The following is a 126,270-nucleotide window of genomic DNA, read 5'->3' on the forward strand; positions in this document are numbered from 1 at the left end:
TCATTAAGTTTGTCTGTCTTCCTCTTCTTTTATTCTTATTGATGAGACCTCATCCACTTTCATGACTTTTCTCTTTTCCCCCCTCTCCCTTTCTTTTCCTATTGGGAAGGAAGTTGCCTTTACTCAAAACAACTAATAGTTTAAAGATCTTGAGATCAAATTAAAGATGTCTAAGAATATTTTCTTTAGTTTTTAGATGTGTGAAAGATGGAGAGCAAGTTTAATGGGGGTGATCAAACCCATATAATAGTTGAGTTAGAGAAAATAAGTTTTCTTGTGTTCATGAAACTCGTGTCTGTTTCGAACTTGCGCAATATTCTCAACCAGCAATCAAGTTTTTTTTTTCACTTTTTAGCATATACGAAGAGAAGGTAGCAACTCAAATACAATAGTTTTTCGGGTCAATAATTAGGTCTAAATCAAAGAATATTATTCGTGAACGCGAATCTGTTACAAGGAAAGCAACATATTCAATATTAGACACAATTCTAAACATGATTTTGAAAATACAAAAAGTATAAATGTATAATGGAGGAGGTATGAAGTGATTGGTGAAGAAGTGGTTGCTCCCTAAAGAGTAAACTCTTACCAACACCATTACAACAACACTGTTGCAAGGCAAGAGCCCAAGACTACACTTTTTATTGTTGTCTCTTGACCAGTCTCTCTCACTAGTATAATGGTGGTGTGCCTTGTTCACTTTTTTTCCATTTGTTGATTTATTTCATGTTAGTGGAGAGACTATTCCTTTCCACTAGGCTTGCCATTATAACAAGATTTTTTTAAAGAATAACCAACTGTAATCTAGTCCTTTTTTTTTGTAAAATAAAATCAAATTGTCTTTTTCAGAGTCAAAGCAGAAGTTAACAAATAAACGTATTACAGAGTTGGCCCTCTCAGAATACTGAAATTGAAACAATACAAGGACTAATTTGTTAATGAAATTTAAGCTGCCAGATTATAAGCCACATGATTACAATTTCGACGGCAAACGCGTATGAGATGTGTATACGCGAGGCTCGAACACGTAATGCTTCTAAATCTGGAAGGAGACACCAAGGGACCACCCGATCATCGTTCGATAGGTAAGAATCACCTTCTAACATATACGTACAAAATATGTTTAACAAATGTAAAATAATTTAATGCTAGTTATTCTAAGGTTACCAACCTGTCCCAGTCCACCCAAACTATGTGGGAGGTCTAAATATTTATTTGATTTTTTATGTTCTCTTATCATGGTACTTTTTCTAAAATCAAATTAATCAAGTGAGTAATCCCCATGCGGGACTCATCTGTTTCTTTCAACCTGACTTACTTTTCGTCATGTATTCTAAAATTATTCTTGATTTTCTGTTTGGCCTCCTAGTTTGTGATCAAATTTTCGTTTGACTTCCTAGTTTATACTAAATACCTAGACGATCTTTTTATATTTCCAATACACTGACTAGAAAGTCATCATTTCACTTTTCTAAAGAGCCTAAGTCCAATTTTTTTTATTACAGTATTTTTTTCTCGCCTCTTCGTCTTGTAAAACCATGCTACTGGGACTAGCAACTTTTTGTTTGTCTAACGAATGAGAGGGGAACCCCTTCATCAGAATTTTTGTCAAGTAAAACCAGATGAAAAAGGTCTAACATAATCAAATAAAGAAAGTCCGGTAAAATCTTTTTCTTCGGAGAGAAAGAGAGAGAGTTGTCGACCAACTATGGTTGTAGATCGGGATGAAAAGGGGGAGAAAAAAATGTAAAGTTAGAGATGCTTCAAGAAAGTTAAAGGTTGACTTTCTAGTCAATGTATTGAATTGCAAAACAAAGAGCATGTGGGTTTTTAGCATAAATTACAGAATTATGTGTGAAACTGGTTACAAACTAGGGACTAAACGGAAACTTACCCAAAAGAACAAAAGCAAAAGCAAAAGAGATTAAAGATCACATCCACCTCATGTAAAATCATGTGTCTCTTTTTCCTGCTGCGCGTGTGCGTGCGCTTCTTTGGGTAGGAATTTGGTAGGACATCTCTATGATCCGATTTTGCAAGCAGTTCCTACCTGTATAGCTTATTGTTGTATTTGAAGAGCATTTTGTTCTAGAGTTGTAGTATTTTTTATTTGTATAGAGTTCTTTAAAATTACTCCAAAACTATATGCTACAAACAACTGCTACAAAATCCTGAAACCTAATCTCTCTAGCTCCTCCCCTCCCTTTGGATAGCTACCTAGACAGGTGAATTTGAGGTGGAAGGGGTATTTTAGTTGTATCTAAAGCAACCCCTGTGGAAAAGCAACCCATGTGGAAATCACATAAAAGATGGTACAGTAAACTATCAATCACCATGTTTGATAAACACAGTTTTCAATTAGTGAATCACCGAGTTTGATAAACCCAATTACCAATTAGTGCCGGGTAAATTAAATAATTTCAATTTTTACACTTGTATCTGAATGCGTCTTCTAATAATAATTTAGTAATCAATACTTAGCAATTAGCAAGTACATAATGTAAAGGCCGCGACTTTGGGGAATAAAGAAAATTCTCCGGGGAATAAAGACTTTTCTTAAAACTAGTCAAATAAGATTGACTTTTTATGTTTCTTTTTAGTGCTAAGGGGCTTCTAATTTTAGAAGATGCTATAAAAAAAGGCTCCTCCATCTCATCACCTCTCTCTACCGCTTCATCTTCTCGACACCTCATCATCTTCTCCGGCGACCTTCAAACATAAAAAAAAAAAAAAAAAAATTTATTTTTTCTCTCCTCTCTCTCTCTAATTTTTTTGCTTTTCTCTCTCTCTCTCTAGAACAGATCTAGAGAGAGAGAGGAACAGACCTTCAAGGTAGTAGTAGTACAAAGGAATGTCCCCTCCTATTAGTTCATGGCTTGGCCGAGTCCCAACGATAGCGTGGAGTGGTTACTTCATTTCTACTTGAAGTTTAATCAATCCTATTAATCCTGGTTACACACGAGTTTACATAACCACAGAAGAAGCACATTAAGCCTCCATACCTTCATCTTCTTGTACCAATTTTTTTCATTTCTAGCGACGAGCACGGTATTGCTAAAACTTCTAAATAAACTACTTCTTGATTTTCTAATAAGAAACGTCGAAAAGTAGCTTCTCTATTGCCACTTAAAACTGACTCGAAATTGTCCCTGTCTTTAGAATATCCATCTGTATTTAACTTCACTAAACAACTCCTTCAAAGTATCTACCAAACAAGCTATAAACATAACTCTATACTTAATGATTTCAGAGTAAACTAACAACATAAGTAAATTTGATAACTTACATGCCATCACCAAAATCTTCATTGATAATTTCCTTAATACTCTCTCCAAAATGCATAATTGCTTCATTCAATTTACAAAACACCACACCCATGATTACAATTTCATCTCAAAAATTCAATTACAGAAACAAGACCCAAAACCCAAAATTCAATCCAAACCCCAAATTCAAATACCAATTAGAGAAGATAACAAAACCTGTAAACAGTAGGTTCTTGAATGAGATTAGGGTCGTAAAATCTCATGGGTGGTTTCATCATTTCTTAAATAATTTCATCAGGCAAACCAGGAAGAGAAGCTTTTAGTTTAGGAACAGTATCAGGCTTCAATTGAGCTTGTCTTTTGAAGAGTTGGGCAACGTAAACGTTTGTGAGACCAGTCTCTTGTGCGATGAGAGAAAAAAGATTTGCCTGATTTCTCTTTTACCTTTGAAGAACAGACCTTCTCTCTCTCTCTAGATCTGTTCTAGAGAGAGAGAGAAAAGAAAAAAAAAATTAGAGAGAGAGGATAGAGAACATAAAAAAGAATTTTTTTTTTTTTTTTAATGTTTGAAGGTCGCCGGCCGGAAAATTGGCCTGCCGGCGACTTTCGCCGGAGGAGATGATGAGGTGTCGAGAAGATGAAGTGGCAGATAGAACAGATGAGATGGAGGAGAACTTTCAAAAAAGTGTATCCTGTATTCCCCATAAAAATTTATTCCCCGGAGAATTTTAAAAAAAATCTGGATTCCCTCGAGAATTTATTCCCGGAGAATTTTCTTTATTCCCCAAAGCCGCGGCCAATGTAAAATATTGTTTCAACCAAACAAAAAAAATGTAAGATATAGAGATCTACAAATACCTAGAACAAATCTGTAAATACCAACTTTCATTTCAAAACGTATCCAAAGTATTTCTCAACTATATATCTCTTAAAAGAGATCACACATACACCAACCAGACTCTTCTCTCTCTCTCTCTCCCTAGCTTTTTCTTCTTCCCTGAATCAGACGTAATTTGCAGAAGAAATTAAAGGAAACACACCTGCTCTCTCTCTCTCTCTTTGCCCATGTCTTTGTATTGTGTTTAAGCCACAATCTCTCATTCTCTCTCTCTGTCTCTCTCTCTCTCTAGAAATGAAACAAGGAGGAGATAAAGAAATCAACCAGCAACAACTAAATAGAAGCTATAGTAGCTGTAGTATTAGAGACACTACCTTTACCAAAAACAACAACAACAACAAAATTCTCCTTCCTTATAAATATGGTCGTTCCTCTTCCCTCAGCACCACCACCACTACTACTACTACTCCTTCACCCCAACAAAACCCTAATCATCAAATTAAATGCCTTCCTCAACCCATTCCTCTAATTCCACACCTACCCATTAATAATAAACCATCAAGTTCTTCAAGTACTACTACTACTAACAACAACAACAACAATAATAATATCATCCTTAGATCTCTCTTTCACTTACTTTCTCTCTCCTCAGTTGGTCGTAATTGGCTAACCAACAACAACAACAACAACAACAACAACAACAACAACAACAAAAACCCTAGTTCTGGTTTAGGCAGAAAACTCACTGGTACTCTCTTTGGTTACAAAAAATCTCATGTTTGTTTTGCTATTCAACATAACCCAAGATCCGACCCGGTTCTCTTACTCCAATTACCCACTACTACTTCCACTCTTGTTAAAGAGATGTCTTCGGGTTTGCTCCGTATTGCTCTTGAATCCAAGATCCGACCCGAATCCACTCACATCAAACTCTTTCGTGAACCTGTTTGGACTATGTATTGTAACGGTAATAAATGCGGGTACGCTGTTTCCCGGACTTCCGAAGAATCTGACTGGCCCGTTTTGAGTTCCGTTCTTCATTCTGTTTCGGTCGGGGCTGGTGTGATACCAGCTGATAAGACCCGGAATATAAACGGGTCGGATTTAGGTGAGCTTATATACATGAGGGCTAAGTTTGAACGGGTCGTGGGTAATCGTGATTCAGAAGCTTTTTACATGTTGAACCCGGATGGAAGTGGAGGCCCCGATCTTAGCATCTTTCTACTAAGAATTTGATTAACAAACCCACAAGTAATTAATCAGAAATTCTGTATGTGGGATATTATATTTCATGTAACTTTACTAAGCATAACCTGTATTTCCTGCAAAACGAAATTTATTGATCGTGTTATGTAGTTAACAAGTATGTCAAATTTATTGAACATGTTATGTAGTTAGCAAGTGTGACTGTCTAGGGTACACTCTAATGTGATTTGAAGTCATGTATTATTTGCAAGAATTCAAGTTCAAAACTAAAATGATTTCATTAGTTCTAAGCTATGTGTGAATCAAGAGAATAGATAGTGCTTTGTATTTATTAAGTCAAATCTCAAATTCGACTCTAAGGCACAAATTGATTTGGGTCAGATTTCAAAATGTTTGGTTTGTATGACTTGTGAGTTTCGACTAATTTTTGGTCCACTTTAATGTGACGATGTAGATCTGAGTCAGATTCAGTCAGTGCAAAAAAAAAAACACCACCTTCGATATTTACAAACCAAACACATAGGAATAAACCAAACCACTAGACGGAGTAAGATCCAGCCAAGTCAGTTGAGTATAGATTCTCTTTAGTTAAAATCAACCAGTCCTATTCCAGACTTGAATAGGAATGAAGCTTACATGAAGATAAAGAGAGAGTTGACCCACAAACGAGAACTCTTGATTTCCTTTTAAGTCTAGGATAGGTTTTGACTTTTAACTTCTTCTACCATTAATCATTAATAAATAAAGTTACTCTCCCTTTTGTGCCGAATAAATTGTTTCCGGTGCCTCCCAATACCATTGACCAAAAATTGAGTTAGTTCCATGAAGTTTTTCTCTAGTACAACTACTCCAATTCCTATCAACAAAAAAAAAAAATTAGTCCAATTCCATCAAGAACATTATTTATTATAACATTACTAACAAATATTAATATTCCAATTAGGCGATAATTAGATAAAATAAAATAAAATAAAATAAATAGATAATGGAAGTATAAAGTCTAATTAATAGAAGAGGATTAAGGATGTAGAGAGTGAGATAGAGTTAAGAAGGAAGCTTAGGGAGAGGTCTGCCAGCAAAGAAGTGATGGATGAGGTGAAGAACCCTAGTGGGTTGATAACTTGGGACCTGATGAGCCGCTCCTCTAACTGTTGCAAATGTTAGATCCCCCTCGTACACCATTGTGTATCCATTATCAAAAACCTAAGAGTGGGTGATATTTAATTAGTACTTATAGGAAAATATACCTCTTGTTTGTGGAACCACTGATACCATTTCGTTTTGAGTGGAAGCTTCATCTTATTGAGCGAATATCTAGTTGAGGTAAGTGGGACTATTGCATCTGTATCGCCATTGTATTACAAAATTTAAAAAATATATGTCTACAGTCATATCTAAGATGTTGATTACTAGAATTATCATAAGAAATAATTAAAAAGCAAGATATATACCTAAATATCCAAATTCGTAGGCCTGTGGGTTTGAACCTTTTTTAGTGAATAGCTACATGGTTTACAAGGACTACAGTGAACTGTAAGTCTTGAATTGAGTCCTAGTTATTGTATACCAATATAGCTATCACACAGCTAGTTTCTTACTTACGTAAATTCTCAGTTTTGTTCTTTTCAGCCATGAACGATCCTAGATTCTTATGTGTTACTGGAGAATTCAGCTTAAAATGACATTCTCATATAACCGACCACAATTCTCACACGTATAGGTTTTTTTAACTTAGGTATCCTGCTATACCTTTACTCTAAAATTTATTCTAAGTCTTTTCGAAATTATTAAAACCTTCAAGCTTAACCTCTTTAATGCAGGCGACACTAATAAGCTTAGTTCTCTTTCAGTGTCACTTTTGAGTCAGGGTATAACTTCAGTTTTCTTTTGAACCTAGATTATGGGATCTCCAGTTTTCTAGGTAGGTTTTCATCGTACCTTTACTCATTTTCTTTGGGCAGCAATCCCATTCTTTTTTATGAAGCAATTACTAGACTTCTAAATAACCCCTTAGTAAAAGGGTCGGCTAGGTTATCTTTGGATTTCACATAGTCAAATTATGATGACTCCCTCAGTGAGTAATTGCTTTACGGTGTTATATCGTCGACGAATGTGTCGTGACTTACCGTTATACATCTTACTATGTGCTTGTGCAATCGCACCTTGATTAACACAATGTACATTGATTGCAGGCACTAGCTTAGGCCATATCGGTATATCTACTAAAAAATGTCTTAGCCATTCAACTACTTCTGCAACTTTATCCAATGCAATGAACTCTGAAATCATTGTTGATCTAGCAATAAAAGTTTTCTTAGAAGATTTTCTACAGATGACAGCCCCTCTAAGTGTGAATACATAACCACTGTTTGACTTTGTATCATCGGTATCTGATATCCAATTTGTATCACAATATCCTTCAAGTAATTCTAGATAATTAGTGTAAAGGAGTTCATATTCCTTTGTATGTCGTAGATACCGTAATAGCCTGGTTATAGCAATCCAATGTGTCTCATCCGGATTACTTGTGAATCTGCTCAGTTTGCTAACTGAGAGAGCTAAGTCTGGTTGAGTACAACTCAAGAGATACATAAGACTGTCTATTATCCTTGAGTACTCTAATTGTCTTACTCCGGTTCTAGTATTCTTTTTAAGATGAATACTTGGATATAACAGAGACATACCTATCTGTCGTCATTTTTGCTAAACTTTTTCAAAATCTTCTCAACATAGTGAGATGGGGACAAACTAATCCCTTCAGCTGTCTTGGTAAGTTTTATGCCAAGAATGACTTCAGCTTTTCCCAAATCTTTCATATCGAAGTTTTTGGAAAGCATTTTCTTAGTTGTATTAATGACATCTATCTCTAATAATTAACATATCTTCTACATACAAACATAATATGACACATCCTTTTGCAGTGTTCTTAGTGTAGATACATTTGTCACACTCATTAATTTTGAACCCATTTGATAGCAAAATATTATCAAATTTGAGATGCCACTGCTTAGGAGCTTGCTTGAGACTGTATAATGATTTTACTAATCTACAAACCTTCTTTTCTTATCCAGGAACGACAAACCCTTCTGGTTGTTTCATACAGATTATTGGATGTGGTCATGACATATAAAAGCTATCTCTCACCAACGAAGAACAGGGTATAAATATCAACTATACGACTAATTTTTATTTTTATCACATCTTTCGTCTTAAGTTTCCACTTGTTGTTCTCACAATCATTGAGTGCCACATCAAACCTTTGAAATATCAAAAAAGAAACGCTTAAGTTCGAAGAATCTAAGAAGTGGTGAATTTTGTGACGGGTCTTCGTTCGTACGACGAGAGAGACAAAGAAACAAAAATACTGAAGTGCATAAATTGGAAAAAGACTCTAAACAAATGTATGTACATAAACGTTCAGAAACAAAAATACGGACTGCAAAAGAAATTTTATATTTGAGAATTTCATTGTTCGCACATGCAACTTATAAAACATCTAAAGTGCAATAAAGCATAAAATAACTATCCAAACAAGCACTCCAAGTTTCTCAAATTAACTATCTAATCAAGCTTGGTTGTTGCCACCAACCTCAATTAGAGTGTTCATATTAGGAATACACCCCTCAGAAACCTCAGAACATAATAGTTTGGAAACACTAGTTTGAATTTCGTATTCTATCCAATAAGATTTCTCCGTCCCATCATTCAAAAAGGTTAAGACATCTAAAACCAATTTCTCACCATCGAAGAACACGGGTCGAATATAAACTATTCGACGAAATGAAGTTTTTATCACATCATTTCTCTTAATTTTCCACTTATTCTTTTCATAGTCATGTAGTACCCAAATGATTATATCACCTTCTGGGATAACCACTACAAGATTAACTTCATCTTTTACAACACCTAGCCAAAGACATTTCCACCGAGGAATAAATCTAGGTTTAGTGACCATTTTAGATGCACTCTTGGGTATTTTAAAAATTCTGCTCTCTTCTTTTTCCAAATTAAATGCAATAATATGTTTTTTGCCAATAAACCAATGTATAATCCCTCGAAAACAAACAGGATTATGTACTTTTCCTCTATATATGTTGGAGTCGAAATCGTATATTATCCAAGCAGTCTTTTTGGAATCTCTCCAACACCCTTTCTTCAAATTGAAAATCTCGAATCTAATCATTTTCTTTGCTCTAACCATGCAAACTACATTGTAGTGGTTATAGTAATACGGAGAGGATGAAGTCGGTCCAAAGACTAACCCAAAAAAACATAGCAGACGTTTGTGAGGAGACGGAATAAACTGTTTTGCCTTGGTTAAAGGGTTAAAAATGCAAATATAGTTTTGATCAAACTGAACCAAAAGAAGGCCATGAAAACTAGCTATGCCTCTGACACATTTACGATTAAACTCATCGAACTCTTTAGGTAAGTCAAGAGAAACAACAGTTTCACGAAGGAGATTGGGTGAAGAGCGAACAAAAGATAGCCTGCTGATATTTGTAGGAAAAGACCCCGCGAAATAACTACAAGCATTTAGATTGGTTTGAAGACTAGTATGTTTGTTTACAAAGAATGGGTCACAGACTAAAGAATACCATCTTTTGTTGATAACTTTGAATCCAGCTACGGTTTTAGCAGGCAGTCGTATTAGAATTTCACTGAGGAGATTATCGTCAAGGTTGTCCAAGACGGTGGCGGTTGGCAGAGAGAAGGAATCTGCACACAAATAAGAGAGAGATAGAGAAAGTTAGAAACTTCATCAGCAAGACTCTCATTATTCCCTAAAACATATAGAGAGACAGAGAGAGAATGATGTGTACTACTACCTGTTTTACTTTTCACGGTCCTGCTACTTTGGGAACTAGTAATAGTCTTCCGCCGTTTTAATGTCATTATGCCGTCCATCGATTACTTGTTGGTGTTCCTGAAGAAGAAGATGATCGGTAACTAAAGGGAAGGGCAGCGGGAAAGGTTAAGGCCTAAGTCATTCTGCCTTATTTATACAAGTTTATGAAATTTTTTTTTTTTGAAACCATGAGTTTATGAAAATTAAAACTCTGTTTATAGTAGGTTTTCATGGGTGATTAGGGGAAACAAAAATATTTTTCGAGGAATGTCTTTATCTTCCTACAAATAATTCAACCCCAATTTCTAGTATTTTTTTGTTAAAAAGACAACCCATCTTTTTAACTAGCTAGGCCCCAAGTAAGTTATAAAAATAGGCTTGAAGGACATTTTTAAAGGCACCAACTTTTTAAGAGTCAAAAATATGAACAGGAAATTGGGTCGGAGGCCCAATTTCTAGTATTTTTTTGTTAAAAAGACAACCCATCTTTTTAACTAGCTAGGCCCCAAGTAAGTTATAAAAATAGGCTTGAAGGACATTTTTAAAGGCACCAACTTTTTAAGAGTCAAAAATATGAACAGGAAATTGGGTCGGAGGCCCAATTTCTAGTATTTTTTTGTTAAAAAGACAACCCATCTTTTTAACTAGCTAGGCCCCAAGTAAGTTATAAAAATAGGCTTGAAGGACATTTTTAAAGGCACCAACTTTTTAAGAGTCAAAAATACCCTTCATTCAATTAGAAATACCTAGTAATAATCTAACTAATAAATCAGGAACTTGAGTTTTTCTCATGAACGAACCGAGTTGGATTGTTGACGCCGATTAAAATTTCTGGGGTTTGAATCGATTTTGGCTATAAGATGGGTTGATGTTTTTAGGTTTTGGTGATTTAATCTATTTGCTTGTTGTTTGAAGAGGCTTTTAAGGAGTTTGATTTAGTTTTGGTTCTAAATTCTAGAGAGAGAAAGTTTTATATACTTTCAATGGAAGGAGAATTTGATAGTGTTTCAAGGTATAATCCAACTTCTTCATTGCTTTATTTTCATTAAGTTATGAATGATGGATGACAATTTGTTAGTTTTGATGTTTATGTTCAAACTTATTTGTTGGATTTATATGGAAGTTGTGAAAGTATAGTTGATGCAAGCAATGTGTTTGATAAAAAATGCTTGAAAGAGATGTTGTTGCTTGGAATGCAACGTTAGTTGGTTATACAAGACGTAGGTTGGTTGAAATAGCTATAAAAGTTGTTAGATGAAATGCCTGTGAGAAATATTTTTTTTCTTGGACAATCATGATTGGTATTTATGTTCAAATTGAGAATTTCATGAAAGCTTTGGAAGTTTTTCGAAGAAAAGTAAAATGATGGTGCTAGAGCTTATAAAATGACTATTATGAATTTGTAGGGGTTTTAGCTAGTTTTTCGATACAACATTCTATTAGACAAAATATAATAATTTGTAACAAATTTCATGTTAAATCAATTCAAAAACTAATTTGCAAACCATTGCATGGCATTGCAAGGTGTTTGCAAGGCTCTGCAAGGTGTTTGCAAGGCTCTGCAAAGTGTTTGCAAGGCTCTGCAAGGTATTTGCAAAGCTTTGCAAGGCTCTGCAAAGTGTTCGCAAGGTTGTGCAAGGTATTTGCAAAAGTCATGCAAGGTGTTCGCAAGGCTCTGCAAAGTTTTTGCAAGGCTCTGCAAGGTGTTCGCAAGGCTCTGCAATTTGTTTGCAAGGCTATCCAAGGTGTTTGCAAAAACCATGCAAGGTGTTTGCAAGGCTCTGCAAGGTATTTGCAAGGCTTTGCAAGGCAGTGCAAAGTGTTTGCAAGGCAGTGCAAGTTGTTTGCAAGGTATTTTCTTAGACTAGGGTTAGGTTAGTCTTTTTACTGAAATTGAAAATTACATAATTGCCATCAGGGAGGTGAAGCCTAAAAAACTTTGATGAATTCTTTTTAACCAAAATCATAATTTCTTAGGGAGTTTTGGCCAAATTCCCCCAGTGTGAATATCACCTCTCTTCGCGTATTGATCCATTTTAGTCATACAAGAATTGAACAATGGTTTGATCTTGCTTTCTTGTTGAACTACCTTATGCAAAATCGAATCAGCTTTTTCAACTTCACCTGCCTGGACATAAAGTTTAATTAGAGCATCCCAAGTGAACACATCTATTCGATATCCATCACTAGCCATTCCCTTCGCCAATTCTTTACCTTTTGCCAATAGCTTATGTTTTGCATAAACATTCAAGAGAGGAGGATAAGAGCATCTCCAATGGGACACTCAATTTCTAACACTTAGAGTGTCACATATGACTTTTTGGAGTTTTTGATAAAAAACCATCCCCAGTGGAACACTTTGTTAGACACCCTAATATGAGGTGGACACATTGGAGATGCTCTAACATCTAGAGGAGAGTTTTTTCCATGTCTTCTTCATATATTCAAACACTTCCTCCGCATTATCTACCTTTCCCACTTGACCCCAAGTTTCAATGGCAGCAAAACACTAGTCAACCCGGGGACTTGATTTACAAAGAATTTGATTAACAAACCCATAAGTAATTAATCACAAATGTTGAATGTAGGATATTATATTTCTTGTAACTTTACTAAGCATAACTTGTATTTCCGGCAAAACAAAATTTATTGAACGTGTTATGTAGTTAGCAAGTATGACAAATTTATTGAACCTGTTGTGTAGTTAGCATGTGTGACGGTCTAGCATACGCTCTAATATGATTTGAAGTCTATGTGTTACTTTTAAGTCTAAATTTGAAATGATTTCACATAATTCGAAGCTATATGTGGATCAACAGAATAGGTAGTGTTTTGTATTTCCCAAGTCAAATCTCAAATTCGACTTTAAAGTGCGAATTAATTTGAGTAAGATTTCAAAATGTTTGGTTTGTATGACTTTTGAGTGGTTGATTTGGACTAACTTTTGGTCCACTTGAGTATGACAATTTAGAACCAGCTTAGTATAACTAGTCCAATTCCATCAAAGAACATTATTTATTGTAACATTATCAACAAATATTAACATTGCAACTTATAGGCGATAAAACGATTTATAAACTAAAATAAATATATAATGGAAGTATTAAGTCTAATTAATAGAAGAGGATTAAGGATGTAGAGAGTGAGAGAGGGTTAATTAAGAAGGAAGCTTAGGGAGAGGTCTGCCAGCAAGAAAGTGATGAATGAGGTCAAGAACTCTGGTGGGTTGATAACTTGGGACCTGATGACCCGCTCCTCTAACTGTTGCAAATGTTAGATCCCCTTCATACACCATTGTGTATCCTCCAACCTGTTTCATTGATCACCATTTTACATCCATTATCAACAACAAATCCTCTTACAAACAATATACGATAATCACAACATTTGTTTAATATCGACATAAGAGTACGTGAATCGTGATATTTAATTAGTACTTATAACAAAGTATACCTCTTGTTTGTGGAACCACGGATACCATTTCGTTTTTAATGAAAGCTTCATCTTATTTAGTGAATATCTAGTTGAGGTAACTGGAACTCTTGCATCTGTATCCCCACTGCATTACAAAATTCAAAAAATATGCACGTTTATAGTCATGCCTAAGATGTTGATTACTAGAATTATCATAAAAAATAATAAAAAGCGAGATATATACCTAAATACCCAAACTCGAAGGCCTTCAGCCATAAACTCTTTTAGAAGTGGTAAGACGGACGATGGACTATCTCCCCAAGAACTTATAACGTCACTGCAGGGACCAACAAAGTATTAACTTTTCTATCATTTTTATTTAAGTTATTAGAAGAATACCAATGACACGATATACAATAGTTTAGTATTCTCACTCGTATATAAATAAATAAAATTTACCTGCAAGGTTCCCACGTATAATTAAGTTGTGTGACATTTGCGTGTAATGCCTTTTGTACTTCTGGAGTATTTAAGTAAGCATGTACATAATATTCACTGCACGGATCAAATTCCATTACCTGCATTTTAAACCATTGAAACGATTAAGATTTGATTTTAGCAAACAAATCTTTTTCTCCAATATGAGAAAACTCTGAATTTTATGTCATAGTCGAGCTCAAATTCTATATGGCTAGCAATCCATTTTTTCATCTTTATGTGCACATCTCAAATGAGGTAATACTCGGCAAATTATTAACAAACATATTGTACGTACCGAGGCCTTCTTTGGGTAGTCAGTGAGATTGTTAGTGATACATAAAGGGGCATAAATGTTGTAGAAATCGATGAAACCTATATCGGTATTAGCTTCATCAAGAGCTTCTTGACACTGGTTGGGCGGGTCAGAAGTTGCTTCTGGACTGAAATCACAGTAGTTGCTTATATTGTAGTTAGCTTCATCGGATAAGAGAGCATGGTTCCAAAAATAATCATACATTCCTCTTTGATCGGTTTCGTCATTGATAACAGCATTCCCTATCTGAATTTTTATCACATTCATTAGAAAATGATATACATATATCTAAAATATTAAGCAAGCCAAGCATTGGCCAAGATCTGGACCGACCCCCAAACTGGGCTAGTATTTCCGGTCCAATATTAGCCTACTTTGGCATCAACCCAGCAGGCTGAACTACATGACCCGTGCGTCGGACCAGACCACTTCAGTCTGCCTTGGGCCCACTAACCTGACCCGACATAGTCGACTTCCTAGTTTTATTTTCGAAATTTAAATGATTCAAGGTGAAGAGAGATATATAATGAGAGACTAAAGAGAGTTAGGTGGTGTTGGTATTTTTCTGAATAAGATTTGACATCTATATGATATCTGAAATGATTCTGGTCAACTTTAAGCAAATTTTTTTGTCTGATTTGTGATATTTGACTCGTCTAGATCACTACTTAATTTAGATGAGTCAAATTCAAACAGTTTAACCATCTTCGACCGAGGAGAGTTACAAAGAGAGAAGGGTACATACAATGATTCCTTTGAGGTTGATAGTGTGTTTCTGATTAGAAATTTTGTTATGTCGGAGAATAGTGTGTGCAAGCTCAGGAACATAATGACCGGCATAACTCTCGCCTGAAATAAAAAAATCCCTCTTCTTGTACTCTGGAAATCTCTCTAACCAGTTCACCAAAAACACATAGTTATCCTCCGCCGTCATTCTATCTCCGCTCAAGTTGTAATCTGACGTTCGGTTTGAGTACGAGAACCCAACTCCCGCGGGAGACTCCAAAAATAATACATTTGCAACTTCATAAATAATTAATCAAACATTAATAAGTTAGTACAAATTCAAGTGAAATTTAATTAAATCTTTTTGTGTAGTTCCTATTGAGCTCTCAACATGTCATCAATTCGCTCGCTTGACCATACACTTGACGACTTGACACTTGACGACTTGACCGACTTCAATTCGGTTTGAAATCTATCGACTTTAACCCAAAATTGAGAGATGGTCAAATGTAAGAAGCCAAACTAACGAGTTTGGTCATGTATTGCGCTAAATGAGAATTGGCCTTTTTAACAAATTATTCTAGCGCCTGGTGATAAAATGTGATTACTAGGAGTCACATTCCACAATGATGCCTGATATGCAAAATGTATCAGGAATCACACTTTCAGAAAACTGTCTTTTCATTAGTGAGGGTAAATTATGACCTTAATGTAAGGGCAAGAAATTAAGGGTAGTACCTTTATTCCAAGAATATGGATTATGGTAAAGGGTTTTGCCATCACTATGAACCCTGAATGGTCCAAGTTCTTGCATTGCTCCATATGCAAGTGATGAGCATCCTGGCCCTATTCCAAACAAACAAACCAAAACATCTTATATGTATAATATTAAGAAAATCTCCTACTAAAATGCAAGTTTTTAGAAAAACATAGCCCTAATAATAATTTGCGACATGCAGTTGTCTTTATACTTATTTGGGATTTGACGCAGGCCGTTGTCTTTGTACTTATTCGCGACTGCGAAGTCTGTCGCGAATGCCTATTTCCGACAGAGAAAACGGTCTAATTCTCTTCGTAAGGTATTAAAGACTAAAAAGACAAGGGGTTTAAGGTGAGTGGAATTTTGTTTGATTAAGGTTATGACCCCTTGGAAGAAAAGATTACTTCTTTGGCATTATTGCAGTATTAGGGCAAGATGTTTTAAGATCTTGACAATTAAGCAACCTACTCCCTTTCCCTTATATTGTAGTGAATAAGAGAAATTCAATGAAAATAAATGTGCTCTTTTCACCACAAAGAACAAATCCTTTTCTATTGTAGCTAGTCTCAACCATATACTATCATTTTTTTTTCCTAAAACTATACACTATATCATATAATTCAAAAAAATTGAACTTTGTGGGCCGGGTTAAAACTATGTGAAAACTGGATTATTGTTCTCTTCTAAATTTGATCTACCCTTTGGGCAGAGAGAATTGATATAAAAGAACATTTTTTTAACTTAAAGTTTAATAAAGCACTTGTTATAATATGGTTAATCAGATAAGATCCTGAAGACAGATATGACAATGTTACAAACTTAGTTTAGGAAGCAAAAACGACAGAATACCTAAGTGAAGGTAGAATCCAAGTAACCTTGTTGTGATGAGGATCTATACTCTTGTACATATGTCTAATCAAAATTTCTAAACTTGCTTATATCATGCCTAATTTAATTTTTTAATGATTGTGGATTAGTCAATGAAAATTAGAGTGGTAACGCAGAGGTCATGTCTACTTAAATTATGCCTTGAAAATCCCGATAGGAACTCCTAAACCTAAAGTTTCTACAATAACCTCAATTTACATAGAAAATCGCAGATCATTAATGCACCTCATTCGTAAAAAGAATTCACCCAGGAAAACTAAACATACTCATGAAAGAATTTGCTAAAAATTTGCTAGTCCACAATCTGAAATGTTATCGACACATAGCTAATTATTTGTATTATAACCAACTAAAAATGGCATTTTTATATAGAAATTTAGTATTAAAAAACACAAACACAAGCAAAAAAAACTTGAACTAAGACAAGGATTGATTAAAATAGACAATAAATGAAACATCAAAGTAATTAATTAACAACTTAATCAAGATCAAGTGAAATAAAAATGTGAGAAGAAATTAATACCTCCATTAAGCCAAAGAAGAAGAGGTTTAGAACTCTTTAACTTTTCATCAGCCTCAACAAAATAGTAATAAAGAGCCCTACCAGCTTTATGATCCACTGTTACATATCCTCCATACTGACTAAATCCAACCTTAGGTTGTCCTGGCAAATTTTCAATTCTATCTTTTTCCTTCAACCATTTTTGTGAATGAAGAACTACTCGATCTCGTTTTTCGACAATTTTGCTCTCCTCGTAGAGACGGGTATCTATGATATTTCCTCTCCGTAGTTTTTCGTCGGAAAATCGTTTAAGAGTTTCTCCTTGTTTATTGGCATTTGCAAGAAGGTATGAAGAAAAAAGAAATAACAAGAATAACTCTACTCTAGTAGTACTCTTCATCCCTCCCCCTCTCTCTCTCTCTGTAAGATGTCTCTTTCTCTCTCTTCTTTGATCTTCTTAGCTAGTGCATGAAAAAGATCAAGTGAAGAGTACTAGGTAACTAGCTAGCAAGGTAGTACTAGTTCCTTTGTTAATGATTTCAAGTTTCAACAACTGCTTCAACTACTAATTATATTAATAATTAAACTAGATTGGATCTGATGGTAATTGTGATTATTTAGTAATTTATCAATTAGATTATTTTGATTAATTAGAAATTAGCTAGTAAAAAGGAATCGATTCACGACACGCAAATTATATGATCAACCATGTTCATGATTGACAATTTGTTTGAGACCCATCATTTTGTGTGGTGAGTGGGTCACTACCATCCATAGGGACAGTGAGATAGAACACAAGAACAAGTTGTAAAGTTTATCAATTATGAAAGAAAGCAAAAAAGAAAGAAGGGAAATGAAAGGGATCTTACGTTGGAGGAATTACAATTCGAAAAATGTCTGAAGAAACTACAAAAGTACACCTACTCCAAACCTAAAGAAGAATCAACCGTCTGTCGAGAGAGAAAAAAAAATCAAATTTTCTAAAATAAATTGTTATTACAACAAAAATTTGGGGTTATTAAGAGAATGAAAAATAATGATCACACGACGAGTTTTTCAACAAAAAAAAGCTATTATTTATGTTATAATGAACATTTTTTAAACATTACTTTTATCCTAATCTTATTTTCAAATTGAGCTGTTCAGGTTTTGGCTAGATCCTAGTGAACAATTATATTTTAACTTCATTAGGATTATGTGCAAATATAAATATATCTAATGCAGAAAGGTATGTCTGTTGAGTAGGCAGCATCTAAAAACTAGTTGGTGTGAATCACATGCTAACTTTTTTTCTTTTTGCTGAAGGATTTTGAGAGTCACTATACATATATATATTATATTGCAATGATACATCAAGAAGATTTTATGTGAATAAACATATTAATAGTAATAACCACTACACTTGGACCTTAAAACTTATAGTACATATTAGGACCCTAAAAACCCCATCCAGAAACCCTCAAACCGTGGCCAATACTATTACCGACTGTTTATAATATGGAGAACAATTTAAAGAGAGATATAGAGAGTGAAAATACTTGTTATTTAAGCTTCTTGATCAAACGAAGAGGGATGAGACATATGACCATGACGGACAGGGTCGAGACTGACAATTTAGGATGTGGTGTCAAACTTTTAATTGGGGACTTTCTGTACAGACGTAAGGTTAAAAAAGTACAAGATAATCAATAAATACAAATTTAAAATAGTTCACAAAAGTTATATTAAATCATTGATGAATCCAAACTCAATAAATGACAATTTTAGACTATTGGTCTAACGTGTTTCCAAATACTTTATTGATTTATATAGGCTTTTATTCCAAATTAAGAATTCGACTTTGCTTTCATACACAATCCAAAATTAAGTCTAGAAAGATAGATTTAATAGAGAAAGAAGATAGAGTAAGAGAAATACAAAAATTAGATTGACATTTGCAAGAGAGAAAGAGAGACGGAGAATATAAAAGAGAAGATATTGATGAAGTATATGTATTGTGGTTCATAATATAGAGATTGGAGCGGGATTAAGGAAGTAGGAGAAAGATGTATTTTCTACCAAAATTCCAAGTGGAGAAAAACGTAAGTGGACCGAAGTCAAAGTTGTTGTACAATTTAATAAAAAATATGACCGAACATTTATTAAGGAATATTTTGTGGGGGCCTATTGTGGTGAGGCCCTTGTGCGGCTGCACCAGCTACGCCCTCGACCACATGCTCATGCTCAAATGTTAAGGTTTCGATTAATCTCGAAGAGGAATTACTGCGGTGCATTAATGATTTAAAGACAAAAAGAGGAAAAAGGAGAACAAACTTAGATGGGGCAGGCAGAAACAAGAGAGTTCTTGACGGCATAATATAATAGCCGTTGGAAAAAATTAGTCAAATTTTTTTTTGTAGTTGTATTTCGCACTCTCGAAGTAAAACCATTGAAAAATTATTGGTAAAATCATATTATTGCCGCTTATGTAATTGTTGGAACCGTGGAAATATAACATTTTTTCGTCCACTTTCCAAAAATCTTTTAAGAGTGACCATTAAGGGCGGTTTTACAAAAGCCATTGGAGAATAGAGAAATACCTAGGGCTTCATAAAACTAGTACGTTATCTCGCCCCTATCACGCTTTCAGTGTTTCTTTAGCTTTCACGCCAGAAAACATAGGAAAATGACTTAGGTGGATGTATGCGATGAAAAATCATCCATGGTTTAGTCCCATATTACACAAATAGGGTTTGAATTAACGTGCAGGAAACATTTTAGTGCCTTTCATTCTTACCAGTCTGATTGTGGCACCTTGATGACATTACATCTTTTTGTTTTTATATCTTTGAGTGGAAAAAGTTAAACATTAGCAGAATATTTTTCTGAAAAGATGGATACGCTCTTCTTGTTGGAGGAGTTTCGTGCTATATTTTGTTTCCCTAAGAAGGATATGCGAAATGATTGAAAAAAAAATTGAGAAAAGATTAAGATTAAAATTTTATTAAGGAATGTCTACCGGAGAAGAAGGGAAAAGAAAGAGCGAGAAGGAATAAACAAAATAACTAGAAAGTTAGTTCAGTGTTGTAGGTTGAAAGTCAACGAAAAATCAAAGGTCAAGGATCAGATACCATTGCAAGACAATATAGCGTGTGGTTGGTGAACCAACGACTTAATGAAGGTCACGTGGCAAGACCGCTAATGAAATCTTTCTGATCATGGTCGTACGACCGAATCTTTCTTGACATGACAAGCGAATAATATGCAATATCAGAGCTTCCGTGTAATCGACGCTCATGCAGAGCAGAGCTTAATGTGTTAAACTTACTTCTGCAGACCTCCCATTTCAGGGCTCAGGTTGTAGAACTAACTCAAATCAACCCTTTTGTTGGCTTTTAAGTCATAACCGAGTTCAAAGTGCCTAGGAGACCCATCTTGACATGCCTTTTAACGGGGCAGCTGACAGAGATATTTCAGCTCCATCCTAATATTGGTCCTACCAAAGTCTCGTTCGTGCGTGGTCAAGGTTCCAGCATGTCTCGTCCAACTTGAATGGTAAAGGTTGACCAATATTTGACTCAACAAAAATGTATTGATCATATTCAGGTTGTCTCATTTCATGATTAGGTAGTTTATATTTTGTTGTCCTGCCCATATAGGACCTTTATGAGTTGTTTTTGCTTCACTTTTTACGATTGTCCTACGTTGCGTCAATTCAGATTTGGCTAGCACAAAAAACGATTGTGTCATTAGTTTATATTCTGTTGTCCTGCCCATATAGGACCTTTATGAGTTGTTTTTGCTTTACTTTTTAAGCTTGTTCTATGTTGCGTACTTGCGTCAATTTAGATTTGGCTAGCACAAAAGTCGATTGAGTCATTAATTATCATGCCTACACTGATCTTTTCCTATACTAATTTAAAAGAAAAATCAATGTAATTAAAAACCCAGTGTTCGAAGAGGAGTTTAGCAGGCGGGCGTCGTGTTCGAAGAGATACCTATGGTTAGATGATGAAATTCCCTCAAGTGATTGATGAAACAACGCTGACAAAAGACAAAGAAAACACTCTTACGCTCATGTCATTGAAGTGTTTTTTCAATTTAAGGAGTGCACTTGAAGTTCGAGTTTTGAAGATGACCTTTGATTCCCTTTTTTAGCAGACCTGGTATACTTATATTGGTTTGGATGAATTATGCCTTTGCACGACTGAGATGATGCGGTGGTGAGTCATCAGTCTTGATGAGAGACACGTGTCAATGGTCGTTTGAGAATAATATCTGATGAGTGTATGTCTTGTAACGTTGACAGACCCTCTGATATATAACCGTTAGTATATGAGCAGTGGATCTTTGGTGCTTTCTAGCAAGCACAACAAAGCTCAGTGGGACATAGCCCACTCTAGCTGATCTCCCTACCTTGAGTCTCAGCCATGCAAAGTCACAACTCATCAAAACCTATATAAGCATGTCAAGTTTGCCTTGAGAGGGGATCAAATGTCATCTTCTAAATTCAGCCTTTGAATTCGTTTCTTAAACAACAAGGACACTTTGCTGAGCGTCGAAGTATTTTCTTTGTTTTCGCATGCCTTGTTTCATTTATCACTTGAGCGAATTTCATCATTTGACTGTAGATTTTGATCATCAAGAAGATAACCGGGAAAATCACTTTCTGACATCATCCTGTGGGGATGTTCCATTTTAATCCATAATGTTATTTTCAAGATTTATGACAAGATGAATTTCAACATCTAAAATTCATGTTAAGTAGATTTCTCCACTACTATCAAAAGAAAGCAATTGGAATTTTGTAAGATTATTCGACGTGATTTAAACAATCCCAATAAACAAATTAGATAAAGAAACATATGTTATAAGAAAAATATTTGTTTGTTGTAAATATTTGATTTATGGTGGATGATCGCCGCACTTTGTAACTCCCTCCGCCATAAATTCCCCATCACTATGTATTCAAACAGAAGTAAGTTTGAAACTCTTATGTAACTCCTTAAAAAATCCATATAAAAAGATTTCTAGTTTATGAGCAAGATGTCATTGCTGCAGCAGGGCAGCAGATTTGTCGCAAAGAAGACGAAGGGGCTTTCCCCTTCGTCTTAATGAAAGCAACGAAAGGGTTTCCCCTTCATCATCTTCTTCAACTCAGATCTGAGTTGAAGGAATATGCTTTAGAGAGAAGGAAAGGAAAAAGAGGAGGAAGATAAAAGAAGAAGGGAGGGAGAGGGAGAATAAGAGAGAGAAAGAGAAAGAAGGTGATAGATGAAGGTGGTGGTCGGAATTTGTGGTGGGATGAGGTTTGAGGAAGATGAAGATCAAGGGGCAAGAGACAGGTTAGTTAATTTTTGGGTCAAAAATAGATATACCCCCTAAGTCAATCATGGTTGACTGAGTTTTTATTCTCTAGAGATTTTTTTATTCCCCAAAATCCCCACCTTGATAGTTGATGAAATTTTACATATATTAAAGTTAGTTCTAGAATCGAAGTTAAATTTTATACTGATATCATATTCTAAGACAACGAAGCAAAATTAAGCCTAACATAACATTTCTGAAGATTGTTAGGATTCTGGACGAGCTTTCAGATGCACTATTCACAAATCTATTGAGATCTAAACTAAATAGTTGATGTAAGATTTATAGAAATATTGTCAAATTAAAGTTTTCGATTTTAGGACTAAATGTTTTAAGCAACTAGTGAATCACAATATGATCTTTAAGGTGCATTTATTAACATTAAAGATTTAAACCTTTCGAAGTTTTGAATAAAGTTGTTAATGAAAATTTACTCACATAATGTCAAATCATAAGTTTCTAGATTTGGGGTTAAACTAAAATCTAGAAATATATTTTGATTTCTATTTTCCTCATAATCAGGGCAATAATGCAAAATTAATTCCATACACAGGAAAACATTTCTAGCGATTGATAGGATCTTATATGATCTTATGAGCTAGAGTCATTGTAATATGTTAAATTGAAAGTGAAGTCGTTTTGAGTAAATCAAAATTCAGTTCTGGTCAATATTTGTGTAGATTTTATTTCACAACACTCAGTACAAAAAAATTCTTCAAAGTTAGTGTGAAGAATTATGGGATTCTATAAGATCTTAGTGGTAGGTGCATCCATTCACATTAAAGAATTAAATGGTTTGAAAACTTCAAATGCATAAATAGATGAAAAATTTGTGGAGAAAATGAATACCAAAAGGATTCTCCCACAAAAAAAATGTTGGATAAATGAATAGCAACCGTTGGATCATTCTGATTATTACAATAACCAAGGTCCAGATTCTAGTAATAGCAAGAGGTAGATCGAATCTGACGGCAATGAAACATTTACATAGAGGACACGGGAGTCGAGAAAGATGCGGTCGTGGGATTCGTGGCTTTCCCTAATTTGAATTTCAAATAACTGCAAGAATAACGTTACGATTCCTCCGATTTAAGTTCGGATCCGAACCTAATACCGAACCTAAATTATATAGATAGATGCTGCATTTCTCAGTTCCAGTTTCTTGCTGAAATTAGGAAAAAACAGACAAGAACACTCCTCACTCTCTCTAAATCTTTAAAATTTAGGGTTTCTCCGGTAATGTTCAGGGTTTTGTAGTTGTAATTTGTTTTCCTGTTATCAGATCATTTAATAGTTTAACTGTTGAAGAAGAAGAGTTAATAATGGAGAAAACTTCAAGAAATGTTGTTTCTCATGACTTCAATTTGGCTTCAAGAAAAGCAGAAGAGTTGGGTAAGTTTCTCTGCGATTTCTTGTTGAATTTCTTCTCTTGAAGTATGAATTTTGATTCTCAAATTTGGGTAAAAATGCAATAGCTTTGAGGAGATTTCAAGCAGCAGGATGGATTGAAAGCTTTGTTGGATCGGTAGGGTTAACATGGAGTAATCAGCCATCAGAAGTTGAATTTGTTAGTTGTTTGAAGAATGGGCTAGTTCTTTGCAATGTCATTAACAAGATTAAACCAGGATCAGTTCCAAAGGTTTCTACTTTTCTCTTTCTTTTCATTTTTAGGGTTTTCAATCTCTTCTTCTTATACAATCAATCATATTTAATAGGTGATAGAGAGTCAGTCACTTGCATCTGAAGGACAGACATTACTTGCTTATCAGTACTTTGAGAATGTTCGTAATTTTCTTGTTGCTGTTGAGGACTTAAATCTTCCTTCTTTCCAAGCATCTGATCTTGAAATGGTATACCACAAGAAAAATCATCTCAATCCATTCCCTTTATTTCTCTCTAAACTCTATCTAAACCCTTAATCTGGTTTCTTGTTGTTTTCTGGGATATTTTCTTTATCTTTGTTAGGATACTTTGGAGCCCGGATCGAGTGCTAAGATTGTTGATTGTGTTCTAGCCCTTAAATCCTACCATGAATGGAAGCAGTGGAGTATAAATGCCGTTGCAGCTGCCGGATCTTATAGACGTGCTCGGTCACCAATGGTTCCAATCTTAGCTGGTACTGTTAGGATGAACTCACAGCCAACAACACCCTTAGGTTCTCGTAGGCAATTGGATATGGCCTCAGTCACCTTCGAAAAATCACAAATTGAACAAGGTATCATTGTTTTAAACTTCAAAAAAGATTTTCTACTTAATTCGTTTTATGTTTCTTCCTCAAATTGCTGTTGGAAACAATGGTGGGCTGTGTTAATCGCTCCTTATATGCCTAATTTCGTTGCACATTGTTTGGGTTTCTGTAGATTCACTCGTCCGAGCACTTGTTGAGTCCCTTCTCGATACAAAGGAGAATATCGATCATAATCTTCTAGAGTCATTTCGTTGTGGAAATTTGGTAATTACTATAAACTAGTGGGGTTCTTTTAGCCATGGTAATTAATTTTGTGCTATGTGTTGAGTTATAGCAGTAGAACTGAAGTTTCATTGAGTATCTTTTTGGTTGCAGAACTCTGTCGATGTTTTCGCAAAGATAATGTCAAGTTGTTCGCCAGATCATCAACTAAACCAATTTACTGAAGTGAGTTAGTTAATTGACTTTCCACTCATTCGAGGTCTTGTCATGATTCCTTTTTTTTTTCAATTTTACATAATGTAGTGCTTCGTAGTGAAATTAAATAGGAGAGAAAAACGTATTTATATACATATAACGAGCATGCGCACCTATACTATTTTAGGAGTTCCCTGTCGAATTATTTATCTGTTCATTTTTCCGAGGTATACTTAGTTGCTAAGAACTATATGTTAACAGTTGAAATCATTTCTTCAAGACCCCGCTCTAGCGGGCAACAACTCTATTGTGAATTCAACATCGGAAAGGAATGAAGACTCAAATGAGACTGGAAATAAGAACAAGGTAAGGATTTTACCCCCTGCTATGCGGTTAACTTGTGTAGTTGGCTGCACCAATTGGTCAGTTGGTTTCTTGTCTACTCTATTTGAGTGAATCGTTTTCCTCCCAATGTAGGAATCGATTCCTCTAAGAGATTTTTACTAGGAAGGCAGCAGTTTGTTAAAGGACAAGTGTTTACTACTAAAATAGCTAGGATAACACTCACTACTTAACATGCATCTTATTTTTGAAGTAATTGGTTAGGCATCATTAGGACTTAATTTTTGTTATTGTTAGTATATGCATACCTGTGGCACTGGTACCAACAGGCTAATCATAAGTTTTGTACAGAGGGAATATTGTCATGGAAGAATGGTTAATTTAATACACTAATGCTTTATCTATTATTTTCTCCAATGTGTGTTATATTTTGTTTGTAGTGTTGCAAGTCATGCGTGAAGAAAAGCAATTGCAACCATAGGCAATTATTGAAAGTACAAGAGAAAGACCTAATGGTGAGTTTGTCTTGTTAGTCCCTTCCATTCACAAATTCAAGTAGAATCTAGATTTTGGAGAAAGAACGGGTTGTGTTTCTATGGAAGTTGCATATTATGTTAATAAAGGATATAGCGAGCAATAACATCAAGAGCAAGACAAGAGGAATTAATGTTTTTTGAAATATATGAGGAAATTAAAAATGTTATCTATTTAGAGAAGCTTTTATGGTTGAAGGGATTGTCTATTATTCATGTGTTATACTTACTTTTTCCACAAATTGCACAAAAGAGTTGCTGAAATGGTTTAATTTGCAGGATCTTAAGACTTTGTTATCAAGTACAAAGAAGGAAATTCAAGTCTTACAGTCACAATTTCAGAGTGACCTAACACTAATAGGTATTCCCGACTGTTTTCATGACCAATTTTCTTTCATGGTGCCCGTATTGTATCTTTGAATGTTGAAGAGCAAAGCACTGGATTTTGAGATGAATGCTTCTTTTTGTAAAAGGCTTGAACAGTTGAGCTCTACTCCCGTTAGCCTTAATGTGAAGATGGAAATGGTTAAAAGTCTAATTCATACTTTTGGTTAATCCTGTACATTCTTATAGTTACAGTTTCCGTGCAGCAACCCAGGTTCAAGAGATGTCATCTGCTGCTATTGGTTATGGGAGAGTGGTCAAAGAAAACAGAGATCTTTATAACATGGTTCAGGATCTAAAAGGTTGGTTGTATTACAAGCACCTTTGTGTTGGTTGAAAATACATTTGTAGTGGTTGAATACTGACGATATTTTCCCACCCAGGAAATATTCGAGTTTACTGCAGAATCAGACCTGCCTTTGGAAGTGAAACGAAAAGTGTGATTAATTTCATTGGAAATGATGGTTCTCTTGTGGTGGTGGACCCATTGAAGTCGCATAAAGATGGACAAAAAGTTTTCCATTTTAACCGTGTCTTCTGCCCCACTGCTTCCCAAGGTAACTCTTTGTTCTTTTTCTTCTTCTTTTTTAATATTTCTTCGACTCTTTCTATACGGTCTATCTGAATTTCTCGTCTACGTTTATTTGAATGTTATTAGAGGAAGTATTCAAGGATACTCAACCCCTAATCAGATCTGTCATGGATGGCTACAATGTCTGCATTTTCGCCTATGGCCAAACTGGGTCTGGCAAGACTCATACCATGGTAAGCAGACTCCAAAATATCAGATTTGTCAGTAGTTCAACGTGTATTTCGGTCAAGAATTCTTATTTATTATGTTTACTTCTCTGGTTGCTTTCATTCGTTGTGTTAGTGTGGTCCAGCGGGGGCATCTCCTAAGGAAATGGGTATCAATTATTTAGCCTTGGATGACCTTTTCCGAATATCTCGTCTGAGGAAAGATATCATGAGCTATGAAATCAGAGTTCAAATGGTGGAAATTTATAACGAGCAAGTGCGTGACCTTCTTGCAGAAGACTCGGCAACCACAAGATATCCTTCTGACCTTGATTTTTTCTTGTTTCCTTTTCTTAATAAATAATAAAAACAAACATTACCAAATTAAGTTCCTTTCTTAACAATAAACACGCTAGAGATACGGAACTGTACCAGCAATGGTGGGTTTAGTCTTCCTGATGCTAGATCGCATTTAGTTGATTCTACTGGGGATGTTCTCAATCTAATGAAAATTGGTGAGACTAATCGTGCTGTTAGCTCCACTGCTCTCAACAATCGAAGTAGCCGATCCCACAGGTTTGTACTTCGGATTCCCCTCTAATAATGGTTCAAGTTACATTAACTCAGCTATTGCTTGATGAAAATGTTAATGGGTTTCCATTTTTTAGTGTCTTGACAGTGCATATACAATGTAAAGAGACTTCAGGAAACATCCTCCATAGCTGCTTGCATTTGGTGGATCTTGCAGGAAGTGAGAGAGTGGATAAATCAGAAGTTACAGGAGATAGACTCAAGGAGGCACTCTATATTAACAAGTCTCTTTCGTGCTTGGGGGATGTTATCATGGCTTTAGCTCAGAAAAATTCTCACATCCCATACAGAAACAGCAAACTCACACAGCTATTACAAGATTCACTAGGTTTTAATCAGTCAATTGCCCTTTTTCTTCTTTCTCATTTTCCAATATATGAGGATGGTTGTTCATTTTGCAGTTTTAACTCGGTTTCATGTTGGGTGATGTGTACTTTTGTAGGTGGACATGCAAAAACTTTAATGTTTGCTCACGTAAGCCCTGAATCTGACTCTTTCGGGGAAACTGTTAGTACACTTAAGTTTGCTCAGCGGGTGTCGACTGTTGAACTTGGGGCCGCTCGTTTGAACAAAGAAAATAGTGAACTTAGGGAACTCAGGGAACAGGTAGTTCGATAACAGGATTAATTATACTTATCATCTTACCATAACTGACCCATTCATTTGCCCTTACTACTTAGATCAGGTATAGATTTGATGATAGAAAAACTTTTGCAGGTTGAGCTCCTTAAGAAGGCACTAGCAAGCAAGCAAGACCAGACAAAACAACCAAGTCAAGTAAAGGAATTGAGATCACCAAGACAGATATCTAAAGTAATGAATACTGACCGAACTCCACCACGTCCTCGACGTTTGAGCATTGAAAATTATACGGTTGGTAAGACTGAGAAGGTCGGGTCCAAAACCCCAGGTGCATTACCAAACCCTGGAGCTGAGTCTGCTCCAATACGCTCCCGAAGATCAAGCTTAGAAGGGCCGATGCATGTGAAGAAGGATAAGCTCGAGATTAGAGTTCCACATAGCGAAGTATGGATAATTTTCATGGAGTAATCTTTTATTTTATTTTTGCTGTATTAATTTTTTTAGATAGATTTGGGGCTGATCTTGTGAGTTTTCTTCTGTCTTACTGCAGGTTTACCCGAAAGTTCATGCAGAAGGACATAGTAATTGTTCTGGGTACCCAAGATCAGAAGCAAACGGTAATAGCATTAAATACAGAGATGATGATTCCCTAATAGAGTTAAGTCCTCGTCACATTGCCCCCCCAAGGAGTCCGACCAGTGCAGCAAGTTTATCGAATGAGAATAGAAAGAGAAATCATCCTGTCCAGTTACTGAAGACACCTGAGCCCACATCCCGTGGAATCAACCAGTGTCAAGTCTTCACTCCAATCGAGCTTTCTCTCTCTACCAACAAGACTAAAACTCCCAGTGTTGCTACTAGTTCAACTAGAAAAGGGTCTCAGATAAGGAAATCACTTCAGACTATTGGGAAGCTTATTAATGGCTCGGAGAGAAAGTAAGTTAACAACATTCACAAAAATTAGCTGCTGAATTGTAGTTTGATTAAGTGTTTAAATCGAAATCTCAAATCGTGGAATTCAAATTTCAGGAACCAGAATGCAAAAGAATCAAAATATACAAACGGTGGAAATGGCAACGGCAATGTGAATGATGTCAAGTCACCCTTAATAACATCCAGTGCCAGGCCATTGAGGAGGCAATCGTTAACAGGTGGGCAGGTTTCAGGAGTGTCTCGAAGAACTTCTCTTGGGGGCAAATCAACTGATTCTTGTGAGTACATTTACAAGTAGACATTTAGACACTTAAAATCTGCAGTCCTCTATATATCCTGAGGAATTTCTGATGTTTTTTCTTCTTCTGCAGATTCAAATAATGGTCGAAATGCAAAGACGCCTCCTCCAGTTCATCCATCAGATCAAATGACGAAACGGTGGTTATAGAGAGATAAATTTTTCGAAGTTTGGCCGTTGAGGAGTTTCTCATCCTTAATTTAAGTGTGAATGTGCTTCTTCTTGAAGCCTTTCCAGTTGCAGACAACATGTTACAGCGACAGACGAGGATGATTGAAGTTGATAGGTGTTCCAACAAGTCGTTGTAAAGGTAATGTTGTACATCAAGAGAATGATTCAATTCATAACTGAATGAATAATCTGTAGCAACAAGCACAAAGTTGATTCTTTTTCAAATGCAGTCTTGTGTATTAGAGATATTCTATTGTATTTACTAAATTGCATGCTGGCCCAAGAAAGTACTGGGCTCGGACAGGCTACTACCCTTGTATAAATGCATTGCCCGGTTCATATATAAGTGCACTGCTCGGACGGGCTATCGCCCATGTAGACATGTATAAGTGCATTGCTCGATCCAACACGATGCATACATGGTTAGCTGATTCCTTTGTCTGACCTAAGGCGCTCTAAGTAGCCATGGGTTGCTCGACCCGGTCACCTCCCACTGTCGTCGACTTTTAATTTTTTTTCTTCAGATTCCTCTCTGACCACCAACGCCTCCGGTCACCTAAGAATCTCAAACCACCTGTCTCCGATCTTTCTCGATCTTATAATTTTTGTTTCTCTCTCACTCTATCTCGATCTTTGATCTCTTGCTTTATCGAATCTCTTTGATCTCTATTTTCAGTCGGCTGAGTGAAAGATAGTTATAGATCTTAAAGATTCGAGAGAAAGAGAGAGACAGGTCCGAGAGAGAGACAGGTGGTGGTAAAAGAATGTGACCGAAGGTGGTCGAAATTGTTAAGACGAGGTGAAGACGAAGAAGTTTAGTCTCCCCTACAAATTTCACAATTTCCCTTTAAAATTTGTACACAAAAAGTTTGATTGTTTCCTGCGCCCAAGTTAACATGTGCACCAAAAAAGAAACAGTTAACATGTGCACCTCTCAAATGGGATGGTCCAACCACAAGCCACCATCTCCATCTTCTCTTGTTTCGTTTAAAATTCAATATATCCAAGATAGGTAAGATATTCAAACCCTAATTTGGACAAGGGTAAATTATGACCAGAAGTTTGCAACTTTCCAAGACATTCCGTTCTATCAAATCCAACCACCAAAACAACATTACTCCTCCTCCAAAACCCATTTCTAATCTTTCAATACCATCATCATCTTCATGGAAGGTGTATTTGATCCTCTCTACCAACCCACCGATCAAAACGTATGTTGGTGTTACCACCAATTTCTCTCGCCGGTAATTGCAATATACATCCTCTCTCTCTCTCTCTCTCTCTCTCTCAAGTATTTTCTTTGTGGGTGTTTTCTAATTTATTTATCTTGGTTCAATTTGCCACAATTTAACCAAACTGACCCGCCATGATCATTACTTTATACTTTTGTTTTTTCTCTTGACATTCCCAATTTGATTTTTTGTTCAATTTAATTGAAATTGAGACTCACTTTACTCATGTTAACCTACTAACCCAATTGTCTCTCATTGCATATTGATCACTTAATAAAAATTGGCTCTTTCCTTTTTCAAAATTTTCGTATTCTATACATGTGTGTGTTTGTGTGTGTGTGCGCGTGCGCGCGCAGGCACGTGTGTGTGTGATGTGTAGTATTTTGATTATGCAAAACCGGCGAAAACACATTAGCCCAAACATCTTTTTAAAAGGATCCATCGATGTTGTAGGCTCTAATTCCCTATGTTAGGTTTGCATAGAGTAAATTTGCATGGTTTTTTTATGTAGCCCAAGCCTAAAAGAAAATGTTGATGTATCTTCTTGATAAAGAGAACAGGAAGCTGGATCTTTGGCGATGAATCGTGTAATTTCCTGTATCTAAAATGCATTATTATGAGTATCCCAAAACACTAGTTAAAAATGTAGGTGTAGACGCCTTCTAGCTTTTCTCGCCACTAATAGTATGTAAATTCTTTCATTAATTTTCTTTTTTTCCCTTCTTGGCGAATTATGTTTTCATATCTTGGGTTATCTTCACTACAAACATGGGTTTTGAAGGATCGATTTAATTGATGATGGTGGAATGATCTTCTTTGGCCCTATTACAACTCTGTCTATTTTTATTGATATTGTGGAAACGTCGTATAGTCTGAAACAGCATAATGGGGAAATCAAAGGTGGAGCAAAAGCATCCCGTTCAGGAAGGCCTTGGGTTTGTGCTTGCATTATTCGAGGATTTAGGGACCGAAGTGAAGGTATCTCTCTACCTACTACTAGTCTACTACTGCATTGATGTATTATAAAAATGAAAGAATCTGAAGCAGGCAAGCAACAATGCTTTTTCTTTTAATTTCCAATTTGTGGGATGATAACTTGGATAGAGTAATTACCGAAAAACAGTGACTTTGAGGTTGAGTTTCTTAAGACATTTTGATTGTAAATCAAGTTAGACTGGTATCTGATATAATTCAGCTTACTTTTATATATGACCACTTTAAAGATTCAACTCTTAAGCCCTTCAGGGTTTCCTCAATATAAGAAAGAAAAAAATGCACAAAGTTGGGAGTAATCGAAAACAACCAAAACATTCACTCCAAAGATGAATCCCTTCTTTGGCTAATGCTAAGGATGAATGTTGGTGGTGGGATGCCAAAACTGGTTAAAGGTCTTGAAATCGAGATGTCAATAGTTCAGTGAGAGCTTAGTAGTTGGGGTCGGCAGATCCGCCCGAGTAACTCAGTGCTTGGCTCGGGTTCGAGGGTAGCCTGAACCCTCCGAGTCAAGATTTTGCGAGTTGTTTGGATGACCTACCCTGATTCTGGTGCAACTGAGTGACTGACTCATCAAGTTAGAGGAGACAAAGAAGAAAAGAAAAAGAAACTAAAGAAGAGCAGTAGCATATCTAGGTACGCCTTCTTTGTTTTCTTCTTCAGTCACTTCCTCGCTACCCTGATCCAATCCTGTCTCCAGCTGCATGGACTCAGAGTGGTTGATTTCTGAATGAGATTCAGGTTTTGACATCTTAGTGTTGGTAATGGTTGACATTCATTTTCTGTACTATAATCACAATACTAGTTGGAAGATATTTGTGGGTATTAAAGAGGCTAGGCTAAGATGATGTTGGTTGAAGACATGAGGTTCATGAAGTAGAGTATCATGCACAGTTTTAAATGAGAAAAAGAAGTTAGATTGGGTGTGATGTTGGTTAGTTCATGCCATAAATGTAGAATTCGCATATCTTTGGTCTTGGCTAGTTAGCTACTTGATCAGATCAATCCTCAAACATAACCTAGGATCAAATCTTCACTATCGACTGAACTCAGAACAAACCGCCAGGAAGTGATTCGGTACTTAAACATTCATGTACCCATTTTTCTTCTTTCATTCAAGGTCCTTGGTAGGTAAATAGAGAGAAAATGCAAAATTTCATTGTTCAAATTTAGTTCTTTTGGACTCTTGGATGATAATTTGGTTTCATATTCAATGATCTCTGCTGCACTTACGGATGATAGATAGCTAAGTAGTTGGATCAACTAATCCGCCCGGGTAACTTGTGCATATAGAGGGATTTGGAGGTAGCCCGAGCCAATCCCATGTCGAACCCCCGAAGTTAGTTGACAGAGTTGTTATGTAAAGAACTTTGAATTTTCGACCCCATCACACACACACTCACACCCACTCAAACCCACTCACACACACATGAGTTGGTGAAAACTCAACAAAACTCAACAAAACTCATGTTACTCGGATTAGCTTCATGGTTAACAAGGATCGGCTCCTGTCACAAATGTCGAAACGGTCCTTCCCCTGATGGTTTAATACAGGTTCAAGTCAAGAACCAGGTCAAGGACCAGGATGAAAAACATCTTTACCTTGTCCTGAATCAGGCTTTACCAGAACATTTTTTACTTTTTTCTATGTTCTTATATAATATTTAATTATAATCAACTGTTATATGTATTTCTGAGTATGATTTTTGATCATTTTTTCTTTCTTTCAGCCTGCGAATTGGAATCGAAATGGAAGAGCATCTCAAAAAAGTCGACACGCAAAAGGAGAGACCCCGACGATAAGACAGAAAAGTCATCTCTACTTCTGGAACACAGACAAGTATCTTTAAATAAAGTGAAAAATTCATTGGATTTCAAACACTTAGAAATTGATTGGAAAATAAATACAACTTGATTGTTCAATCCATGCTTCTATTTGAGGAATTTTGGCTTTATTTTATTATTATTGTAAATTAATGTAATAATAATAAAGTCTTGGGTTTAGTTTTCTTGGCTAAATTTGTCTGACTAATCTAATTTACTAAATAAATTATTTAAAATATACTTGATTATACAATTGAATATTATCCGGACGAAAAATATCTATATTGAAATAATCTTTTTAATATGCTTAATTAAATTCAGCTGGTGTCACTGATGCGACTCTTCTTTTGTATAATTGAAGAATCTACAAGCTTGTGAAAAGGACATTAAAAAAACCTAAGCCTGAAAATATCAAGATTCCTTTCTTGTTTTCTAATGAAGGTCATTTTCACAAAAAAATTGGTTGAAGGTCGCCGGCCGGAAATTGGCCGGCCGGCGACCTAGAGAGAGAAGGAAAAAAAAAAAAAAAAAAAATTTATGGTTGAAGGTCGCCGGCCGGAAATTGGCCGGCCGGCGACCTTCACCGGTGAAGACGATGAGGTGGCGAATACATGAGGTGTTAGAAAATATTCCCCATAAAATATATTTCCCCGAAAAATTTTCAAAATTCTACATATTCCCTTTAAAATTTCACACCCTGGAAACTATTTAGCTTTCCCCAAAGCGCTGGCCATTTTAAAACCTACCAATAATTTTTTCTTATTTTCTTTTAGGATCTTTTGATATTTACTTAGAAATTTTGGGTTAGCTGACCTCAATTAAAGACTATCTGATTATTAAAGAAAAAGGAAGATAAAAAAACAAAGAAATAGATTCAACTTGAGAGAAAAGTGGGGTAACAAATAGTAGGAAGAATCTATCTCATGAGTCATGAAGTATCTCTCAATCAACACCAAATAAAAGAGAAGAATGGTCTCAACCACAGACATGTTTTTCAAAAGTTTCTTTCAATTTCTTATTCCATCGTCTACCTTCTACCGGTGTAGTAGTTGGACATCTTCTCTGGAACTCAGAAATCTCATATTCGATTCTCAATAAAAGTAAAAATACATGATTTATTGGATTTGGGTTATTAAGAATATAATAAAATAAATGTATGAAGAAATGAGTTTTAAGTCCGTATGGCCCTAGGGGCTTGACATGGCCTTTAGCTTAAGATGTCTTTCACAATGACCGTTACAGAATTTATTCAGCTCGTGATGTACCTACGTATTATATATTGATGTATCCAGGTCCGTCTGTTTTCCAACAACTCTCACATGAGAGGTACGTTCGAAGGATCGGCTTGAGCCAGTCTACCATGACCCACCACCCACACCTGCTCTATATAAGACTCCCATCCCCAAAGGATGGCAGGGGGTGTTAATGGCAGGACCACTTCACACCAAAGTAGATAGTGGAAAGCTACTACCAAGTTTGCTTAAGAATAGATTATAGCTTACTTAGTTATGAGGAAAGAAAGTACTAGTATATAATAAAATAATATGCATATAATTTATGCTTTTGTTGTATTCCTCTTTTTCCCTTTTCTAACTCTTCTCTATCATCTCATCATCTTTAAGAACAGATCAACTTCTACTTCAGTCCATCTGAATGAATTGTAGGCAGTCTCTGTACCTATGTATGTAGAGAGAGAGAGAAAGACAGATACTTGAATAGTTGCTTTATTCATCTGGTTTTCTGAAAATGATAATCTAGAAAACACCATGGTTGTGTTACATTTGAAAATTATCATGTGGGTCTTCTTCTTTCAAGTTAGTTTTTTGACTGTTTCTCCTTCTTCCTGGAACCCACATCACTTTATTAACAAAGAGACGAAACCGATACTCAAACAAAGAACAAACAAGTTCTGGAAATTTGAAGAACAATCCAATAGTTGGATTGAACTAAATTTACCATTTGATCTTTTCTCCTGTATCAATGGAAACTGTACTAAAGTGACTACAATCATTGATCATAACAAGAAGAAGAAACAAGAATTTGCAGGAACAGACGGATCATTATCGTCATCCCATGATCTTGAACAAGGAAAGAGATTGAAAATCAAGTCCAACAAGAAACAACTAGTTTCGGAGGAGCTACGTTTGAGAAAGAGAATATCTCTTACGAAGATGACAGAGAAATCTATTTGGGTAACTGGCGAAAGCGGGTCTATTTACGAAAGGTATTGGAACGGAGTGCAGTGGGTTATAGCACCTCATGATTTACCAGCTGGAGCTGGTCCTGCAGTTTCAGTTTTTACTGTCAATCAAACAATTCTTGCTCTGTCTGAAACAGGGCATCTGTACAAGGTAAATTTCAATTCTCTAATCTATTATGGAATTTCATAGATGGATTAACACCTTCATCAATATAAATATGTATAAATAAATGAAGATTAGATTACGTTAGATTCACTTCAGTTTATCATCGTCGTAATAACTTGAATTTCCAGCAATTTGAATATCAGCCTACAGTCTTGTGAATGATCTAAAAGGATGAAAAAAGTAAACAGATAAAATTTAGCTTTGATGAACATAATTCATGGTGAAGTTAAGTCAAAATCAATCAATAGGAAAATTGGCAGAACACCCTAGGCAGAATTTTTGTTTGTCAAAAGGATCCATCAATGTATTTATGATTTAGCTCCCTATGTAAAGTTTGCACGAGTAAGGTCTGCACGAGTAAAGTCTGCACAAATTCACCTATATCTTTTTCATAGTTTGCACAAATTCACACATATTTTGAACATTGTTGCACGGGTTTGCATAGGGAGGCCAAGCCTAAAAAATATTGGTATGCCCTTTTAACCAAGAACACAAAATTGTGTCTTCGGCATGATTTCCTATTAAAACAATTGATGTGTTATCAAGGCGAAAAACAACCTAGTAACCTACCCAGAATTTTCAGTTGCAGGTAAATGAAAACACAGTTCCAGTTTGGTCTGAAAATAAACCAAAATTTGAGTCGAGTATGAAAGGTAAGGAAATGGAAGCAAGCTCTGGACTCCAAATCAAATCTGGTATCATTTCATATGATGGAAAGTGAGTACATCGTATCTAGTTAGCTATTAGTACTGGATGTTCTATAAACCCAGATGAACTTCAACAGATAAAAGAAAATAAAATTATGTTGTTTCCTATTTCCAGCAGCAGAATATATTTCTCGACGATGAGCGGATCGTTGTTGGAACTCAGTGAAGTCGAGTCTCAAAGGTAAGTAAGACTAGATTGTCATTACAGAGTAGGAAACTAATTTGATTAATCGTGAAGCTCGCTAATTTTATTGAACAGATGGATATATCATGGTCGACCGCCTGGTGGAGATGTTGCATCCATAACTGATGCCGCCAGCATTAGACCGGATTTAGTATTTATTATAAGGTGAACAACTACAAATTATCGAACTAGCAACAAAATCTACTTTGGGGTTTCATGATATAACTAAAAAGATTTCATTAAGTTCGTGCTACACTTTATTTTTAGAATCGTAAGATGGAAATAGACTGTAAGAAGTTCACCTAACATTTCAGAATTAGATTGGAGACTGCTTCCATGGGACGATATAGTATGAACTATTAGAAAATTTAGAAACCAATTCATTGAAAATTACCTAAAGTAAGATCATTCGGTGCAGCTCAACAGGGGATCTTTACGAATTTGACAGAAACTCAAAACCATCATGGAGGAAACACATATGGACTGAAGGGAAAACCCGAGAAGAAGCTTCACTTGCACCATTGACAGGCTTTATTGTACATAGCTTGGTCGGACTTCATTCTGTATCCCTCTTCCTTTTAACTAAGGTAGCATACCTATGCCACTATTATTGTGTTTATCTATCATCTTTCACATGATCTTCCTTTTGTTCTTATTTTCTCCTTCTATGTTCGCTTATCCGTACAACAGTATAATTAAGTCAAGTAAGGCGACTTAGTATGTTTATTTTGTGTATACAAATGTACGCATATTAGTTCGATTATATGGTTGATTTTGTCATTTATTTATGTCTTTTTGGAGTTATTTATAGGGTTCTGTATAGTTATAATGCGATGTACTCTTCTTAGTTAAAAGGCTGAATTTTCGAGTTTTTGGATAGTAAAACGGTATTAAGAGAGTTCAACAAAAGTTATCCTACTATTTAACATAAATCTGGATTCCATTTTCCCTGCATATTAGTGATATTGAAGTTTGTCAATCAACAGTATTACCTAAATATTTCAAACATTCATTTTTCTAAGAAAAAATCATAGACATGCAGGCTGGTAATTTGGTTGAACGGAGACTGCACCGAAGGAAGTGGAAATGGATAGTACGAGGAAGTCCAAAAGATTACCACTTGACTTCTATCACACCAGTCGTACAAGATGAAAAAATCTCCTCAGTGTTCTTTACTACATCAACTGGATCCATATTTGAATATCAAATTCTCAAGCAGTCAGGTAATCACGATATGCAAGTTCAAGTTATTCTAAGTTTATATGCTAAACTGATTCACTTTTTGACTTCTCTAGCTATTTTACTAAAGTAAACAAGGAGTCATAAACCATAGAAAAACTTACTTTTGTTCGCTTAGAAGATTTGTCGAGCTATCTTGACTGTAAGTCTGCAACTTCTGTTTTTTTCTCTTTTTTCCTTCTTTTCCTTGTTTGACATGAAAAGACAGGTATGGATGAGGACAATCAAATTCAGCAACAAACATGGGTAGATCATAGGCATCCGATTGATGCAAAAGCAGCTAGAGGGATTCCTGGACTGCATCTTCAGACTGGAAGGACACTGTTCCCATTAGATGATGGAAGACTAGGAGAGCTCCATTTATCGGGTATCATGGGTGAAGGTTCAGGCCCACTAACTCGTTCAATTAATCTGCGCAAAAAGACATCAATTAAGTATGAATGGTCGGTTTTAGATGCCCCGGAAACTGAAGGATGGAATACCGAGTATTGCAATGAAGAACGTGGCCCTTCGAATTGCATTACAGGAATAATAAGAGATGAACCAGATGATGACTTGGACAATGAAAGACCCGCAACTATAAGGCGGAGGGGAAGGCAAGAAAACTTAAGTTACCTAGTTCCAAGTAAATCAGAGAGTACAACTAGTAACGTTCACGATAGCTCTTTTAATGACCAAGATAACTTCTTCCTAGATGAGATCAATAAGAATTTCCGTATGCGAGTCATTGAAGCGGGTAGGTCATTTTTCTTTGTAACAGACAATGGTTTGACTTTTGAATACCTATATTCTGAAGATCTATGGTTGTGGTTGAGACATGAGCACTCGGCAGTTATGAAAGGTGTATTAGGGAACTATAATGGAAGTCTGTTTCTGGTTGACATTTATGGGAACTTACTTATTCGGGAAAGATACAACAATGAATTGTCATGGATAAACTGCACGGCTATGAAGAAAGGAAGGCAAGTGATAGGTGGTCCTCCATGGGACGGTATACCTGGTCAAGCTCGTAAAGTCACGATCGAAGATGCACTGTTCTTTGTCAGCAAAAATGGGAGATTACTAAAATTTACAGTAAGTTCAGAAATGCACTTAATAGAAGGTTCTTATTTCACTTAGATTAACCCTTACAACATAGTGAACCAATACCTAGAACAATAAAATAATTAAAAAAATAAACATGCATATGAATCGACAGCCACTCGTCTAATTCAGAATGGCATTTGTCTAGTTCAGAATGGCATTCGTCTAGTTCAGAATGACATTCGTCTAGTTCAGAATGACATTCGTCTAATTCAGAATGACATTCGCCTAATTCAGAATGACATTCGTCTTATAGGTTTTCTCTCGAAGGTTCAAGTGGAAAGATTGTGGTCATCCACCAAATACTAGAATTGCATCTATAGTCGATCAAGAAAATCTAAGAGCAAATATAGTTTTTGTTATTGGAAGAAGTGGACGACTTTACCAGTATAACAAATTGACACAATTATGGCACGAGCATCTCCAATCTCCTCATTTAATCCTATCAAGACTGCCCGCAACTGCAGTGAGGTTTTCATCTTTATCATTAATTGGTTCTCTGTTCATGGTTACGGAAAATGGTGGTCTTGTTGAATATCACTGGGACACATTAGAAGGCTGGAACTGGATCGAACATGGAACCCCGTACAACAACGTAATCTTCATCAGTCCTCCAGGACCATGTTTCCAACATAGTCAACTATTTTTAATCGGTTCAGACGGATATGTTTATCTACGATATTTGGATAAGAGAATGTGGAAATGGAAATGTTTCGGAACACCTTCCATTACCACGAATCAAGAGGATTCGTCCAACAATGTATGTGTTTCACGAGATTCAGAGAAAGTGAAAAGCATAGATGATCATGATAGACACTGCGACCCAAAGGTTAGTGGAAATTGGTATTCTTAGTACATTTTGAGTAGATAATTTTATGTTGAAGTTTTGGTCCTTGTTTGATGCAGGTGGCGTCGATACGACCAATTCCATTTTCTGAGAATTCAATACTTTTCGAACTAAGAGATGGCAGAGTAAGTAACAACATTCTCAACAATGTCTCTGGTTTCCTAAAGCAGCAAACTGAAATCATCAACATGAACTCCAGTTTGAACATTATAGAAACATTAATAGAAAGTCAATAATTAGACGATATTGAATTGTTACGTCTTATTTGAAACCTAAGGTGAAAATTCATAGCATAGTTTCAATCAAATATCTCTACTATATAATTAACCAAAGAGGCACCATAAATAGGAGGAGCAAGCTAAATAGAACACAACCAAGGAAAATAGATACACTTACAGTGGTTTCATTAAATACGAGATCTGCAAATCCCTTCGGCAAGCTCCATCCAAGACTATGGTTGAAGAAAAAAAATTTAGAGGTGAATAAAAAGTTTATGGTAACATTAGAGAACATAATAGACCTTGGCAAGAAAAGAGAAATGGAACAAATAATAGCTACATATCATGCAAATTGGAACCTATTAAACAAACATATTGAAGATAGAGAGTTTCTAATAGGTATTACTATTTATATTGCAGTTAGCAGAAATGCGAAGAATTGACGACACATGGGTGTGGTCACATACAGTTACTACTCCGATAAGCAGATGCCTTGAAAGTTATTGGACTGATTCAACGTCATAATACATGGAAGTCGAAACTCAAAAACCAATTACAGAGATAGTATGGCACATTTGGCAGTGTACAGACTACAATGAAGATTCATTGTGGTTAGTGTTATTTTAACAGATCTTTTATCTCTTTTCATAATATCGAACATGGGTTCTGATATATAGTTGTTGATATTTAAGAAGAATACAGTGCACCTATAACCACCTTGTATAGTAATTAATGAACTAGACTCTGTAAATAAGAAAAATGCATATACAATGAATTTGCTTTATATCAAAATCGTATGTAGCTTACGGGAATTACCTTATTATGTTTTCACGTCCGTTCCACTTATAGTAGAGGTTCTACGAGATTTGTTTCCCAAATTCTGCCACCCCTTTTATCCATTTCCTTCTAGTCTAGCATATTTGAGATCGTTCCTTATGCTGTTCATGAGATATTAATTGCATGCCCTTACGTTTGGATAAAGTTTTATTGTTTTCTCCCTTTCAAGTGGACTAAATGAGTTGCTCTTGTGTAAAACCTACATCAAATTGGTACTCAAGCCAGATTTGATCTCAAGAAGCAAAAGAAAGTGTTCAATAAACATGGCACCACAAAAAGTGAAGACAACCCCTAAGAAAGAAGAAAGAATCTTGAACTCCGTCAATAAGATGCTTAAACAAATGATATGATAAGTTCAACCCATTTAAGATATCGCAAGTATCTGACAGGTTTCCAACCTTAACAACATCCAATATGGCTGAAAACACTAGAAAGTAATATCCTTGTTACTTAAAGATATTAACTGTTTAAAACATAAGAAAAGTACTAACTGATCACGAATTATAGATACATCATACATGTAAGATTTTGGATACGGAATGAAAGTAAGAAAGAGGAGAACAGGGAATGCTTTATAATAGTAGTAAGGAAACCCACTTAACTCACTTCCTTCTATTATATAGTAAAGTTTTGTATGATTTTTTGCATATTTGCTATATCGCCAATAGTTTGAAGCAGTAACCTATTAAAAATTACTCGGATGTAACTTGCCCTTTCGGATATATTCTGAATAGCCAACTCTAAATTTATTAATCAACTCTTTACAAGAAGAAACTTGAGCAAGTATCCTCTGATGTATGAATTTTTTTCATTATGATGGTTGAAGTATTTACATTATAATGACAAAGTCTACACTAAAAGAAACATATTATACATATTTATATTCAAATTGACATTGGAGGTAGACAAACTTATCGAACACTAATCCGCAAAGCCATAAATTGAGACTTGATAGATGATCTTATCCAGCTCCAGATAGAGAATTTGGATCCGAAGAAATGTACCCTTACTACTTTTTGTGATCCTTCTCTGACAAATGCCAAGTCTTTGGAAACACCAAAATCAGCAGACTCGGGATCATCCACGATTGGTAATGAAACAGAACCTTGCGACTCTAAGGTAGTGATCCACCCCCGAAGTAAATAATTTACGATCTGTTGAAAACGAAGTGTTAGATCACATAAACTTCCCAAATATCAGAAGACTATGTCGATTAGGGCAAAGCAAGTATACCTCGGGAACTTCGTCATGAGGGCAATGACCGGCCGGGCTGATTTCATAAAAAGGAGTATCAGGCACTTTTTGTTTCACCTGAAGGCCCCAAATGGGCTTCACCCAGGGGTCTTCTTTCCCATACATTAAACAAATTGGTATATTATTCGTCTGGCAACTGCAGATATAAGCGTTCACGAGTTACTTATCCACTAGCATGAAGTACTGAAATTCGAGAATACAACATGGGAGTTGTAGAATAGGTTTAGATATGCTCACCTGGACAAAGACTCCTCAAATGATAATTCTGCCTTAGGAGCAAACAAGATCGAAGCAAGTGATGCAGCAGCAGCTGGATGTTCCGTCGTTTGGACTATACGAGAAAATACGCTGTCCACGTCTGTTGAATGATCAGCATAAACTTGCTTAAGCACCTCCGCTATACTTCTAGGATCACTTATCTTCTGCCAACTAAAATCAATAAAAGATTTGATTTAGACATTTAGTCCCCTATAAGCCACCAACAACAGTGATTCTAGAAAGATATAATGCATAACCTCTTCCACTTAGAAGTTCGGAAACAATTCTGTTCCCTGGACTAATACCACCAGAACGCCTCTTAAACATAGTTTTTAGAGAAGATCTGTGCTAATTTACTTGCACATTTCACCAAGATAAGATTACTTGGCTCAGATATGAACAAGGGGAAAACTTACAGGAATGCTATGAGCCTCCTCACACCGACTGGCAGAGGAAACGTGCCGGCCCATGGGAAGATCCTGGCTATTCTTGGGGATCTTATGGGATTAGGTAGCAATCCCCAAAAAGGTGTTGCATTTAGCAACGTGACACCCTTAACTAGTTTAGGGTTGCCCGCTGCGAAGTATAGCGCAACGAATCCTCCAAGTGAGTTACCCACAATGTAAACTGGCTCCCCGATAACCTGTGGTGACAACGCAAGAGTCAGTGCAAATGCCTCAACCAATAACTTTAGTGGATGCATGAACTCAGACATTTTTCATACAAAAAAAAACCAACAGAATTTTCTTTTCATCATGAGAAACCATGTTTCCTTGTGAATCATCAAAATGGGAAAGCTCATCAAAATTCGTGTTTTCAGATGCTCTGGAGCAAGAACCAAATTTTGTATATACCACCACAAATTATATGGTCTACGGGCGAGCTTTTTAATAGTTCTAACCATTTGAAATTTAGAACCCATGACTCCCAAATGCTACAAAAAGATAGGGTACATAAAGACATCTTGGTTCGAAGGGAGAAAAAGAGGACAAAGAATAATCTGATGGAATATCAATTACTAACTATGCAGAACAGTAGCAAATAATTAACGGAAAAAGCCCGAAGAATAAGAACCGATACCTCCTCGATGAAATGGAGAACCTGATCCCTCCATAAATCAATTGAGTAGACTAAATCATCAGCCCATGGCTCAGTTTTTTCTCCAAAACCCCACATCAACTCCTTGCTGTCTGAAACACCATCTACCTCGACAGATGGAGCAGGGTCTTCAGTGGGCAATGACAGGCCTTGGCCTAGAAAATCCAAGGCCCAAACTCTATAATCGCGACCGAGATCCTTCAATTGTTTCTCATAGTGAAAAGATCCAACACCGAAACCAGGAAGAAATAGCAATGGTGGGGAATTGACATTTTCACCCCCAGATTTTTCATAGTGCACTTTAAGCTTGGGTTTCCACTCCCAGAAACAACTACTGATAGGAGAACCACTATTAGGCTCATGTGGTAGACCCGGAATTAAAACCTTTGCTATTGAACTATCTTTCTCTGGAAAACTTAGGACGTTGCCTTTCGTATCAACTACATAATCATTAGAGGTTTCACTCAAGCTATTTGAGTCGAACATACATTGAAGTGAACCAACTGACCCAGATGATCCATTTCGGTTTTCTATCTTAGTAGAGTTGAATTTTACAGAATCATTAAGGCTCAGAGAACCCCATCTAGAATTTGCCAAACAGCATACAATTTGAGTGTTCCTAGCAAGCAAGTACCTTGACCGACTTAAACTCAAGCTTTTCCTCAGTAATTTCAAGTTCGAATGGCTGCCAGGTAGATTTGGCTCAGTATAACAAAATGAAAGGAGTTCCATCACTGGTTAATAGTTTTCTGCTGACAAAAGATTGTATATCAAAATTCACTAAATAATACTTGAATACAGAAATAAGAAGAAACTACTAACAACTAACACAAGTTGAAGCAAAACCCATATTTATTTTAGAGAAATTAACAGCTTTAGACACTAAACAAAGACTGTTAACAAAACCCTAGTCATAATTTACCATGAAATGAAGAAAGACCTAGTTCTGAATTAGTATTAAATAACTTGATAAAATGTTATTAATAGGGTTTGGGGTTTTATGATTTTGCACAACATGTCAACAAGAACAAATATAAAAATTGAAACATAAATAAAAATTGACATTGTTGAGAACCCAGATAAAAATTAACTATTATTTCTGCTCCAAAATGAGAAATTAAAATATTAAAGAAGAAATCAATCTAGGGTTATGATGAAAGTGTAAAAACAAATAAAGATTAAAAAAGATTTGAAAGCTCCTACCTTTTTGGAAGAGGAATTAAAATATGGAACCAGCTGAGGAAGAACAGTTGCTCCAATAGACTTTCTATATTGGAGAGTGAGAGAGATCATTTGCAACAAGGTTGCTTGAAAGACTGTCCATCCCATGTTTCACACGCTACCTAACTAGTCATGGCTCATGACAAATAATCTGGGTCCCAATCCACAGACTTCCTTCTCCCTATGTTACTTTTACAAACAAGTCGACTAGGTGGGGCAATATATACCTTTGGATTTGTGATTATTTAAGATCTCCACATCAAGCCTAGAACTCCATGTTATGTGGTCTTTGTTGTCTTCTAATTCAGGTCTAACTTCTCTGAATAGTTTGAATGGCTGACTCATTGAGGGTTGTTTTGAGGGGGGGAACGGGTGCGGTCGCACCATGCCTCCCTCAAACTGCAAGGTTTCCTCAAAGAGCTAGGAGCTCCTAAATACGAAATTAAATTTAATATCTTGACGGTCTAAATTGTTTAAAAAAAAAAAAAAGATGTAGCTTAGTTGGTAATCATCTAGTATAATAACGTGGAGTTCCTCCAAACTAATCAATAAACGGATAAGAAAATTTTTACTATTATCTCTCTCTCTCTCTATATATATATATATATATATATATATATATATATATATATATCTCTCTCTCTCTCTCTATCTCTCTCTCTCTCTCTCTCTTTCTCTCTCTCTCTCTCTCTCCAACCGAGTACAGATCTGAGTTTTTTTTTCTCCGGCAAAGGGTCATCCCTTTGCCGGAACCCATTTATCTTTCCTTTGTAGTTTGATTTCCCTCCATTAATAGTATCTAAGGATTTCATTTTTGAGAACTGCTTCCTCAAAAATGGATTCTCGGGTTGTTTTACACCAGAGTTTGTTTTCTCCTTAGTTCCTTCTTTCAATAGAGATTTGTTTTAATTCGTGTTGAAAGAAAAACTGACCAAGTCAGTTTTAGTGGGTAATGGTGGTGATGGTGGCCCAATTGACTGGGGGTGGATTATTCGTCAAGACAGTGGGCGTTCGCAGTGGCGGCGATTTTTCTGTGATGGCGGCAGTTTTCCGATGATGGCGGCGGTTTTCCGGCGATGGAAGCGATTTTCCGGTGATGAAAACGGTGGTTCTTTTAATATCATTACAACTTCTACAACTATCCAAGCATGCAGCGATAATATCTTTCAATATTGTCTAATCATCAATTTAGACATCATAGAAGTTGGATCGAATTCTAAGATCGATCCAGTTAGTGATGCGGAGCAAGGGAGAAGAGAGAATTATTAGTTTTCTTTTTACTTAGTAAAATAAAGGTTGTGTTTCTTTGTTGGTCTTTAAGGCCTGTTTTGTTGGTCTTTAGGACCTTTTTGTTATTTTCATTTTTACTCAGAACCGAGTGTTTAGATCATGGACCACCATTGTGAATCGAATTCTAAGATCGATCCAGTTAGTGATGCGGAGCAAGGGAGAAGAGAGAATTATTAGTTTTCTTTTTACTTAGTAAAATAAAGGTTATGTTTCTTTGTTGGTCTTTAAGGCATGTTTTGTTGGTCTTTAGGACCTTTTTGTTATTTTCGTTTTTATTCAGAACCGAGTGTTTAGATCATGGACCACCATTGTGAGTTTATTCATCAACTTACAACTCTCTCTACCGATGTACCGGAATCAGAGGCGCAAACCGGAGTTCTGCACACCGACGGTTGACAGCGAGAAGAGAAGAAGGTGAAAGAAGCATCAGTTATAAAACTACCCTCAGATGGTCAGTGGCGACTGCACCAGTAGCAGCCCACCAGTTAGATCAGACAACTCTAGAGGCACCCCAAGTGGGCATAACTTGTCTTGTTTGTCCGGTTATAGTTGTGTCTTTGTTGTTTAAACTTCATGTTGTAATTCATTAGCCTATTGGCCTTTATATGAAGTTTAATTTCCAAAAAAAATAAAAATAAACGTGGAGTTACAAGTTCTATTCTCTTTCTCGTATATTTTTTTTTGCGTTTTATTTTGTAAACTTTCGCTTGCAAATAAATATTCTGCAGTAGCCATTTGCAATAATAAAACTTATGCAGACTCTTTTTTTTTTTTTTTTGCAAAAGATGGAACTTCTGTAAGATAATCATTTGCAAAAGAAAAATTCCACTTAGAGTCGCTTGCAAAAATAGAATTCTTCAAAAGTAACATTTTGCAAAATAGAACTTCTTCAAATATCCATCTACAAGAATAAAAAAGGGTAAAAGAAGATGAAATGAAAGTAGATCTTGTATGACTGATAATAAAAAAAAATTAAGTCTAAATGTACAAGTTTCGAGAGAAAAAGAAGTCTTAAATGTACAAATTTTGCTGAAATCTGACTTGTATTAAAAGAGTTAAATGTATTCAAAGTTAAAAATAAAAAAACAAGAAAATGACTCAAAATGAATCAAGTATAATGAAATGGTACGTCTGAACTTGTCAGAAAGATGTCTTAGTCATATTACAAAAGAATCTGACTGTATAAAAAAAATCCAACTTTATTACAAATTGATAAAGGTAGAGATGTAATACTGATAGGTGGAACTTATCCGTTATACAAGAATATATTTTGTAATGAAAGATGAAATATCAATGGGTCAATATTTTTGTTTTTTTATGTTGAAAGATCAATATTTTTCGTCTGAAATTATTTTTCGCTTTGCACTTTTACCCTTGCGATTTTGCTTTACATTTTCTCTTATTTCTTTCTCTTTTCTCTCATTTGGCTCGTATAGGGAGAATTTGACATACACCCCCACTATTATATGAATATTAGGACTACACCCCCACTTTTTGAAAACTTTTGATATACACCCCCACCTGGACGGAAACCGTCAACTCAGAGTTAAGTTGGGTGTGTGTGAAACACACGCGCCAACCATGACGATTTTACCCTTTTGTAGATGTTGAAATATTTTGAGCGATTTTGACATACACCCCCACTATTATATGAATTTTTGGACTACACCCCATTTTTTTGAAAAAAATAAAATTTTTCAATTTGCTCTCCAACGATCGTCTTTTACCTTTTTTCTTATAAACTTATTTATCTTAGACAAGCTAAAAGGTCAAAGCGAAAGAACTTATTTATCTTATATGTCAAATAACATAAATAAGTTCCTCCCATATAAGATAAATAAGTTCTTTCGCTTGATATCCCAAATAGTTCCTCCAATCTTTTCTATAGTTTGATATCTCAAATAGTTCTTTCGCTTTGACCTTTTAGCTTGTCTAAGATAAATAAATTTATAAGACAAAAGGTAAAAGATGATCGTTGGAGGGCAAATTGAAAATTTTTGATTTTTTCAAAAAATGGGGGTGTAGTTCAAAAATTCATATAATAGTGGGGGTGTATGTCAAAATCGCTCAAAATATTTCAACAACTACAAAAGGGTAAAATCGTCATGGTTGGCGCGTGTGTTTCGCACACACCCAACTTAACTCTGAGTTGACGGTTTCCGTCCAAGTGGGGGTGTATATCAAAAGTTTTGAAAAAGTGGGGGTGTAGTCCTAATATTCATATAATAGTGGGGGTGTATGTCAAATTCTCCCGCTCGTATATCTGACTAATAAGACTTCCCTTCCCAGGAACTTTTTATTAGTGGGACAGAGGAATTGGCCCTTCATCAATGAAGGGGACATTGATTTGGTATTCTCCTACCCCTTCACTACAAAATAGATTTCTCCCTTCGTCAGTGCAGGACAATGGCCGATTAGTGAGAAAGAGAAAAGAAAGTTGTGACCATTCTTCGCCATCAACTAGTTGAAGATGAAAGAAGGAAAAAGGAGAAAGAAATATAATAAATAAAAAAGAAAACATAAAGAATCAAGCTGAAAAGTGAAAATAGTTAATAGGTGAAAATAGAAATCAGACAAATATGCGAGCTAAAGTAAACTACCAGCCACCTGTAATCATATGAGGGTAAAATGACACCTCGTCGACGGCCCATCACAAAAAAAACGCCATCACAATCTCTATAGTACCGCCAAAGGGTTCCTTCGCTGGTACTAGAGAGCAGAGAGAGAATGAAGAAGATAGAGAGAGAGAGAAATGAAAAATAGAGAGGAAATAAGAGAGATAATGATGGTGGTTGTGGCGGATTTTCAGTGATGGTGGTTGCGGAAGATGGCGAAAGAAGAAATTTAATTGTTGTTTTTTCTTTATTTTTGGTGATGGGTCATGGGCGATTTGTCAGCAGACCGTCGCAGAAGATCGTTCTCTGACGATGGAGCGAAAAAGATAAAGAAGACATATGTTTCAGAAGGAAAGGTAAAAGAGAAAGAATTAATCAACTGTTAACGTTGACTGCCACTGACTAACATAAAAGGCTCAAAAGGGGGTTATATTGAGAGCAGAACACCGAAAGCCATTTTAGTGAGTTAGTCATCTTTATGGGTCAAAATAAAATTAACTCCAAACGTGGAGTCAATATTGGGAGTTGGTGTAGATTTATTGGTTAGTTAATGGTATTAAAAATGAAGGGACAATTACTGAAACTCTCACCTTTTCATAATACACATTATTGAAATCCCCACTTTTAATTAATAATTAGTACTAAAAATCCCACCTTTTATTAAAACCCTCATCTTTTCATAAGAAAATGTGAGGATTTTAGTAACGTGTATTATAAAAAGGTGGGTTATAATGAAAAGGTGCGATTTCAATAATTATTAATTAAAGGTGAGAGTTTCACTAATTCTCCCAATGCACAGAAGCTGGGGGTGAAAAGCAAATCTCCCTGATTGAGAGTTGACATTTTCCCATGACCAGGTCTTGTGAGAAAGATGATAGAGTTGAAAAAACACAGTGGGGAAGAAAAAGAGGGTGAGAGAGGGTTTTAAGTTTTCAAACTTGAAAGATGCTTTCAAGGATTAATATTTCAGGGAGCTCAACTCATTGGGTCTACCAAAATCAGGTAAAATAAATCAAATGCAATTAACATGTTAAAAATCTACTCCTCTATAGCTATCAATTCAATCTAAAACCCCATGCTTGTTCTTTCTTTTCATATTAGATTCTGTGTCAATGGACCTCCTTTCATTAACCACACTCCACCTGGATTTACTCTAATTAGGGTTTCTGGTTCTTATGCTTTTCTTGTCTTTACGATTCACTGATCGATGTATGTGTATATATTGGTTGAATTTCAATCTGGGTATTGTTTATTTTCTGTTTTAAAAAAACCCCATAATTGTAAATTTTGAATTAGGGCAAAGTTATTTTTGGCATATAGAATTACAGATGATCTAACTAGAAAAGATTGCCAAATTCAGAGATTTGACTTATCTCTGCTGTTTCTTTTTCTTCATATATTAGATGACTGTTGATTAAAGTGAAAGATGACGAAAGACATGGAAGATGGAGAAGTAGAATTATCAGATCAAACTCCAATATCAGATGCATCTAGTTTCACAAACTTATTACAAGGATCAGCATCTGCCGATACATTTTTCGATGAATTCTTGAAGAACATTCAAACATGTAGTCACACTCATACTTGTAATCCTCCTGCCGTAGATGCATCAACTCATACCCATACTTGTCACCACACTCATACCCAACTCATCACGAGTGGAGAAGACGATACTACTAGTCCTAAAGAAAACTCTTGTTCGATTCAATCTAGAAGGAAAAACTCAGGAAATAGAGAAGCCGTTCGAAAATATAGAGAGAAGAAAAAAGCTCGCTCGGCTTATTTAGAAGAGGAAGTAAACAAATTACGCTTCTTGAACCAGCAACTAGTTAAGAAATTACAAGGTCAAGTATCATTAGAAGCTGAGGTTGCGAGGTTGAGGTCTCTTCTGTTTGATTTGAGAGGAAAAATCGATTCTGAATTGGGTTTGATTCCCATCCAAAAACAGATTTGTAGTTCATCGACTTTCAGGGATTTAGGGGATGGGGATTGTAGGATTCAACATATAGCTTTAGGAACTAATCCTCAATGCGAAATTAGTGTCCCGTGCCTTCATCCATCACCTTTAGAAGTTGGCTTTAGTGGGAACTCAAATTTGGCTGCTAATTGGGGAGGAATGGGTTCTCAGGCCCACAAAGATGATGCAGACATGAACACGAGCGCGAACCCAGATTTTTTTCCATCTTTACCTCCAATTGAATATCAAGAAAGTTCGGGACGTTCTCATTTGTAAGTTCACTTAACTACATTCTGGTCTGCTTTTTTCTTTGTGATATAAATGTTATTAGATTCCTTTTTACAATAATATTGAATGGTTTCTCGTAATAGCGTCAAAGCTATGGGTGTGATTGAAACCTAAAGGACTGATGTCATTCTTGTTCACATGAGTCCGTGTTGTAACCCGATAACAAAACTATGAAGTACCGAACAAGTTTAGTTCTTGTTGCGGAATTATGTAAAGATCATTATTTCATCTACTTGTTTTATACAATGAGAAACAATTACTCTGATATATATATATATATCACTATCATAATGTATGTAATAATGTGTTTGGTTATATATTTGTTTTGTATGTGTTTGTCCGGATATCTGCTGCACAGTAAGTTTTGGTCATTTCGAACCCAACCTAAATCTTTTATTCTTCCGAAAGATATCAAGTATTTGAACCGAACAACAGAAGAGCGTTGACATATTTCTAGCAGGGTTGTTTGTGTAACGAAATACAGCGCGATCATTGACGTTTTGTTTCTTTTTAGCGATTTGGTTCATTTGGCAATGTAGTTAAATTATCTTGAACTAAGGTAGTGTATGTTTTTTTCCGAATGTCTAACCCTGGACATATTCATGGTTGACTTGTGCCGAGTATAAAATAGTAATTTAGACCGAGACAATTTTCAATGACAGATTTTTATATAAAAAAAAAAAAAAATAGATTACAAAAATAGGATATGAAATTTGACTCCGGTGAAAGAGACTTCTAGCCGGGATTTAGTCTTTGGATCCGAAACTTAGGTGGTCTTTGTTTCTCCTTTTTAGTTTTGTTAATCTGATTCCTCTGAGTTTGAACCGGCTTATTCAATGGGACAAGTCATTTTAAATTATTTGAGACAGAAGTTCTTAATTGAGTTTTATTATGTGTAATTTACATAGATCTAAAATTATCTAAGTTCGCCATTCACGAGTTCAGCAACAATCAAATCGAAGAACAGAGATGATGAATATTTTGGAGTGAAAGAGATGGAACACAATGGAAAATATTCGGTAACTTTCTACATAAATCGAAGCATAGGTGCACTTCATATGATTTTACCATCCAAAAGTTGTCTTCAAAAGTATGCAGGTAGAACTGTTTTGTTAAAAGAATGAACTAGCCACAATCCCCAACAAAAGTCCTTGATGAGATAGAAAAACATCAAAGGCTTCTGGTGGCAACATGATGTGGGACAGAAAAAAAAATGCACCACATGAGTTGGCAAAAGTTACACCAGAAGCAAGGAAGATTGGGCATTTGGGACATGGTTATAGTAAATAAAGCGTTGGTGGGAAAGTTGGTGTGGAGGTTTCGGACCAAAAAAGTCTTTATGGGTTCGATTATTGATTGCCAAATATCTTTAACACGCGGATTTTGGGACTCATACATACAAACACAATGCCACAAACACTTGGAAAAGTACGATTGAGATGACAAAAGAGCTAGAACTAGGAAGATGTAAGAGCATAGAAGACAGAGGAGAAGATGAAGGACTCAAGATGAGTGCTTACTTTTTTTTTTTGATAAGATGATGAGGGCTTACTTAGTTTGGGCAATTTGGAAAGTAAAGAATAAAAAGATATTTGAAAAAGGAAAAGCCGATATCGTGAGAACTATCAAAGAAGCAGTACACTTGTGCATGTTTTATGAAAAACATACGGAGAAAGAAGAAGACTTAAATGATGCAAACATCCAAACCCAATGACAAAGAGCAAGAAGGGTCACTTTGATGGTTGGTGGAGTGAGGATTATTGTTTATGGATCTCTCAAAAATGGATATAGAGCTTTCAATTGTGGTGCTGAGAAGTTATAACAACACATTCATGGTAGCAAAAACTGAATTTCATAATGCAGGCAATGCACTTGAGACTGAAGCAAAATTTGTTTTAATGAGATTGAAATTGGCTAGGAAACTTTCACATAGAAGACTGGTGATAGAAGGAGACCGGAACACGGTTAACAAATCTGTCAAACGAAGAATGGTAATGCTCTTTGGAAAATTCGAAACATACTCATGGATATTCAAAATGAAACACAAAACTCGAAAAGGTAAAATTTCGTCATATGTCTAGAGAGCTCAATGAGATTGTTCATACTTTAACAAAAGAAACCTGAACTCTTAAACTATGTAAGCGATGGAAGGAACAGAACCTCCTTACTGTATTATGACATTGCTAAAATCTGTGAGTAACACAACTTTATTGAAATTTCAAATGAATAAATAAGGATAAAACATACTTCATAAAAAAACTTTAAAAAGATCTGAAATCGATCAAACTACATTATTTCAGACTATCCATACAAGTCAAATCGGACTCTAAAGATAAACAAACATTAATTTAACAAGAAAAGAGCTACCTAAACCCTTCTATGATGACAGATTTCCCACAATGGTTTATATTATTTACCATGATGGCAAAAGATTGACATGAAAGAAATATGGATCAAATCTGATATCATGAACACGTAATGATAAATATTTGAAATATTCGAGTTAAGGAATGATAAAAAGGGTTGTTCATATAGAGACCTAATAAGTGATAAGCCTTTCTACAAAAAAAAAAAGATAAGCCAGCTCCACGTTCAAATTAATCCATGAGTCTCTTCACCGGTCATCATCACAACATCATACAATTACGCATATCCCTATTTCGACAATGAAAAAAAGTCTGTCATGTATCTCCGCATGGCGGGCTTGGGTAGTGCCATGGAAATAATACAAAAAATATCAAATATTTAGGTTAAAATATTTAAAAAGACTAAATCATTTCTTTTATGTAATCAATATCTTAATTTTCTAACATAAAATATGAATTTTTGCTAAATATCAAATTTCGTTAAAACTTCAGTATTTAAAAAAGATTTTTCATTATCTTCTTAGAAATATCAACTTTCAATACATTGTTTACAAGAAAATTAAGAGCCGTTTGACACGTATAAAAATATTTAATGTGAAAACAATTCTTTTCTTACGGGAGTAAAAACAGTATTCATCAAAAATAAAACAGGCGTTATATGGGTGTAAATAAAAAGCCGGTGTATGGGAGTAAAAACAGTATGTATGGTGTCCGAAAGTGTGGCCACTAAAAACACTTTCTGTATCAAATTTCCCAAAAGAAAAATATCTTTTTTTTTTTATGAAAGCCAAAAAAAATATATCTGAGTTTATTAAATGACGAATCACCAAACAACCCATAGATTTAAGAAAACTGTTGCCAGTTTATCTGTTCAAAATCTTAACAAATCTTTGAAAAGCAGAATAGTGATGGAGAAATGGGGTAATGGGATTTCATGGTTTGGGGGAGAAACGAGAAGGGATTGTTCCCTTGATGCAATCCAGGGAAAAAGTAGAACAATATGAAATGGTATTTATTTGCAAGTAACAAAGGAGACATAATAAAAATGTTTTCTTTACAAATCTAAGCTTGGCTTTAGGAGATCTTGGGTTCAAGTTGTCCCTAAAAAGAAGAATTAAAATATTAAGATGCAAAAGTACTTGGCTAACACGATTTCGCCCTGTTTGTTCGATGGTGGGATACGTTAATATCTCTCATCCCTCCGCACCTGGAGTCATTCGGTACTTTTTCGTCCACACTGAACTATGTTACGAAAGCACGACTAAATTTTTCGTTCTAACACCATTTGACGGGGTAAAAAGAGCATTAGAAACTACGCACTGAAAACCCCTAGTCGCATTGACAAGAAAGAAAGATAGAGAACAAATATCAGATGCAACTGGATCGTTTTGTACTGTTTTTTCTTCTTATAGCTTAAACTCGCCTCTATGTAAATCCGCCCTAAGCTATGCTAAGAAAAGATTACCCAAATCTAATCTAATCTTGCCTGAAAAATGTGTGATACTGTTAATGGCAGAATAATTGTGATGAGATGATACTTGGAGAGATTTCACCAGCAAAGGAATGACACGTCGATTTGTCGAAATTAATTCTATTGTTGGTGTTACTTAAGTGTTTTGGGTCCCATTAAACCTAATGAAGTAAACAGATTAGACATGATAATGCTATCACAGTTTTATGTACTATGGGTTGGTCTCTTTTTATAAGAACATAATGTGAACATATCTTTGGAATCTAACATAATGACTGACCCAACCTTTTCTTATTATATTTTAATACATATATATATAGAGAAATTTGAGTACAAAATCTTAGGCCAAATCATGAAAATCTTTGCTCATATAACAAATATACATATAAATATATAACCGCAATTACCGGAAAATCATATATCTAGAGTAGAAGCTACAAGGATCAAATATCATACATTTAAAGTAGAACCTATAAGAATCAAATGTAATCAGTAGCCAAGAAAATAAGAAAGAAAACGTACCGAATGATCATGGTTTCTTTAATAGTGAGTAAGACTAAGTCCGAAGATCATCTTCCGGACTTATGACCACCCTTTCCCCTATGCCCTGCAATAATGATACCTCTGACATTACGACTTTTATTCTAACAGGCATTCAATCCCCATTTGGAGAACGACGAAGAAAGGTTCTACCTTCTCCCCTTTTGTTATGAGGGTCGTCCGCTAGATTCATCTATATCAGCTGATTAGGTGAGAACGCCATCATCCGCCCTAGTCACCTCCACGAGTGATGATCATCGAGTAACCATTAGATGACTTATCCTAAAACATAGTCACCCTGGTTACTGGTTAGGCTACCACACACACACACACAAAAGACCCTTGCCCACCACCCACAAACCAACCAACATAATCTTTCAAGAGTTGGGCCTCTAGAAGCACAGGTGGACCCCCTTCCTAGTTCCTACCACCACACTCACCTTTTTCTTTCTTCAGCCTCCTCCCATGCAAAGCCTGGTAGGGGCCTCTTTTCTCTCTCTGTCTCTTCATGTTGACAACAGTATCCTTCAACAAATGTCTTTTGTAGGGGCCAAAAAAAAAAAGTCAATACCCTCAGGAACAGAACTTCCATAAGAAGGCTTGTGAGGAGTTAACTCATTTTGGACATGTTTTAGTCAGTTATCATGAAGAAAAAAGAAGAGAAAAAGTTGTTTAACAGTTGGTGGTTGTAACTGTGAAAAGTAGCTACCACTGTGATCCTGTCATTTTTTTTCTTCATCTTTCAACATGGTTTTGTTATGCAAAAAGCCTAGACGAACCGTCCAAAAAACCCGTCCCACAAAAAGACAAGCATAAATTCCACGTGGCAGTCTGATTTGTTAAAGGCTTAGAGCATCTCCAATGGGACACTCTAACAAACACTCTAAAAGTCCTAGTTGTCAAGGGCCAATAGAGATTCTCTTTCCTAAATGTCAATATAGAGACACTCTAATTTTTGTTGGTCTCCAATGGAGATCTCTAAAGTATCTACACTTAATACACATGTCCTTTTTCAATTCAATAGATAAAAAGTAGTTGAAAAGCAAGATTTTCTATTGGTTGAAATTTAAAAGTAACACTTAGAGAGTCTCAAGTAGACACTCTCATTTTAGAGTTTCTCTCTCTAGACACTCTATAATAAATGTGTCCACCTCATATTAGAGTGTCTAATAAAGTGTTCCATTGGAGATGATTTTTTATCAAAAACTCCAAAAAATCTATGTGGCACTCTAAGTGTTAGAGATTGAGTGTCCCATTGGAGATGCTCTAAACTAAAGCCGTGACATTTAACAGTGTTGCTTTGCTTTAAATGAATCTCAACCTTTAATTTATTAAAGGTTGAGATTCAATGTCCCAAATATTCTTTTTTATTTTGACAAATGCCCCAATATATTGATTGTTTTCTCTTGTAACTTTACTAGTCCATCTAAAACAAGAGATCCCTAGCTTTTATGCGTGATTCCACATCCCAAGGTGATTCAATCATTGAGACTCTATAATCTTCACCCTCAAGCTTCTTCTACTAATCAAGAACTACAACACCAATCTATCTCTGAAGACACGGTTGGATTAAATTATGACGGAGCCTTCACCAAATATCATGCACCAGTTGGGATAGTTATAAGGGGGGTTTTGGTACAGGAAGAACATTTTTTTAGCAAAAGTTGTGCATTAGATAGGGAGAGCACTCTTTTTTTAATAGGGAGGGATAAACATTTTTTTTAAATAACCTAAATTTATACTTTGGTCCCTCCCATCAAACTATTTTGGACCAAAAGAGAGAGAAGAGAGTATCCTCCTGTTTGGCTAAAAACCTTCGAGAGCGAAGAGAGATAAACATCCTGAAAATGAGAAAAAACTCTAAATCTGTTTGAACTACTAGAAAGTTTGTAATTCTTGCTATTGTTTGATTTCTCCATAGATTTTTAGGGTTTTAACACTAATTAAAGTAATTTTTGAAGATTTCAAGTATCAATATTGTAATAAAGAATACAAACAAGGATGTAACTCAAAAAATATATAAGCGACATTTACATAAAAAGAAATTTCGCTTAGCAAAAAAAAAAATTCATGAATACCAACTGAAAATTTTAAAAAAATGCGGCCAGAGCGGTTGAAAAAACAGACTAATTTCAGCCATCTCAGCCGAAATTTGATACTATTTTCAGCGGGACCGGCCGAAATTTGCTATCTTTTTCAATCGACCCAACCGAAATTCGTCATCTTTTTCAACCGTTACGACCGACATTTGCTGTCATTTTCACCCGACCCTACCGAAATTTGTTGTCTTTTTCAGTCGATCCAACCGAAAATTCTTTACGAAAAAAAAAACGACCTAAAACGTTTGTTCATTATAAATGTCTTTGTTATGTCGATAACTTTGTTTAAGTTGATGTCCTTGTTTAAGTCCATGGTTTCGTTTACTTCGATGTCTACGATTAAGTCAAAGGAATCTTCTTTCTTGATGTAGGTTGCTTCCTTCATTACCGGTGGTTTCTCATCCATGAGATCTTGATGCATCATTAAAAGCTCGAAACTAAGACTATAGTGATGGTAAACTTTACAAGTTTTTTAATACTAGTGGTGATGTTGATAGTAGTGACGATATTAGAGTTTTGGTTGTTTATGTAGAAGAAACTAGAAGTGAATAAAATATTAGATTTATTATTAACTTTTATCTAAGTCCTTCTATTTTGACACTATTTATTAAATGATCCTTATAACGCCCTCCTTAAACTAATTTGGTAAAGGAAGAGCAAATACATAAATTAACCTTTCTAACGCACTGCCTTTACTAAATAGTGCTCTTCCTATACCAAAAGCCTCATAAGGGATAACAATGGAGAAATCATATTTAGGAAAGGAATTTCTACTAACCCTAAGTCGCCGCTGGAGTCGGAGGCTAAGTCGCCGCTGGAGTCGGAGGCTAAGTCGCCGCTGGAGTCGGAGGCACAAGCTCTGCTTTATGGTTGTAAGGTTACGGCAGATTGAGGGTTTACAAAGATATTTATAGAAGGTGATTCTTCGATATTATCATCAGCCTTATCGGATGGTGGGGATTATGTTCCTTGGCGAATCGAACCAACGGTCGAGATGATCCAAGATCAACTTCAAAGATTTAACGAGTATACAATCGGATTGGTGCCACGTTCCCTTAATATCCTCGTCCACGACCAGGCAGCCAGAGTCAATTGGACAGAAGTTAATTGTATTCAGGGTTAGCCCCCCGGAGTTTGTCATTGTTTGGCTTTTGATCCTTTTTAACTTCATTGTATGATACATTTGCCGTTTTGGCTGTTATATGAAGTTATGTAACAGTTCAAACTAAGAAATTAGAGCCAAAACTAAATTAAAGGTTGAGATTCATTTAAAGCAAAGTAACACTGTTAAATGTCACGGCTTTAGTTAGAGAGAGAAAATTTGGTTTCTCTCTCTAAGCCTTTAACAAATCAGAATACCACGTGGAATTTATGCTTGTCTTTTTGTGGGACGGTTCAAAGGACGGGTTTTTTGGACGGTTCGTCTAGGCTTTTTGTTATGCAAAGTATGTTTCTTCAAAGTAAGAAAGCAACCCAACAGAAGAGATAGAAAGAGAGAGAGAGAGAATATACCTTTTTCTCCTTGCTGTCTATGTCTCTTCCACCCAAGTGGAAAGTCTTCATACGTAGTCTCAGCACTGATAATCTGTTGACTATAATTTCAATGTTTTATTGTAATCATCACAACCACCACCAAAACCACCACCACCACCACCACCATCTCAAAGAGGGACCCAAAACTAACCCTTCACTTTATATTCTCTTATTTCCCACCCTTCATTTTCTTGTCTCTTCTATATAAACTCCTTTTCTATGGCTTTAGTTTGCTTCTTTACCTAAGAATCAAGAACTAAAAAATAAGAGAAACAAGTTATATTTTCCTCTCACACTATTGACCCACCTCCTCCTCCTCTTTTAGAACAATAGAAAGATGAGATCATTATTCATTACCTACCTTATTAGACAAAAAAATACTGGGTTCCTCAGATGCTTCATGATTTTATCATTAGCTTGTGTTATTGCTAGAACCAATCTTTGTTCTAATCTTCCATTCACTGCTTCTTCCTCTTTTTCTGAAAGAGAAGTACCAGAATCAGATCCTTCTGTCGCTCTTTCGTCGCTGAAAAAGCTAAGTTTTGATGGTTATCTCAGCTTTAGCGACGTTGGCGATGTAGCCAAGGACTTCGGGAACAGATACCAGCTCTTCCCGTTGGCAGTTCTACGACCAAACTCCGTTTTGGATGTGGCCCGTGTCTTAAAGCACATCTTCCAAATGGGTCCTGGTTCGGGAATACGGGTTGCTGCCCGAGGGGGTGGTCATTCACTCCAAGGTCAGTCACAGGTGAATAGAGGCTTGGTCATTAGCATGGAAACCTTAAAGAAACCAGAAATGCAGATTCACCATGAGAAAGATCCTTATATAGATGTTTCAGGTGGGGAACTGTGGATCACTATCCTAAAAGATAGCCTGAAACATGGGCTTGCACCAAAATCTTGGACCGATTACCTCCACCTCTCTGTTGGCGGAACTTTATCGAATGCTGGAATCAGTGGGCAGGCATTTCATCACGGCCCCCAAATTAGCAATGTCTACCAGCTAGAAGTTGTTACAGGTATGTCTGATAAAAAGAGTACGTTACTATTTCGTATTTGAATCAGTATCAAATGGTAGAAGCATGGTTAACCTTATAATTGAAGTGCAGGAAGAGGAGAAATAGTAAACTGTTCAGAGAAGCAGAATTCTGACCTCTTTCATGGTGTTCTTGGAGGACTTGGTCAGTTCGGCATCATCACACGAGCTAGAATCGCCCTTGCACCAGCTCCAAAAATGGTGAATTACGAACCTTTATCCCATTAATACCAGTTCTCTATAGTTTTACATGTGTATAAACCTAGCCTCTGTCTCTCTTTCTTTCTTAAACAGGTGAAATGGATTAGAGTACTGTATTCGGATTTCTCAGTATTCACCAAAGACCAGGAGCGTTTGATTTCTTCTGAAAAGACATTTGATTACATTGAAGGATTCGTTATAATAAACAGGACAGGCTTACTAAATAACTGGAGATCTTCCTTCAATCCCCAAGACCCAGTTCAAGCCAGCCGATTCAACTCGGACGGAAAGACTCTCTTCTGTCTAGAAGTCGCCAAACACTTCAACCCAGACGAGACTGAGATCATGAACCAGGTCAGACATACAGAATTATGACTTTTCACACTGGTTTACCCCTCAAAGACTGCCAAGTAAAAAATGTTCGATAAAAATCTTATGCTCAATTGACGCATTTCTCCCCTTTTGTTTTTATTGTCACAGGAAGTAAAAAACATTTTATCTCAATTGAGCTATATCCCATCCACGCTATTCTTAGCAGAAGTTTCATACCTCGAATTCCTAGACCGAGTTCATCTCTCTGAGATAAAGCTTCGATCCAAAGGCCTTTGGGAAATTCCACATCCATGGCTTAATCTTCTTATCCCCAGAAGCAAAATACATTACTTTGCTCAAGAAGTCTTCGGCAAAATTCTCAAAGACACAAGCAATGGTCCTATCCTGATTTACCCAGTGAACAAATCAAAGTACTTACCGAAATCAATCTACACATTCCAAATGAATTCAATAACTTATATCAATTGTGCTATCAATCTTATTTAACTGTGTTTTCCTTTCTGCAGATGGGACAATAGAACTTCAGCCGTCATATTAGAGGAAGAAGTTTTTTACCTGGTCGCATTTCTTTCTTCCGCAATGCCTTATTCAACAGGAACCGATGGCTTAGAACATATCTTGTCACAAAACAAGAGAATTCTAGATTTCTGTAAAACAAAACGCATTGGGGCGAAACAATACTTGGCCCATTACACAACAAGTGAAGAGTGGGAAGTCCATTTCGGCACTCGGTGGGAGACCTTTTTACGAAGAAAATCTACTTACGATCCTTTGCGAATCCTTGCTCCGGGGCACAGAATTTTCCAAGAGAGAATATCTTCCTCATGACATTAGATTCCCCCATTGTAAACTCCACGCTGTAGATACAAATATTCCCCACTGAACAATACAGGAATTTACACTGTAACAAAATTCAATACTTCCATTAGCAATCATAAGCGTAAAGAAGAAAGCTACGATGCTGCTTGAAATTTGTCACATTGTCGAATAATTGGATCAAGTCCATGAGCCATAGAATTATTCCAAAAATGTAAATAGCAACTTATAAATAAATCCATTATTTACTGTGGCACCTATGAAACATAAAAAGTATAGGGAAGCCTATATCGACCGGCTAACGATAATTCAAATCCGTATAACACAAGTAATAACTATTTCTAAAGAAGGGTGGTTGCGACAAATTAAATAACGTTTATGGACTTGAAATGGGTGAAATATTTTTTTGTAAATAGATGGTACAAGTGGATTGAACTATAATGTTTTTGAAGTTGGCATTTTCAAACGGGTCCCAACTTTTGAGGCAATTGTTTTCATCTAAAAGATTAGGAGGAGATAAATTTGCAGATATAGAAAATCCCAATGATCTGATTTGAAGTTTTCTCTTCTATCTCTCATCTAAGAGCATCTACGTAAACTACATCATTTTGGCATTTTATCAAGCATTTCGTGAGCAAAAACCAGACATTTAACGAATTTTAAAGTGAAATAAAATATGCTACTACTATTATCGATCAGGTTCATACATGAAAACGAGAATTGATCATGAACCAAAGTTATGAACGAGGAAACATACATCTTAAACCCATGAAGTCGTGTGATCGAGTCTTGGTGGAAGCAGGTTATCTAAGATTTATCTTTTGTAATTTATGCACTAAATAAAATAGACGTTATCGGGTTTTAGGCTCTTTGTTGTCGGGCTTTAGGACTGGTTTAATTTAGGCGGTTATCGTGATTATCACATTTAATGATTTAGGAGGTTTAGTTTACAATTTTAACATGTGGGCTTCGAAGATGTGTCTATAGGCACTCCACCAAATTGCTCTTGGTTCGTTTTCACTCTTAGTGCCCCCTAAAAACTAGGCAATCTGATGGCACTCGAACTAAGTCTAGTTTGTGTTGCGCTTGAACAACACAGACTCAAGGCAGTCCGAGTGGACTCGGACTGCCTTGTTCATGGGTTTCAGACTGCTCAGTTTGAGAACCACGATCCACAAAGCGCATCAAGAGAGGAACGAGCCAAGAGCAAAAAAATAGGTGATGGGACCCATTGAAACTTTTATTTGCTTCTGCCACATCAGTTTTGGATCCCCACGTTGCGTTGCCTCTTTGTCTTTTCCTTTCTCTCTCACAAACTCAAGAAGAAATCATCGCCGAAGATTTTAAGGGAAATTTTTTATAAGGTTTCAAAGTTTGAGTCAATATAAAAAACTACACATTTTAAATACTTGCTAGAAAATGATATTGATATTCTCGTAGACAATTTCCACCAACGTCAGTAGCACAATTTACACAAAGCTCTCACTAATGAAGAATGTTGTCCTTTAAATATGTTTGATTTTGAATAATATCCCACTCAAAAGAAACTAACACCTCATGAAAGTTGAGGTACCGAAAATAAACAAAAACAAAATTCATGGCAAAACGAAAACAAATTTCAAAGTTCACATGAGCAAAAACAACTAGTGAAATAACATTTATTAATGTAAAATTCATAATACCAAATTGCAGCTTATAATATCTACTAATAATATACTTTGATTAATCCACCACCCAAACCCTAACCCACACAAACATAAGCTTATACTTGCTGACTACAAGTCTACAACTAGGTAGTGCCTAGTATAAATATAGGTAGGTTATTTAAGAAGAACAGAAACATAGATGACGCGGCCAGATAAGATATTATGACCGAGTATAGTGAACCTTTTCTTGCATCTTTGACATCCAATCAACTTATATCTCTTCCTGATTATCTTCTTGAATATTATATCATCACACTTCCTATGACACTTGGGACACGGCTCAGAAGTCTCGGTCCGCAAAGATGATATAAGACCATCCATCGACCAGATTGTTGACGACGACCATGACGATGATGATGTTGTTGTTGTTGTTGTATTCTCCTTGTGGATGGACATCCTTTGAAATTTGTTATTGATAATATCAAAACTGGTAGTATTGTTTTCGTCGGTGATGTCCGTGACTTTTCTCTTTCTGTAGGAATTTATAGATTCTTCGTGAGACGACGACGACGATGATGATGAAGCACTAGGAATTGCAGCAGCAGGTTCTTGTAGTTTCAACATTTTTAGTAGAGAGAGATTGAGAGGAGTAATAATGGATGGCACTTTCTTTTTATATAGAGGAATTTAGAAAGTATGACGGTTCTAAACTTTCTATTTTTCTGTTTAGGGTGTCCACTTAAGATAAGGACTACGAAACTTATTTTAACAAAACTTAATAGTAAATGACTAAATTCCTAATACTTTTGACATAATTTTGAGGATAAAAAAATAATGTAGATTAAAAAAAATAAGTAACAACTTAACATTATTTTTATTAAAAGAAAAAAGAGAATAAAAATAATAAGTTACAATCTCATAGTACAATTTTGTTGGAAAATTCAAGTGGAGAGAACCTGATGATGTTCTTGAAGAGCAAGAGGCACAGTTGGTCTCCAAATAGTCCCATCGGGCCCATCCATGACTGCAATTCCAACAGCAGCTAACTCTTTCCTGATACCATCAGATTTCTCATATTCTTTCTTCTCTCTTGCCCAACTTCTTTCCTTTATTTTCTCCCATACTTGATCTTCTGTCAACCTAGCTCTCTTTAATGCCTTTTCTCTCAACTGCTGCAGAACCTGCAAAACAAAAAGAATTACGGTCTGACATAAATTCTAGTTAAAAGAACTGGATTACGACCAATCTTAGGTGTCAGAAACGGGCCTAGCTAGGCCCATGGGTACGTAGGTCTTCGAACAGGACGAGCCGTGCAAGAAATTCATGTGTCTAATAGGGCTGTAAGGCTAGAAAGAGCCAGGCATTTCTTATAAATTGTTGTAACCACAACCCCTCTGTGCACAAGAAAATTTTGGGTCGGCCTGATCAGGGTTGGGTGGGTCTTATATGATATTGTACATAAATATGTCATTTATAGTTCCTGGGATATTCTCAAGATCCGTCAAGATCTTTAGATCAACATTAACTAGAGTAACGAATCAAAACATCATATTGTATTGTAATTTTGTTTCAGGCTTACCTCGGAATAGCTTGTTGGCATCAAGCCAAGAACAGTCAGAACACTTCTGATTTCTTTCTCTAGAGCTGAAAGTGATTGAATACGTTTCTCCTGCTTCTTTCCCTGAACCACTCAATAAGACAAAGATAAAGAACAAAAGATTTCAAGCACAACTAAAAAAGGAAAAAGGGCGTCAGAGTTCATACTTTACGAGTATGGAGGAGATCGTTCATGGTTTTCAGTGGGTCTGAGAGTGCAGCTAAGACAACAGGAGTATGGAGATCATCCGACATAGAAGTCTTAAAATCATTACGAAATTTACAGATACAATTTGCAATATCATCTGGGATTGATGAGTCCGTATGATTTGCTATAGGATCTTGGCCAAGAAGTTCTTCTGAGTCAAGCAGTGTCTGTTACCATTCAAGAACCGAAGCATTAGAATACATTCTCATTATATTCCCATTACGCTAACTTATCTGGGTTGAGTTAGAAAGCTAATAAAAGATGAACTTTGTTCAGTTTTTTCTCCAAGTATGAACACAACAGAAGCGTAACCATGGTTGTACCTGATATATATAGAAAGCACGGTCAGAAGCACTTTCAAGAAGCAAATCTGAGTAGTTTATTGGTGATCGATAGTGAGTACCCATCAGAAAAATCCTCAAAGAAATGGGATGGTAGAGATCTATTACCTGACAAGATAAGTTAATGGTAGAGGTCATATACAAAAATGTCAAATTGCACAAAGAAACTGCACCAAAATAGTTGGAACTCGACATTACCTCTCGGATGGTAAAGAAGTTCCCTAATGACTTGGACATTTTCTCGGAATCAATAGTAACAAAGCCGTTGTGTACCCAATAACTTATATTGCTCTTGTTACAAGCTGCACAACTCTGAGCAATTTCATTTTCGTGGTGGGGGAAAACTAGGTCCATTCCTCCACCATGAATATCGAAAGTGTAACCCAGATATGCAGCACTCATGGCACTGCATTCTATATGCCATCCTGGTCTTCCAGGCCCCCAAGGACTCTCCCAAAATGGCTCGCCTTCTTTTGCCGACTGAAAATAGAGGAAAAATTAGAATCTTATAGAGATGAAGAGAACACTGATATTCTAAACCTTCAGAAAGAATAATCGCACTAACCAGACAATGTTCAGTACCCAGCTAAAGAAGAACAAACCCATTCATTTATAGCGGTTATGTTTTTCTGAGTTTGAAATGAAAATTCTAGAGGTGAAGCTTGTACAATATTAAAGCGGAAAGTTGGGATTGGGAAGTTTCACTTTTCGCTTATTGAATAGCTCACCAATATATACACTAACTCCTCTTACCATCGACTGCTGCATCAAACTAAAGGAGGTACTGTTTTTCACAAAAAATTTCTACTAATACCATATAACAGATCTTAGTTTTTTAACATTGTTGGATACGTTTCTATTAGACTTCTTTCTAGAGCTTACATACAGAAGATGGATCTGGGTAGTTGGGCAAGGGAGTAAGCACAGGCTCGGGGATGGCCGATCTGCTCCTGGCTGACACCTGGAACCAACCAAAACCAGAGCAGCTCGCCAACTCATCAATTTGATTAAGTTCCAAGTCAAGCGTCTCAACGAGTTTTGTCAGTGATTTACTGATTTATGTTTTAATCATTGAAAAGAGAAAAGAGAGAACACCAGGTGTTGGTAAGTCTCAGGAGGTCAGAATGAGGAAAGTAGTTCACATTGGCCGTATCAGCTAAACCTGTTGTAATCTTTTTCAAAACATGAAGAGGGGTTCCTGTCTGTCTCACAGAAGAACAAGAATATACAAGAGACAATCAGGTTGTTAATTGAATGGAGGTGGGCATGTCTCTTTTAACGTAACTGGGCCCTATAATGATGAAGTGGCTTTGACTGACTTCACTAACTTTTTGTGTTCCCATTCAAATTGTAAAAATATGATGCGCGATGGAAAAGGTATATGTTTATGGCCGTTGGGCCTAGAGATCCATATATGTGACCACTTATCCTATTTAGGCAGGTTTATATGTAACTCACTTTCCACAAAGCAAAATCAGCAGGGTTTTGCTTTCTTGAGTCCACAGCAACTCGTTCACCTGCTCTATTATCCTCCAGCTTCCTTCCAGATAGTTGTCCATAGTTAGGAAACTTGTCCACCGAAAAATATACATCCCCGTCAACTCTATAGGCACATCCATTATCAATAATCTGTCACAAATTAAGGAAACCCAAATCAAAATTTATTTACATTTCATTACACCAATAACCGTAAATTGAAAAAAAAAAAAAGGAAAATAGGGTGGTAATATGTAAAGTTGTAACTTTGTTGGTTTGTTCCTGAAACAAATATAAGAAAAATGAACGACATACCTGCTTAATCATTTCAATGATCTGGACCATGTGTTCAGAGACACGTGGCTCCACAGACGGAGGAAGGCAGAGAAGGTACTCCATGTCTTGATGGAATTCATCACAAAAACGTCTGCTTAAGCTTAATGGGTCTTCTCCTAGTTCCCTTGCCCTAGCAATTATCTACAGAATTGCGAAATTAGAATTTACACTTGTATCTTGCACACAAAATAAAGCAGTCGTTACTCGTGGGTCTTCGATAAGTATTAGGCGAAATATCCAAAAAGAAATGGGCCCACAAAGAAGTATCGAACACCAAACGAACAACAAAAGAAAATGCACTCCCATATGCTATGCATGAGTGTAAGAACCCCCGCGCCTGTTTCTCAAGATTGGACCTTCTAAAAGGCCATACAGGGCCCAAATTATACATGTATAAAACAAAGAGTAGTATCCTTCACGTATCAGAGAGTCAATAATATATGACCCAACTAGAGGAATCAATTCTAAATTTACAATAAGCATGCTTCCCAAATGGAACTTTGATAAGCTTTAAATTCCTTAACCAGTAGAAGTAATTTCCCGACTCAAATAAGTGAACTCATTTTTTTATCCTCAACAGGGCCTTCTTTCACTTGTTAGTGGGTACAAGTACTTCATCATTCTTAGTTGCTAAGAGCCTAAGAGCATCTCCAATGGGACATTCAAACTCTACAACTTAAGTGTCACTTAGGATTTTTAGAGATTTTGTTTGAAAAACTTTCTCCAATGGGGCACTCTATTTGACACTCTATGATGATTTGGGAGCATTTTTTATAAAGACTCTCAAGAGAGACACTCTAAAACTTGAGTGTCTATATATTGCCACTTCGGAAAGAGAATCTCAATTGACACTTGACAACTAGGACTTTTAGAGTTTTTCTTAGAGTGTCCTATTGGAGATGCTCTAACGAAAATCTTTAATGGATAGACTTGACTGAAACACTATAAATTCCAAAACAGATGACATTGCAACTGTGATACATATCTTATATTCTCATCTCTAAAAAACCGTAGAAGTTCATTGAGTGCAAGCATGACAGTTTTTACACAATTGAAGACAGATGACATTGCACAATATTATGACATCAATGCAATCATTGTGTCATTAACGTCAGGACAGTTGCAGAAAGGGTTCATTGAACTCAAGTACAATATTCAGTACCCAATTTTATACACATAACACTGAACAATATTATGATTAGTAATGCACTCACCTTGTCATCAACGTCGGTAAAGTTGCGCACGTAATGGACTTCGTATTCCAAGTACCTTAGGTATCTGCCTAGTTACCAACCAATGTAAGAAGCAAAACCCACTTAGTTACAGCAATATTATCCCCTCGACCATTCTTGCCCAGAGAGTTAAAGCATCTTTTACATACAACCCATTCAACTAAAACTCTAAAAGCTTATGAAAAGAAATATCAGATATTCAAAATTTATCAAGTAATTTACCAACTAGAATGTGAAAAGGCAAATTCAAGAGTTTTTACAGGAACAAACCTGAATAGAACATCGAAAGTTACATAAACGCGAGCATGACCAATGTGGCTAAGGTCGTAAGCAGTAACGCCACAAACATACATTCCAACTTTACCAGGGACTTTGGGTTTGAAAAGCTCTTTCTGTCTGGTCATGGTGTTATGTAACCAAAGCTCTGAAGTGGGGCAATCTTGTTTCATGCTGTTGATGCTATTAATTGAAGTCTGAGAACCTAAACATTGGGAGTTAAAGAAACGGAAGATATGGTTGTTGCCATGCTTTCTGTTTCTGAATAAGAAATTTCCCCTTAAACAATTCTTCTTCAGAGAATAATGGTTGTACCCTTGGAGTCGAATCATCTTCTTTGTGCCCAAAAATGAAGATAAATGGGAAGAAACTACCGGTCTGTAAAACTTTATCAGTGTTGCCATTTTTCACAACTTCACTCCATCAACTCTGTTTGGTGTTGACGCATTTCATCGAACAGTTATGCTACAAAATTGAAAACCCCATGTTTGGATTACCAGTAGAAAAACGAACTACTAAGTAGTAATCAATTCAATTGAGAAGCTAAAAATGAAATTTGGGATTTAAAGAGATAAGTAGAACCTCAAACTGGTGTTTTCTTACTTTGTAAGAATCAGAGAGAGAAATCGGACTTGGCCTAGTCGAGCAAGCGGAGGGACGACTCGGTTCGTTCGTTCGTTCTCAACAATCTCAATTTTGGTTGAGTTAATTGTCCGGAAGCCCCTAACTTTTGCTCAATTCAAAACCTAGACCACTTATTCTGGATAATAGATTAGATACTCCCCAAGTCTTATGGTGTACTCGAGCGGAACTGTATAGTAAGATGTTCAAACTCGGTTCGTGTATTTTTGACTGTTTGCTCGAGTTCGAGCTCGTTCGAGTAATTGTCTACTTGTTCCAGCTCGACTGAAAATCCGCGAGTAGAGGATCAAAACTCAATGAATATGGGAATCTGCCATTTATTGGTGATGTGTTATTAAGGTATAAATAATGACATTTAGGGTAGTTTGTTACTGTGTGTGTGAGTATCTTTTAGAACTCTCAAATATTAGTTAATTGCTCTTTTATTAGTGATCTATTGGAATGAATGACACATGACAAAATACAACAAATATAGAAATTCTAAAATATTATGATTTCCGAAGTATTAGTTAATTGCTCTTTTATTAGTGGTCTTATCGGAATGAATGACACATGACAAGATACAACAAATATAGAAATTCTAAAATATTATGATTTCATATTACTTCTCTTTGTCAATTTGACTACCACAACAGAATAAGATGGTCAGGGCTTTGAGTATTTAGCGTTGGTTCTAGGACATTTACACTTTGGTCAATCAAAGTTGATCATTTAGGTTTGTTGTTCTTTTTTAGTTATTATTATTTTGCGAAAGGGTCGTACATAAGTACCAGGTTTTGCGAAAGGAGCATGACCTTTTATTATTTTGCAAAGGGGTCGTGGACTAGTATTGACCAGTTAAGTTTTAACGCCGTTAAATTTGAACACCATTAAATTTGAACACCGTTAATTCTACATTACTTAAAAATTTATGATTATATTTAAGTAAACTTTATACAATTTATGACATTTTCTATTATTTTTTCTAGATTTTTAGCTACTTCTGTTAAGAACTCAGGTAATTTCGGTTTTCTTCTAAATTATTAGATCAACCAAAATGATCTTATTAAAATAGTTGATAAATTGGTCATTTTAGTGCACAAACAAAAAACTAATGTTGTGCACTACAATGCATTGTAGTCACTTCCATTGTAGTCACGAATTGTACAACATTCATTTTTTTTATGCCTTGATAACTCCATGCAAATAAATAGCATAATGTATACATTCCACATAAATTAAGATTTTAGCCATTCATGTGGAGGAATAGCGCCCATCGAATTTACTTAAGGTAACACCGTTACATCTACATAAGGACGTTAACTTTTCATCTAACGTGAAGTTAAATCTAACATTTATTTAACAGTCAATCCTAGTCCACGACCCCTTCGCAAAATAATAAACGGTCATGCCCCTTTCTTAAAACACGGTACTTATATACGACCTTCTCGCAAAATAGCCCTATATATTATTTTAAGTCATTTTCCTTTTTTTGTAAAATCAATACGTTGATCACAATTAGAACCATTTGATAAATTCAAACAATAAAAAGAGTACTAAAACGTAAGACTTAAAAATATTTGAGTCCATTAAACCTGCATATGGAGAAAAGAAAAGATTATTGTCCAATACCTTCTTATGAGAAGAAGCCCCAATCTAGCACGCATTTCCACATGCATAGACTAATTGAGTACATCATAGAGACAATCTAATGTAATAAGAAAGATAACAAAATAGGTATCATTGACAAGAAAATTTTCAAAGCTAAAATTAAAAAAATACCCAAATTAGTCCAAACAAAAAAATAATTAGAAATAAAATAAAATAATTAAGAGTAAAATTCTAAATAAAACTATTATTAAATTGAATTATTTTATTATAATAAAAAATAATTAATACAAGTAGTAGTTAAACTAAATATTTTGAATAAAATATTTTAATATATTTCTTTTATTTACAAAATGATATATTACGTACGGAATTAAGTTATATATATATATATTATTTATTTTTAATATTATAAAAAAATAAAAATAATATATATATAGCAATATTATATGTATAAGAATATTAATAAACTTAATTATTCTTTTATAATATTATTTTTATTTTTTAAAACTAATACTATTTGAACAAGTATTAATCAAATTAAAACTACAAGCATTAATTGTCAAAAAGATTAAGTTTTTTCTAATAAAAAGTATTTAATAAATTAATCTAATAATATTTAGTATTTTAAAATATTAAAATAATATTTCTCTTATTTTAAATATTTTGTGTATTATAAATTACATAACATAAAAAAGTTAATTGTTATAAATGAAAAAAACAAAATATTTGATTATATTTAACCCGCACACGAAGAAAAAGAAAAAATAATTGTTCATACCTTATTGTAAAGAAGCCTTGGTCCATCCGCATTCTCCTATTGATTGACTACCTTATGAGGATATTCTCTTATATATTAACTACCTCATGGGGACAATCAAATATAACTTTGTAAGCCCTAAGGGCAGAAACTATAAAAGTATTTAAATTAGATTTAAACAAAAATAATAATTTAAATTATAATAAAAATTAGGAGTAAGATTCGAAATAAAAATATTATTAAATTAATTTATTTCATTATAATTCAAAAGAATTAATACAAGTGTTGGTTAAACTAAACTATTTTGTTATAATATTATGTTAATAAAAATTATTTTAATTCATTTATTTTATGTACAAAATGATATAATTTTGTATAAAATGATATTTTTTTATATGTAACAATATTATATGCATAAAAATATTATTAAACTTAATTATTTTTTATAATTTTGTTTTACGAAAATAATAAAATAACAATAATACTATTTGAATGAAAAACTATTAATCCAAGTATTAAATAAATTAAGTATACTTGTATTAATTGTGAAAAAAAGTGAGTGTTTTCAATAAAAAAAAGTACTAAATAAATGTATTTAATAATATGTTATATTTTAAAATATTAAAACAATATTGTTCTTATAGTTAATGTTTTATATATTATAAATTAAAGAATACAAAAGATTAGTTGTTATAAGTGATGAAAGTAATGTACTTCTAAGAAAATCAATCTCAGACCTAGAAAGACACAATTAAATCTTAAGAAACTTGTAGAAACATAAAGAGATTATTCAATTCAAGTTAACTATACAAAACGTCTTTTATCACTCTTAAAACGACTAAATTTAGTAAGTTTTTCATGTATACAAAAATGATAAAGCGAAATGCGCTTTTATAAGTTGCTTTTATAAGTTGTTTTTATATCTTTAGAAATAAGAGGATGAGTATCAAAAGTCTCAGACTTATTGATTAAACGACTAAGAAGTCGGATAAAAATTCTTTAAAATGAAATAGACATTTAAACATCGAAAAGAAACGAAGTAAATGATTGGCAAAGATACAATACGGAGAAGTCTACGGAGTTAGACAAGAGATCATCTCTAAGTTTATCTAAATTATACCTTATATCTTAGTTAGAGCCCCAAAAAATATATATATATATATATATATATATATATATATATATGTTTGTAAAAGAAAATCCCAAAATTAGTTAGAGCCCCAAAAAATAGAGATGCTTGTTGTAAAGCAATCCCGCATTGGTGGTGAGATGGAGTATGGTGCTCCTCTTAAGAGGTTAAGCACCCTTCCCTAGTGAGGCCTTTTAAAACCGTGAGGCCCAGGTGTGCCAAAGCGGACAGTATCACTAGCAGCCCGTAAGGCTGGTCCGTACCATCCTATAACACGTTATCAACACGATTAGCTCTACTGTGATGTGGTCTTGGGAGAGTGTGTTGTAAAGCAATCCCACGTTAGTGGTGAGATGGAGTGTGGTGCTCCTCTAAGAGGTTAAGCACCCTTCCCTAATGAAGCCTTTTAAAACCGTGAGGGTCAAGTGTGCCAAAACGGAGTGTATCACTAGCAGCCCGGAAGGCTGGTCCGCACCATCCTATAACAATGTTCTTATTGTGCGTCGGAGATACTCTTATTCTTATTAGTAAAGATATAATAGGGAGAAGTCTATAGAGTTAGACAAGTGGCACTCAGAGTTTCTAAAATTGAGTATTGCATTGGAGATGTTCTTATTTTGGATAATAGATTAGATAGTCCTTAAGTCTGAAGTGTTGTTTGACAATCTGTCGAGGCTCAATGAAGATGAAAATTTATCATTTAATGATTGTGTGATTAACGTATAAATAATGACGTTTAGAGTATCTTTTAGACATATTACCACAGGTGTGAGCATATTTCATCCTTGTGATGTATCGAAGACAGTTGATATATGATTTGTGATTGTCTATTATACTCATTTAATCTTCTTGTATCAAAAAATGTATCTGAGTCTACTTACAATAGAGGAAAGTCATCCCTTTTGTCGAAATTATCTTCTTCACAAACATGTCCCTTTTGTCTAAGAAGCGGATCGATTCCCTTTTTCAGACAAAGGAATTCCAATGAAGGGAATCATTCTCTTCGCATGAGCAAAGAGAAAGGGAAAGATAAAATTAGTAGTCGAAGGTGGTGGTGGTCAGAAGTAGTAGTGTGGTCCGAGGTAATGGTGAAGAAGAAAATTAAGTGTAAAATATAAGCATGTTAGTTATTTGAAAGAAAAGTAAGTCGTCCTAGAAGTCACTTGTGGTCTAACTCTATTTGATCAAAATTGACTTGTCCCAAAATCAAAAGGGGTGCCCCAGAACACCGCCCAATAAGAATTGTTAATCTAGGTTCTAGGGTATCATGTCGTTCCATTGCTAGAGCATCAACCTGGACACCCATAAGCCATAACTGTGATGGTGGTGGTATTTGTTCATCTTTTCTTGTTCTACTAAACCATGAATGCGCAAGACAGAGAGAAAGTAATCCATGAAAAGAATTTGGGTTCGAATAGACAAAATATATCATGGAGTTCTTGGAGAAACTCTATAGTTTCTTCTTGATTAGAATGATTGATTAGAGATTTATCATGTCCACGTATACATAGTTCAAGAACCATTAAGGAATGCAAATAATTCTTAAGGAATTTGAGATTAGTAAAGCACTCTATTTCTTTAAGGAAGAAATTGCACGTTTTAATTGAAAACTGTTTGGTGCATTCATTTGGAAAAACAATCGTGTAGAAATCACGCCAAATATTGGCAGATTACCAACATAGAGCATAGAGGAACAAGTATGTGGGCAATGAAGATAATGATCCAACTAGCTACCAAACCGTTCCACCATTACCATGAGTGTAACTCGGTAGGAGGAGTTAGTTTTAGTTCTTTCAAATTACTAAACCCAGCTTATCTTTGGCTCAAAGAGTCATTTTCATTCCACAAGATCACAAGGCAGAAGTAGGATAATTAATGGAGAGGTAGGCAAGTTTTTTTTTTTTTTTATGAAGTAAGAGGTAGGCAAGTTGGGGTGATGAACATAAAAAAGAGGAGAAAATTGTGTATTCATAGATAAAACAAAACTAAAATGTTACCAGAAGAGATATCACCAGAAAATGTCATGATAAAACAAAAGTAAAATTGCTCTAATACCGTATGAAGTTTAATGGACTATGATGTATAAGGTAAATTTTGAGTTGAAATACCTAATCTCGTCGAAACTCGTAGGTTATGCCCATGGGAACTGGAATCAAAGTTTTTGTGAGAATTTGGACGTACTCTTGAATTCATAAGGTGTATCAAGTCTAGTTTATGAAATAAGACTACTTTTTTTTTTGTTAAGTTAAAAATAAAAGGATTAATTCCGTTTTGGCCCCCGATTTGTGACCAACTCGCCGTTTTGGCCCCTATAAGTGTCCGGCAGTTCTTTTTGGCCCCAATTTCCTGTTTGGCCCCAACATATTTTTGTAAGCTTCTCCATTATACCCTTAAACTCAATCAAGTGAATGCAGATAATTTACGTTTCCTTAATCAAGTTATTGCACCCACGCGTATCATATGTTTTTCTTCTGTTGAAAGACATGTATGGTAAGTTGAAAACTAGCTCTTTCTACCTTGAAATGTAGGGGTCAATTATTCAAGAAATTTAGTTTATTTGTCTATACATTATCATCTTATTTTGATGAATATTTGAACCCATACAGTAGACAAAAGAATTAACCAATGATCTTACCCATCGAATTAGTATATCATTCCGTATCTCAAAAATAACTTTTACTGTAATTGTTTTTAAATAACAATATATTGTTTCTATTATAGTCCATTCTAAGTAGGGGTGAACATTTGGTATCCGAACCGACCAAAACCGATCCAAACGGTTTTGGCCGGTTCGGACACCGATCCAAAAGCATTATGGATTGGCTCGGCTATTTAAGTCCCATAACCGAGTGCTTCGGATCGGTGTATGGACGAGGGCCCTAGATAACCGAGTTAACCGAACCGACCCGTAACCAACCAAATAAGAAACAAACCCTAACCCTCCTCCCAAATTTCCCAACACTCGAACAGACTACTATCTTGGCATCTCTTGAAATCCACCACCGAACTCAAGATCCTCTTCCAGATCCTCTTCCAATATCTAGGGTTTCGTTTTATTTGCTTGTTGCTAGCATTAATGGCGTCTTAATCGGGTAAGACAATTACTTTAGTTCTTCAATTTATAGGGTTTTTGTTTGATCTTTTAGGGTTTTTCTTAGAGTGTCTATATCTAGGGTTTTGTTTATTACTTCTTTTGTTTCCATAAATGTATATAAGAAATTACAAATGTTCTTTCTTTCAATTCCCAACAAGTTAATGGGTTTGCAAAAACATATCCAAATCCTTGAAAATATTTGGATTCCCCTACCATAGTATATAACACCAACAGAGTTTTATGCCATTGAAGATTATATTTCTATTGTTGTATTAAGTATGGGTTTCTTTATCATCTTCTAATACGTAGTTTTGTTTGCTAACTGTTTTAATTTTGTGAATCATGTTATTATAAATGAACATTTTCTGTATCTTAGTTTGAGTTTGTGGTTTAGGTTGAAGGAATTAAGTAAATTACTTGGTACTGTACTACTGTTACTATTGCTAATGGAGGTGTTGTGTTATGCCTAATATTCATGAATAACTGTTGCTGGTCAAAACCTAGAACTAATTTCTCGTCACCTCCTACTTATATACCAGTACCTGTTTGTTCTTCCTCTTCTTCAGTTGATTCATCTTCACACGAGAAGAATAAAATTAGTAGTACTAAACCTAGAGTAGTAGTTAATGTTAGAAGGAGATGTTTAGTTACTTCAGTTGCTCATCTTTTTAGTAATGGTTGTCATGATAGTATCTAAGGTGTATGGAAGTTGAAATAGTTGTTGTTGTTGTTGTTGTTGTTGATCTTCTCTTTTGTTTCCTCTTTTGGGGTTTATAGATAGTCTAGTTATTAAGTAGTTTATACTACTTTCTTTCTCAATTTCTTTTGCTTATTTTCGAAGGAGATGTTGCTCTTTAAGTTTAAGCTTTTGATTCTCAATTTCTTTTCTTGTTTGATAGATTATGAAAAAGGGAACATATGTTAACACAATTATGCAACCTTAGGGAGTCTTGACTGGTCTATCGGACTCGAGATTCTGTTTCTTATTGGGTTATGAAATTTTACCATATCTTATAAATTTGCGCTTTAATTTGCAGCTTAATACATGTGGAATGGACATGGGCGGAGGTGTTAGTGGGCTCACCCGGGCTGCAGCCCGGGTGTGACCCTAACATTTTCCACATAAACCCTAATATTTGGTAACCCAACCCAACACTCCCTATAACCCAGCCCGGCTCTTAAAAAACATAATTCTCTTTAGCCTCCTTTACACTCTTTCTTCCTGGTTCCCTTACTTTTTTCATTGCTACTAGAAATCTTCTTTGTTCTTGGCTTGGGAGACTTGGAGTGTTGTTCAATCTAGAATAGGGGGCTACAAATGAAGTTATTATCCTTCTTCTATTCTCTTAGACCATCACTCAACAAGTAAGTCCATAATTTTTATAATCTTTTCAAACCCTATTTTGAAATTATAAAATTATGAAAGAGTGAAAGTGGAACTAGTTGATTAATGACTATAAACTTCTTCACTTCTTCTTTATAGTTCATAGAAGAAAAAACACACTACTTAGATGTGAAATTGTGGATTCCAAAATCCCTAATAGAGTACAAAACTAATACCTAAAATTGATTGGAAATGGTTGGAATAATGGTGTGTTGATTGTCTTATAAGTTATAAAGTATAACATTGAAACTAAAACCTAAATTGTTGGAATAATGGTGTTTGGATTCCAAAATCCCTAATTGAGTACTATAAAAACTAATACCTAAACTTCTTCACTTCTTCTTTATATTTAATAGAAGAAAAGACATAGATGTGAAATTGTGGATTCCAAAATCCCTAATTGAGTACAAAACTAATACCTAAAATTGATTGGAATAATGGTGTGGTGATGGTCTTATAAGTTACAAATTATAACATTGAAACTAAAACCTAAGTTGTTGGAATAGTGGTGTGTGGATTCCAAAATCCCTAATTGAGCACTATAAAAACTAATACCTAAACTTCTTCACTTCTTCTTTAGAGTTCGTACTTCGTAGAATAAAACTAATACCTAAAATAGATGATTTTAACCGCTTAAAGAACCGAAGGCTACAACTTAGAATAGTTTTATATTGCTTTTTGGTATATATTGAAGTCGTGGTGTCGACGACTTTTTTTTTTTTTTTTAATATTTTTTGCTTTTTTTGGTGTACGTATCTATCGTATATGGATAGATATATGGTACTTATTTTGCCGATATACATATATATATATATATATATATATATATAATATAGTATATAGATCATATTTTCTTTGGGACCTTATTCAGTTAATTATAAACTCGAAAATTTAAATTTGAATGGCTATATGTACTTCAGATTTCAGCCCGTCCCTCAACCAATTCCTGGCTCCGCCTCTGGGAATGGAGATAACGTTCTTAGTACGAGGAACAGAAGAAGGAAAGGATTTGGAGGGTTTAGCAATCTACGTTTTGAACCTATGTTTATCATTTTCTTTAACTCACTTAATGTTGAGAATCTATGTGACTCGATGATTGTGATTTAGTGTTGAATTCTTTTACGTTTTGGACTTGTATGTATTTAATTGCAACAGGTTTATGTCGAAATTATTGCACCAGGTTTATGTCGGAAAATGAAAATTAGGTGTATTAAAATCGCAGCAGGTTTATGTCGACATTAGAAATTGAGCAGGTTTATGTCTGAAATTGAAAATTAAGTGCAAAATTGCAGCAGGTTAATGAAAATTAGGGATACTAAAATTACAACAGGTGGTTCGGTTATCCAACTGAACCAAACCGCTCATATAGTGTTCGGTTGGATGACCGAACCGAACCATAAGCGGATTGGCTCGGTCAGCAATTTTCAAAAACCGCTACTTTCGGTTCGGCCTTTGGATGGCTTCAAAATTTCGGTTATCCAACCGATGAACAACCCTAATTCTAAGATTATTTTACCAAAATTTTCTTTGGCCGCGACTTTAGGGAATAAAGAAAAATCTCTAAGAAATAAAGCAATGTTGACTTGTATATATGGTGGAGAAAGAGATAAGAAGAAGAAAGTACAAAACTGGAGGAGGAAGAGGCGGAGGAGAAAGATAAGGATAAATATGGTGGCTGGTAAGGTTAAGGTGAGGGGAAGAAAACGAAGATTAGGAGGTAAGAGACAACTTAGTAAAGTTTTGGGTCAAAATAAAGAAGTCTTTATATCCTAGAGATTTTTCTTTATAATTTTTGGGTTCTTAGTCCAAAAAGCTACACCTAAACACACATCTAGTCCACCCTAATATTAATATAGGATTTTAAGTCAAATAATAATTATAATAAATATTTAGTCCAAATTAGTTAAAGTATGTCTAGATGTCAAAGTTACAGTTTTTTCTGTTTATTGATTTTTGTTTTGTTTCATAAATTACATGTTATTTATTGTTAAAATTTCGTACTTTATTTCATTTTTTTTACGTGTCCTACATAACACATTATGTATCAAAAATGTTTCTTCCAAAACGAAAAAGGACTGAAAACCCATTTTGAGAAGATTGAACCTTAAACCCTTTTTGAATTTTATTTTGAATTTAAAACTTATGGACCCTTTTCTTTATTCCCAATGCCGCGGCCCTTTCTTTTACCTTCAAATAACCATTTCATAATGGGGAAAAATTGCTGAAATGCACACATTTTTTAACTTTTTTTTGTCATTTTTTAACTTTTCTTTTCTTTTTCTTTTGTCATTTTTACTTCACCACTTGCCTTCAAACACATATTGTAATAGACTATTAGACTAATAGTAAAGGGTACTGGGTACATGATATTTTTTTTGTTATTTATGTGGTATCCCTCAAGCCTCATATGAATGTATCCACAACCACACTCCTCAGATAAAAAGAAAATCTCACACAAACCCTAAACTCAAACACACTCCACCAATCTCCACTAGCCAACTAAGCTTTTCTTATCTTCTCACTCTCCACTCACAAATTCCCCCAAATCTAAACCAATCCTTCCAAAACCACACTTCTTAATCTCCTTCCTCTCCTTCTTTCTCTCTCTACAAAACATCTCATCATCCTTCCTAGAGAGAGAGAAAGATAGAGAAACAACCCAAGAAAGAGAAAAATGTCACTCACAATCCCCACCAGCCTCTTCAAACCACTCTCATCATCAAAACCCAAACTCAATTTTCCCCAATATAACCTAAAATCACGTTCACAAATCATCTGTTCAGCCAAAAACAATGAATCATCATCATCATCAGAATCTTCATCAAATGGAGTTCCTACACTCCAGGCTTTCTCCACTGCACTGGCACTCTCATCAATACTTTTATCATCAACTCCACTTCCTGCCTCAGCTGATATAGCTGGACTTACTCCTTGTAAAGAATCTAAACAATTTGCAAAGAGAGAAAAACAACAAATTAAAAAATTAGAATCTTCATTGAAGCTGTACGCTCCTGATTCAGCTCCGGCACTTGCTATCAAAGCCACTGTTGAAAAGACCAAAAAGAGGTTCGCTAACTACGGAAATTACGGTTTACTCTGTGGATCCGACGGTCTACCTCATTTGATTGTTAGTGGAGATCAACGGCACTGGGGTGAGTTTATTACACCAGGGATTTTGTTTCTATACATCGCAGGTTGGATTGGATGGGTAGGCCGAAGTTATTTGATTGCTATTAGAGATGAGAAAAAACCCACACAAAAAGAGATTATTATTGATGTTCCTTTAGCTTCTGGATTGCTTTTTAAAGGGTTTAGTTGGCCAATTGCTGCTTATAGAGAGTATTTGAATGGTGATCTTGTTGTTGATGATGCTGATGTAACTGTGATGTAATTAAATTCTACTTTTTTAATTCCATGTGGTTTTTGTTAAAGAAATTGTTTTTAGTATATATATGAAACATTTAACATATTTGAGGCTCTCAACCCATACAACTTTTGTTTAATCATTACAAGACATTCATTAGGTAATGGAGAGATAATACGAATATACATCAAGATAATAAGCATTAAACTTTTAAGGACAGATATTAAATGATCACTGTAACTGTTTGATTTAAGTCTTAGAAATCATGTCTTCCCTTAAAGGCCATCACAAGGGGCCTAAAATCCATCTAATGCACACATTCCACGAGATGGAACCTAAGATCGTCCGATTGCGGAGTGGGTGTCCAACCACTACATTAATAATTGGACTGATTCAGACAAAATCGTATCTATATAAAGCTAACAAATATTTAAAGTTATACTTGAACTTGAATTTTTTATACTAATATTTATTGGGTTTTACATATTTTACTACGTTCGTGCATTTTGTAATATCCCCGCCATTTCCTCTTATTTCTTTCACTTCATTACATCTCTACACCTCCCAGTTCTTTTCCGACAGAAGGTTGCCGACAACTTACGGTGGGCGACCTTCAACCATTCTCCTCCTACTCTTCCTCCTCCACTTTCTTTCTTCTTTTCTTTTTTCTTTCTCTTTTTGCTCTCTCTTTGACGAAAGGGGCTCTTCTTTGCCGGAGAGAATAAAGAGTGAATATGAAAAGAAGGGTGAGAAGAGAAGAGGAAGAAGAAGACATAGGAAAAAGAAGAAAAGAGGAACAAATAAAAAATAAAATTTTGAGATGAAGGTCGCAACTGATGGAGAAGAAAGGTTAAGTGTAGGATAGATGAAACGAAATGGATGATAGAAGGGGAAATAATGTGGATATTAATGTTTATACTTTTCTAATAATAGTTTTACTTTCACCCCTATGTGTATTTCTGGAAAATTGTAAAAAATTCGATCTTCGGAAGCCTATTTGAATCGGCAGACACCTACGAGGACCAAAAATACCCTTCTTTTTAACCTTTTTTTGATGAGACCCTTCTTTAATTTTAACCTAACATACCATTGCCCCATACGTGATTCACAATATCTACGGGACATATCATGCACCACTACCTTTACTAAGCCTCACATGGTAGAAGGGCATGCCCACTTTAACAACGACCAATACACCTTGCTTATAGACTACAGATTAGGAAAAAGAGAATGAACGACTGACGATAAAATTTACCATTTACAAAAGAAAAGTGATGAAGATAGAGGGAGAATAAGAGCATTTCTAATGCAAGACTCAACTTGAGAAAATAAGAGTTTGGAAAAAAAAAACTCTCTCCAATGCAACACTCAGTTAGGATCTCAAATAATGTGGCATCATTTAATGTTGAGATGTCTCACGAGAAACTAAATATTTGAATTTTTATATGAGTATCTCAATTGTCTTGGTCCGATATTCACTTTATATTTTGAAGTAATATGAAGTTTTTCTTCATATCTAATTTATTTTTATTGAGTCAATAAATGACATGTGTATCAAGTGGAGTTCGTTTTGAGATCTCTATTGGAGACATACAAAGTTTAAAGAAACTCAATTTAGCCACATATCAGAATAAAAATCTCAATTGGGACTTACACATAGGACTAATTGAGTTTTTTTAATTTTGCACTGGAGATGTCCTTGGGTTCCCTTATCAGATATGGAAAGAAGTGAACTCTTCAGTGTAAGAACTTCTCACTTTTTTTTATCTTTATCTTCTTAATTTTTAGTGTGTTTAAGAATTGACTTTGTCAAAATCAACATACAATGTCGAAATCACTGATTTTGTCAAGCCAAGTAGTAATGAAAAAACCTTTGTACCTTCACCAATTTTGAAAAGAAAATAAAGAATAGGTAAATGGATGATGACAAAGGTGTCTCCAACCGAAAAAGAGAGATGAAGATAAAAATGAAGATGGAGATGGAGATGGAGATGAAGGAGAAACAAGATCTTTTTCCCGGGTTCGACGAGCGAGGAACGGGTGATTTGCGGATTTTCTTAACAATGATTTATTTTACCTAGGTAACAAACCCATAACATGATCAGATTAAACTAGTTCAACTAAAAAAAAATGATCAGATTAAACTTCTTAGGCATTCTTTGGTCTTCTCTTATTTCAAGTTTCTAGATGAAGATTACTGAGGACTTTAACTTTTATTTTTCTTCCCAATTGTATTATTTTCTTAGTATTTTCTTGAATCTTTGACCAAAATTAGATATGGAGTATAGAATTTAGACTTCTTGTTGGTCATTAGTCAAAGTCCCAAATGGGCCACAATTATAGAACTTTGAGAGAGTTACCCTTTTCATATTTTAAATCTTTTTTCCATTTCTATGCATTTTTTTTAGAGGGATTGGGTCATTGGTCCAAAAAGGGGACCGAAATGAAAATCCCACCAAAAGTTGCCTAAAAATGAAAGGGAGGTCCAATGTGTCAGTTTTGGGGGTCAAAACTAAGTAAAGGGCCCTTAGAAAATACAGTATTTACCGTTCATGCCATCGAAAATTACAAAATTGCCATTGAAAATTACAAAATTGCCATCGAAATTTCTCGGAAAACGATTTTTTTTCTGAAAAATAATCTGACAACCCGTCCATCAGAATGTGTATTGTTCAGAAATTTACGGAACTGCCGCCGAAAAATTCCCAGGAAACGAAATTTTTTTCGGGAAATTATTTTATTTACTGGAAATTTTTTTCTATACTAGACATTTTTGTTGGGCGAGAATTTGAAATTTCGTAAAAAAATTTGAAAATTTGGGCGGGAATTTGAAATTTCGTTTGAAATTTTCAAAACTTCGAAAAAAAGATTTTGTGACCGGGAAATTATTTTATTTACTGGAAATTTTTTCTGTACTAGACACTTTTGCTGGGCGGGAATTTAAAATTTTCAAAAAAATTTGAAAATTTGGCCGGGAATTTGAAATTTCGTTTGAAAATTTCGAAAAAAATATTTCGTTTGAAAATTTAAAAAAAAATTGAAAATTGGAATTTTTTGTGTACGGGAATTTATTTTATTTACCGAGAAGAGATGGTTTGCTGGGCGGGAAATTTCAAATTTTCAAAAAAATTTAAAACTTTGAATTTTTCGTGTACTGGTAAATTATTTTATTTACCAGACATTTTTTTTTTCAGGAAAACGTCAGTGTGGACGGGTAGAAAGTCACACGGTTAGAAGGATCGTCGGGTGGGCACCAGCAACGGGCAGAAGGTCGGTTCTGGTAGCCGGGTAGACGGGTAGGCAAACGTCAGAGAAGGGAACAGCTACTGTCGGGCCAACGTCAGGGTAGAAAACGGGTACCAGTAGCCTGTAAACCTGCACAAGGGAAACACAACCGTGAAGTCCAAGGGGGCACCGGCGATGGTGTCGGCCAAGGACCCTCCGACGGTCAAGTCAGTAACTTAGTTCGATGTAATAAAGTGAATAAACCGAAGGTAGAGTTACTAATGATGGTAGAATCGTTGTAGCGTCGGGGTGGCACGACTCGTAGAGTGGCCGGAGCTCGGTTCTACGGAATGGTGAGTTGTGGTAGCTTCTGGACTACTTGGTCAACAGAGTAGACTTCTGGTTATGGAAGAGTAGGATTCTGCTTGCGGAAGGGTAGATCTCTGCTTACAGAAGGGTAGACTCCTGCTCACAGAAGGGTAGACTAACGGGGAATGAGAGAAACGAGAAGCCTCTAGCAAGTTCCGATGTAGTTTCGTGGAAGCTTCTGACCGGAATCTCTGCCTTAGGCTAGCTTTAGACCAGAGGTCGTCGGGGTAGGTGATTTGTAGCCGGAGCTTAGTATAGAGTGAGTGAGGTGATCGGAGTAGACTTCTGGAGTGCTAAATAGAGAATAAGTAAGTAGTTTTCGAGTGAGAGTCTGAACCCTTTCCAAGAGTGAGGCTTCCTCTATTTATAGGGTGTAGAGGATAGTAACCGCTCTTAGGGGCGCAGGGTTGTTGGATCCGCAATAGTAGGATCATACTAGACTGCTTCCGTGGCCGTTGATCTCTTGAGAGAGAAGGGTAGCCTTACGATACCCGTTGCCCTAGCCTGTTCGTTGCCAGTAGAAATAGTCCACCACTCCTTTAAAGTAGCGCAAGACTCGGTCTTCTACCATGACCTCAACGTGTAGCAGAATGCTAGGATTGGACTGACTCAATCTCTAACAATTTGGCCACGTGTACGCACAACTAGCTGGAGTGTGGGTGGATCGTCATGGCAGACTTTATCTCGGCATGCCAGGAGCGTGGGCTTGGGTAGGCCTGCTTAGAATTTCTGGGCTTGCGAGGCGTGTTGGGCTTTCGGTGGGCTTCCTTGCTAGACCGTAGAGGCTACTGAAGGCACCCCTCAAATGTTACACGAGGGTGGGCGCATAAGGAAGGCCCAATGCTGTTTTTTGCCAATACAGTCAGCATGTCCCGTCCAAGGGCAAGAGGGGAATAAAAAAAAACTGACATTTGGACCTGCAACTAATTTTTGGGCAAGAGTGGATTTTTTTTTGGTTTACCCCCTAGATTTTGGACTGTTGACTCAAAAATCCTTTTTTTTACCTTCATTTATGGACAATTAGTTCTATTTAATTCATGACCTTTTGAAGAAAAAAACCGGGGAAATAAACAAAAAAAATCATTGAAAGATTTTCTAGAAGATCCTCACATGATCTAATATTATAATTTCTCATACACTATTTTTTTTTTGTTGAAATATCTCATACACTATTCATTTAAAAAATAAAGTTTTTTTTATTCTCTATGCATGTTCTACTTTATTATTACACACTTAATTAGATGCAGTAGAACAAATATTGACCCATTAGTCCATTACTAGGGCATGATTTTCTCATCTCATCCCACTATCCAAGGGCATGATCTTCTGTCTATGTTCTACTTTTTCTTTTGTGATGCTCTTTGTTATTTTCTCCCACTTTAGTTACACAAGCTATTGAATCATCATGACGACTAAGGAGATCTTAGGCTATTAAGCATGTGCTTGACTTTTAAGGTATTTAACCACAGAATAATTAGAGTTCTATCAGATATTTAGTTTGTCAGAAGTTCATGTTACTCAAAATTCGGTGAATTTTAGAAAACCAAACGTACCATCTAACCTATATAAAAGATTTGTATGTGAGACAAACACCAAATCCGATGGTATAAATAAGAGGGTATAAGTTGTCTTGAGGACAGAGATTACTTGATTCATTGATTTTTTGATCTCTTCTTTTATTACTGTTGTTTCTTTTTGTTTTATTAATTTCTGATTCTAAAACCAAATTAAAAGTCTTAATTTTCAACCAAAACAAACTTTTATTGTTTAAAAGAAATTAAAAATTTATAACTACAACAAAATAAATTTCTTCTCTTAGTATACCAGCAGGGACAACATGTTCTCTATATGGATCAAATTTCAACAAAAAAGTTTTCTTCAAAATTTTTGGGGGAGGATGTGGTTACAAGTTAGCCATTGTTGACTTACCATATATTTAATAGAGGACTAATCCAAACTTTATGAGTTTTCACGAAAAAGACACCTTTGCAAATGATAATTTTATTTAATCTTCTCGATGACAAGTCATTGACCATGATTACTGTTTTATTTTCGTTACAAAAAATATACTCAACTCGCTTTCTGGGACTCCCACTTGAACCGCATGTGAGAGAAACAAGAATTTTTTTCTTCACGTGACTGGACATGTGAGAGGAGAGAGAAATTCTTGTTTTTATCACAAGCGGTTCGAGTGTGAGTCGAAAGAGAGGGTTGTGTAGTCTTGTTATTTCCCTCCCTCAGACTTTTTTTTCTCATTATTTTTGTTTTGACCGAGTCGAACGAGAGATTGTCTACCTTTACCTTTTCCACAAAAAACCAAAACAGACTTTAAATAATTCTTCAACATAAACTTAAAAGGATTTAGTTATTTATTTCATCACACTTAAGGTGGGCCCGGTTCAAACTTCTGGGAGGCTCCAAGGGGGGTTTAAAAATAGAGCCCTACATAATGCATGGCAACAAAAATAAATAAATTTTCAATTATACCTACAGTAAGATTTGAAATCCTGACATCTTATTCAAAATCTTACCACTAAACTACAATTTAACTAAATATCTTGAACTTGTGTAAAATATGATTATTGTTTTGAAAAAAAAAAAAACCGATGCACTTATTACGTAGGGGGGCAGCCAAAGCACCCCTTGGGAAAACAAGAAGATTGGAGGAGTACAAAATTTTTAGGAGAAATTATGATTTTTGTCAAATTCTCTAGGTACAAAATTTTAAAGAAAAATAGTAAATTTGTCAAATTTACCGGGCAACAAAACTTCTTCTTCGTCTCTGACTACCATCTCCGGTCACCACTACACATTTTTCTCCTCACTTTCTTTTCATCTTCTCCTCCTATCACCACTTATCGTGTCTGTCTTCTCCTCTCTTTCTTCTTCCTATTCTCTTCCCAGCCCCACTTATCCTTCCTCTATTTCTCTCTCCTCCTCCCTTTCTCTTTATTTATTCCGTTGAAGGGGGAGCCTGATCTGGTTTGCGGGATGACTATCCCCCATACGAGTAGCTTACTGGTTCGAGCGATGATCCCCCAAGGCAGTAAGCATACATGTAGTTTCTCTTCTTGTATTAGTTAGTCTTGTCAAAAAATAATGTCTATGTGACTTTCCATAATTTGAGCAAAAGTGAATACGAATCACTGGGAGCTCCAATCAAAGAAAGATACATCAGATTTTTACTAAATGTATGAAATATCTTGTTCGATCGAGCACTAATGAAAATGATACATTAAAATACAGAAAATTGGGCCAAAGACCCAATTTTGAACTTCTTTTTTGTTAAAAAGACAAGTTATATCTGATTTGATTAGTTTGGTTAAAAATCTAAATATTTGTATTCACTCTGGTTGAAAACCCAAACATTTGTATTTGTTTTGGTTAAAAAATAATATTTCTGCAAAGTATTGGGAAGATGTAAGAAAGTATCACAAAACTGTTGTAAGGTGTTGCAAATTAAAAGTATTTAGAGAGCTGAATACTAAAAAAAAAATAAAAAAAAAATTGACTATTCATGGGAACAAAAAATTTATAAGATGTTTTAGCCAACTTTTCTCATTAAATGTTCATTTAGTATAAGGAATTGTTCAACCACAACAAGTCTCTCTCTCTCTCTCTGATATCACTTTACACTAATTAATACATTAATTTCAACAGAGAAGAAGTTGTCCAAAAAACACAACAAGAAATCAAACCTCATGACTTGACTTAGCCACCATCCAAATCTTCATGACTCTGTCTCTCTCTCTCTCTCTCTCTCTCTCTCTCTCTCTCTCTCTCTCTCTCTCTCTCTATCTATCTCTCTCTCTCTCTCTCTCTCTCTCTCTACACATATATAGGAATTTTTCTTGATATGAAAAGTCTAAACATGCATGTATATATGAAATCTTTCCTAACTAGAGAGAATTTAGAGGGTAGTAGTACAATTAATAAGTAGTACTGAAAGATGAATCAACAGCAACTCCATGGAAAGATGATAATCAACATGAGTAGTAGCAGTAGTAGTACTGGTTTAGATGGAATTAACACCAAACAGGAGGAAGAGGAGGAAGATGGGTTGCTTCCAGGGTTTAGATTTCATCCAACAGATGAAGAACTAGTAGGGTTTTACCTTAGAAGAAAAGTAGAGAAGAAATCATTCAGTATTGAACTTATTAAACATATTGATATTTACAAGTATGATCCTTGGGATCTTCCAAGTAAGTTATCTCTACCTATACATGTATTCATCACCACCACAATTACATAAAATCACAAATCTCATTTTCTAATTAGGTCTGATAAAATTACAAATCTCTTAACTAGCCAATCACATATCTTTTCATAAAATCATAAATTAAGGTCTCCCACACTTCATTTTGTCAAATTTATCAGACCTAATTAGAAATTAGTCCATGCGCTTTACACTCACCAGACATAAAGGAAACAAAAAATTTGCAGTCATCTAACTCAAGACCAACTGGCAAAGAGGGGAAAACCTAAACATTATGCTCTTGATTAAGAGATCACCCTTATATCACGTGGGAGTTGGGACTACTCTCACAAAAAATCCCTTCCAACACCAAGCAAAAAACTTAGGTTGTGATAATTTTTATCCCAATAATCTGAAAAAACTGGTATGATTAAGCATAACTGTAGTTGTTTTACATTCTTTTGTCTCCCCTATAGAGTTTTTTTTTTTTTTTTTGATGAACAACTCCCCTATAGAGTTTGATCATAAAACAAGTCTTCGTCTCCAATTCATGTTATTTTAGCTCCAAAAATAAGTATGAATAGCAAGAAAACTTGTTTTAAGATCGGAAATCACTAACGACATATATGGATAGAATAATCCATATTCGTTACAACAAGGCTACACAACCTGCTTGGTGACTGAACATGTGAGAGGAAAGACAAACAAATATTTCTCTCACATGCGGTACAAGTGGGAGTCTCACGAAGTGGGTTGAGTATACTTTTTGTATTCATTATATGCAAATAACTCGCACATAATTGAATTCGGGTTCAAGACTTGGGTCTAAAAAACAAGCACAAGTAATCTTAGTGTGTGTGTGTATATATATATATATATATATATATATATATAATCGCTTATTTGTTCTTGATTTGTGTTCCTTTTTGTTTGTGAAACATGAGAAGTTAGTACAGTTGGGGAGAAGGAGATGTACTTCTTTTGTATAAGAGAGAGAAAGTACAGGAACAGTGTAAGACCTAATAGAGTAACAGGGTCAGGGTTTTGGAAGGCAACAGGCATAGACAAACCAATATATTCACTTGGAGATCATAATGACTGTATTGGCCTCAAGAAATCCTTAGTCTATTACATAGGAAGTGCTGGTAAAGGGACCAAAACTGATTGGATGATGCACGAATTTCGCCTTCCTGTTGGTGCCAAGAACATAAACAACAATACTCATCAAGAAGCTGTAAGTGATTGACCTTTTACTTCTTCATTTTCTTAGGTATTCTGTTCATAGTTATGTTAAGTTTGTACGACCATCCAACTCAAGGCCAATTGGTAGTGAGTAGAGAAGACCTAGAGTCTTAGGCATTATAGTCTTGGTTAAGAGAGTACCCATTTCCAATGTGGGACTATTCTCACAAGTTAAACTTCTGCTCTGGTATATATTAAGCAACCATGCATGCATTTTCTTCAGCAACTGGAACTTGTATAGAGATCTAGTCGATTATTTTATGTTTATGCAAATATGGAGACGATACAACTATATATTTCTAGTACTAGCAAGTTTCCCATTATCAACCACATATACTTGACGAATTGTTATCTTTGTGGGTTAACAGGAGGTCAGCTGGACACTTTGTCGGATTTTCAAACGAAACGTAGTATCATACAAGAAATACCCAACACATAATTCCCGAGAAGCTACATCTTCGATGAATCAGAACTCATCTTCATCAATACAAACTCATTCGAAACTTCAGAAATCATTCACTTTGGAGTTTGAAAATAGAGAGAAATATAAACACCTTACTCAAGTTCCGTCTATATTTCATCAACAAAAAATGAAGATCGATCATGTTTTTACTTTATCTCCTGAGCAATTGAGTTGTGTCACTCAACAAGCAATTGTGACACCATCTGTGCAAGTAAGGAATGATTTTCAAAGTTTAAATGAGAACGAATTCTTCATTAGAAATGGGAGTTGGGATGAATTGGGATCTGTGGTCGAGTTCATGTCTGATCAAACCCGACATTATGGTTATAGATAGATACTTACGTAGTAGATAGTGATGATCAAAATATGTTGTATTTTACTTACTAGTAAGTTTGGAAGTACATGAAAAGGGAATTTGGTTGTAAACAGTTTATGTATAATTATATATGGAAGAAGAATTTAACTTATGAGTTCGAATGATATGTTCGTATATCCATTGTGTTAGTTAACATTTTTTCCTTTTAACGTTTTGAAAAGGTGGGTGTGGAGCATAAAATTTTGGTTGGGGCGTTTGGGTCAATCGAATGTTAAGTCCCACTACTTAACATGTTTGTTACTCCTGATCTTCATCTTCACCACCACTGTCACGGGGCACAACCCCTCGTTACTGTTGGTAGCGTACCACTTGATGGAAATACCTGAATGAGAAACTTTTGAAATATCCCTCTTCAAAGAAGATGGAAGTTAGAAGCTCACTACCTAACGCAATTCACAACATTCGACTGCTAATGGGGTCCGTCGCCTGACCCTACTCGGCCGCACGGGATAAGACCTTTAACTTGGAGTTGTCGGCGTTGGGGAAAGCCCAATCAATTCATATTCTTAAAGCGTTCCTCCATTCGTTTAACCCGGAATGAATGTTTGGATCCAAAACTCCGTTATCTACTCCTCCCCGTCTATCAGTAACTTCGGTTGTGATGATTCTTGTGTTTACGGACCACCGACCATGACGGACAAGAAAGCGTGTTGGGATGTATTAATAGATCTCAGTTTGTAGATTAGGGGTTCACCTGCACTAATCACAAAGTGTGGAATGGTGCAGTATATTTTCCCAATCAAAATGTTTATCATCTCCCTTGTTACAGTTCGCAGTCCACTAACGAGACAAAAACCATTTTCGTATTGAATCGCAGTGTAATGAACATCGACAATTTGGTAATGTTGTTGAACAAGTTTGAATGGAAAATTCAGCAATGCTTATAAAACTTAAGCCTATTGATAAACGATTCAAAATATAACATATTTTAAACTAGAATAACCGAAGTTCAAATTTGCTTAGATATAACAAGAAACATAACCTAAAAAATTTATTTCATCAATTTGCTTCATCACTTACAAAAAGCAGAACAAAGTATTCTGCATTTCTTCAAATTTCTTACCCATAAAGCAAAAAAGTCTCCATCTAATGAGATCAACAAATAAGACTCCTCCAATTCAACATAACTTTCAAAACAATCCAACATTTGGAAAACTAAAATAAAGGTTTTCTATCTGAACCCTTAAAATTTCTAACTACATAAGACAACCCTAATAAGACCCAAAATAGAAAAAGAAACAGCAACAAAGAAAAGAGACACAAAATCCCTCATGGACCATTTCTTAACAGATTTAGCTTCAACCCTAAGACTCTTAGCCCTTCTTAAAGCATCAACTTCTTTCAATAGATCAAATTCAATCCCTTTTAACTTCAATTCTTGAACACATTTTGATAATAACATTGAATCTTCTTTTTCTCTCTCTAATAGTTTCTCAGTATGAGATTCAACATCAATTTTATATCTAATTGCCCAAATGATAACCAAAGAACAGAGGAGAGAACAGAGAGATGGAATCCAAGATCTATGACAAGACCCAGAAATTTTATTTGGGTCTCTTGAACTGAAAAGGAAGAGGAGAGAAGTTGAATGAAAGAGAAAGAAGAAACAGTAAAGTTGAGTGATTTCTTTTTTAACAGAATCAATTTGGGTTTCTTTCAGAGAGATTCGACGAAGAATTAGTTCTTCTTCTTTGAACCATTGTTTCAGAAGGAGTTTGTGAGTTGGACTTTCTGCAATTTGGTTTAATGGGTGACGGAGTTTTGATTCATTAGTGTTGTTGATTCCTTGTTCGGCCATCATTTCTTGAAATGAGCTTCTTCTGGTTTAGAGAGAGAAAGAAGAAAGAAGAGAGAAGAGAGAAAGAGATGAGAGAGAGATCTGGTGACAAAAGGTAGAACTTAATGTGATTTTAGGGGCAAATAGTAACGGTTTATTTTTCAAAATGTTCAAACGGTCGGATCTGGTTGAATATTTAAATGAATTTTTAGTGATTTAATATAAAAATCCTTTTCTTTTCTTGAAATTACTAATAAGTCCACCATTTCCAAACGGTCGAATTTTGACTCAACAATAGTGAGAAAGTTCTAGGTAATATCCCATTCCAAGTTTTAATGATTTTATGTTCAACAAAGAAAAAAGTTAATGATTTTAGGGTTATTTCCAAAATGGCCCCCAATTTTGTGACCAGCTTCCTGCCTAGCCCCCTAGATTAGCAAAAATACCCATATGGTCCCCTTTTTAAGATTCCGTTGTAACACCGTTAACTAGTCAACATATCTCTCTCCTCCATCTCATAACCTCTCTCTGCCACCTCATCTTCTAGCCAACTCATCATCTTCTCCCGCGAGAGCCGCTGGTCGGCCAATTTCCGGTCGACGACTTCAAACCTAAAAAAAAAAATTCTTTTTCTCTCTTCCTCTCTCTCTCTAAAAAACAATTTTTTTTTTTGAGAGAGAGAGGAAGAGAGAAATTTTTTTCTTTTAGGTTTGAAATTTCGGGCCGGCGACTCTCACCGGAGAAGATGATGAGTTGGCTAGAAGATGAGGTGGCAGAGAGAGGTTATGAGATGGAGGAGAGAGAAATGTGGACTGGTTAACGGTGTTATAACGGAATCTTAAAAAGGGGGTTTGTAATTCTCATTTTAGTTATGTTAAGTGGACAAATAACTATTTCAAAAGATATCATCCCATATAGATTTTGCTCTAATTAAATGAATATAAGCCTTGCCTATTCTATCTATCAATTGAAATCACATCTCACACACCAATTATTCCTTTCAAATTTAGACACTTTTTAGATGAAACTTGAATATGGGGTACTTGTTTTAAGATCTATTAACTCCATTAGAAAAAAAAGGAAGATTTTATAAGCAATATGACTAGAGTTTTATAGGCATTCTCGATAAAGGTAATCTCTAGTTTGGTTAAAAGCAATGTGTGTTTAAGAAGAAGGAAATGTCTCGACCAACGTTCGATCTAACCGCGCCAATTGCTTTTAGGTCATCATCGGTCGGAGCCGCGCACGACTTTGACTGAACTTTTTTCTTTCTCTCTCTTTATTCGTCTGTCTCATCTCTCTTTATTGTCGGCGAAGAAGAAGATTCCCTTCTCTGTGAGTCTAGTTTATCAGACCTTCGTTTAGATCTAGTAAGGAACCCCAGAAAGGTGAACATAACTCTACACTCCCTCTAACACGATAAATTGTATTCCCTATAAAATCTCCCCACCAAAAATAATATAATGTTTAGATTTCACAAATGAAAATAAAAACTTTACAAGTCAAATTCCAAATAAGAATCAAGTAATCAAAAATGCTCCTTTGAACAAAAAAAAAAGTAAAACAAAAATGCGTCTGCCGGAAATCGAAGCCGGGTCTATTGCTTGGAAGGCAATTATCCTAACCGTTGGACTACAAACGCTTGTCGTGATTGTTATTTCTTAAAATAATATATCTAAAACAGAGGGAGAACATAACCCATGACTACTTCCAAATGAGTGAGAAGGATATGTGCTTAAGAAGAAGAAACTTATGCTTATTCGTTTTGGAGCTCACCAAGCTCTCCACAACTGCAAACTTGGGAGATTTCATAGCCTTTCCACGTTGAGTTTTAAAAAAAAACTCTTTCTCAAGTTAGTAATTTTGGTTTTCCTTCCTTTCAAATCTTAAAACCCCAAATAAGAACACGATCTCATAAATATCATCTTGACATCCCACATATCTATAAACAAATAAATATCCTGTTGACATCCCCAGATATCTATAAACAAATAAAGATATTACAAAATATTTTATTATTACTGTTATTTATTTATTATTTTATTTTTTGTTGAAAGGTTATTTATTTATTATGATTATTGTAACTATTATCATGAAAATATATAAATATAATTTTGTATTTCTCGAACAAAACAGACATTAGTAGATTATTATGAAAAGATTATTAAATCAACCAAAGTCAGACGATTATAGACACTCAGTACAAGTCCTATTCGAATTTGAGAGAATAAACAAACACTACCTAGCATTGATCAAGTGAGTATTGGCAAAACAAATTTACAATGTAGAAAAACAAATGACAGGAGGATAGGTCTTCAATATTGTACTCGTTATTATTTTTTTTTCACAAAACATGGAACCAAGAATGGCCCAAAGTAGAAGGAAAGGCAAGATCTGGCAGCAAAATAACCAAGGTTTTGCTTGCCCTAATCAAGACAAACCAACTAAAGAGTTTCAACAACTTTCAACAAAAAAAAAAGAGTTTCAACAAGAATACATCTTCTCTGAAGGACCCATAAACACAAGTAAAAAAAAACAGATTTGGGTTTGAGTTTCAGCCTAAAGTGAAACTATTTCTATGTATGCTTGGAAAGGATAGATTCCACAACTCCTTGAGCTATAGGATGATAGCTCTCACGAGCCTCGGCAAATAGTCTTTTAGCCAGTATCTTACTCTCTTCCTTTTCAGCGCCTTGTACAAGTGCATTATAGAGCGGGCGAAGGTACTTCATTCTTCCGACTTCTTTCAATGTTTTCTCCACTTCTCCATAATAGTCTCTGCATCCAGATGACACTGCAAGCTGAAGGAATGCTACTTTCACCTCGTAATCTTTTGATTCTGCTAGCCTGTAACGTGCATCCAGAGCTGCAACCTGCAAAAACCAACAAAATGGTTTATTACATGTGACGATCCAAGCCCTAAGAGTTATCAATATCTTCCCTACTTATGCTACTGCAGCCCGATCCCAAGCCCAATGGCACAGGCTTTCATTCTTGGTGAATGCTCCAAGAGGCAAGAGCAGACAGAATAAAAGCATCAATACTTTTTTACTAAGGTCGATCTCACACATATAGCCCAGTTTTCGGGCGTACCTCCGAGCGATGTGGGATATTACATTAAATTTAAACCACATCAGCACCGCCTCCCTCACGAGGTTTTTGTTTTATTCTAATTGTGTGAGGATATTTTACGAGTAACGAACTTAGTTCAAATTCAAGCCGAAATCCAATATGGGGTTCATCGGTGGAAATATTTGATAACAAAATCAACAACCTAATATTTAGCATTATTTCATTAACAAGAAAGAGGATGCAAACAGACACAACCATGGATCTTGGGGTCTTAAGATGACTTAAAACTACTCCAGATACCCTTCTGGAAGAATTTGAAAAAGAAACACGCTTATTGGGCAGTATCAATCAGGATTCAATAAATTATGAGTGTACGCCTAGTTCCATAGTTTTAGCTACAAGAAACTCAAGAAGTTTATCCTCATGCTTGCCCTTAATATTTCAGGTTGATACAAATCTTCTCTAACAATTCACCATCCACACATACTAAAATAAGGGTTTAGATGGGAGATACAGGTCGTACTAAAAATGTGATGAAAATGCTCAAGTAATGAGTTTCAATGGGGATAAGTAAGATGATACCTGTGAAGCTTCAACAGATTTAGGCAGATTCTCTAAGTAAAGCTCCCATTCTTGCCCTTGCCAATCTGCAACCTCGTCCTCCCTTGGCATTCTACCAGATTTAAACTCTTTCGCCAAAGATGAAATCTTCGTATAGATATTTGATTCAGGTTCATAAGCATCTGGTGGAAGCCCGGTACCCTCTGTCCAGGTAACCAAGTCAACCTCGTTCTCTATTCCAGGAATATTAGTTTTTAAGAAGCTTAGAAATGTTTCGGTATCAATTGATTGGAACTTGAAGGTTGCAATGTATTTCTTAAGGAACTCATCAAAGGCAGGCCGTCCAATCTGTATAATTAAGATATATTTCAATATTCAATTAGAAATATTACAAAAGACATGTAACATGAATAGTCCTTTTTAACATTTTTCAACAAGTAGGATGAAGATATAATATCTGTACTCAGGTACTTGTCAGATGCATCACTTTAAAGGGTATAATGTGGATCAGAAACCTCTTACCAGTGTTGGATACACATACCAGTATATGACAGAGAAAGAACATGACATAATAAATCAGATAACTCAAACATACCTGACGCTCGATTCGCCATAGAAACTGGAAACCTTTCTCATAAGGCACACAAGAGTAGATATCATCGGGATCAACTCCTTCCTGTTTGTTCTTAAGTTTTGTGAACTCCAAGTTATCTTTGAATCTTTCTATATCATCATTTAAACCTCTCCAACCAATTCCAATATTCAAAGCAGCTCTCTCTTCCCCTTGCACAACCTCGACTATTCTCCTCTCTGCATATGTCGTAAACCCCTGGAATAACATATGTTAGTTATTTGAAATCACATAATTTTCAAATACCATAAAAAGATTTAACAATTCTACTCGAATCATATAAACAAATTCATCTAGCTTCAAAATGCCATCGACTTCGAAAGAGGACAACAGTTCTCTAACCTTCCAAATCTAACAATATAACACAACAAAATAAAGTAAACTTTTCAAAAGGTTATGAACAGGGAAAGTGAACTTATGTTGCATCCTAAATCTTAATGAAGAAATATAAAGTAAACCCATATTCCTAAAGAGTTTTAAGAAAACCCTAGTTGGGGAAGATGGCCATGATTATTTGACATACCTCATTCAACCAGAAATCTTCATTAGTTTTGTTGGTGATCAAATTTCCAGTCCAACTATGAGCAAGTTCATGAGCAACAACCTGGGCACCACTTGCATCTCCTTTGATCACAGTAGGTGTTAAAAACACCATTCTTGGATTCTCCATTCCTCCATATGGAAAACTTGGAGGCAAAACAAGTAAATCAAATCTTTCCCACTCATAACCCCCAAACAATTTCTCTCCTTGTCTAATCATCTCTTCTGTTCCTGCAAACTCTCTTGCAGCTAAATCAAGAACACTTGGCACTGATTCAGCATAAACCCTAGTTCTTGGTCCAACTTCTCTAAACCCTAATTCCCCAACTGCGAAAGCAAACAAGTATGGAGGAATTGGTTGTTCCATCACGAATTCTTCCACTACCCTTCCTTCAGCACACCATAAAGAATCCTCACAAGCCATGGCCGCCTCCCCAGTCACCGGAGGACGGCGTTCTATGTGTCGAGCTGCCATTACCGCCGACAACTGACGAGGAACATTCAAACGAGCAGAGAAACAGATTCGAGCAGCCGGAGTATCTTGACATGGGAAAATTGACCTAGCATGAATCGCTTGACACTGTGTATAAACAAAAGGTAAAGTCTTGTTGAATGTCTGAGGAGGTAATAACCATTGAAGTGCAGATGAAGAAGGACTAGTAGAGAAAGAAACGAGAAATGAAGTTTGATTAGAGAGAGAAACTGTTAAGTTTTGACCTTTAATTGGATCAACGATTGAAGATAGAGAAAAGGGTAGAGGAGTTAGGGTTTCAGGATCAACTACTGCAGTGATGGAAAGAGATCGAGCGTCTAGGGTTATTGAACCAGAGTAAGGAGTTGGAAGAGTAAGAAGAGCAGAACCGTTAATGATGGAAGATGAGAAATCAAAGTAAAGGGAAAGTGAGATTTTGTTTGCAAATGGGTGAGAGGAATCTGTGAATGAATGTGGATCAACAGGTGCCATTGAAAGAGACTGTAAATTCTAGGGTTTTGATATTTTTGCAGAAATCAGAAGCCGCTTGCTTTGAGGGAGAAATATTTTGCTGGTTTTAATAAAATTTGAAGGTGGAGAGGTTACGTTGAAGGAATAACTTTTTGCTGCAAAAGAGGAGTAGGTAATCAGATAGACAAACATAAAAAATGGGGAATCATTCCCACTCTACCAAATATTAACCTTATCGTGAGATGACGCCGACCAAACCTCTGGAATACTATTCGTCTTTGGAACTTCTAACACTCACGATTTTAAAAGACCTCAATAGCGAAAGGTGTTTACAAGACTCTTCACGTCATAATAGCAGGGGTGGTCCTGGGCAAAAGCGAACAAAGCGTCGCTCGGGCCACCGACTTTTAGGGGTCACCGAGACATTAATTTCTGTAAGAAATATATAAGAAGTCCAACTCTCTAACAAAATTATAAGGGCCCCATTTAAAAAACGTTAAGTAAAAAGGGTCACCAAATTAGATGATTTTTAAATAGATGGTGGGCCCAACAATTTGTTTGATTTATGTGAAAGTAGAGTAGAAAGTGTTGATTCAAAAACTGGTAGAGACAAGTTATGATTACGAGAAGCTTATCCAATTTAAAAAAATGTAAAGTAAAAAAGGCCACCAGGACATTAGGTTTCAAGCTCCACAATTACGAGAAGCTTTAGAAGAATTGGTGGAGACAAGTGATGATTCAAAAACAGTTTATGATGCCAAAAATATATTAAAACAAGACTTTGAAAATTTTGAATTCCTTTTGAGCATAGTTATTTGGCATAATATATTGTTTGCGGTAAACTCTATTAGCAAAACACTTCAAGCTGAAGATATGGATATTGATGTTGCATTAGAGAAATTGAATGGACTCATTCGTTCTATTGAAAATTATAGAGAAGTGAGATTTGAAGAAGGCATGGTTGAAGCTAAAGAGATTGCCATTAAAATGGGAGTTGAAACAACATTTTGGAAAAACGTATTATTCAAAGAAAGACACAGTTTGACAAGAATGCGTGTGAAGATCCATCAATGTCACTTGAAGAAGCATTTAGAGTTAATTATTACATATACATATTAGATCAAACTTTTTCTTCACTTAAGAGCATATTCGAGCAAACTAGAAATACAAAGAAATATTTAGTTTTCTGTTTGAGTTAAAAAAAAAAGTCAAACTCCAAAGATGATGGTAATTTGGGATATTCATGTGTTCGCTTTGAAACCTTTTTCAAGCATAATGAGCCATATAACATAGACGGACTAGACTTAGTTTCTGAACTGAAAATGTTGAAGCGTCTTTTACCAAATTGGATCAAAAGACCAACTGAAGTACTAGATTTTTTGAAAGATATGAAAGGTTGTTAACCGAACACATGAGTTTCTTATAGAATTATGTAAACGATACCAGTTATTGTTGCCTGTGCAGAAAGAAGTTTTTCTAAGTTGAAGTTGATTAAGTCTTATATTCGATCTACTATGTCAAAAGAAAGGTTAAACTGGCTAGCTATTATATCTATTGAGAAAGATATAGCTGACAGTCTTGATTATTCAATGATTATTAGTGACTTTGCATCGAAAAATTTAAAAAGAATAAAATTTCAGTGATTGTAATTATCAAAAAATTTATTTTGTTATATAAATATGATGAAAATATTTTGCGGTACTTATCGTTTTCATGTAAATACATTTAGACGTTTTACAATTTAGTAGAAAGGGCCACATTTTCAGACCTCGCTTCGGGCCACCGAAAAGTCAGGGCCGCCCCTGCATAATAGAGCTGGTGATACGGTATGTTTTGACACGTCGCGATTTCAAAATGTCTCCCTAAGAAATGATGTTTAACCTCTAAGAGGAACATCACACTCCATCTCGCCACTGATGTGAGATGTTTAACGACAAACCTTCTAACTTAGCAGGCTAGCACCTTCAATTGATTACACTACATCCTATTGTCCCATTCTTGATAGGTAGATCAAATGGTGTTAGTTAAAATCAACATCGCAATAACGATTTATTTACAATATTAATAGTGTAGGATGTTTCACTCATTTAACTATGTTCTTTTATTTAAAATAAAATATTAGACTAACAACTTATAACTCACCTGATGGGTACGCATGTATCAAAAAAAAAAAATCAACAATCATAGATTTTATTGATGAGGTAAATGAGACTTGAGACCTCTCAAATTTTAGAGTATATGGCCTACTAAATAGGCAAAAAAATTGTAAGAATAGGGAAGGTTGCAAGAAATGAGAGGGGGCACATGAAAGAAAAGAGAAAAGAGGTCTTGTTTCTGTCTGGGGCCGTATAGATAAAAATATGTGATTCGCAACCTAATAATTAGGGATTTCATATTTGTCTTCTTCAGAAGAAGAAATTGATTTCATCTCATCGAAACAACTTCTCTTCCATTTTCACATCTTTCTGTGACCATTCCTTTTCAGATTCATCATCTAAACCTACCTTGTTTTTGAATTCTCTGTGAAACCCTTTGATTTCTCGATCCAAACGGGATTCAAATAAAGATTAAATTGGAATCTGTATATAAAAGGATGGCAGCTTCGTCGTTAAACAAGATCGAAAGGGCTCATCAGATGTATCGTGATGGACAGCATGAAGAAGCGTTAGTGTTTTATACTGAAGCTCTTTCAATGGCTAAAACAAAAGCTCAGAAGATCGCTCTTCATAGTAATCGTGCTGCTTGCTTTTTGAAATTGCATAATTTTAAAAAGGTTTGAGCTTTTTTTTACTCTCGATTAATGTGTGTGTTATAAAGAGTTATTGATTCCTTCCCCTTTTGATTTTGAAATGCTAAAATTGATTAAACTTATTAAATGATTCCTGATTATGAATTTCTAATGCTTATTTGTTTTAAGAGATGGGCGTAATTGATTAAGTCATTTAAGTATAATACATCCATGAAAGATTGAACATTTGGAACTTATTGTGCTTTCAAGGTCATCTGTGTTAGTTAGTTCTCTTTATATTCTCAAATTTAGTGTATGCTTGTTGTAATTCGATCTCGTTATGCATATTAGTTAGTACTGTTGAATTAAAACGCTACTCGAAGCGGGTTTAGCTGATGGGATCTGGGTGGTAGATATATGGTTCTCATCGAGCTGGGGGATTTAGCTGCCTTGAACATGATTTCAAGTCATTAAGGGGACCTATTTTAACACCAGGTTCTATTTTAACTCGTAATAGAGCAATAGGAGTTAAGCTTTAAAGCTTGGATCCATTTATTTGGATTTATGTCTGTTGTAGGAAGAAATGGTGCCGATGTCATCTATTCTCTTCGGTGGTATTTTTTTATTACCGTCAACCCATATGTCAATAACATTGTGGAGTATGGGACAAATTAATTTCTGTCGTAGGAAGAAATGGTGTTTGAGTAAATTTTCTATGGGGAGCTGAAATAGGAAGTAGGAATATGGTGTTTTATAATCACACACTCTATAATGTTATACGATTTTTCCTCAATGTTTTGCCTCATATAAACCTTGGATGAAGGAGGGAACTTCTACCAAGAGCTTTGCTGATTCGTATCCTAGTTCCAGGAAAAATAGTATATAAACTTTTCCTTGACCTAAATGGGATTTTCGGAATGAGAAAGCCCAAACTTCTCCACTTGGGCTTGAAATGGGAGGAGCTTGAATCCCCCTAGAATTAAATCAACTTAATTATGTTTTAGCACCAATACAACTGTTTGCTGTATCTTGAAGGTTATTACGGCATTCTTTTAGTTCGTAGAGTTAAAAGTTTATAAACACTTATACATTCCTTAACACCACCTGATTAGGGGAAAATTTATGAAAATAGAAAAGTTTTATACCTACAACACTTCCATGTGGAATGCGAGGCCATGTAGTATACAGTAGAATTTTGTAGCCCTTAAGATGCATATTGAAAATATTCCATGGCCACCCAGGCGAATGTAAGTAGTTGATTGAGAGGGCAGCATAATATGTTGATTATCCTAACTTCTTCCAGTCTTGAAGTCAAAAGTACGAAAAATTGGAAACGTATCTAAGTCTTCTTTGATATAGAGGCTGCTGGACTGAAAGCATCATTCGTTGTTTTATAACACTTTTGTAACAAGCTGCACTTGGTGCAAAGAATGCATTTGACTAAATGCTTACACCAACAAGCATACGTTCATCTTCTTATGGTATCTAATAGTACATATTTGTAGGAATTGAAAGCTATTTAGCTACCCTTTATTTGAAGAATGCCGTCCAAGCAGACTGTCTACAAAGATTAAATAAAAATTCTTAATCTAAAAGCACTCCTAATAGAGACTATTTTTTATGTATCATAAAAACGGAGGAACTTTATAAATCTGAAACTAGAGAATTAAAACTATCTTTAAATTAGGGAAGAAAATAATCTAAGGTCGGTTTATCTGATTAACTGTGCAACGTAGACACCAGTACAGAGTGCTAGGTAGACAACCTTAAAAGTTCCAGTGTGGCGTAATCACCATACACATTTATTTTTCTTTCTTTCAGATCAACCCCTTTTACATTCACAAATGACACTGCCCTCGAGTATCTGTGTATCAATGTGAAACGTATCTGATACTGCAAAAATACAAAAAAAAAAGAGTATCCGAGTTATACTGATATGTAGCTAATCAAAAAATAACAAACTCTGCTGGATTTAATTCTACATTCCAGGACTCTCTTCCTCTGTAAATGGTTAATGTACGTAACTTAGCTACTGAATTGCATCACTATGCATTCAAGAAAGAGTTAGTGATGTTAACTGATGTATTGTTTATTTTTTACTTTGAACGTGCTCTCCTAGAATACCATTAATTTTGACTGGTGTTTGGATCTATTTGGAGCTAATACCTGAGATCATGTGCCTGACTAATTCTTTAGGCAGCAGAAGAATGTACATTGGTGCTTGAGTTGGATCAGAAGCATACTGGAGCGTTGATGTTGCGGGCTCAGACGCTTGTTACTTTGAGGGAGTACCACTCGGCACTCTTTGATGTCAACAGACTAATGGAGCTAAAACCATCATCAGATGTTTATCATAATTTACAAGCACGACTGAAGACGCAATTGGTATTAGTATTTCTGGCTTCTCTACTTGCTTACCTTTTTTTATGGTCGTCATTCTTTAAGTTGAACATATGTAGAACGAGCAAATTAATAACATATTTCATTAAATAATTAGACATTTAGCACACAAGGATGGAAACAAGACTAGCTTTTACTTTTTAATCTTGATTCTGGCAGGTCCAATCATCTTTTCATTTTCCTTTTTCGCTTTTATCGCCACTCCACCTGTATCCAACCTTCTCTGAGAACATTTGAATGCTACCAGTTGGGTTATCCTGTTCATCCCTATGCATTGGACACAAAAGTAGAATTTCCTTTATTTGAACCATAAAGCGTTTAATTTGAGTTCAAACGCATGGCATGTGTACAAGTCTACTTTTTGGAACTTCAGAATTTCGTGATAGGCTGATACTAGAGAAATTGAAATGATTAGTGAAGAACTGATCTTTAGGCAGACATAACTCCTGATGGCTTTCGCTTGTGAACAGTCATTGGCGCCCATTCTTGAAACTGAAGAAGAATCAATGACAAGTGAGATGGAAGAAGACCTAGAAGAATTGAGAGGAAAAGAAGTGGAGGGAGAAGAACAAGATGTGGAACAAGAAGAGGGAGAAAAACAAGAAGAAAGTTATGGAGGACTAGGGGTGGAAGCAGGAGATCAGAAGACAGTGCCCACAAGATCCGTTCCTAATTCTGTACTTCATTCTCCTCAATCGCAGAGCCTAAAAGACTTGGATGACCCACAATTCAAGGGATGGGAAGCTATTCCCAAACCAAAGGGGCACTCGAATCTGGATTACTCACGCTGGGACAGAGTCGAAAATGATTCAAGTGACGAGGATGATGATGACGAAGATGACGAGTCACAGCCTCAGTACCGGTTCCGTGTAAGAACTGTCGGTGTACGACCTGTGAAGTAAAGTGTAATGCAAAACATAACGATTTCATGATACTTAAGATGGAAATTATGAATTATCATTGTCCTAGAAGCATCCCACTCTGACCATCTTCCTAACTGAAGCCATTATTTCCGGCACTTAGAAGATTGAGCATGAAGATAACACGTCTATGAAGCTGACTCTACAAAAGGCTAGAAACCTTTTTACGTTATTCACAAATGTGCATCTTCATTTTCCTTGGAGAAAGCTCAGGTATGTGGAACTTCATTAGTACTTAACGTTTCATAATTGTCCCACCACTGATTGAGCATTTCTTGTTGTGTTTTGAGGTATCAGTAGACCTTTACTATCAAAGGTCATAAGTTATATTAGGGTACAAAAACGGTGACTGTCTTTAATTATTCGATGTGCAGGAACTCCAGCTTTTCTGTGTATCACGGACATCCTTCTCTGTACAACACCGGTTGGAGTTAACAAATTTGTGCCATGGTATCACTCATCTAAACCAGTCTTCTTATTTATTTATTTTTTTTATATGATTACTTTGATGAATATCTTCTTCCTTGACATGTCATTTGGAATGATTAATAGATAGAAACAGTTTGTTACCTTCAAGTACTGAAACTCGAAAATAATAATGAAGCTCTTGATAAACCCTTGTATGAAATTATGAATGACTTACATTATATGAACTTAGTACTTTGTGTAGTTATGATCTTGGGTTTTGTTTTTGGTTTAAAAGATGGGTTTTGTAAAAACAACTGTGAACATGGGCCCCCTCAATCCCCATTGACTTTGGGCAAATGGCTTGGGTGTATCCTTCTCTATTTCTACAGCGTGATATAAAAGTTAAAAAAAATATATATATATCAAAATCTGATTATTTATTTTTTGTATTAAATAGAGTCAAATTTTCGTATACACGTTGTTGGATCAGCATCCACCCTATAAATAGAGTCAAAATCTGATTATTTATATTTTTGAGAAACTTGTAGATTATTAATTCTAGTATTTTAGTAAAACTTTTAGGAATTGTTAATTTGAGTTTGATTCGACTTATAAACCTGAAGCTAAAAAAATGATTTAGTAGTTGTTTACTTTAATTCAATTTTGGGAGATTTTATAGGCCCCTCATTTATGTTAAAAGGCTCTTCCTCAATGATTATTTACCAAGTGAAATGGTTCATGGGAGACCTTTTAACAAAATTGGGGAAGTCCTATAAAACTTCCCTTCAGTTTTATCAACAACATTTTAGTATTTCTTCACTCTTTGTAAATTTTTTAATTTGTACGTTTTTAGACAAATGTCTAAAGCTTTTTGGGCGTTTATCGCTGCATCAGTATGTTATGCACACTATATGATGACACCATGTCATATGATATGTTATACGCCGCGGCGCACTTTTTTGGTGTTTAAAGTTTGCTTTACCGGTTTATAATATAGCGATTTATAATAATATTATTGATATATTACTATTTATCTATTTAATAATATAGCATTTCATTTAAAATCTCCATGCACAAGAAATCCATAAGTGTCCACGAAAGCCTATAAATATTTCCCAAATGTTAATAATAATAATATCATATAGGCCCATCCATGGAATCAAATCACAGAAAATGTTCACGCACAAGGAAGATCTTAGAAAATATCTATAGACGTGAAGTCAATGAGAGTCCATAAGAATCTTCATCCACTACCGCGACCGCCCCTTGTATATTATCACACACATCTTTGTTAGATTATTTGTTATATACTAAGAGCATCTCCGATGCAACACTCAACTTACAAAACTCAATTTGACACATAGGACTACTTGAGTTTTTGACAAAAAACACTCTCCAATGCAACACTCAACTAGAATCTCAATATGATGTGGCAACAATAAATATTGAAATACTCAAAAGAAAACTCAATTGTTGAGTTTTCTTTTGAGTATCTCAACATTTATTGTTGTATCTCAATTGGTCCACATCAACATTTTATATGTTAAAATAAGAACCAAAAGTAAATCTAAAGTAAATGTTGAGTTTTTTTGAGTGTTGCATTGGAGATGAATTTTGATTTGAGTATCTCAATAGTGCAACCTAGGAAAGAGAAACTCAACTCATACTTGACACATTGGATTAATTGAGTTTTTGTTGAGTGTTGCATTGGAGATGCTCTAAATACGTTTTTAATTGAGTGCAATTATATCCAATGGATACTAGTGAAAAGACTCAATTCATGGATAGTCACAATCCAGTGAAGATGCATCTGTGGTTTGTAGAGTCATGTACTCATGTCTAACTTTATAAGTACTCAAATTATTTTTTCTTTTCAAATAAACGTATTTAGACAATTTTTAATTAAAATTTTGAAGACAAGTTGAGTCGTCTAGAGTCGTCTATGAGATATAAAACTAGAAAGTTTGTTAGAATGTATAGAATTTAAGTGTTTTTTTTTATACGACGCGATCGTTGTATCTTGAGAGACAAACATCTGTATAACTGTTAACATCGTTGCCAAGACATGATTATCTTATAGAAAAAAGCTACCACTCTTCACGATTAAATAAATAATTTTTTATTTATCTATTTTTCCTTTAATGTGATACTATTTAGAGTCATTGTCTTTTTGGCTCCTATTTTGTAACCAACTTCCTTTTCGGCCTCTATTTTTCGTAAGTTCAAATTTGACCCTCATTTTTAATGTAAATGTCATAACTACCATTCTTATAAATATATAATTAACCATCTCACATCCTTCTTCTCTGATAAAGGTCGTCGGCAAGAAAAATTTCCGGTTGGCGACCTTCAAACATAAAAAAATCTCTTCCTCTCTAAACACTTTGCGAAGGGGGTTCCCTTCGCCGGAGGTCTATTGAACCAGACCTTCGAAGTTTGGTGGGCAAAAAATTTTTCGACCGACAACCTCTGTCGGAGAAGAAAGAAGTGAGGTGGAGAGAGAGGGTGACATGGAGAGAGAGAGAGAGAGAGAGAGGTGAGGCGGAAAGAGAGGTGAGGTGGACAGAGAGGTGAGGTGGAAGTGAGGTGGAGAGAGTTAAGGTGGAAGTGAGGTGGAGAGAGATGTTTTCTAATTAATTTTATTTTGAACATATATTCTTAGGAAGGGTAGTTATCATTTACACTAAAAAAGTGGGCCAAATTTGAGTTTAAAAAAATAGGGCGTCAAAAAAAAAGTTGGTCACAAAGTAGGGGGCCAAAAAATAAATAACTATTATTATATTTATTATGAGAAATCGACTACGGTCTACGTTAGTCGTTACAAGACATTGATACATCATGAAGATGTGATGAGCACGATAACCGCATAATTAAACAATAATGAAAGAGCCTAAAGCCCGACAACATGAAAGAGCCTAAAGCTCGACAAATTTATATAGAGAGGTACTAGAATCACAAAAGATTTTGACAAAAAAAATTCTTAACTGATGTGGCGGTTGTGATTTTCATCTCTCAACGGCCTAGATTTGGTCAAAGTTTGAAACCACACCCGCCACATCAGCTAGGAACCTTTTTTTGTCAAAATCTTTTGTAACTTTATCATTTCCCATTTAGAGTTAAATCTTGATGGAAAACTGTTTCTTACACCAAGACTCGTTCTCACGACCTCGTGGACTTAAGAGAGTTGTCCAAGAGCTACACCAAAGAATGGTTGAATTAACTCTATTATTTAATGTCAAGAATCGAACTCTTAAGTCAAAACAGACAATATCATGAAGTGTCAATCGACATATATCCTTCATCTTTCCCATCTCCACTTTTTTCTTTGTCAAAGCTCAAGAGCAAGAGAATTTAAATAGTTTTCCATCTCTTAGAGAGGACCCACCAAGTATGATGTAGCGCCAACACGTGAAAGTTGATACAATTTTTTCCTTGGTCCGTCAGTTTCTCTTGGTTTGTAACGTGCCCTAGATTATTGCTGTTAGGCGCACTGTTCGCCCAAAATTTGGTTGTGCGGAGTATTCTGCTGAGGGCATTTAGAACTTTCTCGGTAGTTTAGATCGTATCCGTACAGAGGTACTACGGCTTCTCCGTACATGATAGAGTCAAAAGCCTCATCCCATGACTAATCTTCCACCCACCTTTCACTACCTTTGTTTATGGAAGAGATATTTTATGCTTCTAAAGCTAATAGTTGAATAATAAGATTTGAATTCTTTTTTACTTTTCTTGTTTTAAATATTGATCTAAGAGCCATCACATTTGTTACATGGCTGAGATAAATCAAATATAGATAATATGGTTTGAATAAGTAATATAATTTTTTACCTCTCCAGACAGTTGGATTTGTGATTTTTTGAATTTCTATCGTATCTCTTGCCAAATGCAGATATAACACCTTGTAAAACTTACTTAGCTCATATTTATGTATGCTCAACTCCTTAATTTCTTTTAAGAAACACGAGTAATCATTCAATTTTCGACAGAATAATAGAACGGATGGGTCATAATTCAATTTCAAATCCCAAAATAATAATATCCACATAGGAAAAAATGAGTTGGAATTCCTTTTGTTGTAAAATCTTGGTTTTGTCCCCTTTTTTCCATAATGTTTTACGAAGGGTCGTGACATACACAGTTCATAACGTATTATGCAGATGTCTGTGAAATAATTGTTCATAATGAATCATAACTTTTATATGCTACGTTGTCCAACATCTTACTGTTTTTCGTGAATTTTTATATTGTATCATACTAATTTTTATATGTTCACAACACATAATGACATGTCCCCAAGAATGGCTTGGCAATAAAGAATGTTCTGTGGTGTTTTCAAGAGATGGTCTTGACTTTGTAAGTGACGATATGGTTTGACCGTACACCAAGACGGTACCATTCTAACCACTCTTTTCTTGACTACTCTCTTTCTAGAAAACTTTGTGACCATTTGATTTTTCTAAAAAATTTAATGTAAGATTTTTTTAATCTTCCTGCAAGTTGGTTGAAAATTTTGAACCTAATACCAAAGATATTTTCTGATGACATTGATTTATTTTATTAATTAGTGTTGCAAGTGGACGAGAAAAAAAAATGTCATACTAGTAACTTTAGAGTGTTGCATTACAAATATATTTTGAATTTTTTTTAAGAAATCAACTACGATCTACGTTAGTCGTTACAAGACATTGATACATTATGAAGATGTGATGAGCACGATAACCGCCTAATGTAAACCATAATGAAAGAGGCTTAAAGTCGACAAATTTATTATATTATTTATTATATATATTGCCTAAATACATAGGATAAAGTTAAATAGAAAAAATTACATAAAATAAATCTTGATGACAAAGTGCTTCTAGCGTGTCTCAGTCTCACGATCTCGTAGACTTAAAAAGAGTATCCAACCGTGTTTCACAGGAGTGTGAACGTATATTTTGAGTTTGGCAGGGTTTGGACGGGAGATGCCCTGAGCAAGCGGGGCCCCAAAAGAAGACCAAGACAGCAAAGACAAGTTTGGGACATGAAATGGAAAGCTGCATATGAAAATGACATGTCACCTCCAAACTAACCTACTTTACGGAACCGTACACTTCTCACTCTCCCTAATCTCGCCTTAACTTCGGCATCATTCTCTGTCTCTACATTTTCTCATCCCTTCCCCTTAGTTCTTACACAATTTAATCAATCAAAAATAATTATTTTTTCACATTGAAATAGTCCACCACCTCCTGCCCTTGATTTAAAAAAGGTGAAATTTTACACGTTTTCTCATCCCTAATCTCGCCTTAGTTTTACGGACACTTTTCTTGTGCTTCATTTAAAAAAGGTGAAATTTTTGATTATTTGAATTGGGATTATTAAGGTATAAATAATGTAGCTGAGCTTTAGGCCATTGTTTAGTTGGACTATAGGTCCGGTCTTGTAAGAATTTGAATGGGCGGTTGTCGAGCTTTATAACATCTTTCATGTATCAATGTCAAATGTAATGACTATCATTGATCGTATTTAATTTATAAAAAAAAAAAAAAAACAGAGCTGTATTCCGTTGTTTTCGCCAATTTAGACTTCCAGTCCATTTCTCCCATCCACAATCTCTCATCCATATTTTTGACATTTGTAGATTTATACGCCCAAGCTCGAAATAGAGTCAATTACTACGAAAAATAAACATATACAACCGACTTTAAAAATGTCAACAGTTGGTAGCCCAAGTGGTTCCAAGGTGTTGACATAAACTCCAGAAATTCCTGGAGGTCTTAGGTTCAAATCCCTAGTCAAAGTAATAAAAACTCATCTGGTTGACTTGAAAGAATTTAGGGTTGTTATTTGACGTTTCCAGTTCATTTGAGGGTCAGGCGGGACCTGGGGCAGGAAAGATTCAGTGATGATTCTTATGCTTGAATCATTCAGATCTGACTGAGAAATCAATGGCACAAGAAGGGGTTCATAACTGGCAAATACATTAATTACACTTTAATTGTCTGATCTTGTCATGTTACAAATTGATATTATCTACTTATTATAATGGGTATATCAAGATCTTTTCCAAGAAACAAGAAGATTAAACACATTAAATATGTTTCAGGTAAAAGAGAATAAAATGTATTAACTGGCAAGGAATGCTAGCTGTTTTGACATTGATTTTTATACAACTACTCAATCTCAACTTTTTTTACTCAATTCTTTTGTTTTTATAATGTTAAAGAGAATGAACAATTATCCATTTTATCTTCCCACAAAATTTTTAAATTTGTGGATATTGTTACTACTTAGTACTAATTGGTTAGAGTTACAAAATAGACCCCTTTTTCACTTTAATTAATGGTAGATTATCTGCTCAATTTCATTCAAATTTCCAAGACCATAAGCTTAGTGACTTAAGAAGTGAAAAGTATTTAGGAAGTCCAATAATCAACTGTCCTCTTCGACAAAATGTATATTATTATTATGTGTTTATCTATTTTATGTCTTCTTTGAATTAAGATCGAACTAGTCTGATTTGTTCGTCTCGGGTTGTTACGTTTGTTAATTTTATGTTTGCCTCATGTATCTAACTCTTCTAAATGAATGTTTTAAACATGATTATATGGGAAGTGGCTTCCTCATAATCGTCATAGTCACCTTTGAGTGACTAATCCTCCTTGTTGTCGATGAAGAGATTGTGAGGGGGTACGTGTTGCGGTTGAAAGTCAGTAATATAGGAAAGCTCATATCTAGTTTGAGAGAAAATCTTTGTCGTGACTCGGGGCCGCCCTTATGTTGGGTTTTAAATCATGACACACCACAAGTTGCGGAGGAGACCTGTGTCGGCCTCCCATGTCAGAACCCAGGTGACAAAGCTATTCTTGGTCCATTTGTCTGTTGATTTTTCAACGTCTTACTCTTGTGTATGGCCAGAGCCAATCGTTTGACTTCTCGACTGATCAAGACTGACCAATATATGACTCAACCAAATTAATTTTCAGTTTATTTGAAAGAGGCATAAAATAAATCTGAATTTTGAGTCTATTATCTGAAATATAAAAAAAAGGTAATTATTATATTCTTGAATGTACACGTCTGAATTTTTAAAATTTAGATCTCTCATTGTCCACCTCATCATTTTTCAAATTTAGACTAATAGAAATCAAGTCTTCATATAATTTCAAAACAACTAAAAGATTCTTTACTTAAATTATCATGCCACGTAAGTAAACAAAACAATTTTACAGTTTTGCATTAGCGACATACAAAAATTCGAAGATCTCAATAGTGTCATCTAGGAAAAAGAATCCCAATTGAGAATTGACACTTAGAAGAGTCATTTTAGTTTTGCATTGGAGATGCTCTAAAATTAGAGTGTCTTCTTAAGACTCTTTAAGTGTCACTAAATTTTTAATCAATAGCAGACTTTGCTTTTTGACTAATTTTTTCCTAATGAAATAAAAAAGGACATGTGTGTTAATAGCATCTCCAATGCAAAACTTAAAAAAACACAAATTGGTTTATGTGTCAAGTCTCAATTGAAAGTTTCTTTCATGTATGGCTGAATTGAGTGTCTCTAATTCAAGTTCTTCTCCAGTGCCACAACAAGAAAAACTCTAATAGTTATACAAGAAAGATTTTAATAAGAAAAAACTAGTTGAGATGGAAAGACTTTCTATTGCTCTTAAAATTAAATTTGACGACTAGGATACTTAAAACTCTCAAAGAGATCTCGAAAATAAATTTTGTAATTGAGACATCCTAAAATTAGATGCTTCCACAATATCTGAAGATCTCAATTGAGTTTTGCATTGGAGATGTTTTTCGAAATAAAAAAACTCTAAAATCTTAGGCGACACTTAAGATGTTAAGATTCAGTTTAACATTGGAGATGTACGTAGAGTTACTGGGAGGGTTTGGTTAAAAGTGAAATGCAAAATTATTAGTGTACACACCAAAATTATAAAACCACTGATATAACCAACTCATTAGAAAAGTCCGAGAATTTGTAGTATACACACAATACTTGTACACACAATATAAAACAAATAAAAGGCAATAGAGATATATACAGAGAGATGGAGAGTGAGAAAGAGGGAATCTCTCAATTCTTTTGCTCCTTACCGGCAAAAGGGCTCTTCACCAACCAGTTTTGTTCGTGTCTCACACTCTCTCGCTTTCTCCCTTATCTAGCAGTCTGTGCCCTTAATCTAAATTTCTCCATCCGTTCATCCTTCCCTCTTGATCTTAGTCTCTTTTTATCTCATTTGTTAATTATCTATATAGTTGGTGAAGGATCAACCTCCACATTGTTCATCTTCTATTCTTTTGTTGTGTGCTTAAATAAAGTGTTTGTTTGGAGAATTGGACTTTGACGAAGTAAAAAACGGATGTCACTTTCAGTTTTTTAAATCGGCGACACGTACGTAATTTCCTAAATATAATAAAGACTTGGTCAAGGGGAAACAACAAGTGAGAGTTTCATTAGTGTGGTTTGAATTTAAGTAGAGGGCACATACAGGTATTACTCAAGGGAGCCACACTTGGACGTGCGTGCCCCCACATGTCTCTACGTGGGCTAGCCCATGTCTACATAAATAAAGAAAATCTTAATTCACACTTTTTTTTTGAAAATCGACTATGATCTACGTTAGTCGTTACAAAGCATTGATACATCATGAAGATGTGATAAACACGATAACCGCTTAAGTTAAACCAAGAAACGAAGAAGACTTAAAACCCGACAAATTTATAATATTATTTATATCTTTAATAACCCAAATTCAATAACCATAAGTTCCACTTCTTATTAGAATAGAATCTGAAATCTCTAATAGAACCTGGAACGTCTAGAATTTTAAAATTTATAGTAACATCATCAACTAATTGGGCAATCAGGTGTTTACAATTCCCACTTTAACCAAACTGAGTTTAAATTTTTTGTTTGGCATAAGAAACTCTAAAAGAAGCAGTGACCTAAAATTGGGGTTAAAATGGAACCTTATCAAATTCATGTGAAAAACTCTGAAAGAAACTTCCAACAAGAAAATGAAGGAAAAAAAAAGTAAAAGGTATCAGAAACAAGAATTAGTAAAATAATGAGTCATTCTCTTTATTCGTCTCACAAAGTGTACCTGCCAAGTACTCCTACCTACCTTCTTCATCAAAAAAAAAAAGTACTCCTACCCGTACCCCCTCTCTCTTTCTCTCTCTCTATATACTTTTTTTTTCTCTCTCATCTACCCACCTAACTCCTTCACATCTTCACACTTTTTAAATACCCCCTTCACGTCCACTACGCCTTCCATCACTTCACAACACCATCCCACCATCACTTTCTCTCTCTCTCTCTCTAAAACATCTCCTTCTTTCTCTCTCTCTAGAATTTTCATTTTAGAAGATGAAGCAACTGATTCGATGCCTTGCCCGAGTTTCCGATTCTTCTCAATACTCTCTTTTACGATCTGGGTCAATAACTTCTTCAAGAAATAGAAGTAATAGACGATCCGATTTCTTACAAACAACAACAACTAGAAATCGCCGATCTAATGGAGTTCCTCAAGGTTACGTTCCGATTTATGTAGGCGAGGAGATGGAAAGATTTGTTGTGAACGCCGAGTTATTAAATCATCCAATTTTCACAGAGTTACTTCAAAGATCTGCTCAAGAATATGGGTATGAACAAAAAGGGGTTTTGAAAATCCCTTGTGGAGTTCTTGTTTTTGAAAGAGTTCTTGAACTTATTAGAATCGGTGGTGCTGATTCAATCAATGATTTTGAAAGGATTCTTAGTCAATTCTCTGAAGATTATCATCTTTAATCAGTCCCTTCTTCTCTCTTTTCTTTTTGATTGTCTTTTTTAGTTTTAGTTCTCTCTCTCTAGAAATTAGGGATTTCCCTTCTTGTAAATACAAATCTTTTACTGTTTAAGTTATAAAGAAGGAGAGAAATTTAGGGTTTTGATAAAGTTAAAGTGTCCTCATATGTGATGTTAAGTTTTGGATGTAAAGAATCAATGAAAATCATTGGAGGTTTCCATATTTTGCCCTAGCTAATTTCTTCTCAAGCTCTCTAAAATTGACAGATCCAATTTAATCTTCTTGGGTATTTCTTAATTCAATAAATCCGGATTAAAAATCAGGTAAATGGGTTTGCCGGCGCCGGCGCCGGCGGATTAGAAAAACGATTTAAATGAGGGAGATTATGATTTTCGGTTACAGTTTATTATGCCTAACTTAATAGTAACCGTTTCAAAAGAGAGAGAAAGAGAGATAGATCTGGTTTGATACGGACACCGTACTATTGCCGTGATTACCGGTTACTTTCCTAAATTTACTCAACATTAATCAAAATAAAATTCCGTACACATTTAATGGCTTTACTTGCCACTAGCATTGACAGCCTATTGGCTAATTCATAGAGAAGCCCACAATGAAGTGGTGTGGGTACACATGCCAAAAGGGAATTTTAACACTAAATTACTCTATGCCACCATTGTTAAAGAGAGGCCACGATCAATCTAGCACCAATGGGACACTCTAAGAAAATTCTAAGAGTCTAGTTGTCAAGTGTCAAATAAAATTTTCTAAGTGTCAATGTAGAGATACTCTAAATTTTTTTGATTTTCAATGGAGATCTCTAAATTTTCTAAGTGTCAATGTAGAAGGAGACACTCTAGTTTTAGAGTTTCTCTCTCTAGACACTCTATAATAAATGTGTCCACCTCATAATAGAGTGTCTAACAAAGTGTTCTATTAGAGATAATTTTTTAACAAAAACTCCAAAAAATCATATGTTACACTCTAAGAGCATCTCCAATGGGACACTCAATCTTTAACACTTAGAGTGCCACATATGACTTTTTGGAGTTTTTGTTAAAAAACCATCTCCAATGGAACACTTTGTTAGATACTCTAATATGAGATGGACACATTTATTATAGAGTGTCTAGAGAGAGAATCTCTCAAATGAGAGTGTCTACTTGAGACTCTCTAAGTGTTACTTTATCATTCCAACCAATAGAAAACCTTATTTTTCAACTACTTTTTATCTATTGGATTGAGGGGGGACATGTGTATTAAGTATAGAGACTTTAGAGATCTCCATTGGAGACCAACAAAAATTGGAGTGTCTCTATATTGACATTTGGGAAAGAGAATCTCTTTTGACCCTTGACACTTAGGATTTTTAGAGTGTTTGTTAAGTGTCCCATTGGAGATGCTCTAAGTGTTAGAGATCAAGAGCATCTCCAATGGCACACTCTAACAAATATTCTATAAATCCTAATTGTCAAATGTCGATAGAGATTCTCTTTCCTAAATGTCTATATAGAGACACTCTAATTTTTGTTGGTCTTCAATGGAGATCTCTAAAGTCTTTATACTTAATACACATGTCCCTCTTCAATCCAATAGATCAAAAGTAGTTGAAAAGCAAGGTTTTCTATTGGTTGGATTATTAAAGTAACACTGAGAGAGTCTCAAATAGACACTCTAATTTTTGACTTTCACTCTTTAGACACTCTATAATAAATATGTCCACCTCATGTTAGAGTGTCTAACAAAGTGTTCCATTGGAGATGATCTTTAACAAAAACTCCAAAAAGTCTTATGTGACACTTTAAGTGTTAGAGATTGAGTGTCTCATTGGAGATGCTCTAAGTGTCCCATTGGAGATAATCTAAGAATGTTTTTAGGGAGAGGCTTTCACGATGCTCTGCCAACCAAGAGAACATCACTTTGATCAATCAGTCAAACTCGTGAACATCACTTCCATTTTACCAAACCAAGATAACATCACTTTGATTCAATCTGTTAAATTCGTGCCAACCAAGAAAACATCACTTTGATTCAATCTGTCAAATTTGTGAACATCACTTTGATTCTACCAAATTAAGAAAACATCACTTTGATTCAATCTGTCAAATCCGTGCCAACCAAGAAAACATCACTTCGATTCAATCTGCTAGCTTCACAAATTTGCAAGATTTGTGAAGAGGATATCGACCATCTATTTAGAGCATGCTACTGGCAAGAGAAATTTGGGTATGCCCACCATCAAATATACTGTTAGAAGGTACGACAAATTTTCATGATATTTTGTGTCAATGGCTTGTAGAAGAGAAAAACGAAGATGTAGTTGCTTTATGCATTTGTATAATGTGGTACTTGTCGAAGGCACAAAATAAACTAGTGTTTGCATGAACACCTTATCAAAGCCGACAGATCATTTCTGAAGAAATTAATATGGTTAACGATTTCTCAATGGATAGTATGAGCCCGATGATTCAGTCAGACGAGCAACGGGTACCTCACATACCTTTGTAGACTCCGCCTCTCAATAAAGGGTTAAAGATTAATTTCGACGCAACATATAAGGAAAAACTAGCATTGTTGCTGTTTGTCGAAACACCAACGGTGAAATGGTCATTGCTGATGTCAAAAAATGGTTTTTCATTATATCAGCATGAAAAGGGAGTTGATGCATGACAACCTCAGTTATGATCGAATATTCCGTCTAGATGATCGATATTCTTTCAATTCCCGCTCATTCTCTTAGAAATCTGGGGGGAAAACCTGCAAAAAGAAAGAAAACCGCTCCGACGCTCAAGCCAGTCAGATTGTTCTTTACAGTAAAATAATGAGTATTGAATGATCCTTCCGTGTATGGAGTTTGTTGGACCCGTCTCGCTTACCTTGAAGAAGGTGATATGAGGCCCTTTTATAGGCCGAATTAGGGTTTCCCTTCGTAGTTATCCTGTATCCAGGATAAATAGAAATATCTTAAGTTCAAGGATATTTCGTAGATATCCTGCCGAGGTGATAGATCTTCAAGGAGATATTTCCTCCCTTAAGACTCTTAAAGCCCAAACTTGCTTAAACACTTAAGGTCTTTAACCGTCTAGAATCTTTTAGGGAGATTTCGGGATTGAGTCGGTAAACCTGCAGCGCTGTCATGTCTCCCCTGTTTAGGGCGTGAGATAGAGGCTTTAGCTTATGCGGACCCCCTCATTCCTTTAGAGATTTCAGGGCTGACCTGTCTGTGCCAGGGGCGAAACAGGGTTAGTTTCCTCTAGTCGACCTCCCAGTTAGGGAAATATGTGGATAGTCAAGGATTCAGCTGTCCTGCTGCCTTTAGCCGGGTTGACCCAATGGACTTCAGGTCTGATCTTGACTCTTCAGACGTTAGTCAACGTCTAGACATTTTATGCATCATCAGTCATGACACTACTTCAAGCATCTAGTGCTTCGACGACAGTAGAAGCCCAAGCAAAAGCAGTTCAGTTAGCACCGAAAACAGTGGTTGATCTTTATCAATACAAGTCATTACAGATGGTGATGCTATGAACGTCATAAAGGCGTGCTCAGAAACAGAAGATAGTATACCTTGGAAGATTAGGGTGGTAATGATATTCGGAAGACAACATGAAAAATTCATGACTGCAACTTCTCTTTCTGTCCCTGGACAACCAATCAAGTTGTCCATCGATTGGCACACTTGGAACTTACTGATAACATTGATGTAGCTCTGGAATTATATGTTGCACCCAATTGTATGGTAAGTCAATTTGTAATTGACAAAAAGCCAGCATATATTTGAGTATGAAGGGTTAATAAAATTTAGACAAGACCTACTTTCATAAAATAATATAAAAATAAGGCATCTCTAATTCTCTATTTGGAGTCAATTTTCACTCTCCTCCTATTTATCTATTTATTTTTTAAGTTTATTCTATCATTTTTCAATTAAATTTTGAGACTGCAAATAAAACCATCTCAAGTAAACAATCATAAGTGAAATTTCTCATGGAGGAGGAGAAGATGAAGAAGACTGGTGGCGGTTGGTGGTGATGATGGGGGTAGTCACATTTGGTTTAACTCATATTTTTTAAACCTTCCTTTTGTCAATATTAATAATGCATAATAAACTCCCATAAGTTTAATAGATTTCAATATCAAGTTTGGGGTTTTGAGATTTTTTTTCCAACCCTACTCATTTGCTAATTTCTATTTAGGGTTGGTGGCCGACTATATATAATCCAAATTTAATGGATAAGATTGTATTAGAATCTTTGATTAGAAATTATTGTGGGGTGGGGTGGGGTTGTGTGTGTGCATTGTACTTTATATTTTCAAACCTATTAACACCTAAACAATATCTCACGTGCAGATAATGCCTATTGAAGCAGGTATAGTAGTAGAAGTTTCAGTCTCTTATATCCTTTATGGAGAGGTCAAATTGTACGGCTCTTATTTGTCCTATATAATTTGTAATTAGTAGAAAAGAAAGTTCTTGCAATTATAAAATTCCACATTTTTATTCTTTGAACACCAACTTTAACCAATGAAATATCTAGACCACATGAACTAAATAGCATTCCACAAAAGTTGGTAAATCATGTGCCTTAATTCGATTAACAATTTATCATAGAACACATAATTGTACCATGTCAAACTCTTTGGCATTTAATTCATAATCAATTGGAAATGAATGAATATGATATATAATTAAAATTGATCAAAACTTGAGGAAAGATTTCAAATAGAAATACTATTTAGTTATTGATTACCATAAATGGATGGCAAAGGAGTCCCTTTTTCCAATTCACATGGTCTTTTATTCTTTGTGATTTGTCAAATGTTCAACATGGAAAAAAAGAACAAATAGGGCATGAACATTGGAATCGAGTGGAAGCAATTCTTTTACGAGAAAAAACAAATAGTCCATTTAAAAGAAAAATCACTAGAAAAGACAAAAAGGGTGAAAATCACTTGAAATGAACACCAAAATATCAACAAAAAAAAAAAAGAAATGAACACCAAAATAAATGAGAATCAATTCAAAAAAAAAAAAATAGATGAGAATTACTTGAGAAGACAATGGGTAAACCACTTCATGACAACAAAATATAGGCGAAGAAGTTGATATTGTGGTCCATTTTACTTAATTTAATAGTTAATACACTATTGTCTAAGTTTTAAATTATAAGGTCTTTCAAGTTATATGAATATAAAGTCATATTTACAATTGTTGAGTATAGCGAAATTATCAATATTAATAAGAAATAAAAGAATAGTTGTTAAAGTCATTTAGTAATTTAGTCAACAAGACTTTTCAAAGATATTAACATATTCTTATAGGTACAGTTCGTAAGTGCCCTGTCTGCTTTCTCAGACCTGTCTTCATTCTTAGTGCTCTTATGAACTAAGCAAGTCGGAAGACACTTGGATAGAGTCTAATATGTGTTGGACTTGAACAACATAGACTCAGAAATATTGTTTGATCCGTGGACCTGAGACTGTTCAATCAGAACTCAGAAGCTTGCTTGAGAGTTTCAAGAGTGAAGCCGGGCCTGAAAAAAAAAAAATAATTACTTGACTATTATACAGAATTTGTACGGATATTTTCAATGTGATTTCACAATCATTGTGATGTACATAAAGAATAAATTTAGAAGACTTGAAGTGTGAACGCATAGTCAATGACTTCCTTCTTTGTTGAATTATTATGTATTTGTTGGAGGGTTGAGATCATCAATTGTCTTCATCAAAGACTTCATTTTTCTTGATTGCATTTTGTCATTTTGTACACTTTGCACTATTATCTTCTCCTCATTCATTTCTCTCAAAATAATATATTATATCAAAGTGTAGAAATAGATACACGTTTCTTTGATAGTTACATTTAGAAATCTTCGACAAATTGTTTTACTTTTTCTTTTGGAAACGTATTCTTTATTACGAAACCGAAGGAAGAAAGTTTCTTTCTTCTTTCCTACTCTTTGTTCTTGTCCATTTTGAAGATACATTGTCTACAGATTCGAAAACTGACATAAAACAAATTGTATACTTATCCGAGTTAGTGATGTTTCAACCTATGAAATCAAGAAGAGTGGAGTTATGGGAGATAAAAATGATTTTGTTAATGATATGAGTGTCAAAAGTAGATTGGAGTTGAGCTATTATCCTGTTTTAGTCATAAATTAATTGTGAGAAATGAGTAAGTCTAGAGTCTTTTGAATTAATAAGAGGGAGATAAGTCGATGAAATCCAATAATCGTTCCATATATGAACGCTTGTACCTCGAGGAACTTTTCAAATAAAACAAGGAGAGAGAGTATCCAAACATGGGTGGATACTCTTCTAGACGAAGAACGGTAAGGAATGAGAGGCCTTGTAGAGTCTGTGCGAACAAACTACTTAGCTTTAAGGAATTGTAGCGAGGCGAAATCGGGCTCAGGTCATTTTTGGTTAGTACGAAAAAAATATTTTGATTACTACTTATATATTTTCAGATAAAAAAATTTCGTTTTTAGATTTTAGTATTTTGATTCTTTAGAGAATTCGTTTAGGGGATTATAATTCTCTGGTGTCTTCCCTCTAGGCTCTAGCTAGTTGGTAGCTAGCTATATCCAAACTTGGCCTAGCTATTTGTGTATAAGGTTTGTTCATCTAGGGCTACACCTTGTACGCGCCCGCGTAAGCCGAATTTGTGGGGGTTAGAACATCCCTTAATATTTTGCCTAGGAGAATTCTATAAGCACCAACAATTGAGCTACAGGCAAGTCCTAGTGCTTATGAGTTTAAAGCCAGGTAAAGTAGTCAGGGACCCTGCTCAGTCCAATAAAGTAGCCAGGTGCCACTGCCCACCCTAATCGCGATGTCAAATGGGCTGGGCGGCCCGAGGCCTTCCCGTTACCGACCATTTTTTGACCAGGCCCGACTCAACATTTTGACATGCCAGGCTACCTGTGCCTGACCACATAAAGATGGTAGCTTGGTGGATCTTAGGGTACGTGAGGACTGAGAGGTCTTAGGTCTTAGGACTGAATCCTTTCACATGTTTTTTTTGTTTTCGGAAAATTCCATGATTGTACAGAAAATTGTAGTTAACTAATTGGGAGGTGCTTTGTGATTAACTAATTTCAATTAATCTCTATGTTTCCAACTATGAATTTTAGCTTTTTGAAATATCCCTTGGTCTTTAAAAAAAATTACTCCGTAAAATATTTGTTCGACAATTGACATGTATAGTCAAATCAATTATGTTCACACTAAAAAAATGTCATCCAAAACTAGTCATATGAATCGATTTCTTTCTGTTTTACTGTTTTAAATTGTTGTCAAGTATGCGTGACGTAAAGTCTCAGGTTGACCCTTGATTTAATATATATATCTGTAGTACCCTATACGATATAACGTACCATTGTTCATAATTTTTTTCTAATTGTTGTGTTTGCAAAAAATAATTGGGTTTATCTTTTCGCTCCCCCTGCGTCCAAATCCTACATCCCCCAAGATAGATAGAAAAACCTAAAAAGGAGATATATATGAGAAATGTTATCACTAACATGGAAGGGCATTTTATCTTTTAATCCTAAATAACTCAAATGACTTGTGATAAAAATATCCAATTTGACATTTTAATTACCTTAACGTCGCATGAATTTGAAATCATTAGACTAAACATGAATGATAGTGAAGATGAAGATTATATACTAAGTGAAAGAATATTAGTGAGAGGAGAGGAGAAGAGTGAAAAAAGATAGTTGAATTTTCCTTTTATCTGATAAGAACAACTCTTAGAAAAATATTGGAGATTGGTGAAGATGAGGGTGTATTAGATATGGTGGTGATGGAAACAAAGAAGATATGTCAGAAGGGCTAATAGCAACGGAGGAGAAGTGTCTTTTGTGCCTAAATCTTAATGGACAAGTGGAAAGAAAAATGGTTAAGGACCTATTGGAAGTTGTTATCATTCAAAGGTCATTTTGGTAAATTTATTATTTTTAAGGAGCCAAAATAAAATTAATGCATACTATTATGTTTTTGTAACTGCCGAAATTAAATATTTTTGGCAATTTCATCCAAAATATGTCGAGATGGGTACATTTCAATCAAAATATGTCGAGATGGGTAAAAGCAAATAGGTTAATTGGGTTTGTTATTAAGCATATTACGGGTAAGGTAGTGGGTTGGTTATTTCGGTAGGTCTTTTCCATAAAAACAAGTACAATACATAGGTAGTCAAGTCTTGCTAAAAAATACTCTGTCTCATGTAAAACTACGGGACGTCTAAATTCGAGAGCGACCCATCAATCTCATTTGGTCCATCGGCTAAACCTATTTTTAGGTCTGGAAATTTCCTTCACAGACTTGGATGTCCATGATTTATGGCAAATTTCTTTTCTGCCCCTAATGTTGGGATACTACCAAGTTTTGGTCCATTACGTAATTTGTAATTAATGGCAATAAATGTCCAACGAAACCAAAAACAAGAAATAAATGCAAATAAATAAAGACAAATGCCATAACATTAAATTTGGTAGGACCTAGATCTATTGAAAACCACCCTTGACGTACCTTAACTTCTACTAACCACCACTCTCATTTAATGCTTTCGTCTCTCTAGCACTAAATTGCCCAATGACAAACCCCAAGTTGCTCTCACTAAAAAAATTTGTTCCCATGATATCAAAGTTTATAGACATCTCTGTCTTTCAGCCAAAAAGAAAAATTTATGTGTTTTTTAGCCGATGTAATTAGTAATCGATCTAAATTTCATCGATTGGAGTGGTATGATATCTGGACGTTATTATTTATAAGAAAAATATAGTGTACGTCTTCTAAAATTCTTTGAGAACTATAATATCTTTCCTCTCTAAATTGGTTGTTTTTTATGACTAACTTGAAAAAATCTTTTCCAATCAAAATTCTTTTTCAAATATTTTCAATTTGATAGGATATTATAGGTATGTCTAAAGGGAAAACAAAGTCAATTTCCAATGGAAATTCTTTTTAAAACATTTTCAAAACACTAAATTTCTTTTTAAACTTTTTCAAAACACTGAAAATTTTAAGATTTCTATTGAAACTCTTTTCAATTTTGAAATTCATCATGAAAATAGTTTTCATGATACCAACATTTGCCCGAAACTAGCCAGATTTAACTTGTGAAAAATGCTCGGATACCACAATAGGGATATGATGTATACAAGTGTTATAGTCAGAATCTAAGACATCTAATGTCTAACACTAGGTTTACCTAGGTAGCATGCATAAAATAATAATAAACTAGTATTGTCTATAATAATGCTACTTCATGTTTCCGGGAGACTAACTCGACCGCTTTTGTCGAAGATCTAGAACTCTTATTTGTTGTTCCTTTACTTGAGACACATGAGCAACCAACTTTATCTCTGCTCTTTACGTTAATTAGAATCGAGTCTAATACTCCTCGTGATCCTTCTTTAACTTGAGGAACAAAACTCCTTCTGGAACACTAGGTAACTTTTATGGGAATTATTATTTCTATAATATTTGTTGCCCGTCTAGCCAGCGAGATGGAGATAAAAAAATTCACACAATTTTTTATTTAATCAAACCCTCTTATAGAGACTTTCTAAAGTCTGAATCATAATCAAATTAGGATTCCTAAAAGGATCAAATTAAAACTTATCAATTTTAGATATGATATTATTAGAATTTCTTCGGAAAAGAGATTCCTTTGATGTGGATTGAATCCTATTGGGACTCATTAAGGTCGGCCAAGAGAGTCCCAAGGGAAAGGATTCTCGGCCAACTGTCCCTTGGGTCAGGAGCATGGCCTGGCCATGCCTTGGCCCGACTATGCGTATGTCTCAGATATGTCGTGGTCTGGCTAGTTATCTTGTATTGGGTTATTAGCCGGACCTTTGAGTATCCCTTGCCTAGATTTCCATGCCCTATGCTCTATTCTATGTAGTCATGCCGTATGATCGAGTTGATGATCTTTATGTGTAACTTTTTGTAGGATTCGGTTGTCGTTGGTCGCAGGTCATCCAAATGGGTCAGAGATCGTAGTTGGTTTCTGTCTAAACATTATGATCCCTAAATCAACCGAACTTAATGATCTTCATCATTTGTCATGTTCGACAAATTGATCGCATTGTCATCTTGAGCAAAGGACACCTCCTTCATCTCTCAGGCGTAGCAGACCTCAAGATGTCGAGTATACTTATGCAGACTTACCTGCTTTGTATCTCATGGCAGATCAAGGCCCAGGCTGCCGAGTTGACTCTAAACAGACCTTCTTTCATTAATTTGAGACTAAAACATAACTCTTATCAGAACTGGCTCGAATCCACTTCTTCTTTCGCCTCTATGCCGATGCAGGGTTCAAAATGCATGGGAGACTCATGTCATGTCAAGGCTCTCGTGGCGGAGCTATTTCGGGTAAACTGGCTTTGGCGAGGGCTTGTTCCCGTGCCTGCGGGTCTCATTCATGTAATTCCACGTCAATTAGTTGACTTCTTTGACTGGTCAAGACTGTCCAATATTTGGCTCAGTAAATGATTTAAGCCTAAACCAAAACCGACCAAAAGAAAATCTCATGGTTGACATCCAATCGAAATTGAAAAACATAAAATCTATATTATGTTTCAAATCTAGATGAAGAAGAAGCTTCACAGTTTTACTTTTCTTACTATAGACTATACTTTGTAGGTAAAGTCTTTGTACTAGTGTTTTTATTATTGTAGTTGAGAATATAGACTCAATATATGGGGGGAGCCAATATGAGTTTAAAGATAAAAGTAGGGTCATGCCGTATCATTAAATGATTGTGTTTCTAGTGAATGAGTTGGGCACTGAGGGTCAGAAGATGCCTAGCCATTAACGAAAATAATTGGGACCTTTCACGAGCATTTACAACAAAAAGATTTTTGTAACCTAAGAATAGGATAAGAATAAAAGTAAGCCTACTGAAACCAGACTTCACGTAATTGAAGTTGGTCCATGTGTTTGGGGGAATCTGGGTCTGGTTTCAAACAACCAAGTTTTTGGGTGGAAAAATTTGGACGCTCTCAATATCACTCTACCACTTCTTCCCCTTCATGTTGCCCTAGGTCGTGGACGGACTGCTATTGTTGGGTGATTTTTCGAAAAAAGAAAGAACATTCTTTTTCTTCATCTCTCCCACCACTACCACCAGTGCCGACCACTACCACGTCATTTCTCTCTCCCTGTGCCTCTAGTACTCAAATTTTCTCTCCTCAGACGAGAGGAAAGGCTCCTTTTCATGGAGGGTCTTGCCTGAACCTTAAAACTATTGAAGAGGGCTTCAGACCCTCGATCGAGGATTTTTGCAGTCGGTAGGCTACGATACCGGTCACTGACATCTAGTGACCCGACCACGAGATGTTCGTGGCAGGTATCGTGTCTGACTGACCACAAAAGCTTTAGGGAGGTTTTTCCAGAAACTCCCGATCGGTGGTTTTACATTTCAGGCGAAACCTCTCCCTTCGCTGGAATAGTGAGACGAGAGAGAGAGAGAGAGAGAGAGAGAGAGAGAGAGAGAGAGAGAGAGAGAGAGAGAGAGAGAGAGAGAGAGAGAGAGTTTGAGTATAGAGAGAAAAGAGAAAAAAAGATTGAAACTGTGGTCGGTACTGGGTAGTGGTCGGAGGTGGTGGGAGGAGAAAGGGATTTTTTTTTAAGTGTTTTTTTTTTTCTAAGTGTCACCAACAATACTAATCTACTGCTTGCTAGTCTTAGAGAAAAAAAAAAGTGTGACGGGGCCATCCAAGATCTTCCCACCCACATTATGGATGCCCCTTAAGGTTTTGCAATATATCCACCTTAGAAGTTAGTATGTGTTAGGGACGGGAGAGATATACTTGTGAAGCATTTATAAAGTTGACAGTTCTTGGATGGTGTTTTAAATGCTTTCTTGACT

At 35.4% G+C, this 126,270-nt stretch overlaps 15 protein-coding genes, 1 non-coding gene and 1 pseudogene across 28 annotated transcripts; 10 read left to right on the forward strand and 7 right to left on the reverse strand.

The window, feature by feature from the left end:
* The first annotated feature begins 4,201 nt into the window (after nucleotides 1–4,201).
* On the forward strand, nucleotides 4,202–5,505 carry LOC147541962 (protein MIZU-KUSSEI 1 pseudogene; annotated as a pseudogene). Its single transcript, XR_015223505.1, has one exon. The product of XR_015223505.1 is annotated as a protein MIZU-KUSSEI 1 pseudogene (transcript).
* A 3,191-nt stretch (nucleotides 5,506–8,696) lies between these two features.
* On the reverse strand, nucleotides 8,697–10,287 carry LOC147541963 (F-box protein At1g20360-like). Its single transcript, XM_086673211.1, has 2 exons — nucleotides 10,140–10,287; nucleotides 8,697–10,029 (listed from the first exon to the last, which is right to left on the reverse strand). The coding sequence occupies exons 1-2, from the start codon at nucleotides 10,216–10,218 to the stop codon at nucleotides 8,876–8,878; spliced, it is 1,233 nt and encodes a 410-aa protein (XP_086529337.1). The 5' UTR covers nucleotides 10,219–10,287; the 3' UTR covers nucleotides 8,697–8,875.
* A 2,850-nt stretch (nucleotides 10,288–13,137) lies between these two features.
* On the reverse strand, nucleotides 13,138–18,591 carry LOC147541964 (serine carboxypeptidase-like 40). 2 transcript variants are annotated; one of them, XM_086635214.1, is made up of 8 exons: nucleotides 17,264–18,591; nucleotides 15,831–15,938; nucleotides 15,112–15,389; nucleotides 14,349–14,612; nucleotides 14,033–14,151; nucleotides 13,818–13,910; nucleotides 13,613–13,718; nucleotides 13,138–13,469 (listed from the first exon to the last, which is right to left on the reverse strand). In XM_086635214.1, the coding sequence occupies exons 1-8, from the start codon at nucleotides 17,640–17,642 to the stop codon at nucleotides 13,317–13,319; spliced, it is 1,500 nt and encodes a 499-aa protein (XP_086491340.1). In that variant the 5' UTR covers nucleotides 17,643–18,591; the 3' UTR covers nucleotides 13,138–13,316. The 2 variants fall into 2 exon arrangements, with proteins under 2 accessions (XP_086491340.1, XP_086491341.1); XM_086635215.1 differs by lacking the exon at nucleotides 14,349–14,612.
* A 4,840-nt stretch (nucleotides 18,592–23,431) lies between these two features.
* LOC147541965 (P-loop nucleoside triphosphate hydrolases superfamily protein with CH (Calponin Homology) domain-containing protein) lies at nucleotides 23,432–30,013 on the forward strand. Its single transcript, XM_086636239.1, has 20 exons — nucleotides 23,432–23,980; nucleotides 24,064–24,227; nucleotides 24,304–24,438; nucleotides 24,554–24,803; nucleotides 24,949–25,040; nucleotides 25,152–25,223; nucleotides 25,455–25,559; nucleotides 25,976–26,050; nucleotides 26,348–26,429; nucleotides 26,659–26,754; nucleotides 26,836–27,009; nucleotides 27,111–27,217; nucleotides 27,327–27,505; nucleotides 27,602–27,766; nucleotides 27,859–28,109; nucleotides 28,224–28,387; nucleotides 28,499–28,807; nucleotides 28,914–29,299; nucleotides 29,393–29,574; nucleotides 29,668–30,013. The coding sequence occupies exons 1-20, from the start codon at nucleotides 23,911–23,913 to the stop codon at nucleotides 29,742–29,744; spliced, it is 3,135 nt and encodes a 1,044-aa protein (XP_086492365.1). The 5' UTR covers nucleotides 23,432–23,910; the 3' UTR covers nucleotides 29,745–30,013.
* Nucleotides 30,014–30,688: 675 nt separating this feature from the next.
* LOC147541966 (Excinuclease ABC, C subunit, N-terminal) lies at nucleotides 30,689–34,067 on the forward strand. Its single transcript, XM_086636240.1, has 3 exons — nucleotides 30,689–31,009; nucleotides 31,869–31,975; nucleotides 33,721–34,067. The coding sequence occupies exons 1-3, from the start codon at nucleotides 30,816–30,818 to the stop codon at nucleotides 33,903–33,905; spliced, it is 486 nt and encodes a 161-aa protein (XP_086492366.1). The 5' UTR covers nucleotides 30,689–30,815; the 3' UTR covers nucleotides 33,906–34,067.
* A 1,157-nt stretch (nucleotides 34,068–35,224) lies between these two features.
* LOC147541967 (uncharacterized) lies at nucleotides 35,225–41,250 on the forward strand. Of its 6 annotated transcripts, XM_086636247.1 has the most exons (11): nucleotides 35,229–36,165; nucleotides 36,764–36,897; nucleotides 37,003–37,068; nucleotides 37,147–37,236; nucleotides 37,490–37,658; nucleotides 38,114–38,294; nucleotides 38,519–38,947; nucleotides 39,071–39,384; nucleotides 39,650–40,222; nucleotides 40,300–40,365; nucleotides 40,879–41,250. In XM_086636247.1, exons 1-11 carry the CDS (start codon nucleotides 35,581–35,583, stop codon nucleotides 40,981–40,983), a joined length of 2,712 nt encoding a protein of 903 aa, XP_086492373.1. In that variant the 5' UTR covers nucleotides 35,229–35,580; the 3' UTR covers nucleotides 40,984–41,250. The 6 variants fall into 6 exon arrangements, with proteins under 6 accessions (XP_086492370.1, XP_086492373.1, XP_086492371.1 ...); XM_086636244.1 differs by having other exon boundaries at nucleotides 35,225–36,165; nucleotides 38,519–39,384; XM_086636245.1 differs by having other exon boundaries at nucleotides 37,520–37,658; nucleotides 38,519–39,384.
* An 836-nt stretch (nucleotides 41,251–42,086) lies between these two features.
* On the reverse strand, nucleotides 42,087–45,529 carry PPH (pheophytinase). 2 transcript variants are annotated; one of them, XM_086636248.1, is made up of 6 exons: nucleotides 45,109–45,529; nucleotides 43,888–44,654; nucleotides 43,224–43,450; nucleotides 42,787–42,978; nucleotides 42,529–42,685; nucleotides 42,087–42,449 (listed from the first exon to the last, which is right to left on the reverse strand). In XM_086636248.1, the coding sequence occupies exons 2-6, from the start codon at nucleotides 44,635–44,637 to the stop codon at nucleotides 42,207–42,209; spliced, it is 1,569 nt and encodes a 522-aa protein (XP_086492374.1). In that variant the 5' UTR covers nucleotides 44,638–44,654; nucleotides 45,109–45,529; the 3' UTR covers nucleotides 42,087–42,206. The 2 variants fall into 2 exon arrangements, with proteins under 2 accessions (XP_086492374.1, XP_086492375.1); XM_086636249.1 differs by having other exon boundaries at nucleotides 43,888–44,657; nucleotides 45,109–45,232.
* A 4,295-nt stretch (nucleotides 45,530–49,824) lies between these two features.
* On the forward strand, nucleotides 49,825–51,591 carry LOC147541969 (basic leucine zipper 19-like). Its single transcript, XM_086636251.1, has 2 exons — nucleotides 49,825–50,033; nucleotides 50,435–51,591. The coding sequence occupies exon 2, from the start codon at nucleotides 50,458–50,460 to the stop codon at nucleotides 51,262–51,264; it is 807 nt and encodes a 268-aa protein (XP_086492377.1). The 5' UTR covers nucleotides 49,825–50,033; nucleotides 50,435–50,457; the 3' UTR covers nucleotides 51,265–51,591.
* A 7,809-nt stretch (nucleotides 51,592–59,400) lies between these two features.
* Nucleotides 59,401–61,927, forward strand: LOC147541970 (cytokinin dehydrogenase 1-like). The gene is made up of 5 exons (XM_086636250.1): nucleotides 59,401–60,304; nucleotides 60,395–60,522; nucleotides 60,616–60,876; nucleotides 61,003–61,265; nucleotides 61,362–61,927. Exons 1-5 carry the CDS (start codon nucleotides 59,623–59,625, stop codon nucleotides 61,681–61,683), a joined length of 1,656 nt encoding a protein of 551 aa, XP_086492376.1. The 5' UTR covers nucleotides 59,401–59,622; the 3' UTR covers nucleotides 61,684–61,927.
* A 2,205-nt stretch (nucleotides 61,928–64,132) lies between these two features.
* On the reverse strand, nucleotides 64,133–69,795 carry LOC147541971 (cysteine--tRNA ligase, chloroplastic/mitochondrial-like). 4 transcript variants are annotated; one of them, XM_086634708.1, is made up of 11 exons: nucleotides 69,690–69,795; nucleotides 69,415–69,571; nucleotides 68,777–69,370; nucleotides 68,489–68,552; nucleotides 67,254–67,415; nucleotides 66,921–67,091; nucleotides 65,661–65,942; nucleotides 65,445–65,570; nucleotides 65,082–65,288; nucleotides 64,897–64,998; nucleotides 64,133–64,498 (listed from the first exon to the last, which is right to left on the reverse strand). In XM_086634708.1, exons 3-11 carry the CDS (start codon nucleotides 69,184–69,186, stop codon nucleotides 64,259–64,261), a joined length of 1,764 nt encoding a protein of 587 aa, XP_086490834.1. In that variant the 5' UTR covers nucleotides 69,187–69,370; nucleotides 69,415–69,571; nucleotides 69,690–69,795; the 3' UTR covers nucleotides 64,133–64,258. The 4 variants fall into 4 exon arrangements, with proteins under 4 accessions (XP_086490834.1, XP_086490835.1, XP_086490833.1 ...); XM_086634709.1 differs by having other exon boundaries at nucleotides 69,415–69,582; XM_086634707.1 differs by lacking the exon at nucleotides 69,690–69,795 and having other exon boundaries at nucleotides 68,777–69,247; nucleotides 69,386–69,571.
* Nucleotides 69,796–79,939: 10,144 nt separating this feature from the next.
* On the forward strand, nucleotides 79,940–80,845 carry PSAF (photosystem I subunit F). The gene has a single exon (XM_086636252.1). It carries the CDS (start codon nucleotides 80,053–80,055, stop codon nucleotides 80,767–80,769), a length of 717 nt encoding a protein of 238 aa, XP_086492378.1. The 5' UTR covers nucleotides 79,940–80,052; the 3' UTR covers nucleotides 80,770–80,845.
* Nucleotides 80,846–88,209: 7,364 nt separating this feature from the next.
* Nucleotides 88,210–90,727, forward strand: NAC042 (NAC domain containing protein 42). Its single transcript, XM_086636309.1, has 3 exons — nucleotides 88,210–88,538; nucleotides 89,479–89,765; nucleotides 90,142–90,727. Exons 1-3 carry the CDS (start codon nucleotides 88,286–88,288, stop codon nucleotides 90,568–90,570), a joined length of 969 nt encoding a protein of 322 aa, XP_086492435.1. The 5' UTR covers nucleotides 88,210–88,285; the 3' UTR covers nucleotides 90,571–90,727.
* An 851-nt stretch (nucleotides 90,728–91,578) lies between these two features.
* Nucleotides 91,579–92,535, reverse strand: LOC147541974 (uncharacterized). Its single transcript, XM_086635187.1, has one exon. The coding sequence runs from the start codon at nucleotides 92,411–92,413 to the stop codon at nucleotides 91,805–91,807; it is 609 nt and encodes a 202-aa protein (XP_086491313.1). The 5' UTR covers nucleotides 92,414–92,535; the 3' UTR covers nucleotides 91,579–91,804.
* Nucleotides 92,536–93,959: 1,424 nt separating this feature from the next.
* TRNAG-UCC (transfer RNA glycine (anticodon UCC)) lies at nucleotides 93,960–94,031 on the reverse strand. Its single transcript has one exon. It is a non-coding gene; the product is annotated as a tRNA-Gly (tRNA).
* A 668-nt stretch (nucleotides 94,032–94,699) lies between these two features.
* LOC147541976 (peptidase M1 family protein) lies at nucleotides 94,700–98,476 on the reverse strand. Of its 2 annotated transcripts, none has more exons than XR_015223346.1 (4): nucleotides 97,177–98,343; nucleotides 96,618–96,851; nucleotides 95,522–96,370; nucleotides 94,700–95,440 (listed from the first exon to the last, which is right to left on the reverse strand). XR_015223346.1 is itself a non-coding variant. In XM_086634242.1 (4 exons), exons 1-4 carry the CDS (start codon nucleotides 98,155–98,157, stop codon nucleotides 94,966–94,968), a joined length of 1,839 nt encoding a protein of 612 aa, XP_086490368.1. In that variant the 5' UTR covers nucleotides 98,158–98,476; the 3' UTR covers nucleotides 94,700–94,965. The 2 variants fall into 2 exon arrangements, 1 of the variants encoding a protein (XP_086490368.1); XM_086634242.1 differs by having other exon boundaries at nucleotides 94,700–95,262; nucleotides 96,044–96,370; nucleotides 97,177–98,476.
* A 1,874-nt stretch (nucleotides 98,477–100,350) lies between these two features.
* Nucleotides 100,351–104,812, forward strand: LOC147541977 (Tetratricopeptide repeat (TPR)-like superfamily protein). Its single transcript, XM_086637035.1, has 4 exons — nucleotides 100,351–100,909; nucleotides 103,061–103,249; nucleotides 103,735–104,397; nucleotides 104,559–104,812. Exons 1-3 carry the CDS (start codon nucleotides 100,730–100,732, stop codon nucleotides 104,164–104,166), a joined length of 801 nt encoding a protein of 266 aa, XP_086493161.1. The 5' UTR covers nucleotides 100,351–100,729; the 3' UTR covers nucleotides 104,167–104,397; nucleotides 104,559–104,812.
* A 9,010-nt stretch (nucleotides 104,813–113,822) lies between these two features.
* LOC147541978 (auxin-responsive protein SAUR71-like) lies at nucleotides 113,823–114,599 on the forward strand. Its single transcript, XM_086635264.1, has one exon. It carries the CDS (start codon nucleotides 113,960–113,962, stop codon nucleotides 114,377–114,379), a length of 420 nt encoding a protein of 139 aa, XP_086491390.1. The 5' UTR covers nucleotides 113,823–113,959; the 3' UTR covers nucleotides 114,380–114,599.
* Nucleotides 114,600–126,270: the final 11,671 nt, after the last annotated feature.

Source organism: Eschscholzia californica, unplaced genomic scaffold (genome assembly GCF_041429995.1).
Source record: "Eschscholzia californica isolate CP2 unplaced genomic scaffold, dmEscCali1.0.p SCAF_4, whole genome shotgun sequence".
Classification (NCBI taxonomy): Eukaryota; Viridiplantae; Streptophyta; class Magnoliopsida; order Ranunculales; family Papaveraceae; genus Eschscholzia; species Eschscholzia californica.

Bases quoted from the DNA above. Each gene is read 5' to 3' on its own strand.
- LOC147541963 (XM_086673211.1), bottom strand. From the start codon at position 10,218: ATGGACGGCATAATGACATTAAAACGGCGGAAGACTATTACTAGTTCC. The intron at 10,030-10,139 runs GTAGTAGTACAC...ATTTGTGTGCAG, and splicing joins GACCGTGAAAAGTAAAACAG to ATTCCTTCTCTCTGCCAACC.
- LOC147541964 (XM_086635214.1), bottom strand. From the start codon at position 17,642: ATGAAGAGTACTACTAGAGTAGAGTTATTCTTGTTATTTCTTTTTTCT. The intron at 13,911-14,032 runs GTAAATTTTATT...TGGTCCCTGCAG, and splicing joins TATACGTGGGAACCTTGCAG to TGACGTTATAAGTTCTTGGG. The intron at 13,470-13,612 runs GTATACTTTGTT...TCAATGAAACAG, and splicing joins CGTGGTTCCACAAACAAGAG to GTTGGAGGATACACAATGGT.
- LOC147541965 (XM_086636239.1), top strand. From the start codon at position 23,911: ATGGAGAAAACTTCAAGAAATGTTGTTTCTCATGACTTCAATTTGGCT. The intron at 23,981-24,063 runs GTAAGTTTCTCT...AAAATGCAATAG, and splicing joins AAGAAAAGCAGAAGAGTTGG to CTTTGAGGAGATTTCAAGCA. The intron at 26,051-26,347 runs GTGAGTTTGTCT...TTTAATTTGCAG, and splicing joins TACAAGAGAAAGACCTAATG to GATCTTAAGACTTTGTTATC.
- LOC147541966 (XM_086636240.1), top strand. From the start codon at position 30,816: ATGACCAGAAGTTTGCAACTTTCCAAGACATTCCGTTCTATCAAATCC. The intron at 31,010-31,868 runs GTAATTGCAATA...AACGTCGTATAG, and splicing joins ACCACCAATTTCTCTCGCCG to TCTGAAACAGCATAATGGGG. The intron at 31,976-33,720 runs GTATCTCTCTAC...TCTTTCTTTCAG, and splicing joins ATTTAGGGACCGAAGTGAAG to CCTGCGAATTGGAATCGAAA.
- LOC147541967 (XM_086636244.1), top strand. From the start codon at position 35,581: ATGGTTGTGTTACATTTGAAAATTATCATGTGGGTCTTCTTCTTTCAA. The intron at 36,166-36,763 runs GTAAATTTCAAT...CAGAATTTTCAG, and splicing joins AAACAGGGCATCTGTACAAG to TTGCAGGTAAATGAAAACAC. The intron at 36,898-37,002 runs GTGAGTACATCG...TCCTATTTCCAG, and splicing joins ATCATTTCATATGATGGAAA to CAGCAGAATATATTTCTCGA.
- PPH (XM_086636248.1), bottom strand. From the start codon at position 44,637: ATGGAACTCCTTTCATTTTGTTATACTGAGCCAAATCTACCTGGCAGC. The intron at 42,979-43,223 runs GTAAGTTTTCCC...TATTGATTTTAG, and splicing joins AGGAGGCTCATAGCATTCCT to TTGGCAGAAGATAAGTGATC. The intron at 42,450-42,528 runs GTATACTTGCTT...CGTTTTCAACAG, and splicing joins CTCATGACGAAGTTCCCGAG to ATCGTAAATTATTTACTTCG.
- LOC147541969 (XM_086636251.1), top strand. From the start codon at position 50,458: ATGACGAAAGACATGGAAGATGGAGAAGTAGAATTATCAGATCAAACT.
- LOC147541970 (XM_086636250.1), top strand. From the start codon at position 59,623: ATGAGATCATTATTCATTACCTACCTTATTAGACAAAAAAATACTGGG. The intron at 60,305-60,394 runs GTATGTCTGATA...ATTGAAGTGCAG, and splicing joins CCAGCTAGAAGTTGTTACAG to GAAGAGGAGAAATAGTAAAC. The intron at 61,266-61,361 runs GTACTTACCGAA...TCCTTTCTGCAG, and splicing joins TACCCAGTGAACAAATCAAA to ATGGGACAATAGAACTTCAG.
- LOC147541971 (XM_086634708.1), bottom strand. From the start codon at position 69,186: ATGGCAACACTGATAAAGTTTTACAGACCGGTAGTTTCTTCCCATTTA. The intron at 67,416-68,488 runs GTGAGTGCATTA...GCAATTCTGTAG, and splicing joins TTACCGACGTTGATGACAAG to ATAATTGCTAGGGCAAGGGA. The intron at 67,092-67,253 runs GTATGTCGTTCA...AATTTGTGACAG, and splicing joins TCATTGAAATGATTAAGCAG to ATTATTGATAATGGATGTGC.
- PSAF (XM_086636252.1), top strand. From the start codon at position 80,053: ATGTCACTCACAATCCCCACCAGCCTCTTCAAACCACTCTCATCATCA.
- NAC042 (XM_086636309.1), top strand. From the start codon at position 88,286: ATGAATCAACAGCAACTCCATGGAAAGATGATAATCAACATGAGTAGT. The intron at 88,539-89,478 runs GTAAGTTATCTC...AAACATGAGAAG, and splicing joins TGATCCTTGGGATCTTCCAA to TTAGTACAGTTGGGGAGAAG. The intron at 89,766-90,141 runs GTAAGTGATTGA...GTGGGTTAACAG, and splicing joins ACAATACTCATCAAGAAGCT to GAGGTCAGCTGGACACTTTG.
- LOC147541974 (XM_086635187.1), bottom strand. From the start codon at position 92,413: ATGATGGCCGAACAAGGAATCAACAACACTAATGAATCAAAACTCCGT.
- LOC147541976 (XM_086634242.1), bottom strand. From the start codon at position 98,157: ATGGCACCTGTTGATCCACATTCATTCACAGATTCCTCTCACCCATTT. The intron at 96,852-97,176 runs GTATGTCAAATA...ATGTTATTCCAG, and splicing joins AAGATTTCTGGTTGAATGAG to GGGTTTACGACATATGCAGA. The intron at 96,371-96,617 runs GTATGTTTGAGT...TTAATTATACAG, and splicing joins TATGGCGAATCGAGCGTCAG to ATTGGACGGCCTGCCTTTGA.
- LOC147541977 (XM_086637035.1), top strand. From the start codon at position 100,730: ATGGCAGCTTCGTCGTTAAACAAGATCGAAAGGGCTCATCAGATGTAT. The intron at 100,910-103,060 runs GTTTGAGCTTTT...CTAATTCTTTAG, and splicing joins AATTGCATAATTTTAAAAAG to GCAGCAGAAGAATGTACATT. The intron at 103,250-103,734 runs GTATTAGTATTT...GCTTGTGAACAG, and splicing joins CACGACTGAAGACGCAATTG to TCATTGGCGCCCATTCTTGA.
- LOC147541978 (XM_086635264.1), top strand. From the start codon at position 113,960: ATGAAGCAACTGATTCGATGCCTTGCCCGAGTTTCCGATTCTTCTCAA.